The 144,179-nt window shown below is 37.8% G+C and overlaps 4 protein-coding genes and 1 pseudogene across 6 annotated transcripts; 3 read left to right on the forward strand and 2 right to left on the reverse strand.

The window, feature by feature from the left end:
- Positions 1-4,546: 4,546 nt before the first annotated feature.
- On the reverse strand, positions 4,547-21,725 carry LOC143303915 (putative fatty acyl-CoA reductase CG5065). 2 transcript variants are annotated; one of them, XM_076626106.1, is made up of 8 exons: positions 21,628-21,725; positions 6,744-7,006; positions 6,325-6,641; positions 5,978-6,225; positions 5,557-5,740; positions 5,109-5,294; positions 4,762-5,016; positions 4,547-4,690 (listed from the first exon to the last, which is right to left on the reverse strand). In XM_076626106.1, the coding sequence occupies exons 2-8, from the start codon at positions 6,987-6,989 to the stop codon at positions 4,612-4,614; spliced, it is 1,515 nt and encodes a 504-aa protein (XP_076482221.1). In that variant the 5' UTR covers positions 6,990-7,006; positions 21,628-21,725; the 3' UTR covers positions 4,547-4,611. The 2 variants fall into 2 exon arrangements, with proteins under 2 accessions (XP_076482221.1, XP_076482220.1); XM_076626105.1 differs by having other exon boundaries at positions 21,635-21,723.
- An 18,432-nt stretch (positions 21,726-40,157) lies between these two features.
- Positions 40,158-42,751, reverse strand: LOC117165133 (fatty acyl-CoA reductase 1-like; annotated as a pseudogene).
- Positions 42,752-55,563: 12,812 nt separating this feature from the next.
- On the forward strand, positions 55,564-61,311 carry LOC143303921 (synaptojanin-2-binding protein-like). 2 transcript variants are annotated; one of them, XM_076626119.1, is made up of 5 exons: positions 55,564-56,581; positions 58,913-59,159; positions 59,545-59,790; positions 59,854-60,009; positions 60,902-61,311. In XM_076626119.1, the coding sequence occupies exons 3-5, from the start codon at positions 59,598-59,600 to the stop codon at positions 60,946-60,948; spliced, it is 396 nt and encodes a 131-aa protein (XP_076482234.1). In that variant the 5' UTR covers positions 55,564-56,581; positions 58,913-59,159; positions 59,545-59,597; the 3' UTR covers positions 60,949-61,311. The 2 variants fall into 2 exon arrangements, with proteins under 2 accessions (XP_076482234.1, XP_076482235.1); XM_076626120.1 differs by lacking the exon at positions 60,902-61,311 and adding an exon at positions 60,089-60,523.
- Positions 61,312-90,806: 29,495 nt separating this feature from the next.
- On the forward strand, positions 90,807-93,181 carry LOC143303917 (putative fatty acyl-CoA reductase CG5065). The gene is made up of 7 exons (XM_076626108.1): positions 90,807-91,052; positions 91,147-91,463; positions 91,563-91,810; positions 92,034-92,217; positions 92,499-92,684; positions 92,777-93,031; positions 93,103-93,181. Exons 1-7 carry the CDS (start codon positions 90,807-90,809, stop codon positions 93,179-93,181), a joined length of 1,515 nt encoding a protein of 504 aa, XP_076482223.1.
- Positions 93,182-136,513: 43,332 nt separating this feature from the next.
- Positions 136,514-143,173, forward strand: LOC143303876 (phospholipase B1, membrane-associated-like). The gene is made up of 7 exons (XM_076625977.1): positions 136,514-136,871; positions 137,713-137,808; positions 138,201-138,412; positions 138,516-138,692; positions 139,148-139,446; positions 142,588-142,766; positions 142,845-143,173. Exons 1-7 carry the CDS (start codon positions 136,742-136,744, stop codon positions 142,988-142,990), a joined length of 1,239 nt encoding a protein of 412 aa, XP_076482092.1. The 5' UTR covers positions 136,514-136,741; the 3' UTR covers positions 142,991-143,173.
- The last annotated feature ends 1,006 nt before the right edge of the window (positions 143,174-144,179 follow it).

Genomic DNA, 144,179 nt, shown 5'->3' on the forward strand with positions numbered 1-144,179 from the left:
AAAAGTCTGTTCGGGACTCTCGACGATGATGATCTTACGCTCATAAACAAAAATATGGACAAACTATTCGATGATAATAATAAAATCAAGACCATAATAGCTAATCAAACAGCACTTATTAGAAAAATTGTAAACTCAGAAAACCTAAACCACTTAGAGAGATCATATAGTGATATATTAAAATTACAACAGCAGGCAAATATCGATAGATCTATGCTTAAGATGATCATGAAAGTCGACACCGCGATGCAAACTTTACACTTCCAATTAGATGAAATACTTAACGTCATGATATTAGGCAAACAAGGAATAATTAGTCCACAAATACTTGACCCCAATGAATTCATAGAAAATTACGCCAAGGCAATAGGTAGCCAGATGTACAACACCGCGATTTCTGCCAAAACCGAACATTTTCAATTCATACTCGACATCAGTGATCTTAAAATCTTCACAATAGATGACAAAATATTTTTCAAAATCATAGTACCTTTAGTCTCTAACACAGAATGGAACATATTACAAGTATATCCTATCCCGAGTAAAAGAAATGGAGTATTTTTGGCTCCAGTAGTCGAACATCAGATATATTTAACTTCAGGTCTTTCATTTATAAACGCTGATATCGAGTATTTCAACAAACTTTGTAAGAATCGAGCCGGAACCACTATATGCAAACAAACACTACCAATCCATGACAGAAATTCAAAAACCGATTGTCGCAGCGAAATAATAAATTTCAAACCACACATTGGACATTGTCAAATAACTTTACTTAAGATTGAAGACATTAGCTTTATACCGCTCAAAACTAGCAACTGTTACATTGCGATACCAGCAAATCCGATAGAAATAGACACAATTTGCCAAACGAAACATACCTTACAAAAACTTGACAAGCCTTCCATCATAAGAGCTAACACTTCTTGCGATATATTGTACAAAGACGAACACATGCGTATAGGCGAAACAAAAAACGAAGTCATATACGAAATCAAAACAAAAACCCTAGCGCTCAAAACAAACGATAGTTTCACTCATCTATTAGATAAACTCGAGCGAGCACCGAAAATAATAGATAATTTACAAGGCTATAAAACAACGATCGATAAAATAGGCGACGAGATAGAAACTCTTAATTTCGAACACAGAATTAAAAATATACAGTATTGGGGACTGACCACGCTCCAGATATTAGGGTACATAGCATTAGGCATACTAGGTATATATGGATTAAACAAAATAGGGGTATTCAAATGCATCAGGAAATGTATACCGAACAAATTATGTATCAATTTATTTTGCTGCCGAAATGAAACTGTAATCAACAGCCACAATGCGACAGCCCCACCAGTACCACTCACCCTGGGCTCAACACCCAACATCTATATTCCAACCAACACATACCACTCAGATGGAGAGGAGGAATCAGCTGTAATTTTCAAGCCACGTCAAGTCCGATTCCACAAAAGTCTTCTGAAGAAAACTTGAGGGATCAAGTTCAATCTAAGAAGGGGGGAATGTCACAGACGAAATTCGAGCAACTGTATATAACAAACCGAAATTCCGAACGCCTTATCGCGTGTGACCGTCCGGTCAGCACCCGTTCTCAGCCGCCTGAGTGGCATTCGATCACTCCAGCCGTTCTCCGAATTTTACACTAAGTATAAACAAAACCTTCTCCCACTCCAACGAATGGAAGAATATAAATGCTCCCTTCAAAATCATCCAGTCAGTCTAATAAAAAAATTCTTAACTAATCCAAGTATCGAAAGTGTATCATCGCGAACCGAAAAAATTGTATAAATTGAGTAAAAAATAAAAAGAACTTAATCTCCTTTTCGGAAATTAACAAGTTCCTTATTTTTACCTTAATTTTACACGACATACGCGTCGGCGACCGTGCTGGCGGCGTCGCCCCCGTTCGAGCTGCAGGCCCTGGCGCTCCGACGGGTGTACGAACGCCTGAGGGGCTCGAGCTCGGACGGGCCGCTATCCCCGAACATCCGGGAGGAGGCCAAGCTGGAGATCTGGGAGCGATGGAGCTCTCGACTGCTGGAAGAGGACGCCGCGCGGCCGCACCGAGCCGTTCGCGCCGTGCTTCCCAACTGGGACGCCTGGAGAGAACGAGGCGGGGTACCGCTGACATTCCGGGTGACGCAATTGCTCACCGGGCACGGAGTGTTCGGCGAGTACCTGCTGAGGATTCGCAGAGAGGTGACGTCCACTTGTCACCATTGCGAGGAAGAGGAGGACACGGCGCAACATACGTTGGAGTTTTGCCCGGCGTGGGCGGAACAGCGACGCGTCCTGCAGCTCGAGATCGGCGAGAGGTTGGCCCCGGAAGCGTTGGTGGAGGCCATGCTCAGAGGGCGTCGGGAGTTCGCCGCCGTTCGCACTTTCTGCGAGCAGATGATGCTTGCGAAGGAGCGGGCGGAAAGAAACAGGGTGAGAACGCGGCATCCTTCGAGGACGACGCAACAACAACATCGGAGGAACACCACGCGCCAGGGAGGCGCGACGCCGCCGCGGCCACCGTAGGAGTGTGATGAACCAGGAAGAGACGTTAGGGGGTGTGGTCCCCCCCTAACGGCCCAAGGAAGCCTCCCTTCAATAACGACAGGGAGATAGACGCCCGGGGGTAACCGGTAGTAATTCGGGAGAGATCCCGGGTGCATCTCGACTCAGGTGTCAGGACAGACCACCGTGGAGTTTTAGTCGGTAAGAGTCCGACACTACTGGGGTTACTTGGGATTAGGTGCGTGGGATTTTCTTCTCCCTAAAGGGTAGGAAACACTTGGCTGTGTTCACTTTCGACGGATGGGCGACACGTTTTGTTTTACGAACTTCACAGAGCACTAGACACACGTCTGCATGCTTCGGCACTCAAAAGCGAACTGACGAAGGACCTAAACTATAAAAATTCCAAGACCCCTGGTGGGTATTTAAGGCTATTGAGGGTACGCGCCAAGGATGTGCAGACATGTGGGTGCCATCCTGTCCGCGGTGTATGGTCTGCTCTCTGAGGTGAATTGACGTTACGAGCGCATAGTTGTCACCAAGCAACGAGTTCTGGAAACGTCGATTTCCGTCCGTTATGTCATACACATAAAGAAGGTGGCATACGCGATCATAGGCGCGAAAGGTGGCGTGACCCGAGCGTAGTGGGGGTCGTCTCCCAGAGAAGACAAAGAAATGATCGAAGGGCAACCAGTGCCTTCCGAAGAGTCAAACGTTATACATCGAGAGGTCTGACGATCAATATTAAAGTCGCATAGTCTAACGAATTCATTGAGGGATATCGTAAAATCGGGTCCACTTTCTGTGACATATTTACTGTATTCATTGCTAAACAATCTGTGGTGTGTTCATCATATTATTGTTAAATATTGTCAAATATACTATTTTATCTTAACCTGTTAATACAGTGTTAAATTCATTGAACTACCCCTGTTATCTTAATCGAAACAGGGGAACGACTATTTCGCGGCGTCGATTAGTAGAATCGTAGCGAGAATTTACGCCTCTCGCTGACGCGTTTTCCTCACGACTGTCACGTAAAATAACAAAATAAAAAAAAGAAAACTTTATTTTTTTTCTAACAACAATCCACTTTACAATCCACTTCCGAACTCTAGGCGTGACTTTCTAAGACTGATTCTTATGATTTGACTTTCGATCGGATCCGATTACTTTCTTTTGTCATCCCCCAACATCCCCGCCGTCCATGCATTTGCTAGGCGTCCGCGACCGTTGCCACGTGCTCTTCCTTCTAGAACCTTCGGTGGAGGGACCGTTGGGATGTTGATGGTTCATTAGGCACTTCAGCGATACATCTTTATCTCCATCGTCAGTCCATCGGATTTGAAGTATGCCGGTCGTGACACGATCACGTCTCTCCGCGAGTGGTCGTAACAGATCACTTATATTGCGTTATTTACATACATACACATGAAATAAAACCCTACATCCTATGTATATCTAACTTAAATAGAAACATATCTACTACTTATTATGTGAAATAATATTTTATCCAGCAGGAATGTGACATCTAGTTTCTATCTCGTTGATTGTATCATATATTCTAACGCCGACTGGTCAAAGAACAACAAGGTTTGTGAGCGAACTTGAGAACCAAAGTCAGCCTTTAAAACTAATGAAGGATTCATAGAAAAGTTTTACTTTAGAACTATTTTATTTTAAAGGATATTTATTTTAAAATAAATATATTTTATAAATAAATTTCTATCATCATTGTTTATTTCTCAGTAGATTTTTCAGTGGTAAATTATTATTATCAACGAACAACTATCTCGTAACTTTTGTTTGGCGAAGGATGATAGAGGTTACTGTCATTATAATATTGTCATTGCAGTGGAAAAATGTTCATAGTCAGTGAGCAGATGAATTGCTTACAGCTCAGAAATCATTTGCGTATAAATACATGCATTCTTATAAAAATTTTATAAAAAAAATCAAGCAATGTCATAAATGGATATATTTAGAAAGGAAACGAGTGAAAAGGCCAAATGAAAAGGCTGTTGAATCCCTTCTTCATAAAATTGAATTTGTATTCCTCTGGTTTAAACAGAAAAAATAAGGTTCAAATAGTCAGTACACGACACGGTATATTATCCATAGTAAGATCGTTATACTGCACATTTTGGTGATCTGATGTATCCAGTACAACCTGAAATAACCGAAAATACATGTATTTATATTAATCCCTATTTTTTTATACGAAGATACTTTTATACGCACCTTGATAATCGTTGTCGGGCTGTTGACTTAAAGTCTTGTTTCAGAATAAACTTCCTAACTCGCATTTGGTAAATTGCAACATACTTCTCCCAATTCATAGCTCGTAAGTCTAGTTTGACCATATCGCCGTCGTTCAACATTTTCACTTTTCTCACTAAGTCAGAACAGTTATCCCTTTGGAAAGTCCATTCGTGCGTGGTGAAATATTTTACCGATGTGAACAGCTTGTTGCAATTTTTTAAAAGTTTCATCATTCTGAAATATCAGTTTTACTTTTATTATAGATGAAGACAGAGATTTCCCCAGAAACATTTTTCTCGTTGCATGAGAATCGATGGAACACTCACATTGGTTTACTACCTCGAAGTCTTAAAGAGATATCTATGACGACCGCAGGCAAAATACGCGGAATTACACACAGAACGTGGTAAATATACCTATTAGCTACAACTGAACATCCTGGGTACCATAGTGTATCGTTTAGTGGCATTTCTATGCTACATTTTACTATAGCATCTATCATCGGACCCCACCTTGTCAATTGAAACACTAACATTATTATTAATTACTAGAATTATACTTAAAGCAAAGTTTATTATCATACGAGTATCTCGGGAAATATTATGGAAATGACATAAATATTATATTGTATCGCCATTTTTCTAAACTAATGACATATTGAGTTCTCTATTTGCTTGCTCTTCTATTGTCCACGTTACTTAAATAATCTGAAACTTTTGGAATACTCTAACAACCGAACAACATTAGTTGAAAATTACTTGTAAGAAATATTACTTAAAGGGGCATGCGTTACTCGTGCAGTTGTATACTTTAACTTCATGATCACGATGTAGCGTGACATGCCATGCTGTACATATTATCATGTCGACTACGAAATCGACAGGCACTACATCCAATCTTGCCTCTCTTATACCTCGTATCGCTGTTGCACATCCTCTGCCGATTAGCACAATGGTACCTGGTAACATTAAATTGGTTTAGAAATTATTTGTGAATTTTGATTACCATAAATGTAGCGCTAAATAGATTGGTAAGAATTCTCGTAATTGTGAGTAGCAACAAATTTGAACTATAATAATGATGATCAAGTGGAGAGCCTCTCATTTATCCTCTCACAAACAAATCGATTAACTCCACTTTTAGGAAATGTAAGGAGTATTGAAAAATTACTGTCGGAAAAGATCTATGAAAATACTTGTTAATGCAGAAATATTCTCTATCCAACCAGGACATAGTTCTTGCAAAGAGGCACCAACTATGCTTGGCCGTACTATCGCAACTGGCAGATCTTTGCACTTGCTTGCTACAATCTGCTCTGCTAAATTCTTACTAAATGCGTATGTATTTGGATAAGTTTTTAAAATCTCTTTTTCCATTAGGTTTATCGAATTTTTGTCGAATTGGTCGCTCATATCTATCACCTCTGAAGGTTTCAAGCTCGTACTGCAAAGTCGATAATAAGTGAACATATTATTCACGTTATAATTATGAATATAATATTCGTAAGTCATGGAACAACGTTTACGTATAACTTATTCTTACGTATAAACTTTTTCCCCAATCTCATGTAGATTAGCATTACTAAAAGCTGTGCTGACGTGGACGAAGCTAATTGGATGCTTTAGTTCGTTCCAAAGTTCGATGATACGATCTGTACCTTTCGTATTCACATTAACAGCCACGTGTAATGGCTCGTTGAATCTCACAGTGGCCGCGGCGTGAAACACTATATTTACTTTCTCAAGTAACAGATTTCTATGTTCTCGCGAAAGACCTAAATCTGGCAGACTCACGTCACCTTTCACGGGATAAACCTTGTTCAAAGCTGAAGGGCGTTTTGCTTTGATGGCATCGTAAATCTAAAGACGAAAAATTAGCAACTCAATTCCAGAAAAGAAAGTCAATCTATTTGGCTCCTGACTGCGTTAAATATTGAAAGGAACAAATATATATTTACGAACCGGATCATCTATGAGCTTCTTAAATCGTTGTTCTATCGTTTCGTTAGTTTTTGGACGAATTAGTATAAAAATGGCAGCGATGCGTGGACACATGCGGATCAGTTTTTCGAGGAGACCTTTTCCAACGAAACCGGTTGCTCCAGTCACAAGGATCCCACATCCGGCGTAGAATTCCTCGAGCGAATTCGTCTTATTCAGTCCTTCGTTTGTCCCATTTTCATTTGTTTCTCGATTGATTGTATCCATGTTTCAAGATCTTAACACTTGCAGTTCCAATAGTTGCCATAAATTGCCATTCCCGACAAACAGTAAGTGGATAAATGTGTTAAATAATATACCATATTGGTTACAGTTGAGATCTTTTCATATATATTACCTTCTACAGAAATATACGCAATTCAACAATTATTTCGCCTTGCATGAATGATTAAAATTTTCATGTATAATATATGTAAAAAAAATTTATATCATCATGCTTATGTATGTTACGTTGCATTATTTGTTTTCGACTTGAAATTTACAATACCGAGCTTTTTATGGCACAAACAATAGTGTTATAAAGATATCATACGTTGAGTATTGTACACGCACATTTATATATAGTATAAAAGAGAAGAAAATTAATATAATCAACTAACAACAATTTGGTAAAATACTGAAAATAAAGTCCTTTTAACTCACAAATGTTTATGAAACGATGTTTATATTGTTATTCTAAGAGATATTTTGACGCAGCATCTGAATAATTAATAAGTATAATTATAAAGAATGTGATTAATATAACAAGAGAAATATATTTTATCACCATGTAGAGTATTTTGCTTAAATTTAATAAAATAATTGCGTAATAACATACTCCCTCTACTGCCATTTCATCGTTTCTTTTAAGTGTAATCAATATTATGTATGTACACTTCAGTTCATTTGCGTATATTTCAGTTTATTTATTAAAAACAAGGGATCTTACCAGTTAAAATGGAAAACGCCTGAAATATCTCGCATGGTTAATGTTGTCACCGCGGAGCGCATTTTCAATTTCCATAAACGCGAGAATCGAAACAAGTCCCAACAATAACTTGTGAAATATCGTCTCCAAACTCAATTTTTGACAAAAATTAACCGATGTCTCACGCAACTATCTCGCAAAGGCGAATGTTCCGATTACCTCTATTGACTGGTTGTAAATTATTGAAAAATCAAAATATCGAACCATTTTACTGCATAAAATATAAAATACAAAATATTTGAGTATTTAAAAACTTCATTTAAACTATTGTAATAATTAAAGACCCGAATGATATTTTGGTATATATCATATTTATAATAATAAAATTGATAATAATGACATTAATGAAAGACACAATTGAATACAAAATAACAAGGAATCGTCTGTTACCTGATAATATTTCCACTGCGTATTGTTTACCAAAGATCGATCAAAAGTACACTTCACGATAGTGAATACCTACACGTCTTCCACAGTACTGTAACGATATTCCATTAGTCGCTCCTCTAGATTCTTATATTATTATCAAGCCCACCCTACTACTGAAACTGGATAATGATATGCGTTAAAGAGTCGGTTAACTAATTCATCTCCCACATCTTTGGTGTTTATGAAAGTACAAAATATGCTGCTCAGCGTTAATTACATCAACCATGCGAGATATATTTTAGTTGTGTAACATTTTAAATGTCAAGATCCTTTGTATTTAGTAAAATAAACCGAAACATGCGCAGATGAAATGAAGTATACTAATCTAACATTGATTACATATGTATAAAAGATACCATGAAATGATAATGGAGAGATATGTACTACGCAATTATATTATTAAGTTCAAGTAAAATATCGTTCATCGTGATCACATACATTTTCCTTATTTTATTTATCACTTTCTTCATGAATATACTTGTCAATTATTTAGATGCTGTGTCAAAATATCAATATATAACTGTACGGTTAATGAAGCAATTACTTTCATATGAAATTTCATTTATTCAAATACACATCAAGATTGATTGATAGTACCTTTCACACTAAATCTACCGACACTTCGTGTACATCTCTTCCTACCTTATCGGGTCAAAATGACCGGTGATTAAAGAAATAACAGTTTTTATGATTTAGTTTTGATAATGGTTAATTTATAACTCAATGTATATAAAATGATGAATTTTCAGAAAATTTCGTCCAAATTTGCTTTTGTTTAATTTCAATTCTAGACTTAAATAAAATTACACTTTTATTTATGTAGAGATATATCTTCTTCAACCTCGCTGCATTTTGTACAAATTATCTTATTATCGAATGTACATTTGCCGCATACATATTTCCCGCATCTTAAACTCATTTTCGTAATTTTGTAACATTTACAATTTTTTATTTGACAAGATATTGTAGTAATGAATCTGAACTTATTGATAGTATTATTACGTGGTTTTTTTGCCACAGTCTTTATACAAAGATAACGTATGCACCAGGTTTATAACTACTTTGTGAATTCTCTATAAATGGGTCACCATACTGTAGATACCATTGTAAATTTATTGGCTTCATTCGCTCTTCATTATCAAATCGTATAAATCTTATCCTTTCAGAAAAGTCATTCCTGCTCATTGTTTTCGAAAAAATGCAGGCCCCCAAATTTCATTCCACAAATATGAGACATCTAAATTCTTTGCCTAATACGCACCGCGGGCATATAGCGGAACAATAAATGCATCTAGATTTGTTGCATCTAGCTCCCTCTTGGTCCCCAATACTCTAAATGCTTTTTCTTCCGTATATTTTATTATATGATTCCTTATACGGTGATCAGTGATAAAATAAAATGTCGTCCTTACTTGTCCTTTCATTATATGCCGTTTAGCATATCTCTAAAAATATTATGAACTGATGTCTTGGCAGGTTTGGGACTTGCATCTATTTCCTTCCAAGCTGTCCCATCGGGCCCAGTTTCGATACGTTGGTTCTCTACATCAGTCTCAGTCTCTACTGTTAACGATAATTTCTTTCCTTCTTGCTCTAAACGTGAACGATTAATAATAACATTGAACATTCATTCGCTTATAAATAACTTTTCATGTGTTTCCATGCTGTTTTCTCTTGCTGAAGTTTTTTGTTCATCGCACATTCAACATTCTTCTATGTCCGTTATTTTTTTTAATAATTTTTTTTGGAAACTCTTGACATTTTTAGGGTAAATATTTATCACAGAATAATGCAATGAAAGGAATACAAAATTGTTGTCAAATTATATATTCTCCTCCTTCTCCTTTTATGACAACTTTACACAAAACGCTCTGAGATGCTTGCTCTCAGTTTTAGAGATTAGAAGTTTAGATGTCGACTTATTGACTAACAAACTGAGATATATTCTGGTCGAAAGAGCAATAGCGTAAGAATATGGTCTGTGATGGCGATATTTAAGCGAAAATATCGATGAGTATTGGCCGTTCTCCACCAACGGTTCCTCGGGGGTGGAGTTGGGAAAAACCCACTTTTACCGTGTTTTAACGCAATGAACAATAACCCTAAGGAACTTCTTGACTTTTAAAATGTTTGTAATAATTGACCGTAAAAGATGCTAAATTTTATGGCGGTTCCTTAGGATTATTATGGGCCTAAGTTGATGCTTTGATACCTAGCGGCCATCTTGTAACAGTTGTTATTATTTGTTATTACTGATTTTGTTTGTCATCTGACGTGGAGATAGCCTTTCCTTTGTACTGATTGCATTTATTTTAAGAATAAATAAAATATATCGGCTGGTCAAATTGATCGCCCGCTGTAGGTAGGGCAGAATACAAGTTTTTCTTAGAAAAGAAAAAAGCAAACTAGAAGTAAATACCGAAAAATATTTTGTATGCATGTTTTAGGAAGCATGTTATGTCAGAAATTCTGAAGCGATATGATAACGTTTAAATATGGCTAAATTTGTGTAGAAGTTTGAAAAAGGTCAATTTGACTAGCACTGGTAGGTTTAGTGTTAAACATTTATGGATTCTATATCTTGTTGGCTGCTAATTTACATAATACTTTTAACATAAACAACTGCAAAGAGTTACGTTCTTTTTGTACTTTGAGCCAATGAGGCCATTTCTCGAATACACGTGCGGTTCATCATTGAGAAGGCATCTCTTCATTACAATTTCATTTGCTGTTTTGCAGATAAACAAAATCATTACATCAGTATATCCGACGTCTTTAAATGTGACTTTTCCCAACACTATGTATATTTGTTAATTCTATTGCATTTACACCACTTTCGAGTTTTTGTTTTGTTTTGTTTCGATAGCTGGAGCACTATTAGTTTCATACTATTCACTGAACCGAATAAAGGAAAGAATACATTGTACATAAACGCTAATAAAATATGTGCAAAGTAGATATTTGAAACAGAAAATAGTATCATTTACTGCAAAATGTGATGTTCGGATAATAAATCGTTTTTACATTAAAATATTGCGATAATGTGTGCTCGGATTAAGGGCGGGGGGGAGTCTTTAATGGGGACTCAACTGTATACAGTGTTACGATCTGGTGTTGATCTTCGATGTAGGTAATTATTATGTATAATTCTACATGTCCAATCTGCTGTTTCTCGAATTATATCTAAGTCAAAACGGTAGTTGCTGCCACCAGACATACTCGTTAAACTGTTTCGATTAATTCGAATTTCGTTCATTAATTTTTGAAACAAGGCGAACGACTGACTAGAATATTTTCAAAAACTTGTCGTACTATTTTGAATATACCAATATATCGTGTTCCTGATATGTCTACGACAACTGAGTAGAATAAATTCGAAAACTTGTCGTATCCAATTAAGCTCGGCAATATTTTTAGCTGTTTTTTTTGTACGTCATCCTCATGGACACTCCGCTGTTGCAATGATCGCGTAACAGCAGAGTAGTGTCGGACTCCTACCGACTAAAACTCAATGACCATCCTGCGCGTGTGACAGGAATGCTCCAGGAACCTCTTATGAAGTAACTTCCGTTGCAGCCCCTTCACGCGGCCTCTTGTTCGAGGATATTTTTTTGATGATGAATAAAAAATATTTATTTGATGATGAATAAAAAATATTTATTTGATGATGAATAAATTAAAAATTTTTTGGTGTCTCCGCATAACTCGCTCGCAGAAGAGGCGGAGAACCTCGAGTTTCTGTGGCTCGCTCAACTTCGCTTCTACGATCGCCGAGGGGGTCAATCTTTCACCTATGACGTGCCGCAGGGTGTAGCGGGACAGTTCCCACGCCGGACAAAGCTCCAGCGTGTGCTGCGCCGTGTCCCTGCCCTCTCCGCAGTGGTGGCAAATATCTTTCGTCTCCCGTCTGATTTTCCTCAGGAACTCGCCAAACACACCGTGTCCAGTGAGCACCTGGGTCATCCTGAACGTGAACGGGAGGCCGTGGCGGCTTCTCGATGCCTCCCAGTTTGGGAGAACCTCCTCCGCGCCTCGATGTTTGCCTCCCTCGTTGATCAACTGGGATCGCCACAGGTCCCACGTGTCTTCCTCGGCAGTTCCTAGGTCGCTTGGAGCCGCCTGCTCGGTCAGATCTTCTCCCGGATGCCATACTCTCCGACGGGCGTATCTCCTTTTGAGGGCCAGCGCTCGGAGCACTGGGGGGACGCGGCTTGAGCGGTCGCCGACGCGCGGGACACCGTCCGGTATCCCCTAATGTTTCTGATGGCGGTTACTCTGTGCAGCCTCCTCAGGAGCAGGATGTTGCGACGACTCGCCATCAGATCGTCCGCCCATACTGGGGCCCCGTACATCACTCGGGACCGAACGACGCCCTCGTAAAGTCGGCGCACCGCAGCTCCCGCCCCGCCGATATTCGGTAGCAGGCCGCACAAGGCATTGGCAGCCGCCGACACCTTCGGAATCAGGGAGTCGAAGTGCGGCTCGAACGTCCACTGGCTGTCGATGACGAGACCCAGATATTTCATCTGCGATACCATCCGGACGATTTCGCCTGCCATGTTTATGCATAGGCCGGGCGGTGGAGTCCCTCGCTTCTTCTTGTCGTAGAACCAGATGGCCTCCGACTTCGCAGGAGAAACCCTCAGGCCCAATCCACGCACAACACGGGTCGCGCAGGCCTTTACGATTTCGCCGATGTACAGAGTCTCGTGCCAATCACGCCCCCCGATCAGGACTTTAGATTCCAAACTGCTGTACCCTTGATGTTTTAATTCGTTAATATAACTGTATAGCTAGCGTTAACTAGCGTATCAATAGAATTGATAAATACAATTTCAATTTCGGATTAGCCGCTCTGTGCAAGAGTAATAGCTAGGGAAGGATTAAAGTTTTCTTGGAATATTAAATATTCTCAATATCTTCTTGATTGTTGACAATAATAGTCAATAAATAATTTTACTCCAGTAAATGTGGTGCAAGTCCGAAATCGAAAAGGAAAGTGTTACAATGTTTATCTTCTCACCTTGCTTATATGTGGTGTCGATCGCACTCTTGGACTACCGTACGAAGGTAGTGTAGTTGTTAGATGATTGACTATATTAATCGTTGACGATTGTTTTCATTTTAAATGCTTGGTTTTACTTCCTGACTTCCTTACTCAAAGACTATTGTAAAACAATTCACAGCTTCATATTAACTCTCAACCAATTTTGTACTCGACTCAACTGACTCATACTGACTGAATGACTGAACCCTTAACAAATTTTTAACTGAGTGACGTCTTGATAACTGGAGTCTGGACAAATTTTTAACTCACTGACTACTGTCTCTAAGTGACTACACTTATTTATAGTACGGCTATGATGGGCTAATTGTTACGTGATTATTCAATGCTAGAGCGAAGTTTTGGTACGTGATTACTTTCTTTGGTTCTGTTGGTATCCTTCCAGAAATATTAGGGTTGCAGCTGATGTGATTTACGTGGAAGTATTATTCAAGTTTCCCATTTTCTTTAACTAGTCCTTGTTACCGCGTTCTTTTTGCAGTATTAGTTTCTGCCGATACTAGGTTGTACTCTGCTAAACACGTGGTTACCTTGCTGATGCCGGTACTTGATCCTTAGGCGTGAGCTGCTTATTGTACGGTGTATGGTCACAGGGAGAGCGGTACGTGACAGTGGACGTCTCATTGTTCCTTGTTTCTATTTCCATATTCTTATATTTTAAATTTGTTCAATAATGCCTTGGATTATTGATTTATTGCGATATTGAAATATTTGGATGCGTTGTATCTCTTATTCCCTTCAAGATTTTTGTTTTTAATTCCATATGCCTAGAGTTGTGGCTCGTGCAAATCGCGAGTTACGGCGTAATAAATACGTTACGGCTCGTGTGGAGCGCGAGACCTCAACGAACGAAATCGAACAAATCGTGAGCGCCGGCTTACCTCATACAAGTCGCAGAAAAGGAGATTGTGACATTCGAAATCGCAATCCATTCTGCGTGATGCTTTTTAAGAAAAATCATAGATTATAGATTAAACCTGTTTACTTATTGAAATCTATAACGCCGTATCGCAAATATGACTCCTTTTGCTTCCATAAATAAATAATTGAAAGAGGCGAGGAAAGAGGCAGAAATAGAGATAAGGATACAAACATTGAAAATTAAAAAGAACCAGAAGAGGATTTGATGGAAAGATTAAAATAGATAGAGCAGAGGGAAGAGTTAGAAGAAATAACATAATGCTTAAGGCAAATGATATGCCAATAGGTCGAAGGGAATGGTAAAAATAGCAATAAAACAAACCACGCAGGTGGAAACTGAAGGAAATGGCAACAAAGAAAAGAAATGTTGGTGAAGAAGAATAGGATGAAAAGGCAAGGAAGCAATTTACGTTAATAGAAAGTTAATAAATATTTCGAAAGATTGGGGCAAACCATAATCATACAGGTATGTAAAATAAAAACACAGAATAAAATCTGAAGAATACTAATAGTGTAGAGTAGAGATACGAAAAAACCGGCGGAGAAGATGGAGAAAATAATCGGAAACGTAAAGGAAGAACGGGTGCCGATTGGCGAGGATTTCAACGCAAGGATAAGAATGGGTGGTCCGTTACGAAGCAAGGAAAGAGGAAGAGGAAACGAGGAAGCCAAAGTATAAAATAAATGCACAGAAGGAACGAAACTGTTCGGATGAGAAATTCTGTACGGGAACATGGTAGAAAACGATGTAGGGGATTACAATTTCATCGGCAAGAAGGACACTTGAGTAACCGATTATGTAATAATACAGCCAATGATAAAACACCAAGTTAGAAGAATCAGAACTAAAGATATAATAGAATCAGACCACTTACCGATGAGGGTGGAGAAATGTAGAACAACTAGCTCGAATATTCAAAGTGAAGAGCAGTGTACAAAAGGAAAGGTATGAATAACAGAAGGAATAGACTAGACTTCGAAAACGAGGAAACAAGCGAAATGATGGAAGAAATAATACGAAAATAAAAGAGGCGCCACTGAAAAGATTTGAGGTGTGTGTGTGTGTCCGTGATACTTCTAGATGTTGGTGTAGTTTACTTGCTTAAATTTTTGACAGTGTAGAATGTAAATATGAAAGAGGCAAAGAAAACAGAAGAGCGGAGGACCATAAGAACTTCCGTCATCCTGTTATCGATTAACGTTTAAGTCTCACTAGGAAGTAAGTATACGTACGAAGACGCGTATTTGGTTTCCATGTAGAACGTCATAAAAATCTTTCTGTTACACGCCGACCTAATTGTCTCGCAAAACTTCCTCTCATTTATTCTGATAATTTTTGTACATGATCTTATAATAATAAGATTTTTAGATATTTTCTCTGTCTAGAAACAAAAATTAATAGATATATTTCTTTTTCTGAAGATAAGCCAGAAGCACATGTACCAACACTCCTCATTGCTGTGGTATACATTGGTTTTGTTTCTTCTAGAATTGGTTCCTCGTTATTAAAACAACGTAAAACATAATAACATAATAGATACTATACGAGTAAATATAATATTATCTATTATTTTTACAAAGTCAGTAACACACACATGGGGCACAGTGGGATATTGCAAGATATCGCAAGATATCGCAAGACATCGTATGAAATGTAAGGTATTGCTCAAGACATGGATACATTACGCAAAATTTGATCCTTAGTTTTAGTACATTCATGATGTACTCGATCGATCAATAAATATTTACCCACAGAGGCAGGTTTTTGTTTATCCTCTTGCTCTTTTATACCTCTCGTTGCTGTTTTTCTTGCTCTTTTCACTGAGCGTAATTTGTCATTTTGTGTTGTTCATAGGTTGCGTTGCGATTTTCTGAGGCAGAAGTACGTGCAAGTGTAAAATTCTATATTTTCTCTGTGATTACAAGATATCCTCTCTATATTCTACTTATATTTTTGTAGATGTTTTCTGTTTTAATGTTCATCCAAGTTGCTGCTATATTCAATAGATAACGTTGCATGTAACACAAAAAAGGTAAGTTCAGGTGATCCCCGGAATGAATTACGTGAAAAGACATTGCATGTCCTGCCTATTCTGTACTTTGTGTTGTCAGAGACGAAGTTTCCGCTCTGCTACCACAATCGAAACTTGACATGCGCCATCTATGAGTTGCTGTTAGAACTAGAGTTAAGTGTAAGCAATTAAACAGTGGGAGGTTCGTATAATCAGTCATTGCATGGTATGTTTTACATGAAAGATAATCATTTACGTACTATAGCACCATTCACATATAACAAATATTACAAATATAATTATTACTAAAATTTACTTATGTACGGCGTTTTCCATGGGCTTTAAATCTCTACAGGGCAATTACGGGCACAGTATTATTCTAAATCAAACATCAAATTAGCACACCATTCGTGATGAGCTAAAAATTTATGTCTACTTAAGAAGTCAATGGAAGGAATCAGGTATCATGAAAGTCGTTGCATCTACAAAGAGTCTACAGCTCTGCTTTCTGCCGAAAATAGCATCTACGTGATCTAATTTCAACGTTTAATTTTCTATTTAAATATTCTCAATATTCTCTACCTATACCATGACTTTGCACTGCTTGCGATTTAATTATTTAATGTAATTGTATTTTAAATGTGTTTTAGAGGCTTTCATTAAATGTTTTGTTAAACTGGTTAGTTAAATTAATACAAAGTGTCTAAAATTCAATTACATGTTTATTTATCGTTACAATTCCGTGTTATTTATTTTCATTTAATGCAACAATTAGGAATATTCATCAGTCTCTAATACAATTTATCATCGGTATATGACTAATTAATTTTATCACGGCTACATAAAGGAGTATCCTCGTATATACAGATACTCTTATAAAATTCAAATTATACCTAATAAAATTTCTATTCAGATAGTTGCGATAGCGCCGACGTAGCCTAAACCTTCGTAATCTAGATATAGACGAGGTTATGTCATGATGAAGCCGCAAAAATCCATCTCTACATAACAGGTAAACGAGCCAAGGTAAACTATGCAAATCAGGATTGAGAACACAGACTGTAAGAATTTATGACCAGCGAAGAACTATGTCGCATAAATGTACTTGTATTTGGTGACAACATATAACTACCCCGGTAAAAGAACATTGCTGTTTCGTACAACTACAGTTGTGATTATTACAGTCACATTGCAGATATTAATTCTTGGTACCAATTTTCAATCTGCGAACTCGTCACGAATACCATATAAGGCAGAAGGACGATACAGAGTTTATCGACCTATTATGTAATTTACGATTTCACGACATAACAATTCCTCAATAAGAAATACTATGCGAGCGAAGGAGAATTCCTGTATTCTGAGAGTTTGTAGTTGGTGCAGCATTAAGAATATTCCCGACAGCAAAATTAATGGACGAAAATGATACAAAAATGATATAGCATAATCACATTGTATACACATTACTTACTCAGTAAGACGAGTTTCGCTAGATATAGAAAAAGATCATTCAAGAATGTTATTTCTGCAAATGTGAATAAATGCAGCGGAATGTTGCATACAATAGCATTAGCTGAGAGATCACGAGTTATGTTACAACGAAACATGTCAACTCTCACCCTTGTAGGATAAGACGATGGAGAGGGATGGCAGTCAGACGACCTAGAGCCGTTCCACCGCCGTCCCAACGGATCACGACTGGAAGAAGCGACAGCGCTAGGGGCAATGATACCCCCTAACGCCGAATTCAATAGTCAGGAATTAGTAGAAATTGCTAGAACAAGGGCACGCGTGAAGGGGGCGCAACAGAAGTTAATTCATAAGAGGTTTCTGGAGCACTCCTGTCATACGTGTAGGATGGTCATCGTGGAGTTTTAGTCGGTAGGAGTTCGACACTACTCTGCTGTTACACAATTACTAGAACAGGGGAGTGTCCATGAGGATTTCTCCACGTACAAAAAAAAGGTTAAAACGTGTATAAATATTTATAAAAATTATATGCATCAATGTGTAAAAATGTGGATTTGAAAGACAATTACATCCTGATACAAGACAACTATCCAAAACACAATAATACACGATACACAATGCTATAAAGTACAATGCTAATACACGAGCCCTAATTCTGTATCATGTTTAGAAACGCTTGAGAAGAGTTCCGCAATATGTGCGTTATTGAAAACATATAACTACCTGAAACGAAAAATATCGATTCACCATATATCATCATAAAATCATTTAAAGACGGTTTCCTTTAAAAAATGGAAAAATATTTTAAGTGGAGTACTCAGCAATTTGATAAATTCAATGCCACGATAATTGCAAAACATAATGGTATCAAAACGAAACTTCACTAACAAGAAAAGATCCCGAATAAGCAGACTCTGATTTTAATAAAACTTAAGACTTGAAGAACAGCGCGAAATATTAAACACGTATTCTTTGTTAGTTGCGGTAAATCAAATTTATGAGGCGTAACCATCCTCTAAAGTTTAACCCTTAAAGGATTATCTCGGATTGGTTAAAAACAGACAAATATTTGTGAGTAAGAATTTCAACGTATTGAACGAAAATGCGACAGTTAATAAGAAATTTTCAAAATTGTTTGAAGAAATCACGCAGTAATATCTATTTGAAAAGTTGTGGTATCAATGCATATGACAAAGAAAAGTTGCATTTTTTATCACGAATGCTACTATGTATTATGCATATATATGTCGGGTTTACATTAGAATTAGGGTTAGGGGCGTGAAACGAATCTTCGTTTGGGTTACACGTTGTCGTTATGCAATAGAGAAGACATTGATTAGTGCAAATACTATTATTATAGAACCGGACAAGTAACCGTGGTAGTTAGGTACTCGAGAAACTAATGACAATGATCCTAGGTTCAATAACGAATCCGCGGTCGACGGGATGATAGATGAACGTGCTCACAAAATTCACTGGTCGTAAGGGGTTACTCTTTTCGTCGATGAGATCGTGAGAGAGAATGACTTTCCCGTCCCGATGATGCCACAGAGGAAAACTATAATGGGGTGTGTCTAAGGACACGAGATCATCGGATTCGTCGAGAAAAGCCTTCGTTCAGAAAGTAAGGGAAATTGGCGTTGCTGCTGTGGCGGCACTTGACAGTAAACTTCCCAACAGTTTTCGTCGCGTGACGCACGACACAAAGACCCTATACCTGCGGACAAGATGATTGCCAGATGTCGATACATTCGTACCGAATATTTCCAGCTAGCCTAAGGACCGCTATAAATCTTAGGATTTATTTTAGCTAAGGTCCTCCAAAGAGACAAACAGTCTTTGTTTATCAGTCTCGAAGTCGACCACCTACCACGGGGACACACGAGAAATCCGCTATCTCTCACGTAGGATGCTGCCCGCTAGCAACACCCTCTCAAGGGCAGCTAGCATCCTTTTCCAACGACCAACACGAATTAGCCAATAAACATTAACGTACATTTCCCTCACTTTCCGAACCAAAGCTTTTCTCAACGAATCCGATGCCCTCGCATCCTTAGACACATCCCAACGAGTGTTCCTCCGCAGCAGCATCGCGACAAAAAGTCAGTCTATTACCGCGAGTCAACATATCACGATCGTTATACTTACACGGTTCGAGCCGAATAATTATCTAAGCTCTCGACATCTCGTGCAATCATTGTCCGCACTCACAGTGTATCTCGAATCGCAGCTATCCAAGCTCTATCTAATAACCGCGCATTCGCGAACCGAATATAATCGCGAATCCTGCGTCAAGTGTACTCATTGACATTAGAGTGAATAAACATTTATCGTTCAATAAATCTGAGTTTTCCTTCCGACCCTATCACGACATACCACCTCACTGCTAATTGGTCAATCTCCATATCGGTGGTTAGAAAAAGATGCTAGCCGCCCTCGAGGGAAAGTAGCTAGTGGGAGACGTCATTCGTTGAAAAATATAGATCTCCCCTATCTTCCCGGAGTTGGGACAAAGACTGTTTGTCTGTTTGACGGACTTTAGTTAACTAGATCTTAGTGTTTATAACGGCCCTCGAGCAGCCGATCACGTACTGTGGAGACGCGTCGGCATCTGGTAACCATCATACCCGAAGAATAGGATCTGCGTGTGGCGAGCCACGGGACAGAAACCGTTGGAATGTTCATTGTCGCGTGCCGCTACAAATATTTCTTTTAAGGAGAGTTATTGATTACTCCATACCTTTGTTAGACAAAGCGTTCATCCCGTGACCGCGGCTACGTTCGGCGACTGGCTGTCGCCTCGAGCCCAAGCTCATTATCGCAAATCGCGATCAAATAAAATCGGATCGAATGACGACAATTCTTTAATTACGCCTATGATAGAATCTAGATTACGGTGTTAAGGGATTTTCCCGAAGTTCCAGAGGGAAGGCTCTGATGTCCTTTCAACTCCGACATATATTTCAGTTCATTTGCATTTGCTTCAATTTATTTTACTACAAACAATGGATTCTTACCATTTAAAATATAATATGACAAGTATCTCGTATGTTTAATGTATTCACCGCGGAGCGTATTTTCACCTTTCATAAACACGAAAGATCGAAGACAGTCCTAACAATAATATGAAAAACCATTCTTAAACTCAACTTTTGCCAACAAATATCCGGAGGTTCATGCAACTATCACACGAAGGCGAATGTTTCGATCAACTCTAATGAGTGGTTGTATATAACCGAATAACCACAATAATGAACCATTTTTACTGTGTAAAATGTAAAATGCAAAATAAATATTCTAAAATTCAAAAATTTCATTTAAGCTATTGCAGTAAATTACCTGCTTCGACCGTTCGCGGAGAGACGCGATCGCGAGATAGCACGTCAACGAGAGTTGTAAGTTCCCGTCACGATTAAATAATCGACGCCACGAACTGATCGATCCCCTTATTTCGATTATGATAATAAGGGTAGTTCAATGAAATTCCACAGAATTAACACAAATAAATTAATGTTTATTTCAACAACTTATTAACTAGAAAGATATAAATGGAACAAAAAAAATGTAACTGCGTTTTGGTTGATAAGTAATGCGCGATATATGAGATGTGTTGACGGTTCGACTTCTCGAAAAGTTCCGAACACCTTTCGATTTTTTTTGTTTTTTCTGGAAGGCGACCCCCACTACGTTCGGATCACGCCACATTCTTTTACGCGAGGTAAAATAACGGCCAGGAGTCGACGTTTCTGGAAGTCGCCCTGCTTAATGAACCATGCGCTTGCCACTACAATGTTTGTTTGCCGGGCAGACGCGACCATCCGTCTGCGACATTATAGTGCCGCGATCGACAGTTGAGAATATGAACTATGGTAAGCCGCATGGCGTAACATTACCTGATAATATTTTTGATATATATGACATTTTTAATGATGAAAACAATTAATAGACGACACAATTGAACACAGAATAACAAGGAATCACCTGTTACCTGCTGCTACTTCCACTGCGTATTCTTTACCAAAGATCGTACAATAATCCGTTTTCACGACAGTAGATCCCGATAAGTCTATCACTGTACTGTAACGATATTCGATGTGTCGCTCCTCTAGATACTCATGCTTTTAATAACACCACCCTACTACTGAAACTGTATAACGTCATACATGAATGATTCGATTAACATTTTTATCTCCAGAACCAAGCAAAAAATACATTTAAACATTTCAATTTTAATGACATTCTCATTACATATAACATTTTCTTAGTTAAGATGATGTCGAAAATATTTGAATTGTAAATTCCATTTCATATTACGAAGTACCTATTCCGCCGAGTTTAAGTAACACACCATCAGTGTGAAACGTATTCATGTAATGCTGTAACAAAAATAAAAATTATGGTACAACATCGTTTAGTAAGAAATTCTTAGGAAATGGAAAATGTATACATATTCCTACAAGTCCCCAAAATAATATCAAAAAAAATTCGGTACATTTTCTTATTGTGAAAATATTAATAAGTACCTAGCTTATGATAAAAATATATGTGAGGTGGGATAGTGATAGGTGCGTAAGGAACTACTCTTGGTGTTTTTAACGAATAACAATTTATTAGAACTAATCAACAATCAGAGTTAACAAATAATACTCAACAATAACACTTAACGGACAACAGGCAACAACTAACAAATAACGATAGGCACCGAGATGTCGTTCGTCGCGTTGCTATCGAAAGCGACCGAGGAGTTACACTTCTAATGACGCAAGCCAGACTGACTCTGCTTTTTGTTTTTCTTCGCGCAGATCCTTCCCTTCGTAGCCCATCGATATCCCCACTCGCGTGCATTCATAAGATGTGCCGCCTGGGCTGGCACGAGTATGCTCTTCCGAGAATTCGGCGGAAAGAGTGTGAGGATATCGATGACAGATTGGGCACATCGGTGTTGCGCTTTGGTGGCGTCGCGCTTTGTATCCGGAGCCGTTGAAAAGTTGCGTGGCCCGTGCCGCCACATATGTATAATATATATTCGTGCAGTTAGTACTTCCTAGGTTAAAAGGTGTATGAAGACTTGACCGAGCAGGCGACCCCAAACGACCTAGGAACCGCCGAGGAGGACGCGTGGGACTAGTGGCGAACCCAGCTGATCAACGAGGGAGTCGAACATCGAGTCGTGGAGGCGGTTGTCCCAAACTGGGAGACATGGAGAAGCCGCCGGGGCCTCCCGCTGACCTACAGGATGACCCAGGTGCTCACTGGACACAGCGTGTTCGGCGAGTACCTGAGAAAAATCGGACGGGTGACGACAGACATCTACCACCACTGCGGAGAGGGCAGGCACACAGCGCAGCACACCCTGGAGCTCTGTCCGGCGTGGGTGCTGCCCTGCTACACTCTGCGGCACGCCATAGGAGGAACATTGACCCCCCCCCCCCAGCGATTGTAGAGGCGATGTTGAGAGGGTCACAGAAATACGAGGCCGTCCGCCTCTTCTGCGAGCGAGTTATGCTCGCGAAGGAGCGAGCAGAAAGGGAGAGAAAGGAAAACTCTCACCCTTGTATGATAAAACGATGGAGGAGGATGGCAGTCAAGCGATCTACAGCCGCTCCATCGCCGTCCCAGCAGACCACGACTAGAAGGAGCGATAGCGCTAGGGGCAATGCCCCCCCCCCCTAACGCCGAATTCAATAGTCAGGAATTAGTAGGAATTGCTAGAACAAGAGGACGCGTGAAGGGGGCGCGACAGAAGTTAATTCATAAGAGATTCCTGGAGCACTCCTGTCATACGCGTAGGATGGTCATCGTGGAGATTTAGTCGGTAGGAGTCCGACACTACTCTACTGTTACGCAATTATTAGAACAGCAGAGTGTCCATGAGGATTTCTCCACGTACAAAAAAGAAGGTTAAAACGTGTATAAATATTTATAAAAATTATATGCATCAATGTGTAATAATATGAATTTTGAAAGACAATTACATCCTGATACAAGACAACTATCCAAAACACAATAATACACGATACACAATGCTATAAAGTACAATGCTAATACACGAGCCCTAATTCTGTATCATGTTTAGAAACGCATGAGAACAGTTCCGCAATATGTGCGTTATTGAAAACATATAACTACCTGAAACGAAAAATATCGATTCACCATATATCATCATAAAATCATTTAAAGAAGATATCCTTAAAAACATGGAAAAATATTTTAAGTAAAGTACTTATCAATTTGATAAATTCAATGCCACGATAATTGCAAAACATAATGGTATCAAAACGAAACTTCACTAACAAGAAAAGATCCCGAATAAGCAGACTCAGATTTTAATAAAACTTAAGACTTGAAGAACAGCGCGAAATATTAAACACGTATCCTTTGTTAGTTGCGGTAAATCAAATTTATGAGGCGTAACCATCCTCTAAAGTTTAACCCTTAAAGGATTATCTCGGATACGGTTAAAAACAGACAAATATTTGTGAGTAAGAATTTCAACGTATTGAACGAAAATGCGACAGTTAATAAGAAATTTTCAAAATTATTTGAAGAAATCACGCAGTAATATCTATTTGAAAAGTTGTGGTATCAATGCATATGACAAAGAAAAGTTGCATTTTTTATCACGAATGCTACTATGTATTATGCATATATATGTCGGGTTTACATTAGAATTAGGGTTAGGGGCGTGAAACGAATCTTCGTTTGGGTTACACGTTGTCATTATGCAATAGAGAAGACATTGATTAGTGCAAATACGATTATTATAGAACCGGACAAGTAACCGTGGTAGTTAGGTACTCGAGAAACTAATGACAATGATCCTAGGTTCAATAACGAATCCGCGGTCGACGGGATGATAGATGAACGTGCTCACAAAATTCACTGGTCGTAAAGGGTTACTCTTTTCGTCGATGAGATCGTGAGAGAGAATGACTTTCCCGTCCCGATGATGCCACAGAGGAAAACTATAATGGGGTGTGTCTAAGGACACGAGATCATCGGATTCGTCGAGAAAAGCCTTCGTTCAGAAAGTAAGGGAAATTGGCGTTGCTGCTAATTGGTCAATCTCCATATCGGTGGTTAGAAAAAGATGCTAGCCGCCCTCGAGGGAAAGTAGCTAGTGGGAGAAGCTGCTAGTTGAAAAATAGGTCTCTCCTACCTTCCCGTAGCTGGGACAAAGATTGTTTGTCTGTCTGAATGACTTTACTCAACTAAATCTTAAGATTTATAACGGGCTCTCAGGCTAGCCGAACATGTACTGCGGAGACGCATCGACATTTGGCAATCATCTTACTCGAAGAACAGGGTCTGCGTGTGGCGAGCCACGGGGCAGAAACCGCTGGAATGTTTACTGTCGCGTGCCGCCACAAATATTTCTTTTAAGGAGAGCTATAGAATTACTCCATACATTTGTTAGACAAAGCGTCCATCCCGTGACCGTGGCAACGTTCGGCGACTGGTTGTCGCCTCGAGCCCAAGCTCATTATCACAAATCTCGAATAAATACAATCAGATCAAATGACGACAATTGTTTAATTACGCCTATGATAGAATCTAGATTACGGTGTTAAGGGATTTTTCCGAAGTTCCAAAGGGAAGGCTCCGATGTCCTTTCATCTCCGACATATATATTACAACTATATTATAATTATATCATGTTTCAGATAGAGGAATATGTTTAATATACTGAATATAAAGTATTTTTTTCACACTTTCCTGTACACTTCTTTTCATATTGGTCTTTACAATGAACTTTCTTTTAAACGTAAAATATAAAATTTTGTTATTCTTTGGTAAATTTATCATTAACGCATAACTGAGCAATCTCTCCACGGATACAGAAGAAGACATTGGTGTGTTATATCAAAGAAAATTCTTCTCTATTACAGGTTTTATGCGGTCGTAAATTACTTTCTCTAGTATCTTAGAGAATACAGGAAGTAACGAGATTGGTCTGTATGGTTTGGTTTCGTGTGGGTCCTTGCGTGGTTTGGGTAACATTATGGGGAAGATAAGTTGCGCAAAAAATTACTACTACATACGCTATCACACTAATAATAAGAAAATTGTTTTATCTGTACGTACATGTCAGCAACAACCGTTTTAAGTTCTGCATATAATTCTGGATGGTGACTCATTTCGATGTAATTCAGCCAACGCGATTTGAATTGTGAAAGCGAGAACGCTGTAGCTGCAGTTTGCTTACCCTCAATAGTGCCAAAATAAAAAGAGGATTCCAATCTTGTATAGAAACTCTTCAATAATCCTTTAACTAATGGCATACAGTACTTGCATTACCTTTTATTAATGTTTCTAACTTTTTTTAAACATACATCCCATAGCACAATGCCACGATGTGGTCCCTTTATTCCCTGGATGATATCTAAAACTTTTACTAGTGGTAGTAGATGTTGTAGATACTCTCCGATATATTCAAGTTCAGTGCCCTTTATGTTAGCGTTTAAAGTTTCTCACGAATTTTAAAAATTATTTGCAACGAGATCGCATGGAAAATTCCATCTTGCTATTCCCGTATAGCAAGTTCTGTTCAAAGTATGTCTTAATGTATTTTGCATTATTTTGGCAAACTTGGGACGTGTGATACATTTCCGTAATGCATTCCATTTGGACATAACGTTGTTGTTAATTAAGAGCAATGTATCACATTTTTCATACATTGCCGCCATGCAATCAATTGTAATACATAAACTTAAAGTATATGCACGTCTAAAATGTTGTGATAAACACGGACTGATATCCAAGGTGAAAGATGCATCGTCGTCTTTATCGACAGATACATAATTTTCATCTTCATGATTCATTACATGATCTCGATATTCCTGATACAGATGCTGACGATAGTTTCTTAATGTATCTATCACATTCAAAAGTATCTGAGGCATAAGAGCTGTCCGTGATAATTGTAGCTGCTGGCTATAGATGTTGCCTGCTGAGGTACTGCTGTATGTTTCTTCTCATTTTAACACGTTCCTAACCTAAGGCGCTAACCACTGCACTACCGTTGTCCGGTATTAGTTAGTGTCGAGTGGCGGTATTCGTTGTCGAGTGCCGTCACATATCTATACGAATGCTAAACAAACGAAATGGATTTACGGAGCTACCGGCGTTGTCTGTAATTACTGTCTGCATTCTAAAGAACTTTAATCGAATTCTAAGTGAATATGACCAAGAATATCAGATGGAATGCAATTCAACCTAAGCAGTGTACAATGACACCAAGGAACCTCCTTCTTCTATTACACTTATTATCACTAGCTATGTTTCTATGACTCATCATCTTAATTGCGTTTCCATGCTCTTTGATTCTAACGTTTCCAAAAATAAGTCGAAGGTCATCGACAGTTGATAAGGCTGCCATTCAGTGAACAACATATTCGTGATATATATGCGTTGCGTCGTTCCTCTAATGACCGTTCCTTTGCCTCTTTGCGCATTGTTACTTATGAGGAGAAATGTGTAACTAAAGCAATATACGAAATTTCCTTAATTTCATTAGATTTCTTGTTCTGTTTAACATAATCTTTATATTCGTGAAGGATTGTACCGTCGTGTTTACGCTTTCAATGTGATTTATAATTAAACGGCGAAGATGATCTTATGAAGTCTACTTGTTTGCAAACTGTCAACATTAAATTAATACAAAATTCTTATCATCTCTGCTCACAGCTGTACCTTCAGCCGATGTCACTGATCCCTCGAAAACGTTCTGACTTTTAATGTAATGGTTCATATTTAAATTCTATAAAAAAGACATTCATAAACATTATGTAATTTTCCAAATGAATCACTGCAAATATTTCCTATGTTATTCCTTTATCATAGAATACTTTCACTCTTGCAGTTCAAAATATCGACTTTTCATATTTACAACTTGTACATGATTCGTACTGATAACGTTGCTGATAACATATTTATGTATTACGTTGTTGTGCGTCGAAATATGTCGACGGTTCGGAGGGAGATAAATTCTGATCCTGGAAATCGCTGGTCGGGTGGGAGCTCGAGAAAAGGCCTCGCTCCTGACCGAGAGCATGGCAGTGTCATTAGGAATACCCCCGATAAGGTCGCCGTGCCTCAGAAGATGGCAGAGTCAACACTTAACCAACCGAATAAGGGGATCTCCTCTCTGTGAAGAACATCACTACGTGACCGAACGGGAAGATCTCCCTTCCTGACTTTAGCAACGCGTTTTCTTTTTTCTTTTCTCTCTTTGTTCTTATCATCAGTTATTGTTTACCTAGAATTGTTCCCAATTAATTGCGCCACGCTTTCTGCTTTCATAAAGCACAGTATATAATAAAATACACTAAATTAGTGGTGTTAAAATTAATTAAATATTTACATTATCAGTTATGACTAAATAAACTTATAATCGAACGATACCACACTGTGAAAGAATATCAAAGTGCATTATGAAATTTAGGAGAGAAGACATCCCGCAGACTAGCACAGGCAGGAAAACGAGAGAAGATGGAATCAGTTTCAGAGCTTGGTGGAGCAGGGGATCGACCTGGCGGTAGCTACTGAGCCATACTACGTACCCGACGAGTTTCAAGGCGCGGATGTCTAGGACAACCCGGTCGCCATTTTTTGGACCGGAATTAGGGGAGTATCACTTGCTCGGTAATTGGTCTGGGTCGGTTGTTTGTTGCGACGGGGGGGGGGGGGGATAAGAAAGTGCGCCCGGGCTTAGTGTCATCGAGGCCGTCCTGCCAAACTAGAAGGTTTGGTTGGACGGCGGCGGGTTTCCCTTGACGTCCAAGGTTATGCAGGTGCTCACCGGACACGGATGCTTCGATGAGTACTTGCATCGTATACGGAAGGAGGCGACTAGGCGATTCTTCGGGCATTGCATGGCGTGGCTTGCGCCACGCCGCTGTGTTATCGTGGAGATAGAGGCTGATCTCTCGCTGCCGGCGGTTCTAGGGATCATGTTGAAGAAGAAGGGCTGCTGATGGTCACTACCCTGTGTCCTCCCCCCCGAGGACGCGTAATGCCTATGAAGATTTCCTGCACGTAAAAAGAAAAGAGAAAGGTCCGTCTGAGAAGAAATGATCATTTTTAGCATAATCGTTTTAAAAAATTGCATATAACACGAAACCTATCGTCTATATAAACAGCTATGTAAGCAACAGCTTCATTTTCAACAATATCTCCTATTATTGTTTACAGATCTAGTGAATGACGTCTACAATTTGTTTGTTAATAACAAAATTTTGTTATAACAATAATTGACATAAAAAGCACAAAGGTATATAATTTTCACTTAGCAATGGAATATAAATTATTATTTTGCATCAATAATAATTTTTTGCATACATGTCGTTTAGAAAACAGATGTATTCAATTATACAATATTAACAATACATTTTTTCAGTTAGATCTTAAATTATATTTTTTCCCGATTACTTACAATTTATTAATAATGAATTGAATATACAGGTATTAATTGGACAGAAAATGATGTTTGTTTAACTGAAACTAGATGCGATACTCGTATCTATCTCAAATAACTTTACAGTTATTTGGCAACTCTCGTCACAATGAATCTCTCTCTCTCCCACCCCTCTCTCTCTCTCTCTCCCTCCCTCTCTCTCTCTCCCTCCCTCTCTCTCTCTCTTTCTCACTCTCTCTCTCTCTCTCTCTCATTCACTCACTAGCAACTCTAACAACTCTACAACACTGATAACTCGATCAACTCTCTCAACTCTACTCTTCCATGTTTCGATCAACTCTGACTCTCGCAACACCCTCACTTTTCGACTCGCATACTCTGACGTCCCGGTCATCAAACCCGAAAGCGTCCTTCTGCTCTAACGTTGTTTATTGTTTTTCTCATATCTTTGCAAGAACTAGGTAACTTTAGTTACATAGGTGCTCTTAAATGTAAACGAACCACAGAAGGCCGACGTACACGGTTTTTTCTATTTTCAACCGATCTCGAATCAAACTCTTTTATTATATTACAATTAATACATTTATTATGGTTTAGAATGAATTTGAATCTTTGAATAAAATTTTTCCTTGTTTCTAGGTAGAAACCTATACATATTGTCCGTTTCTTGATTCAAGGAATCTAACCCGTTCAATTCGTTATTAAATCGAATCACTTCTTCGTCAAGGTCTAGCTAAAGATTTTCTTCGTTAAATTCCAAAGTGTAGGTTGTCGTTATATCTGATCTATCGCTTAAATCAATTAAGGTCAAATCATCAGCTTTTTCAGTGTTTGCCCTTTTAAGCAATAACCGGAATCACCGGAATGTTTGCCTGACATGTACCATATTAATCTGTGGCGAAAATTTAAAGCTCATGGCTGATCATTCGTCACTCTCATACTTCATAAGTACCAAAAAAAGATTCTCTCAGCAATCCTGTGTCAATAGATATGTTAGAATAAAATACATTTTGAAAATGGACGAATTAAACTGTTCTGTGGATGCGGCAGCAATTTCTGAAGAGAAATGTTATTTAAAATAATCCTATTTTTTTTTATTGAAACCAAACAACGGTTATTGTCTTGAATCAAAAAACCTTCCTTACCGCATAACATTGCATCTCCGACAGTCGTCTTGAAAAAAATCCTTTTTATATAGGTATTTTTTGTCTAATGTGAGTCAGAGGCACCTAAGTTCTATTGAGTAATTTTGAAAATAAAATTTAACTCGGTTAAATTTGCAACGGTAGGTTTAATATGTTCTAAATTTAGGAAAAAGCATGACTTAAAGAGTTATTTCCTGTAAGTTTTAACAAATGAGGTCCATCATTAGAAAGAAAAATTATTGTTACGACCGTTCGCGGAGAGACGCGGTCGCGAGGAAAACGCGTCAGCGAGAGAGTCGTTCCTCTGTTTCGATTAAGATAACAGAGGTAGTTTAATGAATTTAACACTGTTTTAACGGGTTAATATAAAATAGTAAATTTGACAATAATATGATGCCACAAATTGTTTAACAATGAATACAGTAAATATGTTACAGAAAGTTGACCCGACTTTACGATATCTCTCAATGAATTTGTGGCGAATGAAAAGAGAGTCGTGCGTTTCGTCCCGAGACTACCGGTGGACTCGTCAGTAAGGCTATGCCCGGTAGTCCCTGCCTTAGACGTAGAGGGAGTCTCGCTAGGTGCGGTATTTGTATCAATCGCTCGTATATTCGACCGCTAGCGAGTTAGACAGATAGACTCGTTGTCGTCATAGCCCTCTAGTGTTGGCGGTTGGTACCAGCGGATCGCCCGGGAGGTGTTGCGCCGCGTTGATGCCTCGACCTGTCTGCGTCCTATTGATACCGATCCGCCACAAATTCGTTAGATTATGCGACTTTAATTTTAATCGTCAGATCTCTCGATGTATAACGTTTGACTCTTCAGAAGGGACTGATTGCTCTTCGATCATTTCTTTGTCTTCTCTGGGAGACGACCCCCATGTAACGTCAATTCACATCAGAGACCAGGCCACACACCACGGACAGGATGGCACCCAGATGTCTGCATATCCTTGGTGCGCACCCTCAATAGTCTTAAGTGCCCACCAGGGGCCTTGGCATTTTCATAGTTAAGGTCCTTCGGACCAAGCGAGTATTTCCTGTCTTAGATTTCCCTTTACGTTTATTGTCTACCACGTGTTAGCTTAGAAAGTTGGTTTTCTCCACATCTGGTATGTTCCGTTCGCAACTTTCTCGCGAGGGCGGCTAAAACCCTTCCTGGTCCACCAACCGTCTTATTATCCAATCGGAGACGGTGTCTACTGCCCTCATTTCCTTAACCAAAATTGTCATCAACAAATCCGATAGTCCCGTGTCCTTAGACACACCCACCCCTAGCTTTCCTCAGACACAGTATCGTCGGAAAACTTCACTTATTCTGTATCCTTAGAATAGTCAACATATCTATGTCGGTCTCTACTCTTATAAGTCGCGTACTTAATGTATTGTTGTAACTAAGTCTTACATAACGTGGTTGGAGTGAATTGTGATTTATGTTAATTCAGTGCGTGTTACATTGTGATTGCTGAATTCATAATAAAGGTTGATTAAAACCAAGTTAATAATTGTGTTACGACTCAACTATATTTTATTTTCACCAACCAACCCAAAAATTACGTGACACGCTCGTAGATACATTGTATATGTTCCGTAGGGCAGATAAGACGATCTGCCTGCGACTCTGTAGGACCGCGAGTGACGGTTAGAAATACAGCCTGTGGCGTAACAATTATACATCGTTACCAGATGAATGTACGGAACAAGGCTTTTGGAATTTCTCTGCCCAGGTACTGATTCATTTAAAACTTTACTATTAGTTGGTGCAAATCACAGGTAAATGCGACAACAATGCAGCAATGCTTTGTACAATTGAAATATGACGTCGTTTACTCTATCCTTGACCAGAAATTTATCGTAATGATAGAAAATAATTATCTTTTAATTATCTAACAGACCTCCGAGAATAACAAGTCTCACAGTTTTGCGAATTTGTGTGTTCCTTTTGTGTATTTCCATCCTCTGAGAAACGTATACGTGGCTGAAACAACTGATGCTTTTCGTTTCATGAGAAATAAAACGTTGGATAGAATGCCTTGGTGAACTATCATCTGAATAGCTCATTTTCTAAGCGTTGATAAAGCTGAAAATGGATAATGATTCTTTCTCAAAACGTGATAGGCTTCTGGACTCACGGTGCTCAATATTATGGCAGTACACATGGTTGCCACACTCCACTTGACTCTTTTTTTTTATCATTTATTAGAACAAATAAATAAAAAAAAATTTGTTAGAACATCTATTTGTTTTTTAATGAATATCCTCTTCAAAATATTACGTACATTTTCTTTGATTATGTTTTGTAATTTGAGATGTTCCTCTTTCTAATCGATTTAATTTTATTTCAGCATTTTGTTTTCTTTACTCCTTTTCTTCAGTTATTCGTTTAAATCGTTTGTATCTTTCGTTTGATATTTGAAAAAAATACAAATTATTAAGAAAACTTTTTTTTTCTGTTTATTGATAGGTTATAATACTATGAAAACGTTGTGAAAATGTCAAATTTTATAACACCCTAATTTCTTTAGAATAAATATCTTTATTTATTTAAAGTAGATACTTTACTACACATTACACAAAATTAATTAGAGTAAATTTTTGTGATTCTCGCCTAGCTTGCTCAGAAGATGTATCTCCATCACTTTCTATCGATGTGTTAATTACATTAGTTGTAATTGTATTGGGACTGTTTTCACTGGTGAAAAAGAAATTTTAGATAGAGTGATTATATTATATTATATAATATACAATAGTACTAGTAGCATATATTAATATCAATAATTGATAATTTGCTAAATAAGCTGATTTTTCTTTGTATTTTCAGCATGGAGAAATGTATAGAGCTTATACGAGCTACAGAAATGTAATTAATTGAACCATTACAAATACATAGAACAAACAAATACTCATATATTATAACCGTGAATACCATTTTGAATGTTAATTTTTTTATTTTAGGCTCCCACCCATCTGAAAGCGATTTCCTTATTTTTAGAAAATAGAAAGAGAAAAACACTCAATGACAAACTTACTAACATTACACATGATATATCTAACTATTTATATGTCGGAGATGAAAGGAAACCGGAGCCTTTCCTTTGAAATTTTGGGAAAATCCTCTAATACTTTAGCCTAGATTCTATCAGCAGTAATTAAGCAATTGTTGTCATTCAGTCTGATTGTAATTGTTCGAGGTTTGTGATAGTGAGCTCGAGGTAGTTGGGCTCGAGGCGACACAACTGATCGCCGAACGTAGCCACGGTCAGGGGATGGACGTTTTACCTGACGGAGGTGTGGATTGGTTGTATGGTTCTCCCTGGAAATGTGGTTGTGCTGACATACGGCCTCAAGAACGGGCCTAGCCACGTGTGATTTTACCTCGGAGGTGCCAATATAATGGGACACACGTTGTATTAATAATGAAACTCCAGGCAGAAACTGCCTAGCAACGGCGATTGGAACTTTCTCGATGCTTCTAATGAGTATAAAACAAAGGAACGCAATTGTAAAGAGTGGAAAGTTTTCATCAGTCTGGCGTGCGATTCGTGCGATCGCCTTGGAAAGTTACACATCTAGCAGTTTATACCGAGCGTCCCAGCAATAGTATTTTGTGCTTGAAAGTATTCTACGCTTAGTAAAGAGTTATCCTTGACCGTGGATTCGTTATCGAACCCAAGAACATTATCAATTGCATCTTGCGTATTTAAACACCACGGTTGTTCGTTAAACTTTGTAAAAGTCATTTTTGTACCTGTAAATATAATCTCTGTTGTACAAAACGATGTCTAATTTAATTATTGCAATTAACGTTATACGGAAAGTTTTTTCTATAAAATCAAAAATGATAGAGGTACTATATGGTTCCCATTTAAATGTCCCGCTTTGTATATTCAAGATAGTGGTCAGATGGCGCTCTTGTCACGTAGGAGACACAAGAAATCACGAAACTGACAGATCACCGGTGATTCCTCGCGTCGCAGTTCGACCGTTTCACAAACAAGGTAACGAATTGAACTTTAGACACAGTAGTAAAATTTATTGTACGAATCCAACAGAGTGCCGGTTCAGAGTATTAGAACAGAGAATGTCGAGAGCTGATTTTAGCAAGGTTTATATACTATGGATTTGGCTCTTATAGAGGGGGTGTCGCCGGGGGTGTCGCCCAAGCCCAGGTCAGAGATCGCCATGCTGTTACTGTTTTCTGACACTGGAACACTCTCTACGTTGTCGTTTCGATGGTCCGCGGGATGTTCGTTAGATCCCCTTGGATTTCCTATCGCAAATTTATGGCTCTGTGACACTCGCTTGGTTCAACCGCCATGACTACATAGAAATCTTTTACTCTCCTACAGAACCACGGTAAAATATACAACGATATAAAGAACACAGTTTGTTTTCCTTCCAAATAAATTAAAAAATGTTTGCGTCTTGTTTGATGTTTTCACGGTTGCAGGATACAATATCTTTTTAAACGTACATATCCTTTCATAAAACTAGCATTTAATTCTACGGTAACACAAACTTAGTTCTCAGATTTCTACTCGGAATACTACTAAACTTTTACGTCATAAATGTAAATTGCAAAGTAATTAATAAAATATAAAATATAATACATGTATAAATATAAACGTAATCTAACGTTATCTACATGATATGTATATAAATATCTATATTACCATTTTTCATTATTAGCTGTATTTTCGACCAGTTGCGGGGAGACGCGCTCGAGAGGAAACTCGTCAACGGGAGTTGTAAATTCCCGTTACGATTGTAATAATCGACGCCGCGAACAGATCGATCCCCTGATTTCCGTTGAAATAATAGGGGTGATTGAGGTGGTATAACGCTGCGATTAACGGGGTTATAAACTATGTATTTCCAACAACTTTACACAAGATAGTAACGCCGATGCGTAAGATGTCAGTGAAGAATAAATGGATTACTCTTAGATGAGAGAATCAGTGTAGAGGTGATGACTGATCTGAAGACAGAGCTCGAGTCCTGATAGATATGTTGTCGTCGAAGAAATCTTGAGGTGATTAGTCTGTTAGAACTGAAAGATAACTGAACCTCCGCTCTCATGTAATTACGGAGGAAAGCTCGGTGTGTGGGTATTTTTTGAACGAAGGAAGCGGATTCGTTGTTCACACTTTTCGTTATGAAAATTGAGTGTAACGATCCGCGATACCCATTGGTTATGTCCAGCGTTAATGAATGAAGATAGGAGGAGGAAGCCTCCTACCAACATGGTTCATGGGTGACCTTGTTTATGGAAAAAAGCAGCTTTTTCGTAAACCATACTCCACGTAAACCTTATTCCATCCATCGGTCAAGATAATCACCAGATGTCTCAGCATCCTTAGTCGGACCTGCAATAATCCTAAGATCCGTCATAAATTTTAGCATTTTTTACAATCAAGGCTCTTAAATTCCTCAAGTATCATTTAAGTAACGAGAATTTACGACTCTCGTTGGCGCATTCTACCATGAACGCGTCACTCCGCGAAGCGGACGAACAAGTCTATCTTTACTGCGTGTGACGGTAAATCCACATCAATATATTCTTAATCGTATGCGCTCGGCATTTTAATTAGCATAGGTTACTTTTAATGGACTCTGCACCTGCACACTGAACCGCGCGCATGTGTTTATAGCCGATATCAATGAAGTGTGTGGTAGAACAATGAGCGGCCTTGTGTTTCTTTTCATCGATTGTTATGTGTTTTCTTTTGTATCTACTTTCCTATAATATCTATTTGTTTATCTCTCATCCCTGTGAATTCTGTGGAAGGCATAAATCTGAAGGAAGGGCGAGGGCCAATACTCTTGATGTCGACAAGTGATGATTGCGACGAAACACGCAAATGTCATACACTTGCGAATATAACGCCTATCGTAATAGCAGAAGAAGGATTATCATCTACTTGCAATAAGCCTGCTATCGCGAATGAGATTCGTTGCGTGATTAAAAATGTAGTAAGTTGTGGTGCAGATATAATCAACGAGAAATTTGTAAAGAAGGCGATAACAAAATAAATGTTCGAGAATTCAATAACATCATTTAAATTATTGTAGTAATTAATGATCCGATGATATTTTTGATATATATTGTATTGATAATGATAATTGACAATTAATAGAAGACACAATTAAATATACAATGTCAAGGAATCTACAATCGCATGTTACTTGTTGTTATTTCCACTCTGTGTTCTTTACCAAAGATCGAACAACAATGCGACTTCACGATAGTAGATACCGACACGTGTGTCACAGGGCTTTAATGAATTTCGGCGTGAAGCACCTCAAGATACACATACCTTTAATAACATCACCCTCTTACTGAAACGGAATAATGTCATGCATTAATGATACGATTAACATTTTTACTACCAAAACCAAAGTAGAAATACCTTTGAATCATCTTAAGGCGTGAAAAATTGACAGCAGTTGACTTTTTATCATAGATTGCTTCTACGTTTACATTTTAATGATATTTTCATTACGTATAAGTTTTTACTGATTAAGATGAAGGTGAAAATGTTTGAATTGCTAATTGCATCTCATACGAACGATCTATTGTGGTGGCATTGAAAAGAAATAACACACAGTCAGTGTAAAAGATATTCATACAATAACTAACTGTGACAAAAATTAAAATTATGGTAGAATATCGTTTAGTAAGAAATTTTTTGCAAATGAATAATGTTTATATATTCTTACAGGTCTCCAAAGTAATTTAAGAAAAAATTCCTGTTACATATTCCTGTTCTGAAAATATTAATAAGAATCTAGCTAATGATATAAATGTATGTGTAATATATATTCGAACAGTTCGCGGTTCATAGGATAAAACGTATATAAATATTTTTAAGAATAATCTGCATCAATGCATAAAAAATGAATTTGGACGGCAATTTCGTCCTGATACAAGGTAACTATCCAAAGCGCGATAATAAACGATATACAATGATATGCAACACAATGCTAATACACGATCGTTAATTTTGTATCATATTTGGAAACACTTAAAAATAGCTTTATAGTACAAACATTATTGAAAATATATGGGACCACCTGAAACGAAAAATATCGAGTCACCATATTTCATCAAGAAATCATTTAAAGGAGGTTTTTTTATGAGAACGAAAAAATATTTCCATGACAGTTTGAAGCCATAAAATCAAATGGAAACTTCCTACTAACAAGAAACGGTGGAGATCGGTTAGGTTCTGAATTTGATAAAACTTTGTAGATTTGAAAGGCGGCGCATAATATTAGACTCGTATCTTTTTTAGCTGCGATATGCCTAATGCTAATGCCTAAGAGATTATTTCGGAAGCAGTTAAATGCAGATAAAAATTTGTTAATACAAATTTCACGATGTCCAGCGTATTGAAAGAAACCTCTCTTGTTAATCACAAGTATTCAAAATTGTTTGAAGAAATTACGCTAGTCATGTTCATTTGAGAGATTATGGCAGCAATACATATGACAAAAAAAATTGCATTTTTATTATCAATGCTACGACATGTATATATATGGGTTCTAATTAATGTAAATATCCTATTTATATTCCGATATTTCACTTTGTATTTATTACGCATACGACCGAAATCAGTGTCGCCGACGATCAACGGTACAAGCATTTTCACTGATGATTTGATAATAGTAGTGGCCGTGGATGCTATCGTTCGAGAATGTTTATTAGAACTAATAAGGATTACGATTTTTGTACATTCATATTTTTACTAATCTGATTACTACAAACCAATGCCATTATATATGCATATTGCTATATATCGCATTTTTAATTTTATTACATTCGAAGTCCAATATTGTGGAACCTGAAGAACGAGGTGGTCCATGAGGAGCAGGTCTGCGTTCTGTCCGCAAGAACACAAATGTTTAATTAAAAAATTGGCGAACTGGTCAACAATGAGGTAGGCCGTAAGCAATCATACATGCAATAGATTGAGTTTACGCCTGTGCATTAACATTAATACAATTTGTTATGGAGTCACGAACGTAAAAATCGCAAATATAATGCACTTGTTATCGATGCAGGCACATAATTCCATTCTTGATTAAATCAAAATTAAAATTATCGCATGCAGTCTTTCGCGAACCATAACCCTGATATATCTTGATCGAGGATGTTACTGCATTGGTTATATGGCACAAAAGCGTAGTTGCATTATAAGTAGCATCCGATGGCAAAATTTGTTAAAATTATAAGTTTTGTCTCACATTCGCCGATGATCGATTTAAAATATATTATGTAAACACTTTAACGAATATACATGAGTAAAGGCGATATTTAATCTTGTTTTTAGGAACACATGGTCGATTTAATCTTTGATATGGATTTAAATGCCGTAATATTAAGTTCTGGATTGCCAAGTTTTTCACTTAGTTGCTGAAAATATATTGTGAATAACGCCAATTTAAGGAGTGGAAGGAGTAGTTTGCGAACCATATATCCCTGTGCTTGGCTTCATTTCCTTACACGAACGAAAATATGTCAACTCGAGCATAGTGCAGAACGATTCCAAATGAACGATGCATGGTTAGTAGCTTACAAGTCGTAGAGAAGCAGATTACGGGATTCGCAGACGTAAATCATCCTGCGAGACGTTTTTTAAGAAAAATCATAGATTGAAAATCAAATCTGTGTGCTCATTAAAATCCGTAACGTCATATCGTAAACTGCTCCAGGGTGTTTTCGAATTAAGAGGATTAGTATTTCCTCTGAACCTTCGCCTTCATAAATAATTAATAAACAAATATACATGTAAACAATTTTTTTGCAAGTTTACACATCGTAGGAAAATCACACACGCACTGCGGTGGCCGAACTGTTCCGAGATAAATCGTAACAAAGATAGCAATATTCACAGAAAAACCACGTACGCATTACAAATTTATGAGCTGTTAATAAATGTGGCAATACGCTGTCTTCTATGAATCACACACAATTTCTGTACAAATCATTGATCATTTATATTGCGATATTCACATACATACACATGAAATAAAACCCTACATCCTATTTATATCTAACTTAAATAGAAACCTACCTACTACTTATTATGTGAAATAATATTTTATTCAGCATGAATATTACATTTAGTCTCTATTTCGTTGATTGTATCATATATTTTAACGCCGACTGGTCAAAAAACGACAAGGTTTGTGAGTAAACAACTTGAGAATCAAAGTGAGCCTTTAGAACTAATGAAGGATTCTTAGAAAAGTTTTACTTTAGAATTATTTTATTTTAAAATATATTTATTTTCTATCATCATTGTTTATTTCTCAGTAGACTTTTCAATGGTAAATTATTATTGTTAACGAATAACTATCTCGTAACATTTGTATGTTGGAGAATGAAAGAAGTTTTTGTCATTATAATTGTGGCGGATCGGTATCAATAGGACGCCGACAGGTCGAGGCATCAACGCGGCGCAACACCTCCCGGGCGATCCGCTGGTACCAACCGCCAACACTAGAGGGCTACAACGACAACGAGTCTGTCTAACTCGCTAGCGGTCGAATATACGGACGATTGATACAAATACCGCACCTAGCGAGACTCCCTCTACGTCTAAGGCAGGGACTACCGGGCATAGTCTTACCGACGAGTCCACCGGTAGTCCCGGGACGAAACACAAACTCTCTTTTCATCCGCCACATAATATTGACATTATAATGGAAAAATGTTCATATTCAGTAAGCAAATGAATTACTTACAGCTCTGAAATCATGTTCGTATAAATACCTGCATTCTTATTAAAATTTTATAGAAAAAATAAACAATGTCATAAATGGATTTATTTAGAAAGGAGACGAATGAAAAGACAAAGTGAAAAGGATGATAAATCCCTTCCCCATATTGTATTGTATTCATATTGTCTTTGGTGCAAAAATAAAAAAGTAACGTTCAAGTAGTCAGTATACAAAACATAGTATTATCCATAACAAAATTTTTATACCGGATATTTTGGTGATCTGATGTATCCAGTGCAACCTGAAATAACCAACAATATATGTATTTATATTAGTTCCTATTTTTTTATTCGAAGATACTTTTATACGTACCTTGCTAATCGTTGACGGGCTGTTGACTGAATCTCTTGTTTTAGAACAAATTTCTTAATTGCCATCAGGTAAACTTCAACATACTACTCTCAATTCATATCCCGTAAGTCTAGTTTGACCATATCGCTGTCGTTGAACATTTTCACCTTCCTGGCCAAGTCGGAACAGTTATCCCTTTGGAAAGTCCTTTCGTGCGTGGTGAAAACTGCTATCGACGTGAATAGCTTAATGCCATTTTTGAGAAGTTCCATCATTCTGAAATATCATTTTCATTTATTATTATAGATGAAGTCGGAGATTATCCCAGAAAGATTGCCCTCGTTGTTCGAGGATCGATAGAATACATTCATTGGTATACTATTGTTTACTATTGTATACAGTATTGGTATACTGGAACATTGGTTTACTACCTCGGAGTCTTAAAAAGATATCTATAAAGAACGCACGAAATACATGCGGAATTACACTCGGACCATTGTACATACATCTAGTAGCTAGGACTGAACAACCTGGATACCATAGCGTATCGTTCAGTGGCATTTCTGTGCTATATTTTTCCATAGCATTTATCATCGGACCTCATCTTGTTAATTGAAACATTTTCATTTGTATACTTATTGGAATTATACTTAAAGTAAAGTTTACTATCATCCGAGTATCTCGGGGAATATTATGGAATTTGAATAAATATTATATTGTATCGCTATTCTTCTAAACTAATGACATATTGGGATCTTCTACGTTCGATTGCGTTTCCAGTATCCAAATTACTTAAATAAATTCGAACTTTTAGAACACTCTAACATTGGAATTACATTAGTAGAAAAAAATTCGTAATAAATATTACTTAAAAGGGTTAGCGTTCCTCGTACAGTTGTAAACTTCAACTTCAAGATCACGATGTAGCGTGGCATGTCATTCAGTACATATTATCGTGTTGATTACAAAATCAACAGGCACTAAGTCCAATCTCTCCTGCCCCGTACTGCTGTTGCACATCCTCTGCCGATTAGCATAATGGTACCTGATAACATTAAATTGGTTTAGAAATTATTTGTGAATTTTGATTGCCAGAAATATAGCGCTAAATAGATAAGAGAGAATTCTCGTAATAATGAGCAACAACAAATATAAACTATAATAATGATGATCTAGTGGAAAGCCTCTCATTTATCCTCTTACAAACAAATCGATTAACTCCACTTTCGTGAAATGTAAGGAGCGTTGAACAATTACTATTGAAAAAAATCTATGAAAATACCTGTAAATGCAGAAATATTCTGTATCCATCCAGGACGTGGTTCTTCCACAGAGACTCCAATTATACTTGGTCGGACTATCGCAACTGACAGATCTTTGCACTTGCTTGTTACTATCTGCACTGCCAAATTCTTACTGAATGTGTATGTGTTTGGATCAGTTCTTAAAATTTTTTTTTCTATTTGGTTGATGGACGTTTTTCCTAATTTGTCACACATATCGATCACCTCTGAAGGTTTCAAACTCGTGCTGCAAAATCAATAATATGTGAACATATTCTTCACTTTACAATTATAAATATAATATTCGTAAACGACGGAACAACGCCTGTGTATAACTTATCCTTACGTATAAACTTCTTCCCTGATCTCATAAGCTGTGCTAACGTGGATGAAGCTAATCGGATGACTCAGTTCGTTCCAAAGTTCGATAACACGAGTAGTACCATTCGTATTCACATTAATAGCTGCGTGCAACGGCTCGTTGAATCTCACAGTGGCCGCGACATGAAACAATATGTTTACTTTCTCTAACTACACATTTCTATTTTCTCGCGAAGAACTTAAATCCGGTAGACTCACGCCACCTTTCACATGGTAAACTTTGGTCAAAACTGAGGGATGTTTCGCTTTGATGTTGTCGTAAATCTGAAAACAAAATAACACCAGCTCAATTCCAGAAAAGAAATTTAATCAATTTGGCTCCTGACAAGCTTAAATATTGAAAGAAACAAGAAGAATATTTACGAACGGGATCATCTATGAGCTTCTTAAATCGCTGTTCTATCGTTTCGTTAGTTTTTGAGCGAATTAGTATAAAAATGGCAGCGATGCGTGTACGCAGTGATGCATCAGTTTTTCCAGTAGACCTACTCCCACGAATCCGGTCGCTCCAATCACAAGGTTCCCACTATCGGCGTTGAATTCCACGGGAGCGAGTTTGTCTTATTCAATCCTTCATTGGTCCCATTTTCATTTGTTTCTTTATTGATTGTATCCATGTCTCAGGGTCTTTACATTTTCAGTTCTAATATTTGCCATAGATTAAAATTTATAGATATTATATTTGCCATAGATTCCCGACAAACAGTGTTTAGAAAAAGTAAAGAATTATGTGACTTAACAGGCAAGAAAGTATGGAATCCATAGATATTTAAAGAAACTGTCAAGCAATCTTAATCTGTATTTGAATAAATGAAATTTCATATGAAAGTAATTTTTCCCACATCCGAGCAGTATTGTGTCCCTGTTAGTTTTGATACCGAAGGCTCTACTGTATTTCAGATTACCTGGTTGAAATTTTATTGCCACAACAAACTGACGAATGTAATAATGTAAATGAGAACTGCGGTCAATGAAATCAACCATAACATTTAACATCATTACATGTTATATGACATATATTATATCTACATTTTTATTGTAATTTTCATATATCCTGTAACTTTATTATGTACGTATGAATGTATATATTGTTATATACTATATCTGTCATTGCATACATATATATGTGTAATATGTTTTTATATCATCATGCCTATGTATGTTATGTTGCATTATGTTCTACGGCATTTAGTTTTGTAATTTGTTTTCTGCTTGATCTTTATAATACCAAGCCTTTTATAGCACAAGTTGTTGTGATATAGAGATTTAATACGTTGAGTATTGTACACGCACATTTATATATAATATAAAAGTGAGGAAAATTGATATAATCAACTAATAACAATTTTATAAAAATACTGAACATAAAACCCTTTTAACTCACAAATGTCTATGAAACGATGTTTATATTGATATTCGAAGAGATATTTTGACGCAGCATCTAAATAATTAAAAAATATAATTATATTTAATTTTTTTTTTATTAATCTTAGTCCGTGCCTTTCGGCTTTGGACGACTTCCAGATTACATCTCTTATACAGTATAATTATAAAGAATGTGATTAATACAACAAGAGAAATATATTTTATCACCATGTAGAGTATTTTACTTAAATTTAATAAAATAATTACGTAATAACATACTCCCTCTACTGCCATTTCATCGTTTCTTTTAAATGTAATCAATATTATGTATGTACACTTCAGTTCATTTGCGTATATTTCAGTTTATTTATTAAAAACAAGGGATCTTACCAGTTAAAATGGAAAACGCCTGAAATATCTCGCATGGTTAATGTTGTCACCGCGGAGCGTATTTTCAATTTTCGTAAACGCGAGAGTCGAAGCAAATCTTAACAATAACTTATGAAAATCCGTTCCTAAACTCAATTTTTGTCAAAAATTAACCGATGTCTCACGCAACTATCACGCGAAGGCGAATGTTCCGATTACCTCTACTAACTGGTTGTAAATTATTGAAAAATCGCAATAATGAACCAGTTTTACTGTGTATAATGTAAAATACAAAATGTTTGAGCATTCAAAAACTTCGTTTAAACTATTGTAGTAATTAATGACCCGGTGATATTTTTGATATATATGATAGTGGTAATAATGAATGCCTTAATGAAAGATTAGGGAATAACAAGGAACCGTCTGTTACCTGATACTATTTCCACTGAGTATCGTTTACCAAACATCGAACAAATATACGACGTCACGATAGTGGATACCGACACGTCTGTTGTAACGTCGCCCAGAAGCCAGGAATCCGCCGACCTCAGGATATGCATATAACACCTGGTCATGCGATAGCGCTGAGAATAGACAGTAGCCGGACTCCCATCCGTGAGATATACGAATCATAGTGAGGAGGTAAAGATCCCAGTCCTTTAGTCAGTAAGTCAGTCTGTATTTTGCTATTGAAGTGTAACGTCGCCTTGTGAATAAAATATACGAACGGGCTATTGTTAATTCGCCCCTTTTTTATATATATATTACCTCGTCATTTATTACGTGACATTTTGGTGATCCTACCAGGATCCATTCGGTTCAGTGTAAACGAAATCACGATTTCGGCGTACGCGCATCACTGAAAATTGAAAGATCAGCGGACCTCTGCATAGATCAGCTCACATTGCCTGAAAACGACTTTTACGGAAAGCGGACTACGATCATCGTCCAAAACTGAAACTGGTCAGAGCAACATTCACGAAAGGAAAGATACCCAGGTGAAGAACTGGATTCTTTTAAGCACTATCGTACTCAAAGAATTATTTTTTACCTAAATAAGGTTCTCTAAGGTTCTCTAAGCTGTGTCTAATTATTTATAAACCTTTACAAAGCTAAATAAATATCATAGATATTACAAATAGAAACATTCTCATATTTTTAAATTTAGATGAATGAGTCAGAATTATTTCTATTTTTAAATCAATCAAATTTTAAATAATAAGCAATTTTGTAGTCGAATATTATTTTCAGGTAATGTCACTACCACATAGTTTAAATGCCGATCCAATATAACGTTACAAAAATGAAAGCAGAAACAATCATTGAAACGTTCCATTCATTTTAATTAATTATTTCTATTCAATAAATTAAACACAATCTATTCATCTATCTACGCTCTCTGATGTTAAATACTTTATAATACGATAACGGAAGGGTACAATAATACAATACAAAGATATAGATTCCGTCATAATTAATTAACCGCAGCATAATTATCACTTATTAATTTGTGACCTAGAATAAAAATTTATCAATAATTTAGTGATATATTAAATCTCGTTTCGTCTTGAATGAAATGCTTATGAAACGTGATAGAATTAAATAATTAACAAAATAATCAACCATAGCTGCTTCAACTTGTGATTTTTAATAAAAGATGAATCGTAACCGATCGATCAAAATATCAAGACTCTTTTCTGTTTAGATTAAACATGTTCTTAGACTAAGCACGAAAAATGTGACGGATAAAGGAATAGAAGAAACACATAGTCATTTATTAATGAAATGTCGCGGCCATGGCACGGCTAGACATCGCGACCCTCCACTAAATATTCAAGAGAGGAGCCGGAATACGGTAGATCCTCAAAAGCAAAATGAAACTATTTTTATCGCGGCATATCCGCCGTCAAAGTGTCTGAGAGACGGCGAAAATCGTATTTTACTAGCGGCTATGTCGCTACTAAAGGAAGGATTACATTGTAAGTACTTCGCGTTGCTAGCTAATGCTGGATATGTGTCAGCATAATTTGCGGTATTCCCAATATGATAACAAAGCTGCCATTTTAATAACGCAATCATGCGTTTATGTACTTTAGTCCGTTGTGTGTTGCATTATTAGACAGCAGATATTTATTCAGCTATGGGAAATACAACGCAAAAATTTGTAGAATGTACATAATAATGAAAACTGTCAAGTTGGAGCATACGAGACGTTGTTTTTTTTTCCAAAAAAATCTTTAAATCTTAATTGGTAGCTTTTTCAAGTCATCATACATAGACATATTTAACAAAAGTAATAACTTCTATTTTTTATCGAATCAATGCACGTTCGTAATGACCAAATATGTACATGATTTTATTCTTTCAAATTGAGGAAAATTATCAATCCTGCGATTAAACAAACCTTGAAATGGGTCTGTGAGTGTCTCTGTTTACGGTTCTGTAACCGTGTACATTAAAAATGTTGTTTATAATAAATAGAATAGCGCGGATCTCTTTGACCTTCTTCAAATGCCTTAGGCACATGGGTATCGAAGAGACATAATCAAAATTTACTAAGAGTAGCTAATCGACTGTTTACATATATTCTTAAAATGTATACTTGTACTAAACATTTCCCAGTACGTTTGTAATTTGACCAATGTTGTCGGATTGTGTTATGTTTGAGTGTTTTCTATGACACACACGAACTACTGTATTATAGAAAGCCATCGATTTATTATTATGATTATTTATAACGACCAACAATGTGATCGTAATATTTCTATGATAAATTTTAGTAACGTCAAGTAAACGTGATTTATAGAAAATGTCTCCTTTTCTCTTCTGTTTCTTTCTTTAATACGGTTGATATATAATGATGCAATGACAAAATTATTTTTTATCAGTACCTTCTCATCGGTAATTTCACAATTTCGGGATAGAAATATACAATTTTGCAGACTAGATTAATTATAGAAAATTTAGTTTATCTATTCTGAACACTTTACCCCTAAAATATATATCTTTTTTTAACCGAACAACACAGACATATAAAAATTGAAAGAAATATCGAATTTGTATGCTTTAGAGGAATTATTATAATAACGTCGTAACATTGAAAATGTTGCTCTGAAAATGTAACATTTGAATAGAAGGGCATGCTCTTCAACGTTGCTTTCATTGCCTTGATAAAGCGGTCGTTTGAAATATTGTGTATAGCTAGAATAATTTGCGAAACTGGAATGGTTTGTCCGTTGGTGCTTGAAATATCTTTTACTTGAGAAATTTGATGAATTATTCAAGATCCTGGCATTGTGTCTGATATTTTTATTAATACTGTTATGCAGTATTATTCGATCAACGCGTTAATATGTGGAAAATTTCTTGCAAAACCGGCATTAGTGGAATAGCGTGATACGAATTCTGTGGCTTTGCTATATTTGGCAGAATTCTACCAAAGCAAGAGAAACTTCTATGTAGCCTGACTCTGCAGAACTAATTTCCCAAACGTGCTCGTATATTGCTAATTACTGACGAAATTACTATATTTAAAATTGTTACGCCGCCTAAAACATCTGCACGCCAGCCCGCGCGACCGGACAACAACCGACCTGCGTAACGTCACTTCGACCCTCAATAAACCTAAGGGCCCACCATAACTTTCACTTTCCTGTATTGTTTCGCCATGTGTCGTCAACCTGTTTATCCTGAAGAATGTCTTAAGCCTAAAAGTATGTTCGACGCACATCTGGTTTTTTAGAGAGGTCCTTGGGTTTATTAGTCGCACTTAAAACACGGAGAAAGCGGGTATGCACCCATGAGGAAAATCTGAATAGCCCTGTAATAAAACAAGCTAGATTTTTCTCACGCACACAGTCATCTATCCACCACGATGGTAGGAGACTCCCTACTCATCCCTTCGAGCAGTAATGCAGGTCATGACCAATCGACACCTCGGTTCGTTACCCTCACTTTTCCTAACGAAATTGGGAACAACGAATCCGCGCTCTTTAGGCACAGGGGCACACCCACACCGAACTTTTCTTCCGTATGAAAAAAGGAGCGACAATCAGTCTAAAAACTAACGTCTAACGCGGCAGTCTACACATAGCGCGAGAGTCGCATACTTCACGCAAATCTTTTGTCGGTTCTCGGTGTTGTCGAACATACATCTTCTCTCCTAAATATATTATAGTGCTAAGTCCATTAATACATTAATTTCCATTATAAGAGCCCTGCTCTAGCGTACATATCTATCGCATCTTCGTGCGACAAGTTGTTGACTATTTGTTTCTCTACGTCAGTGTAATCTAAGTGTTGGAAATATATAATTTATAATTCTGTGAATCACAGTGTTATACAAACTCAATCACCCCTATTATCTCAACGGAAATCAGGGGATCGATCAATTCGTGGTGTCGATTGTTATAATCGTAACGGGGATTTACGACCCCCGTTGACGTCTCTCCTCGCGATTACGTCTCCCCGCGATTGGTCGAAATTACAAAAATATTAATTTCGCTAAACCATAGATAATTATAATTTCAAGTCTTTACTTTTTTCTTTTTCCATTTCTCGTTGAACGAATCTTTTATCAGTGTAATAGCGAAGCATTTCTAATTAAAACGGAACCAAACACGATATATGTAATTTGAAGCATATTTGATTATTTAATGATGTTAACTTATTTTCTTTCGTCTATTAAATATATGTACATACATGGAAATGAGATTTAAACTATATCGTGTTTGGTCTCATTTTGATGGGAAAAATCTGAGAAATACCTCAGTGAAAGTTTTATTTAAAAAGAATCAGAAATAAAAAGGTTTCGTTATTGTCTCACGAATAATTAATATTGTTTCATGGACAACTGAATTCGGTTTAGGTCGCACTACTCAGCCGTCGAACTTTATGGTGTGTCAAAGGGAATACTATGACCCATTGAAAGAAACTTGGTCCTAGATGTGAGGGTGACTACCGGTCATTTATGGGGAACAGGCGATCAATAATCGACTGTACAATTTTTGTTTCTTGATGAAACAATATGCAAGTTACTTTATGTATCTTTTTCAACAATGTTGCATTTATGCAAACTTTACTCATTATTCCACTGTTTAGTTTTCGTAAGATGGTTAAGAAGTGTGATTTTTGAAAATATTTGTTAAGCAGAATACTATAATGCGGTAATGAGTATTTAATTCAAATATGTAGAAAGGAGCAACCTTTTTTACAAATGAATCTTATCCTTTTTCAAATGTTATTAATATTTTATTTTATATTAATTCATCCTATATAGAAAAAGTTCTGGGTTTACAATTTATGCTATTGACAATGCATGAGTTTCCTTCTATAAGAATTTACTTATAAAAGAATTTTTTCTTATAAAAGATTTCGTTTTGTAAAAACATGTTATATGTTTTAATAAATAGGAAAAAGTATTTTATTTAATATTTTACTTGGAAAAGATCTTTTAAAAGGCACCATTTTCAGATATTCTTATCTGAGAAACTACTGTATTACAGAAAGTACTGTATTTGCAGTACAATAGGGTACAAATGATAACGGTCATGAGTGATAATTAATACAAATGATCTTTTGTGTTGCTAACTTCCGTTCGATTGACTCATCTACTACAGTTACACCAAGCAACTTCTATCTACTATTCCAGTATCAAAGCATTCATTTATGACATGGTATTGTTTAAAAGATTATAAGCTACAAAGAACAGGTATTAATCTTTTTATAACAAAGTGTCATGTTTTCAAAAATTGACAATTTGTTAAAATATAATGGAAATTTATTTTCACGTTCATACATTTTTACCAGTATGAAAATTAGACGCTCGACATTACAATGTAATTTAAATTTTGTACATTTTATATTGTGATTGAAATCTTATTTGGTTGATTTGTGATATGTTCATTGATATTAAAATTTTTAACATTTACTTAGTATTTTAGTTAGAATTTTAATTCAGGAAAAGAATGAATTTCTGCATGAAAATTAAAAAGTCTTGGAATTTCCATTTAGTTCGAAAGCTTCAGTGTTAAATACTTCTTAATACTTGTTGTTAAATACTTTGCTTAATTTGTCTTTAACTAAGACCTAATAATTTCATCAATGTTCGTAATTGCTTGAAAATGTTATATAATAGTATCAGCTTCTTTTTAAATCATTTTATAGTAAAATCTTTATAAAATTGTAATATTTTTTAGATAATTTCAATTCATTATATTATACATCATACATTGTAGTCATTTCTAATTAAGTTACTTTTGCGATGTTTAACTTTATTTTACGTATATTCTTATAACTCTCTATATTACAGGGCGTAAGATGGTCCGTGCGCCGTCTGAATCTTTATATTATATACTGATCTACTACATACTATATACTATAAACTGACTCTTTTGAAGTAATCTTAATAGCTTGAAGGAATCTCTAATCCTGTAAGTGTTTTCGGTTTACGGATAGTCCTTAGAACAAACCTTAGGTTTATTGTGCGCTATTACAAGTTACGGAAAAAGGGGGTAGTTATTTTTCCAATAAACAATGTCACCCACGAGCCATGTTTGTAGGAGACTTCCTCCTCCTACCTTCATTTATTAACGTTGGCTATAACCAATGGGCATCGCGGATCGCCACCCTCGCTTTCCTCACGAAAAGTGTGAACAACCAATTCGCGTTTTTCGTTCAAAAAGCACACCCACACCGAGATTTCTTTCTATGGCGGCATTCGACACCGCAAATATCACCACTCGACACTATGTAGCGTCGGACGATGGCAGCGCAGTGGCTAGCGCCTTAGACTACGAACGTTCGGATCCCGGGTTCGAATCCCGGCGCCCGTATTTTTCCGAAGTCCGATTTTTCTTCCACGACATCTGAGTAAGAAGAAGAAAATACAGCAGTACACCCCGGCATGCGACATCTACAGCCAGCAGCAGCTATAATTATCACGGATATTTGGAAGAAGATGGAGAGAAGATGGAGAGAAAAGGAAAAAAAAAGTGTGTTTCGTCCAGAGCCTGCTAGTGGACTCATCAGTAAGGTTTACCCAGCAGGCTCATGCCTTAGACACAATGGAAAGGAGAAGGAAAAGGGGAGGGGTGTCAAAACGGGATTTGGCGGTCCCTCCCCTCCGTCTGCTCCAGTTCGGGACCATTGTATGGAAGGTCGGATTTCTTCTATCTTCTCTTGCCGACGGTTCCCAGTGAGAGGCGAGCTTTGTAACTTAAAAATAATTTAACAAACATCCGTGTGTGGCGCCCTACACACGGTTGGACGGATTTCTGGGGCCCCTCTTCTAGAGTGGACATCAACCAAGTTGGCGCCTGTGTTGAAGCCATCTTACATAAAAAGGAGAAGAAGGGACGTCCCAATCAACATGTTTGCTTTTTCATAAAGGTCGTCCCCTTGGGAATGTAAAGAAATGCTGCAAGAACAATTACAACTATATCTACATCCAGTTCTTCAACACTCCTTCATTCAATCCGTGGCGGTTATCATCCTCTTTCCTTTCCGTCACTCCATCTTACCCATATGTGTCAAGATGATGTAGGATGGATAAAGAAAGGAAATGGAGAAAAGAGAAGTAGTGTTTCGTCCGAGATCTGCTAGTTGGGACTCTTCAGTAAGGCTTACCTAACAGACTTGTACCTTAGACACTACTGGGATATGAAAACTTGTGTTGGAAGTTATATTTATTGAAACAAACAGTGTCAATGTGACCACTAGTGAGAAAGCATTAACATCGCTAGGCCCTATGTTGATATCGATGGCCCCCTGGTGACAAATGTAAGACGTATTCTACAAACGTGATTTAAATTTAAACCATTATCATGAGTTATGAATATATTGTACATTTATAGTACATAAATTTAATAATAATAGTAATAAATTTAAAAGTGTAGAAATGCACAGATTGCATAGAATAATGTGCAAAGATATTGAAAATAAAGTTTCTTTTATACTGTTAAGGATTAACGTAATAAATGAGTTATGATACTTAATTGTATTGAATGAAAGAAATTTTTGTTTAAGTTCAATTTTCATAATTGTATTTCTGTTATAGTGTTAAATAAAGCTACGAATTTATATAAACAGCCACGGTCTCATCATAATAGATAATCAAAGGGTCGATCGCGTTTTCCATTGGAAAACCCGTTTTCCGGTGGAAAAGTTAAGCTGCGTAGAATACCACGCCCTCGTCTTTATTTTGACCAGAAAAACTGATATGTACTTTAAAGCCAATTTGTTCTTCTCAATCATCGTTGTCGCTTTTCGATCAATTGTCATTCGTTTGAAATTCACTATTTTCCATCTATGTTTCACAATCTTCGTTGCTTTTGGCAAATGGCACTATTATTGATTTTGTATATGTGGATTTGATCTTTTTTTTCTTTTTTTTTCTCTTTTTTTTCTTTTTACTTCGCGGAATACAGATTTTACTGATGCACAGTGAAAAATAAGCTTCGGCTATGTAGAACGTTTGATGGGCACGTGATAACATACCTTTATATGCAATGTTTGCATGTTTTATATGGTTGTGAGATTAATTTCATTTAAAAGAAAATAGAGATAACATTGGAAAGTTTTGCACTTGATCAGTTAGTAGATGAATATTATTTTGTAAATATCGTTATATAGACACAAGCAATATTCATCCCGGTATATCTATAACGTATTAGAACAAAATTTTTTGACGCATCGAATTCTCAAAAATTTTTGGTACATAGAACAGACTAGGATTAAGGTCTGTCAACTGAAAAACCAAATATCAACACAAAACCAATCAAAGTTCCTTCAGTGTAAATATTGCTTCGTCAATACAATCACTTTTCTTTTAATAGGCTGTAGTTTAACTATAAAATTGATCGATCAATGTACAGTAACAAAATTTATGTTTGTAATCTTCGTAAAATTACTTTACCGCTTTAGAATCTGTGTCTTCTGGTTATTTGGTTCTTACACATTTTTCCAAAGTGATAGAAAACTGGTCTAAATAACTAGTATCAGATGTTTGCTTGTCGCGATTGCTAAAAACAAACAACTATTTTTGATAATATTAATGCTTACTTTAATTCAGACAGAAACACAATCACATATAGTTATTTATTTTCTTCATATTGCATTAATTCCAAGTAACATTTTTAGGTACCTGTTACATTAAACGATAGTATTTTGATCTAAATTTAGCTTAAATTTTAAAAGATATGAATTTGCATGGAAGTCCACAATCTAATAATGACTATTATAAAATATGTTGACATTTCCAATGTCCAAAGAAATTCGATTGTACGACTCAGAGCCTGATGGGCCTGATTTAAATTCGTCAGGCGTGAAGACAAATCTTAATGTGGAAGCAAATCGGACTCGCAGACAGGAGGATAAACGCGAGGTACGAGCAAAGAGAGGAGGAGATCAGGTTGTTTACGGTCGAGCAAAGGCAAAAGAAGGCCGGCTTCGTGAAAGACGTGGAATAAACATTGTGTAGATAGCCGACAGATGAATTGCGATAATAAGGCGGAAATGGCTGGATCGATTGTCCCTTCCGTTTTCCAGCGAGACGCCGCGATTTTGATTAGTTATTAGCCACCTTTGTGGATTGATATCGCCGTGTACCTTGTTTACAATAATTGCGTAACTGGTTTCGGTGGCTTGATATCGTCCTATTTATTCCTTAAACACGCCAATTACAAGGTTTCAGTTTCGCGAATAGTTGTTCTATCGTGCCTCTTGTCGTTCTTGAAAGGCGGCTCGTTAGGTTACATTTTCCAATGAGGAAATTGATGGAGTCATACATTAAGATATCAATTACACGCCAATAATCTCTATAAAAAGATGTGAATAGAACGTAGAAGATTTATAATTGAGCCGATCGTATAAGTTTTAAATAAACAAGACACTTTGTCGATTTTTCTTTCGTTCATAGAGCGTTGGCATCGCGTATGCATAGATTTAGTACGTGATTTCCGCGATTTAGCAAACGACCGTTCTAATTTTAGAGGCGAATTTGATCCATTACTGCTCTTCTTTGAATTTCATCTTAACAGGCACTGTATAGGTAAGGTACTGTATAATCACAGTTTTCTGTGGAACAGAGATAAATACAAAACTTCTTCTTATCAGAATAGATAAAAGATTGGAAAGGGAATTTTAGATCTTACCAAGTCGTTAAGTGTTTTATACACACCTTGCTGTAATTTGAATATTTAGTTCATTATAAATGTATTCATGTATAATGTTTAAATGGTAGACATGAATTAATGATTAGCTAAATCGAATTTAAAGATCATATAGCAAACGTTATTAGTATAAAAATTAATCTACTGATTTTGAAGCGTACGTAGTCTTCTTTCTCTATGTACTTGAATTAGTGTGCAAAATACTTTCAGTAATTATCAATTTCATTAATTAATAACAATTACTTTATACGATACTTTATACAATTACTTTATATGAGCAGTAATATTGTAAGAACAAATGAAAATTGACAGACTTTTACTAAGGTTACGATTTTTAATTAAATTTAACCGCGGCTAAGATGATACGCTTTCTTTTATTTTTATGAAAGTATCCTTTCCTAATAATGTAGAGTATAATTCAATCTACAATTATGTGCAAGGAATTACTTCATTATTGGAATTTACAATTCACTTACAAGTTAAAAACTTTCTGGATGATAACCAAGTATTTCAAACTGTAGTGATAGTTTAAATTATTTTTATAGCAAATAAAATACGGTTCGTGGTAAATGAATACATGTCAATTAAATAAATATCGAACGTCGTTCGTTTTCTATTCATTTTTGTGCATGTTCATTATTACCCATATCTTTTCTCTTTTCATTGAAAATCGTCAGTGAATAGAAACGTAAATTACTTTTACGTGCAGCGAACCTTAATTCCTGTGAATGCTTGGAAAATCTTTTCATTCTTTATTATCGGATATTGCCTTTTTTTAAAAATGAATGTACCAAAATCAATCAGAAACAGAGAGGCTACAGAAATAAATAAGTTATACCAAACATTTAATAATGAGCAATGATATTCAAATAATAAACATTAATTTCATATATCTACGTACATCTTTTATGTTAGTTACACGATAGTTTTATTTTGTATTTTAATTAAAGTGATATAAGTATTTATATTCATGCTTGATAATTAAATTAAAATCTCTGAAATGCTTAGACTAATCTAAAATAATCTTTATAACATCAATAGCGTCATGTCAATAGTGCATATTGTCGATATGCATTATATACAAATGTATATACGCGCATATTGTTTCTCTCTCTATTTTTATTATGTTTATTAGTTACACTATTTGAAATACTTCATTATTAATCATTCAATTATGATAGTCCTTATGCAATATAATCTTCAAACATGGTTCCCATTTCTTATTAGCAGATAACAGACAAATCCCTATCTTACCCTTTCCCGACACTCCAGAAGCATGAAACAAAAACAGATAACAACTCATTAAACGAAACTCTATTAAAGTCATCGATATAAGAGAAAAAAAGTAAGGACAATTAGTGAAATGTGAATGAGCAGTTTGATAAAACAGACAGGCCAATAAGTGAGATAACAATGGTGGGGTCGCAGGTGAAAAAAGGGGTAAGGGGTTCCGATTAGCCGGATCCAGGTCCAGGATAAGTTGGAAAAGAGGATGTGCGTCGAAAGGTCGAAAGTGGCGAGGGTGTAGAGTCATGGGGTGCCTGTGTGGTGGGGGGAAGAAAGGGATAGCACCTGCGCTAGATCCTTGGCTTGAAAGGCAGGTCGGGTATCGCGTTAACGCGAGCCGCGAGCAGTGTCGTATTGTGTAGACGCGCACGCAGCTTCGCCTCACTTCACTCCCTTTACACCTGTCGCGTTCAACTTCGCGCCTCAGCGTCGCGACCCGGCTGGCTTTCGCGTGGGCTCTTTCTCGACCACCGTTAACCTCATCGTACCGCGAGTCAAGTATACTGCCCGTCATACTAAATTCTACAACAGGAGTGATAGTTGCATCTACACGTCGCGTGTTACCGCGTGACGCATCATGAGACACGATTTTCATGCGAATGTTGTCGCAGTGTGTCGTCGACCAGAGAACGTTTGTATCGGTGCAATCGTTTGAGCGGTAACATTCGCAGTAATATACGGTGGAGCATCGTCGAAACTTTTGCTCTTTCTCTCTCTCTCTCTCTCGCTCGCGTATCGATTCAACTAACTCGTTGATTTACGACTTTTTTCTCTCTCTGTGAGACAGAGATCGGTGCGCGGATCATCGATGCAGCGATCGAAGTTCGATTGCTTGTGCCGAATCGATGAAGGCCATTCGAGAATCGAATTGTCACGAGAGCACTTGACTGTTTGAAATTCGGGTGGTGATCATCGAACTAATTGCCGGTGAGCATGGCATCCATCATCGTCGTTTTTGGTCTTGATAAGTGGCTTAACTTGCTCGTGACTTCCGTACTCTCGCGAGTCGAGTCGCGTCAAGTCGAATCGAGAGTCGATTGTGTTTCGAGTTGAATCGCGACGCTGTCATGCTTTATTCGTAAGAAGTATCGCGTTCGGACAATCCCTAATCGGTTTTGTCTCTCGCGAATGATGAAGAGAGAGGAGAAGAGAAAGTCTAATCGTCTTTCTTGACGCGTTGTCATTGCGTTCGCGGGTCTCTTTCGGATTCTCGCTATTCAAGGCTCGAGGAATTTCTTTGTCCGAAGTGAACTGTGACAGAGTTAAATTGCGATCGCCGGCGGTGGCTGTGTGTGCGTGTGTGAGATCCGAATTCAGGAGAATTCAGCGAATGGGCCACAAGTGCAGCGGAACTGCCAAGTACAATCGGCTGCTGTGCAACTAAGTGCATCAGCTGGTCATCGAGGTTGTCGAACAAACGTAATTGGCATTGTCATCACTCGTAAGTGAAAAAAGCTTCTGTTTATATTTTCTGGATTTTTTCTTGGATTTACTACGTCGCGTTTGTGTCCGTGGTGTTTATGCCGTTGTTTGTTTGGTTACTGTTAGAGATCGAACTATTTTGCGTGATACGAAATAAGATCGGAAGGTTAAATATTCACTGTGGAATAGTACGACATGGCACTATGATTAATTTTTAATTGTTGGTACTGTTTACTAATATACTAATAGGAAATAGGAAATACTAATAGGATATAGAGTGCTTACGATTAAACACAACTATCTTCCTATAAACATTTTTTTATTTATGTAATTTTGTTTTATCTATTCATGTAGGTAATTTTCCTTATTATTAGTTATTTCTTCTATAATTAAATATTATATTTTTCTTACTACTAATTAAGATAAATTAGATGTATTGGTTTAAATTGAAATTTCATCGTCAATTGATAAAAGGAATATATTTATGCATAAAGTGTAAACGTAAAATTAAGATGTATCTAGGAAATATGTAAAAAAAATTATTCAGGTCATTGCTTCAATCTTCAAAATTGCATTGCATATACGCAAAATTGTTCATGCTTTCGATATATGGTACTTTTAAACGTATGCACACTTCAAACAGAGTTTCCCTATCAAATTCTACGAAACGGCCCCACCGTCTGTGTCCCTTAATGCTCGAACGGCGATCGATTTCCTTAATTTCCCGTGCACCGGATTTCCTTAAAACGTTTTCTCTCTTTGGCGACTAGCCAACAAAGATAAATGTCGAGAACTCGATTTAAGGTGCTTGAAATGGAACGATCGCGGCACGATTTTATTTTCACTTGCGAATGGGTAAACGTGTGTACCAAAAATTCTCTTTTTACTATCGTTTTTTCCACCATCAGCGGAAATTCCCTATCAGTATGTTAAAGGAAGTATTTCTTTCACGTTTAAAAATTATTTATTTGGAGTTTCTACATAAGTAATATGTGGTAAATTCCAGTCGTTCATCTTTATATAAAATTGCTTTCAAGCAAATTTCTCAATTAATTTTTGTTGTATAAAACGCTTGCAAATGAGAAAATCTCCGCACCAGTATTCCTCAATTCTTCGAATCGTGCATCTTTCTACTGGCAAGTTAATTTGTAGCAGTATTAGTGCTACTTTTCTATTTAAATATTAAAAGCTCCACGTAGTAAATGATTTCATATAATATAAAACATATGGAAAACGTATTGAAATTGTGATAGTTTTTAATTGTTTAATTTCGAAATACTTTTATCCAGGAATCACTAATTCATTGGAATAGTGTAACATCTGATTAATCGTCAATTTTGAAATATCTGCCAGAATCAATTATAAAAGCGAACTATATTCTAGGATGTGAGTGTCATTATTTTACCAATGTTTAAGCATGTTCGACAAAATCGTAGGATTATATGTAGTATACGTTATATTACCTTTATCTCATTATTATACTATTTGTATTAAATTATATTATTTATCTAGAATCATGTTTCAGTATTATATATGTCGGGTTCGCATTCTGATCAAGGTTAGGGGCGTGAAGCGAATCTTTATTTGGATTAGACATTGTTGTTATTGCTGTTAATTGGTCAACTTCCATATTGGTGGTCAGAGAAGGACGCTAGCCGCCCTTGAGAGAAGGTTGCTAGCGGGAAGCGTCGTTCGTTAGAAAAATAGATTTCCCTTATCTTCCCGTAGTTGGGACAAAGACTGTTTGTCTGTCTAAAGGACTTTAGTTAACTAAATCTTAAGATTCATAACGGGTCCTCAGGCTAGCTGACATGTACTGTGGAGATGCGTCGACATCTAGTAATCACCTTACCTAAAGAACAGGGTCTGCGTGTGGCGAGCCACGGGACAGAAACCGTTGGAATGTTTACTGTCGCGTGTCGCTACAACTATTTCTTTTAACGAGAGCTATAGAATTACTCCACACCTCTGTTAGGTAAAAACGTTTATCCCGTGACCTACGTTCGGCGACTGGTTGTCGCCTCGAGCCCAAGCTCACTATCATAAATCTCGAACAAATACAATCGGTTTAAATGACGACAATTGCTTAATTACGGCTATGGTAGAATCTAGATTAAAGTGGTAAGGGACTTTCCCAAAATTCCAAAGGGAAGGTCCGGTCTTTCATCTCCGACATATATAATACCTTTAATGGGAATGTTTGTACTTTGACTGGTATTTACTTCCAAGAATGATAGAAAAGTTCAATATATGTTGTTTCGTGTATTTGTAATATATCTTAGCTTTTTGTATAAAAATTAACCAATATTGGAATCAATTGGAATCGAAATGCCTTTTATGTTTGTTTTAGATGAAGACTTCAAGTTTACCGAATTACGGAACATCCAGACAATCGAGAGGTTATCGGATGCCGAGTTTGTCGCGTCATCTAGGGGTGAAAATGAGAACAGGAGCGATCTACAGCAGCCTCGAGCAGGAATACACCGCCCTTACCGATGATATGGAGTCGCTATCATCAAAATCAGACACGGAGTCTTCGATTCAGTCATTGTCTGCATGATCAACAGAATCTCCTTTATCGGAAGCATATGTGCTGAGTTAGTAACATTCCTACTTCGACTAGATTTTTCAAGTATGAACAATTATCACTCGAACCTATATTTAAACGTACACAACAATTAACAAATTTTTAATACAACGCTATGTTATGGATACATATTGTATCGTCATCGTACTATATATTATTCCTATATTTAATTGCATTTCTTGAAATCAATCGCGTTATGTAATTCAGTAAATCAGATAACATATACAACATAAGATATTTTATCTTCTTAATCCTATATCTCAAGAAGTTAAGGAATTCTGCAAACATATTAATTTCAATATAAAAATATCTCTACGAACATGATGCATTTCATCATCATGCAAGGATTATATGATTTGTAAATTTAAATTTTGTATGATTTCTATTTCCAACAGACGCTGACATCCGTACAGATGACGAGACGTTCCGTGTGCGGGAGGACGAGTCGATGTCCGTTTCCTTAGCAGCGCCTGTTGAAGAGTTGTCGTTTGCCGAGGAACGAATCCTGCAGACCATTAAGTTGGAAAGGGGCCACGGTGGCAGCATAGGGTTGCAAGTGACAGAGGGTAACGATGGTGGCGTCTATGTCCAAGCGGTGTCGGTAGGAGGATCGGCCGATATGGCCGGAAACGTGAACAAAAGTAAGCTTGAAGCGCCATTCTTTACCGGAGCTGCATTAATTCGGAGAAATTTATTGACCGCAGGCGATCGCATCGTAGCGATAAAGGGGCAGAATTTATTGCATTTGCGGTATGAAGACGCTCTGAAGATGCTGCAGAGCTCGTCCGATACGATCGAGCTGGTCCTCTCTCAACCTCCAGGAAGAATTACGAACAACCTGCGGAAAATAACTATTTGGAGTGAGTATGAAGATGTTCCTTTCCTTGAATCTTACTTCATCTTTTACGTTTTATTAATTAAATTTAATTTTAATATTAGCTAAGCGAGGGAGCAGTTGCGTCTGAAATGAAAATAAGCTTTCTTGTTTACGTTGAAGAATTTTCAGTTGAAGAGGTTGATTCTTTCATTGCGACTGGGTGATGTAGAACTTTATATTGTGAATTTGTTACATTATTTTTAATTCGTTTCAAGTAAAGTAATCAAGTGAAACATTCCAGTACTCTGTTTCGCTATGCGCTTAATTTTAACGAGAATGGAAGCAAAATTTTGGGTCTGTACTTAATAGTTTTAAACATATACGGGATATTATAAACGGACTGTTGATTATTCTTGGTATGTAGGTTATCTTTGAAATTTGAAATTCTCTAGATGTCATGCTCTAAACTCTGGACAAATATTACAGCATATGATATAGCAGAGAATGTAATGCGGTACGCGTTGGAATTTGTCAACCGACCACATTTTGTCTTTTGTGGAAAATATAAACGAGGATAATTAAAAATTAAAACAGGAAAATTAAAAAAGAAATTAAACGCGCTATTTTGTGCAAACAGGAACTGAAAATGATAAAGTTTTATAAAATATACTTATATATCGTTATATTCATATAATAAAATATATAATAATGCTGCAAATGTGCGTATATTTGAAAAATGTGTATTAAGACAAATATTAAACAATTACATGTGTTTTATTTAATCGGTATATATTAATATAAGAGTTGATTAAATTAGTAAGTTGAACACGGGGAGAAACTCAATGTATGCGATAGAATGGCTTTTCAGTGTCTGATTGAACAGTGTGATTTGATTTTTCAAGCAAACTTTATAAGTACGCTTTCATTGATTTCAGTGACATCAGATTCGACGTGTCCTCGGAAGCAGATACGTCGAGCATGACAAACAAATGGCTCGTTCAAAGGACCACCGACGTTGCATCTGTACAAAACACCTCGAGCGCGTACAGCAGTGCCGCATCGAGCGCAATGGGTAATCACAATGCAAACAGCCTATACATGGCCGATCTTGTCGATAATGATGCACTCAAGTCCGCAAGTATGCTGCTGAGTATAGAGGACTTCGACTTCAGCAGGACAAGTCGCCAAGTTTTTATTTAATCGTCGATAAAGCAAGTTGGTACTTACTCTACAAACCCATTTCTATCTAACACGTATGCTACTTTTCTTACTGTGCACTCAATGGGTACTTAATTGCAGTGAAACAATTTATATGCATTTTGATTTTCGTGTGCTGTTCAGATACGTGTTATATCTATGCATTTTGATTTTCGTGTGCTGTTCAGATACGTGTTATATCGAAAGTTTTAGTTGAGAATACTATTAAAATAACGATAACGAGAAGAATAACGTGTCGTCGATATAATAGAAATACGTAAATGGAATGCTTCATAAGACTTAGTATTATTATATAGGCACGGTTCGATCCGTTTGTGTTCCTGCACGATGTAGATTTTGGATAAATGTCGGAGAAATCGATTTTCTTATCGAGTTTCCTTCGTTCCGTATATTTCGTTCGACCGACTTTTGATTTTACTCGTTGCACATTTAAATTCCTTTCGATGTGTGAACGTATCCATGAGCAGTTAAAATTAATAAAAAGTTTACCATTTTCGAATGGTAAAAATTTTGAGATGTTATTACAATTGTAGAAAATGATTTATGATAATAAGATGTAGAAAAAGTTCGATCGATGTTAAAAGTTACATCGTTTTTTATGTAAAATAGTACATGATTTTATTATTGTATAAGTATCCATCATTTTATCACACGTTATAGGAAAACGTCATTAATAGAATAAGTATAGAAGTATTTCTTTAGAATACTTTCTCTCACAATCAGAAAGTTACATATGTTGTATTTTATTCTGGAATGCATTATAATAATATCAAGATCAATAGTTGTACACCTCAAGTGTATGTAGTATGTACATGAAATTTATATTCACATGTAGATTGTGTAGATTGAACATTACATCGTTTCAAATTATAATTATAAACAGTGTAACGGTAAATCATCTTTTATTGCAAAGTATCAATTTAAATATTATTTAGATACGTAATTATCAGAATTTCGGCAAAAGTTAGTGAACATTACGGAAGCAGGTCAATACAATTTTTACTATGCTATTAACGTGCGCATCGATTTCTTTTACTTTCAATCGACATCTACATTTAGCACGAAGACAAGTGGATAAATGACCGTGCATATATTTCTATACACATATGTATATGTATATGTACTTGTACAAGATGAATGTGAGTATTATTACGCGATAACGATTCTGTAAAACGCAATGAGATTTACCCAATTGCCCCGTTGGTTATGCGATCTTTTATAAACTTTAATTTACATAGGTAGGTAGCGTGAAGCAGAGAAAGTGCGAGTCGTACGAGATTTGTCGCATTTAAGAGGATGTTGCACGTAGCGATGCACTTGAGAACGCAGCTCGAAGAAGCAATAAGCCGCGATGCATTTATTTCTTTTAACACAACCTACCTTTCTAAAGATTTATCATTAAGTAAAGATCAATTGGAAATTGTACATTTTATATAGTTGGAAAGTTTATGTCGATCAATTTTTAATTGTCTTCGTTTCATTACTTTATTTTTATTATGAAACATTATACGTAATTCGTTTACCGATATCGGTATATTATTGAATGAGATTTATAATATTTGAATAATTTTATTATTTTGTAATTTTTAGAGATCAATTTTATTTTTAATTTATCTTTGCACGCATAATGATTTTTTTTTATAATTGATTATAGTATGTTGCATAATAGTACGAATACTTTGTTACGTTTATCGAGTCACGAGTTTTAGATTTGTTATACAGGTTTTCGTGCATGTTGCAAACGACAGCGTTCGATAAAAATGTTCAGTCAAATGAAATGGTCGTTATTTTATCATCGTTAAATGAATAGAATGTACATATCTGCAACAAACAACAGAATAATTTGGAAATGACAAATTGGAAACGTCGATCATACGCGAATAAAGTTCCAAAAATATTTGCGAATATTTCTAGAAAGTTATTGCATACAAATTGTTCTATTGCAAAGAACGATATTTCCATAAAATTCTTTTTAGCATTAAGGTATCAGTTTGTTTTTCCAAACACGTTTACTATCGCTAAAGAAGATGTAATAAACTATATTTTGCGTTCTGTATGGAACAGTGGCAGAATAAAGCAGTCGAAAAAGCGGAAATGAAAATGAAAATCAGAAAATCGAATAAGTATCGAATAAGTATCATTCGAATATTTATGAATAAAAAATTATAATAACCGTAACCACGATATTTGGATAAAATTCGGCGCCGTTAAGACATCGAAAGTCAGACATTGCAATAACACGATATTTGAATCGATGGAATTTTCTATTGAAAATTGTTATTAACTACGATACAAAATAATCAATTGCAGTAAAATCAATATTCTATCACAATAGAAAATACAGGCTACCTTTGCGTGCACACTAAAACTTTCGATCGAGTTGCATTAGTCTGAAATATTTGCTCGGGGAACAGTGTAATCAATACAAAGAAATGCAAGTTCCATTCGTTTGACTCAACATGAGGCACGAATCTAAATTTGTTCTGTCTCGTTGAAACAGTATGCTTCGGATTTAAAGATAAAAGAAGAAGACGGGAAAAAGGAAAAAATAAACACGAGGTGAATTGTACATTCAGGGGAAAATAGTACGAAAACACGCGCGTAGAATCTATTCGTGTGTGTGTATATTCGTGTGTGTGAAGCACGAAAACGCTTGAGACCGAGCTAGTTCCGTTTTTTAGGGGACAGAATCGCCGATCAAAGTTTAGAAGAATTTACCGATTAACCTCCTGAAATACGTTTTTTCTAGACGTATACGAACAACTTATTACTATTTTATAACGTGTAGAGGATGACAAAGGTGATAGCGTAGTGGATGAAACAAGTGCGTGTACCAACGATGCCTCATTGTACGCAGATAGAGTCATTCGCTGTTAAAGTGTAGTCGACACTTTATGTTCATTTCGAGAGAAATGTTTCCCTGCAGTACACTGTACGTTTATATTTCCGCTGAACGCTGAATAAATTATCATTTTCTATGCTACAACAAACGGCCTTTGAATTTTATTGGAACACCTGCTGCGTAACGAAATTGAGAAAAATGTCGAACAATTTTCGTTGGAAATTGCTTGTTATTTATAAGATGATATAAATTGAAAAATTCCATTTTAGAAATAGATTCGAGATATTTGACGAAAATTATTTATTGAAAATAAAAAATTTGAAGCAATGGTATATAGAAACTAGGAATAATAAATATAAATAACATAGCACTTGAATACGGACAAAATAATAATGAGTGAATCGTAATGCGAGATATTCGGATTGACACAACTGCACTGTGCACAATTACACTGTGGACTGCAATTGTTCGATATTTTCATGTAATTTAAAATGTTCCTTGCCCCGGTAGAATATTCCAGAGCTGAGTAAACGAGAAATGCGGAAATCACAGAGAAATCTTATATCCGCAAGCAACATCGATTCGTTTACGATAACAAAGAAAGGGACTCGTTTGTCAACGAGGAAATAATATCCTTTCTTATTTCGACCATGAAACTGTTATCGTTCCAATTTTTATTATTCCAACGCACCGTCAATCTGCCGTATTGCTTCATGACTTGGTCATGAAAGTAAGCAAATGTTCCATAGCTATCGTGCAGTCGGTTTTATCTTGGCAAGCATTGTCATGCCACGAATCTCGTTGATACAATCTCCCTTTCAGCAGTTGTCTTTCGACTTTGGTCTTGTTTCTTGTCCCTCTGCGGGAAATGATCGTCGACTTCATAATTGGTACAGTCTCCTTTCTCGTCAAACTTCCCTGTGAAACTGGGCTACGAACGATTGAAAAGGACAATGAGATTTGTTTTGGTTCCTGGTTCTTACTTTTGTCTCTTAACCATTGAAAGATGGTGCAGGCTTTATTGAGGTCTCATTTCAAGGGGAATCGAAACTTTCAAACGTAACAGAATTGGCAGAATAGGTTTTGTATATGTATCGTAGAGGCTGCAAAACCAAGTGTTTTTGTTCCAGCAATTAAGAAACGTTGCGCATGTCATCATGTGACTGTGAAATGTGTATGCATTTATGAGAAATTTACAGTGGCTACGAAAAGTATATTCAATTGTTTCTTTTATCAAGCTCTGCGTTTCATTTTCACAGTATCGAATTTTTGTAGGCAGATAAAAGTGTTGCTAAATGATACACGATAAACTTGGATCTAATTAATTAGTAACAAAATCAGTGCTGCAATAATATATAAAATGGCTTGCGAATGCTTTTTACAGACACTGTATAGGTGCGAAAATTGAAGGAATACAATTGAATATTCAAAATGTATAAAATAGACAAAATAGCGTACTCGTAATATTTACGTCGTAAAAGGAAAAGAACATTTGATCATCCTTCGAAATGTGAAATAATTAGAAATTCGTTTATAATTTGAATAAAGAAAATGAAGTATTAATGTGTGATTAACTTGATTGATGGCTTATACAGCAATTGCATTTTTTATTCAAAGTGTGTGACAAGTGATTTGGAAAATAAATAAATACGTAAAAATAATGATTTTAGAATAAAGTACTATTTCCAGAATAGAACTGAGAAGAATAATAGAAACTGTAGACTGAGATTTAATGCTCCACGGCTATGTGATTTTTAAAAATAGAACAGGATGCTAATTTAATGTCGTGACATAAAACTGAATGGGGTAGAAAATTAAGTTAAAAAAATACGGAAGGGAGATACATCAACTGGCATCGAATTTTTTTAAGGATTTTCGAGTCCTTTCGGTAAGATTTATTCCTGTTTCCCTTTTCGATTTCATGTTTCTTTTCTAATTTGTTATTTCAATAAATTTTCAAGGAAATTTTAAATTGCAGTTATGTACAGTCTTCTTTTTAAAACAATGAAATGTTAAAACCTACTATTTGTAATAAACCAGGAAGGTCATGTTACAAAAGAATTATTTTTTACCTAAATAAGGTTCTCTAAGATTCTCTAAGCTGTGTCTAATTATTTATAAACCTTTACAAAGCTAAATAAATATCATAGATATTACAAATAGAAACATTCTCATATTTTCAAATTTAGATGAATGAGTCAGAATTATTTCTATTTTTAAATCAATCAAATTTTAAATAATAAGCAATTTTGTAGTCGAATATTATTTTCAGGTAATGTCACTACCACATAGTTTAAATGCCGATCCAATATAACGTTACAAAAATGAAAGCAGAAACAATCATTGAAACGTTCCATTCATTTTAATTAATTATTTCTATTCAATAAATTATTGGGTAGGGTACAATAATACAATACAAAGATATAGATTCCGTCATAATTAATTAACCGCAGCATAATTATCACTTATTAATTTGTGACCTAGAATAAAAATTTATCAATAATTTAGTGATATATTAAATCTCGTTTCGTCTTGAATGAAATGCTTATGAAACGTGATAGAATTAAATAATTAACAAAATAATCAACCATAGCTGCTTCAACTTGTGATTTTTAATAAAAGATGAATCGTAACCGATCGATCAAAATATCAAGACTCTTTTCTGTTTAGATTAAACATGTTCTTAGACTAAGCACGAAAAATGTGACGGATTAAGGAATAGAAGAAACACATAGTCATTTATTAATGAAATGTCGCGGCCATGGCACGGCTAGACATCGCGACCCTCCACTAAATATTCAAGAGAGGAGCCGGAATACGGTAGATCCTCAAAAGCAAAATGAAACCATTTTGATCGCGGCATATCCGCCGTCAAAGTGTCTGAGAGACGGCGAAAATCGTATTTGACTAGCGGCTATGTCGCTACTAAAGGAAGGATTACATTCTAAGTACTTCGCGTTGCTAGCTAATGCTGGATATGTGTCAGCATAATTTGCGGTATTCCCAATATGATAACAAAGCTGCCATTTTAATAACGCAATCATGCGTTTATGTACTTTAGTCCGTTGTGTGTTGCATTATTAGACAGCAGATATTTATTCAGCTATGGGAAATACAACGCAAAAATTTGTAGAATGTACATAATAGTGAAAGCTGTCAAGTTGGAGCATACGAGACAATGTTTTTTTTCCAAAAAAATCTTTAAATCTTAATTGGTAGCTTTTTCGAGTCATCATACATAGACATATTTAACCAAAGTAATAACTTCTATTTTTTATCGAATCAATGCACGTTCGTAATGACTAAATATGTACATGATTTTATTCTTTCAAATTGAGGAAAATTATCAATCCTGCGATTAAACAAACCTTGAAATGGGTCTGTGAGTGTCTCTGTTTACGGTTCTGTAACCGTGTACATTAAACATGTTGTTTATAATAAATAGAATAGCGCGGATCTCTTTGACCTTCTTCAAATGCCTTAGGCACATGGGTATCGAAGAGACATAATCAAAATTTACTAAGAGTAGCTAATCGACTGTTTACATATATTCTTAAAATGTATACTTGTACTAAACATCTCCCAGTACGTTTGTAATTTGACCAATGTTGTCGGATTGTGTTATGTTTGAGTGTTTTCTATGACACACACGAGCTACTGTATTATAGAAAGCCATCGAATATTATGATTATTTATAACGACCAACAATGTGATCGTAATATTTCTATGATAAATTTTAGTAACGTCAAGTAAACGTGATTTATAGAAAATGTCTCCTTTTCTCTTCTGTTTCTTTCTTTAATACGGTTGATATATAATGATGCAATGACAAAATTATTTTTTATCAGTACCTTCTCATCGGTAATTTCACAATTTCGGGATAGAAATATACAATTTTGCAGACTAGATTAATTATAGAAAATTTAGTTTATCTATTCTGAACACTTTACCCCTAAAATATATATCTTTTTTTAACCGAACAACACAGACATATAAAAATTGAAAGAAATATCGAATTTGTATGCTTTAGAGGAATTATTATAATAACGTCGTAACATTGAAAAGGTTGCTCTGAAAATGTAACATTTGAATAGAAGGGCATGCTCGTCAACGTTGCTTTCATTGCCTTGATAAAGCGGTCGTTTGAAATATTGTGTATAGCTAGAATAATTTGCGAAACTGGAATGGTTTGTCCGTTGGTGCTTGAAATATCTTTTACTTGAGAAATTTGATGATTTATTCAAGATCCTGGCATTGTGTTTGATATTTTTATTAATACTGTTATGCAGTATTATTCGATCAACGCGTTAATATGTGGAAAATTTCTTGCAAAACCGGCATTAGTGGAATAGCGTGATACGAATTCTGTGGATTTGCTATATTTATCAGAATTCTACCAAAGGAAGAGAAACTTCTATGTAGCCTGACTCTGCAGAACTAATTTCCCAAACGTGCTCGTATATTGCTAATTACTGACGAAATTACTATATTTAAAATATTAATTTCGCTAAACCATAGATAATTATAATTTCAAGTCTTTACTTTTTTCTTTTTCCATTTCTCGTTGAACGAATCTTTTATCACTGTAATAGCGAAGCATTTCTAATTAAAACGGAACCAAACACGATATATGTAATTTGAAGCATATTTGATTATTTAATGATGTTAACTTATTTTCTTTCGTCTATTAAATATATGTACATACATGGAAATGAGATTTAAACTATATCGTGTTTGGTCTCATTTTGATGGGAAAAATCTGACAAATAGCTCAGTGAAAGTTTTATTTAAAAAGAATCAGAAATAAAAAGGTTTCGTTATTGTCTCACGAATAATTAATATTGTTTCATGGACAACTGAATTCGGTTTAGGTCGCACTACTCAGCCGTCGAACTTTATGGTGTGTCAAAGGGAATACTATGACCCATTGAAAGAAACTTGGTCCTAGATGTGAGGGTGACTACGGGTCATTTATGGGGAACAGGCGATCAATAAACGACTGTACAGTTTTTGTTTCTTGATGAAACAATATGCAAGTTACTTTATGTATCTTTTTCAACAATGTTGCATTTATGCAAACTTTACTCATTATTCCACTGTTTAGTTTTCGTAAGATGGTTAAGAAGTGTGATTTTTGAAAATATTTGTTAAGCAGAATACTATAATGCGGTAATGAGTATTTAATTCAAATATGTAGAAAGGAGCAACCTTTTTTACAAATGAATCTTATCCTTTTTCAAATGTTATTAATATTTTATTTTATATTAATTTATCCTATATAGAAAAAGTTCTGGGTTTATTATTTATGCTATTGACAATGCATGAGTTTCCTTATATAAGAATTTACTTATAAAAGAATTTTTTCTTATAAAAGATTTCGTTTTCTAAAAACATGTTATATGTTTTAATAAATAGGAAAAAGTATTTTATTTAATATTTTACTTGGAAAAGATCTTTTAAAAGGCACCATTTTCAGATATTCTTATCTGAGAAACTACTGTACTACAGAAAGTACTGTATTTGCAGTACAATAGGGTACAAATGATAACGGTCATGAGTGATAATTAATACAAATGATCTTTTGTGTTGCTAACTTCCGTTCGATTGACTCATCTACTACAGTTACACCAAGCAACTTCTATCTACTATTCCAGTATCAAAGCATTCATTTATGACATGGTATTGTTTAAAAGGTTATAAGCTACAAAGAACAGGTATTAATCTTTTTATAACAAAGTGTCATGTTTTCAAAAATTGACAATTTATTAAAATATAATGGAAATTTATTTTCACGTTCATACATTTTTACCAGTATGAAAATTAGACGCTCGACATTACAATGTAATTTAAATTTTGTACATTTTATATTGTGATTGAAATCTTATTTGGTTGATTTGTGATATGTTCATTGATATTAAAATTTTTAACATTTACTTAGTATTTTAGTTAGAATTTTAATTCAGGAAAAGAATGAATTTCTGCATGAAAATTAAAAAGTCTTGGAATTTCCATTTAGTTCGAAAGCTTCAGTGTTAAATACTTCTTAATACTTGTTGTTAAATACTTTGCTTAATTTGTCTTTAACTAAGACCTAATAATTCCATCAATGTTCGTAAATGCTTGAAAATGTTATATAATAGTATCAGCTTCTTTTTAAAACATTTTATAGTAAAATCTTTATAAAATTGTAATATTTTTTAGATAATTTCAATTCGTTATATTATACATCATACATTGTAGTCATTTCTAATTAAGTTACTTTTGCGATGTTTACCTTTATTTTACGTATATTCTTATAACTCTCTATGTTACAGGGCGCAAGATGGTCCGTGCGCCGTCTGAATCTTTATATTATATACTGATCTACTACATACTATATACTATAAACTGACTCTTTTGAAGTAATCTTAATAGCTTGAAGGAATCTCTAATCCTGTAAGTGTTTTCGGTTTACGGATAGTCCTTAGAACAAACCTTAGGTTTATTGTGCGCTACTACAAGTTACGGAAAAAGGGGGTAGTTATTTTTCCAATAAACAATGTCACCCACGAGCCATGTTTGTAGGAGACTTCCTCCTCCTACCTTCATTTATTAACGTTGGCTATAACCAATGGGCATCGCGGATCGCCACCCTCGCTTTCCTCACGAAAAGTGTGAACAACGAATTCGCGTTTTTCGTTCAAAAAGCACACCCACACCGAGATTTCTCGACATTCGACACCGGCATTCGACACCGCAAATATCACCACTCGACACTATGTAGCGTCGGACGATGGCAGCGCAGTGGCTAGCGCCTTAGACTACGAACGTTCGGATCCCGGGTTCAAATCCCGGCGCCCGTATTTTTCCGAAGTCCGATTTTTCTTCCACGACATCTGAGTAAGAAGAAGAAAATACAGCAGTACACCCCGGCATGCGACATCTACAGCCAGCAGCAGCTATAATTATCACGGATATTTGGAAGAAGATGGAGAGAAGATGGAGAGAAAAGGAAAAAAAAAGTGTGTTTCGTCCAGAGCCTGCTAGTGGACTCATCAGTAAGGTTTACCCAGCAGGCTCATGCCTTAGACACAATGGAAAGGAGAAGGGAAAGGGGAGGGGTGTCAAAACATGTTCCGATTTCTTCCCTCCCCTCCGTCTGCTCCAGTTCGGGACCATTGTATCGAAGGTCGGATTTCTTCTATCTTCTCTTGCCGACGGTTCCCAGTGAGAGGCGAGCTTTGTAACTTAAAAATAATTTAACAAACATCCGTGTGTGGCGCCCTACACACGGTTGGACGGATTTCTGGGGCCCCTCTTCTAGAGTGGACATCAACCAAGTTGGCGCCTGTGTTGAAGCCATCTTACATAAAAAGGAGAAGAAGGGTCGTCCCAATCAACATGTTTGCTTTTTCATAAAGGTCGTCCCCTTGGAAATGTAAAGAAATGCTGCAAGAACAACTACAACTATATTTACATCCAGTTCTTCAACACTCCTTCATTCAATCCGTGGCGGTTATCATCCTCTTTCCTTTCCGTCACTCCATCTTACCCATATGTGTCAAGATGATGTAGGATGGATAAAGAAAGGAAATGGAGAAGAGAGAAGTAGTGTTTCGTCCGAGATCTGCTAGTTGGGACTCTTCAGTAAGGCTTACCTAACAGACCTGTACCTTAGACACTACTGGGATATGAAAACTTGTGTTGGAAGTTATATTTATTGAAACAAACAGTGTCAATGTGACCACTAGTGAGAAAGCATTAACATCGCTAGGCCCTATGTTGATATCGATGGCCCCCTGGTGACAAGTGTTAAGACGGTGTATTCTACAAACGTAGTTTAAATTAAACCATTATCATGAGTTATGAATAGATTGTACATTTATAGTACATAAATTTAATAATAATAGTAATAAATTTAAAAGTGTAGAAATGCACAGATTGCATAGAACAATGTGCAAAGATATTGAAAATAAAGTTTCTTTTATACTGTTAAGGATTAACGTAATAAATGAGTTATGATACTTAATTGTATTGAATGAAAGAAATTTTTGTTTAAGTTCAATTTTCATAATTGTATTTCTGTTATAGTGTTAAATAAAGCTACGAATTTATATAAACAGCCACGGTCTCATCATAATAGAGAATCTAATATAAACCAAATTAGAAGAGTATGAAACAGAATATCGGACGTTAGTGAATTCCTGTTTAGAATATCGTTAACGTGATATGTTTCAAAGGAAAAAACAAAAGAAAAAATAATGCACGGTAATGTTTTTCTGGCCTGATGTTTTCTTTCTTTTTCCACATTGTTCACGTACGCAGCATCGCGATGAATCGAACTGTTGAATCTCGGTGACAAATAACAGGAATGACGTGCTGGATGCTAGATGACCTCTATTTGCGCGTTCAATTGCTCGCGTTAGACTTGTACACGGTAATTATACAGAAACACGATCCAACGATTATTGAAAAAGTATTGGATGAACTAAATGTTGATGGAAGCTCTTACGATCGGCAAGTCGTAGACCTCCGTTATAGATGTTTCTTACATTTTAAACGTTTTTTTATTCAACAGAATTATGTAATTGTAAAAGATCGATTATGTAAAATAATCCGGCTGGCAGCGGAAACGGTCGACACATCAAGCATAAAAAGAAGATTAAAAAGGAAACACCCAACAGATCTCACAAAGGGCATAACCTAACAAACACGTATTATCTGAGATAATTAAAGAAATAAATCAATCAAATTCGAAGATGGTATCCCACTGGGGGTAGCCATCCACATGTTATAATACTATATCACTAAGCTATAATATTTTACCAAATGTTCTACTGGACAAATTGTAAAATGTAAATAAATAAATAAATAAAAAATGCACAAGTCGATCGTACGACTGATTCATGTAATAGGTATGATTAATATTCCGATCTTATTATCAACTCATCAATGAGGTATTTGAAATTGGTCCAAATACAATTATAATTTAAAAAATTGTTTTATGCAATTATGCCAGGTATTTGTACAATTGTGATATCACCAGGAAGAAGATGATCGTGAAAACGTAACGAAGATCGACGAGGAAAATCAACAAATAGTATGGAAATATTAACAGAAAGAGGGGAAGATAGTTATGACATTGCCCGTTATAAAAAGTATAAAAGGATTAAATTCAAATATATTATACCGACATTGGAAAAGAAGAGGGTATCTCAATTCGATAATTATATCTTTCTTCTCATCTATGTTTGGCGCTTTCTCCAACACAATGGAGACATCTTCTCTCGTTAGTCCCGTCAGGAAAGATTTTTGCATTAATTTTCCGTCAATTACTATTTTGCAAAAATCCAAACCTTATGTACATGCATAGATTGCTTTGGATTGAACTAAGCTATAAGGATGACAAAGCAGTAAATTTTTTCAATTTGTTTGCGTAAACAACACCATACGTCATTCTTCATTTGATATTCCATTGTTTATCATATACATCAGGGTGGTATCATACATATCAGGGTGGTTGGTAACTGGTGGTACAAGCGGAAAGGGGGCGATTCTACGCGAAAAAGGAAGTCGAAAATATAGAATAAAAATTGTTCGTTTGAGGATTTGTTTTCGAGAAAATCGACTTTGAATTTTCGCTCAGTATGCGTGCGGTACGTTATAACGGATCTCACTGTAGATCGTTGTCTCGATGAAAAAATAAAAAAAAAATTTTTTTTTAATTTTTATTCATATTTTCGACTTCTTCTACACCGTTGGAAAAGTCAACTACTAAGTGTAACGCTAACGTCTATCGTGGCAGTCTAAGCATAACGCGAGAGTCGGTTCTCGGTATTGTCGAACATACATCTCCTCTACTAAATATATGTCGGAGACGAAAGGACGCCGGGGCCCCTCTGGAACTTCAGGATAACCTCCTAACATTGTAATCTAGAGTCTACTATAGCCGTAATGAAACAATAGCAGTTATCCAAGCCGATGGTAACTGGATTAGTGACGGTGAGCTTTGGCTCGGGGCGACAGCCTGTCGCCCAACGTAGCCGCGGTCAACGGGACGGGCGCTCCGTCTAACAAAGGTGCGGAGCGGTGTTATGACCCTCATTAAAGGAACTACCCATAGAGGTATCGGACAGTAAAACATGCTAACGATTCCTTAGGACAAGTAATACCTGAGGTTGAGGCACGTACACAGCACAAGTCCCGGTAGCCCAAGGACCCGCTATAAAACCTGGGTTTTTCGGCAATTAAGATGTTTTGCAAACGGACAGGCAGCTTCTGTCCCAAATTGACCAATCGACAGCGACGTCGATCCGAGGATCTTGGGTACTTAGACACCCCACCAGAGTTTATCTCGGTGGCGTCGTTGGGACGAAGAGGCATTCCTGACTGAGACCTCATCGAGGAAGGGAATAGCGCCTTACGATCAGTACACGTTTGAGTTAGAGCAAGCATATCCATCCTCCCGTTGACCGTGGATTCGTTATCGAACCTAAGACCACTATCACTAGTGTCGCGAGGGCCTAATCGCCGCTGTTGATTGTCGAATCGGTAGTGTTCATACCCGTTGTATCAGGCCGTATCTTCGTTATAACACGACCCTGGCCAACTCCAAGGGAGGTCTAGCAAATGCCCACAACTCTATTACTGACGCTTCTCTGACATATATTATAGTGCTACGTCCACTAATACACTAAATCCAATTATAAGAGCCCTGCTCTAACGTACATATCTATCTTATCTTTGTGCGATAAGTGATTATCTATTCATCTATGCTCAACAGTGTAATCTAAGTGTTGGAAATATATAACTTATAATTCTGTGAATCACAGTGTTATACAAACTTAATCACCCCTATTATCTCAACGGAAATCAGGGGATCGGTCAATTCGTGGTGTCGATTGTTATAATCGTAACGGGAATTTACGACTCCCGTTGACGTCTCTCGTGATTACGTCTCCCCGCTATTGGTCGAAATTCCATTATATGTACAAATATTTGGAATGATTCATTGAATTACTTTTATATTTAGTTCATATATGCTCTATACATTTCTGTCCATGCTGGAAATGTAAAGAAAAAGGAGCTTATTTAGGAAGTTGCGAAAATTATTCAGCGAAAATGGAGCGGGCAATTGTCGATATTGCTATTCCAAATGAGAATTTACCATGGAAGATGAAAAAGATACTCAAAGAAATATAAATTTAGCAAAACATGTATTCTTGTGAAAACAATAGCTATATGTATATTAACTATATGTATATTGATGTTATATGCTACTAGTACTGCATTCATTGTAGCTAAAATTCCTTTTTTCAGCCTCAGTACAATTACAACTAACGTAATTAACACAATCTTCTGACGCTAATCTTCCCGAAACGTGCAAAGGTCTGTTCTAATTAATTTTATTTCTTTCGTTTCTTAGAATTATTGCGAGTCCGAATGAGGAGGTATAGAGATCTGGTGGCCATCTTGACCAAGAGATGGAGTATGGCTTATGTTTGCAGGACGCAACAGTTTTCTATTTGTACCAGTATTTTTAAGTATTTCTCTTTTTGCTAATACTAAAGCATACGTTTGATATTGAATTGTCATATATGTGTCGGAGATGAAAGAACACCGGAGCCTTTGGAATTTTGGATAATCCCGCAACATTGTAACCTAGAGTCTACTATAGTTGTAATTGAACAATTGTAGTTATTCAATCCGATTGTAATTGTTCGAGAGTTGTGATAATGAGCTTGGGCTCGGGGCGACAGTCAGTCGCCGAACGTAGCCGCGGTCACGGGATGAACGCTTTGTCTAACAAAGGTATGGAGTAATTCTATAGCTCTCCTTAAAAGAAATATTCCTGGCGACACGCGACAGTAAACATTCCAACGGTTTCTGTCCCGTGGCTCGCCACACGCAGATCCTATTCTTCGGGTATGAGGGTTACCAGATACCGACGCGTATCCACAGTACATGTTCAGCTAGCTCGAGGGCCCGTCATAAATCTTAAGATTTAGTCAACTAAAGTCCTTCAAACAGACAAACGGTCTTTGTCCCAACTACGGGAAGATAGGGGAGACCTATTCTTCAACGAGCGGCATCTCCCACTAGCAACTTTCCCTCGAGGGCGGCTAGCATCTTTTTCTAACCACCGATATGGAGATTGACCAATTAACAGCAACGTCAATTTCCCTTACTTTCTGAACGAGGGCTATCCTCGACGAATCCGCTGATCTCGTGTCCTTAGACACATCCCATCATAGTTTTCCTCTGTGGCATCATCGGGACGGAAATTCTTTCTTTTCTTGCGATCTCATCGATGAAAAGAGTAACCCCTTACGACCAGTGAATATTATGCATCCGACTTAGATTTTGTGAGTACGTTCATCTATCATCCCGTCGACCGCGGATTCGTTATTGAACCTAGGATCATTGTCATTAGTTTCTCGAGTACCTAACTACCACGGTTACTTGTCCGGTTCAATAACAATCGTATTTGCACTAGTCAATGTCTTCTCTATTGCATAACGACAACGTCTAACCCAAACGAAGATTCGTTTCACGCCCCTAACCTTAATTCTAATGTAAACCCGACACATATTTATTTTATTTCGCTTTCCAAATGCTTCAAAATAGCTTGTAACATTTCCTACTGTTGTTACCATTATCCATCTATTATCGCCCAAATATATATTTACCGGTTCTTTAAGGTCGATAAATTTATCAAAATAATTTACATCATTCATTATGTGATCGGTACAACCGCTATCTAATAGCCACATTATTTCGTTATCACTTATCTCGTTCATCCCGCTGCTGTGTGCTGCATGCGCCGCTGCCATCCACGTGCCTACTCCTGAGTTGCCATACTCGCTCGTGTCAGCTGCTGATTTTTTTTTTTTTTATTTATTTGTTGAAATTACAATCAATTCTCGCGTTGAGAATTTTCAGTAATTTTTCTGGCGTGGCGCAGTGACATGGCTGTTTATTTACAATAAGTTGATACTTATTATAGATAGGTATAATTTATAAGTATTATAAGTAAGTGCAAATGCTTAATTTGGATAATTAAATGAATCTAACGTTTAGGTCTAGCGGGTAGTGCCTCTTCAGCCTGCGAATCTGGTCCGTCGTACGGAGTAGTCCAGTGATTAGGGGGTTTCGGTGTTTGTTGATTCTTTTGCTATATCTGTCGCTATATTTTGCTATTTCCTCTTTGACGGTGGGTATCTTGAGGTCGCGGTGTATTGTTTCATTGGTTACATATCAAGGTGCGTCAATTAGGGATCTTAGCGTTTTCGATTGAAAGCGTTGGAGTATTTCAATGTTGGAGTTATCAATCTTGCTGTTCCCCATAGTTGGATTCCGTAGGTCCAGACAGGTTTTATTACGGTCTTGTAGAGGGTAATTTTATTCTGTATGTTTAGTTTGGAGCGTCGGCCCGTGAGCCAATAGAGTTTTTTTAGTTGGTCCTTTAGTTGCTTCGTTTTATCTGAGATGTGTGTCTTCCACGTTAGTCTCCTGTCCAGGGTCATGCCCAGGTATCGGACTGTGTCCCTGCTAGGAATTGTTGCATTGTTGATGGTGACCTGGGGGCAGGTTTGTTTTCGGAGAGTGAAGGTTACATGTGAGGATTTCTTTTCGTTGACTTTGAAGCCCCATTTGTGAAACCACTTTTCCATGGAGTCGAGACTTCGCTGGAGAGTGGATGAGGCTATTACCGGGTCTGCGTGGGTAGCTAATAGCGCTGTGTCGTCTGCAAATGTCGCTATTGTTATATCGTTTGATATGGGTAGGTCGGCAGTGTAGATGGAGTACAGTAGGGGTCCGAGGACACTACCTTGGGGTATGCCGGCTTCTATTGGGAATGTTGCGGAAGTGGCGTCTAGGCATTTGACCATGAATTGTCTATTGGTTAGGTAAGATTTTAGGATGGAGTAGTAGGGGTGAGGTAGGATCTTTTTAATCTTGTATAGTAGCCCTTCATGCCATACTTTGTCGAATGCCTGTTGGATGTCGAGGAAAACCGCTGAGCAATATTTTTTCTTTTCGAGTGTTTGGCTGATCGTATGAGTTAAGCGGTGGATTTGCTCTACTGTAGAATGATGTTTTCGGAAGCCGAATTGGTGATCTGGGAGTGTTTTCAAGTTCTCTAGGATTGGAAGGAGTCGATTCGTGAGCATCTTCTCGAATAGTTTGGACAGGGTAGGTAAAAGACTGATTGGGCGATAGGAGCAGGTTTCGTATATCGGTTTACCGGGTTTAGGGATGAGGGTAATCAATGAGATTTTCCAGGCCTTGGGATAGTGTTCCAGGCGAAGGATAGCATTAAAAATCGATGTGATGAGTGCTATCCCTTTTGTGGGAAGTTCCTTGATTGCTTTATTGCTTATTAGGTCGTGTCCTGCTGCTTTCTTGGGGTTTAGGCGACTGATTGTTTCTATAGTCTCTGCAGAGGAGAAGGGTTCGATAGGAGGGGACATTTGGAAGGGGGTGTGCAGGTATTCAGTAACGTCCGCGGCGGCGGACAGCAAGTGTTTAGCAAACAGGTCGGCTTTTTCTGTAGGGCTTCGCGCCCATCCACCTTGCGGACGGCGGATAGGTGGGATTATTTGTGGGGGGCGTGTGAGTTTCCTGGAGGCCTTCCATAGTGAGTAGTTGGCGTCGGCTGTGGGGGATAAGCTGGCGAGGTATTTATGGAAGCAGTCGTTTTTATTGTTTTTTAAGGTTCTGGATAGCTTCCTAGTTGCGTTGTTAAGTTTGCGTTTGTCCTCCGGTGTTCTATGGGTCTGCCATACTCTTCTTAGTCTACGTTTTTCTGCTATTTTTTTTTAGTATGTATTGGCGATATTCTTGTTTGCTGTTAGATGGCTTTGTCGGTGTGGAGAGGCGGATTGCGTTTATTATGCTCGTGTTTAAGTATTCCGTGGCTGCTTCGATATCTTCCTTTGTTTTTAGTGGGGTGAAGGCTGAGGTTGAGTGTGTAAAGGCTTCTCTGAAGAGCTGCCAGTTGGTGTGTTGGTTGTGAATGGAGCCATTTACTTACTGATGAAAGAAGGGAAAGGAAGTTGCTATCATTTGTTAAACGAACCGCCTTCTTCATCGATTTCAGAATCATATGAAAACTGTATCTGCATAAGGACCACATATATTCCACTTGTGTGCGATTATACTATTTTCATCCAGTGAAAGTAATCGAAAATAATTATTTACGGGGAATTCACGTGGTCGACACGAACACAACTGAAGGGCAAGAACTTTGTCGAAGTAAACATTCCTCCACTCTTTGCCGAAAAACAACGGTGCTGATAACACGAAAGCAGAATTCGTTGTAAATCCAATTCATTAAATATTATGTAATACGGTCCAAATTTTTATTCTGTGACAGTGCCGTTATTAATCTTTCCCAAGTTTCATTAGTTATTACTTTCAAGTTACTCTATCGAAAGTGTCCTATCACGCGTCGGTTCATATACAGGGTATTCGGCTATGTTCTTTAATTATTGACAGTGAGTGAGTGATTATTGACTACGACTTGTACGAGGTAAGGCATTACCCATGCATCGCTCGATTTCTAATCGCTCTGCACTCTGTCGTTCAGGCTAACCTGCTTTCGTTCCTGCAAGGAGAGTTATCCCCGCACAGAGATATTTCGGCCGATGTTTAATTGACTACAACTAAAAAAGAAAGCCGAATACGTAACCTTCTTGTTCAGAACTTTCATTTTATTTTGGTTCCAAGAATCACTGCTAAATTTTGTTACACTCATAACCGAACAGTCTGTAGATCCGTTAGAAATTTGGTATTAAAAATATCGATTCACTAGGTTATTAACTTCATAAATTTTGATGTAACATCGTAATCACCTTGTATAAAAAAAAAACCTGTTTACCGCATCACAGTGCATCTTCAGCGATCGTTCCGGAAAAAAGATTAGCCACTGTAGATAGTTTTTGTCTATTTGAGTCAGAGGCTAACATCTATTGAGTAATTTCAAAAGTGACCTTCAGATCTCTATTGCGATTCACAACGAAAGCTTTTTCACTATAGTCCCTTGTAATGTGTTTTTTTAATGTAGAGAATAAAGATAATCCAAAAAAGGAAATCCATCATTAAATGCAAAAACCGTGTAATTTTGGCGAGAGGAATATGTGAAATACGAGTTTTGGGATTTTTGTGTTCCAAAATTCAGTTCGTTGGAAACTTTCTTATTAGTTGGTCTAAGTCGCAGATAAATGCAACAGCAATGTTGCAATGCTTCGTACAATTGACATATGACGTTGTTTACTTTATCCTTAACGAGAGATTTCTCGCAATGATGGAAATGTAGCGGCACATGAGTCAGAGGACGATGCGAATCGAGAGCGACTCATGTTGTTGTTTTGCCTCGGGGTATTGACACAGCTTTCACGCATGAAACGTAATGCTAAATAAACTCCGAGCAAAACAATATCGCCGCTACATGCAACCGTCGGATAAAGACGTATTCGAATTTTCCGACTCTCCTCCGACCAGTATAAATAAACGGACGTAATTGCAAGAGAGTCAGATTATTCAAGTAATTATTCGAGATAGTATCCGAGTTGTCATACGGGTTATTACACGAGCTATCATACGCGATTAAGGGAATGTACTAGTTATCGAGTTATCTGCGAGCGATCATACACTATCGTGAGAATACATTGAACGAGCGTCTTTCGACAGTATTTATACTTATATTTATTTAATTTCTTCCAAATATATTAGACGGGTTGCAACAGCAATCTTTCGCTCTTGTTATTCTATATTATTGATCCTCAACCAATCCACCACAATATAAATATCTGTATTACCTTTTTTCATTACTAATATTTATGATGTTAATGAGGAAGACAAAAATATAAAATAGTGTAGAACAGAATAATTTATCCTATACCTGTAAGTATAAGTTGGTATAAGTATCGATAATTTATACCGCAATTATTATCGTGTATACCACAGTCATCGAAACAATAACCAGATAGTAACATCGCGTCTGATATACACCTGACGATAACCTCTCCAGAGGAACCAAACCTTAGTATAAGAACCCCCCGAAATCAGCACTCAGCACTTTTTTTGTTATAACACTCTGAACCATCACTCTGTTGTATTCATGCAATAAATTTTACTACCATATCTGAAGTTCAAATTTTTTACCTTACTTGTCAAACGTTCGAACTAAGACGCGAGCAGATCACCTGTGATGTGTTAATTTCGCGATTTCTTGTGTCTCCTACGTGACATGAGCTTTGCGTATTCAAACAAAATATTTCTCCACGATTTTTGAACCAATTCACACTTGATAGCCTCTTGCTCCTAACTGCAATCATTGCCCTTTAAAACGGATTTCTAGTCTATCTTTCTGAAGTACCTTGTGGACGAATTAACTTGTTATACAGATAGTTTTCCGACGGTAGGGATATGTTTATAAAAACAGTAGATAAGCTGTAGCACTATGCCGATGCAAACGATGCCATAAACGTGCAAGTATAGGCAGGATTCAATATAGTATTAGTAGCAGTAATTTATTGCAAATACAGGAAACATTTGATAATTGCAGTGTCATTATCTGCATTCCGAAGGAGAGATCTAGCTCTATGAAGCACGGGAAAACTCGACATCCCACCGCGATCGAGTATCGTAACATGCTCCAATTGATTGTCACAATGTACCTAAGTACTAATTCAAAAGCAAAACTTTTTAATTGTTGACTTTTTAAAAATGAGACTCTTACTAACGTATTTGTATGACGTTTCTGATTAATACGAGACTAAACGTGATGTAATTTGAATTACAGTTACGTATTGATATGCATTTAATTATCATTTAGTGAGTAAGCTAATATGCTTCAAAAAATATATATGTTTGGTGTTGTTTTAATCCCAAAAATATAAGGAGCACATTGGTAAAAGTTTCGATCATAAATCGATCATAAATCAAAAATAAGAAAGTTTGATTTTTGAGTTAAAGATCTCAGCTTATCGCGGGTTTTTGATTATCATTTGCCGAACGTTACGACTCTCAGTCCTTGTTTCTCTGTGTTTCCTATATCTCGGAAACTAAAGTCGAGCGATGTATTTATGAGAATATGTTTTTCATGATAAGTTATACAACATGTTTAAAATTTATCGAAATCGAACGCTTAGCCTTGTTTACGCGTAACTACCTTTGATGTATGTATTATGTAACAAAATCAGAATTTAATCCCATTGCAAGAAAATTGTTGATTTAGTAGAGATTTCTTGAAAGAATATTACGAAACTTCTACATTATAAATGTTATATTACGTCTAACGTCATCTACATGATATGTGTATGAGCATGTTAATGATGTATATATGCATATAAGTCCTTTTATTACTAACATTTAGATGTTAATGAGAAAATGAAACATAAAGATGTTTGGAACAAAATAATTTATCCTATATTTGCGAATACATTTTAGTACAAGCATCCACCATTTGTAACATAATTATTATGCAGTATGTAGTAAAGTGAAGTATGAAAATTATTGCCCAGTTCAACTCATGTTTTCAATTTTATTAAACTGTAGATAAAAATAGAGTATACTATGTGTAGGATATCTTATGACATTGCTGACAAGCAAATTTAAGAGCGTCTATTTCCCGTTTAATGATTACAGGTAATTCTTCATTTTATATATTCTATTTTTTTCCTACAGTTTAACCAAAAGAATGATAAAATATTCATAGTCAGCGACAATTTTCGTTAAAACTTCTTAAATTCTATTTCTTTTCATTATTTTAGACAATTTAACGATTATTGTCTACGGTCCAAAATTATGTGAAGAAATGCAACAATACAAAGTCATAATCAAAAACTAAACACTATACATTGAATGTTAGCGCCCTAATTCCATTGATGCCGATTACGTGTAGTTAGGACCACGGCCATGTAGACAGTTCTTGACACTCTTATACCGAAAGCATAGAAGAAATGGTCCGAAAGTTGTGTTGTGATGAAGGAAGACAAGAAGGGCATTCTACGTATGCGTGGCATAAATGTCACGGACAGAAACATTGATAAGACAGAGAGCCAGTATATGAGGACCAGGCGAGGTTTCTTCAGGGAATCATAAACAAGTCCTAGAACAGTCTCCAGCATAAAGTTATACTCTGTCACATTACTCTGCATCTTTAATCTACCTCCACCTTGAGCATTAACAGCGTCCACGGTTCGCGATATCAACCGATCAGTTGCAATCTGACTGGTCGCCATCTAGTTGAAAATTCGTATCAGCCTGCACACTCGCGGTACGTGTGCGATTTTCCAACGTGTGTGATCTTTGCACAAGCATTGTCTATATGTGCCTTTGTTTATTAATCATTTATCGAGACAAAGGATTAGAAGAGACACTGATCCTCTCTATTCGAAAATATCATAAAGCGGTTTGCGATATGCTGCTGTGGATTTTAATGATTAAGCATACCATGATTTTTCTTAAAAAACTTTACGCAGGATGGTCTACGTCTCCGAATGTCATAGTTTGTAGTACAAAATAAACTTTTTTTTTTATTATTATTATTAACGTGGAAGCAATCCGCACGGACATCAGGTCGCTTCTGGGGAAAAGCGGCGTGGTAGTGCCGGACTCCAACCGACTAAAACCTCCACGATGACCGACCCGGCTGCGATTGAAAGGGGCCCGGGAACCGGTGTTAACTTGCCTAAACTAATCAAGTTCGCGGACATTTCTTTCATATAAAAAACTTTATTCATATTTATTTTATTTCGCTTTCCAAATGCTTCAAAATAGCTTGTATCATTTCCTACTGTTGTTACCATTCTCCATCTATTATCGCCCAAATATATATTTACCGGTTCTTTAAGGTCGATAAATTTATTAAAATAATTTACATCCTTCATTATGTGATCGGTACCACCGCTATCTAATAGCCACATTATTTCGTTATCACTTATCTCGTTCATCTCGCTGCTGTGTGCTGCACGCGCCGTTGCCATCCACGTGCCTGCTCCTGAGTTGCCATACTCGCTCGTGTCAGCTGCTGATTGACGATGGAACTTTCCACGTCCCCTGCTCGTATTGCCAGTGCTTCCCCTTCCACTGCTGCGACCACGTGTTGGCCCACGCCGATTACTGTTACTGCTTCCCGCTTAGACGCCATTTTGACACTCTCTCGCAAAATGTGCTACTTTTACACATTTGAAGCATCCTTCCTCTTTTGCAGCAAAGAAAGTTAGTTTTCATTTCTCCTCGATTAGATTTATCTTTCTTCTCCGCTATTTCTATTTCATTCTTCACGTACGCTACCGTTTGATTCTCTTCTTTCACTGCATCTATTATATCCGCTATGTAGCTATATTCTTCGGGTAAAGTATTTAGCATGTAATTTAGTTTTTCCTTCTCACTCACTTGTGCGCCTGCGCCTTTTAATTCATTTATTACTTTTTCAAAATCGCTAAAGAACGATGCTGAATCACTGTATTTATCAAGACTTATCTTCTCCAATCTCCTTCTGCACACGATCTGTAGTGCCGTCAACACATTCAAGTACATTTCATCGAACTTTTTCATTATTTCATACGCTGTTTTTTCTTTACTAATATATTCTTATTGTCTATTTGTGATGGCATTGTAAATTATGTTTACTGCCTTCAGATCCTTTATATTCCGGTCTGGATGGTCTGTTTCAGTCTTCTTTCTAGTTATAACAATATCACATTCTTTATACCTCAGAAACGTCGTTATTCTTTTCTTCCACATACTGTAATCCTCACCATCAAATATCGTTATCATAATTTCCGATCTCTCCATTTTTATTGATTTCTTATCCTTTACTCAAGCATTCCTACGTGCTCGAAGTATTTCTAGTCTACATGTCTCCAGTTTTATTATAAGCAGTCTCCCCATTCCCGACCTTTTCCTGCTAGTAAAGTTTCCTTTTGATTCCATTATGTTTTGCAAGTATCGCGGCATTGAAATTATCAAATTGATGAATACACTACTGAAAATATTTCTCCATTTTTTAAAGGAAACCTTCTGTAAGTGATTATACTATATTATATTATAATATATACATTGTATCCTATGAAGCGCTAACTGTACGAATATATATTACACATATATTTTTACAATTACCCAGATATATATTAATATTTTCATAACTGGTAGCGAATGCTTTTTTTAAAATTATTTTGAGGGTTTGCATGTATATGTATATGTCGGAGAAGCGTCAGGAATAAGGTTGTGGGCGTTTGATAGATCTTCATTGGAATTGGCCATCGCTGTGTTACAACGAAGGTACGGCCTCATAATACGAGTATAGATACTACCGATTCGACAATCAACTGCGGTGGTTGAGCACTTGCGATACTAGTGACGTTGGTCTTAGGTTCGATAACGAATCCACGGTCAATGGGAGGGTAGGTATACTTGCTCTAACTCAAACGTGTACTACTCCCTTTGCCGATGAGATCTCGAGAAAGAATGAATTTTCGTCCCAATGACGCTACCGAGGCCAACTATGGTGGGGTGTCTAAGTACAAGATCCTCGTATCGACGTCGCTGTCGATTGGTCGATTTGAGACAAAAGCTGCCTGTCCGTTTGCACAAATCTTAATTACCGAAAAACCCAGGTTTTATAGCGGGTCCACGGGCTAACCAGACTTGTGTATATGCCTCAACATCAGGTTGTAAACTTTAATTACGATTTTACGGATTTTCCCGGAGTTCCAGGGGAAGGTCCGGTGTCCTTCCATCTCCGACATATATATGTCGGAGATGAAAGGAAAACCGGAGCCTTCCTTTTGCAATTTTGGGAAAGTCTTCTAATGCTTTAGCCTAGATTTTATCATAGCTGTAATTAATTAATTGTTGTCATTCAATCTGATTGTAATTGTTCGATATTTGTGATAGGGAAAGTGGGTTCGAGGTGACAACTGGTCGCCGAACGTAGCCACGGTCACGGGATAAACGGTTTGCCTGACGAGATCGGATCGCTTGTGGATCGGTTGTATAGTTCTCCCTAGAAATCACATAGAATTGTATTTTGGAGATGTCGATATAATGGGACACACGTTGTATTAGGAATCAAACTCCAGACAGAAACTGCCTAGCAACGACTATTGGAACCTTCTCGATGCCTCCAGCGAGCATATAACAAACAAATGCAGTCGTACAGTGAGAAAGATTTTGATCAGATCATCATTCGTGTGATTGCCTTGGAAAATGATACATCGAACAGTTTACCGAGCGTCTCAGAAATCGTATTTTTTTGTGTCTAAAATTATTCTACGCATAGTAAAGAGTTATCCCGTTGACCGTGGATTCGTTTGAACTCAAGAACATTGTTAATAGCGTTAATTAAACTCATTATTCGTTAAACTTATTATTCGCAAAACCTATTATTCGTTAATCTCATTATTCGTTAAACTTGTTATTCGTAAAACATATTATTCGTTACTCTTATTATTCGTTAAACTTATTATTCTTTAATCTAATCATTAGTTAAACTTATCATTTGTTAATCGTATTATTCATTAAACTCAATATTCATAATATTTTGTAAAATCTTTTATATACACGTAAATATAATCTCTGTTTTGTAAAACGATGGCTAATTCAAACGAAGAATCGTTACGCGCTTTAAATTCTAATGTTAACCCGACATATGCAGCAGGGCACGACCTAATAGGCAATAAAGCAATCAAGTAACTCCCCATAAAAGGGATAGCACTCATCACATCGATCTTTAATGCTATCCTTCGCCTTGAACACTATCCTAAGGCCTGGAAAATCTCACTGATTACCCTCATCCCTAAACCCGGTAAACCGATATACGAAACCAGCTCCTATCGCCCAATCAGTCTTTTACCTACCCTGTCTAAACTATTCGAGAAGATGCCCACGAATCGACTCCTTCCACTCCTAGAGAACTTGAAAACACTCCCAGATCACCAATTCGGCTTCCGAAAACAACATTCAACAGTAAAGCAAATCCATCGCATAACCCATACGATCAGCCAAACCCTCGAAAAGAAAAAATATTGCTCAGCGGTTTTCCTAGACACCCAACAGGCAATCGACAAAGTATGACATGAAGGGCTACTTTACAAGCTTAAAAAGATCCTACCTCACCCCTACTACTCCATCCTAAAATCCTACCTAACCAATAGACAATTCATGGTTAAATGCCTAGACGCCACTTCCGCAACATTCCCAATAGAATCCGGCATACCCCAAGGTAGTGTCCTCGGACCCCTACTGTACTCCATCTACACTGCCAACTTACCCATATCAAACGAGATAACAATAGCGACATTTGCAGACGACACAGGGCTATTAGCTACCCACGCAGACCCGGTAATAGCCTCATGCACTCTCCAGCGAAGTCTCGACTCCATGGAAAAGTGGTTTCATAAATGGGGCTTCAAAATTAACGAAAAAAAATCCTCACATGTAACCTTCACGCTCCGAAAACAAACCTGCCCCCAGGTCACCATCAACAACACAACAATTCCTAGCAAGGACTCAGTCAGATACCTGGGCATGACCCTGGACAAGAGACTAACGTGGAAAAAACAAATCTCAGATAAAATGAAGCAACTAAAGGACAAACTAAAAAAATTCTATTGGCTCACGGGCCGACGCTCCAAACTAAACATACAGAATAAAATTACCCTCTACAAAACCTGTCTGTCTAATAAAACCTGTCTGGACCTACGGAATCCAACTATGGGAAACAGCAAGTAACTCCACCATTGAGATACTTCAACGCTTCCAATCAAAAACGCTAAGATCCTTAATAGACGCATCTTGGTATGTTTCCAACGAAACAATACATCGCGACCTCAAGATACCCACAGTCAAAGAGGAAATAGCAAGATATAGCGACAGATATAGCAAAAGAGTCAACAAATACCTAAACCCCCTAATCACTGGACTACTTGATATGGCGGACCAGATTCGCAGGCTGAGGAGGCACTACCCGCTAGACCTAAAAGCTAGATTCAATTAGCTATCTAAATTTAAGTAATATTCACTTATTTATAACACTTACTTGTAAATTATACTTATCTATAATAAGTATTAACTTATTATAAATAATCAGCCATGTCACTGCACCACGCCAGAAAAATTACTGAATATTCTCAACGCGAGAATTGATTGTAAATTTAACAAATAAATAAAAAAAAAAATATGTTTTACTGTCAGGTACCTCTATGGGTATTTCCTTTAATGAGGGTCATACTATCACTGTCGCCTCGAGCCAAAGCTCACTGTCACTAATCTCGAACAATTACAATCGGATTGAATAACTACGATTGTTTAATTACAGCTATAGTAGACTCTAGATTACAATGTTAGGGGATTATCCTGAAGTTCCAAAGGGGAGGCTTCGATGTCCTTTCATCTCCGACATAAATATTTTTCATTTGTTAAATATTTCGTAATAAGTGATGTTATACCATAATTTTATTAAGGTTATGCACTATATGTATACGTTTTACACTGCCTCTGAGTTAGTGCTGTTTAACTCCACTACAATAGATCATTCGTAATCATCAGAAATGGTATTTGTAATGCAACCTTTGTCTTGACCGATAAGAAGTTGTATGTAATGCAAATGTCATTAAAATGCAAGCGGTGGAAGCAGTCAGTGATAAAAAGTCAATTCCCGTCGATCTTTCACGATCAAAGCTTATTCAAGGCTATTTCTTGTTTGGTTTTGGAGATAAATATATAAATCGAATCATTTATGCATAACATTATCCAGTTTCAGTAGTAGGGTATGTTACTAAAAGTATATTTAGAGGAGTATCACATCGAATATCGTTGCAGTACTGTGACAAACGTATCGGTATCTATTACCGTGAAGTCGCATTTTTGTTCGAAATAATACGCAGTGGAAACAGTATCAGGTAACAGGCGATTCCTTGCTCTTTTGTATTCAGTTGAGTGTTTCATTAATGTCATTCATTATTATCAATGTCATATATGCCAAATATATAATCGGATCATTAATTACTACAATAGTTTAAATGAAGTTTTTGAATTCCCAAACATTTATTTTATATTTTACATTTTGCAAAGCAATATAGATATACATGTATACAATAACAGATACATACATAGCAATAAATACATACATTCGTACATAATTAAATTACAGGGTATATGATATAATAATAAAGATATAAATATAATACGAGACACCTAATTTGTAAAAATTTTATGTTTTGGTTGATTTCATTGGCCGCTGTGCTCATTTACATTATCACACCTTGCTCATCAGTTTGCAATGACAGTAAAATTTCAACCAGGTAATCTGAAATACAGTGGAGTCTCCCGTATCCGAATTAACAGGGAGGCAGCACAGTCCGGACAATGGAACAATCTCGTTGATATGAAATTTCGTTTATTGAAACATAGATTACGAATGAATGACAATTCTTTTAAGTATATATGTATTTCATATCTTCTTGGCTGCTAAGTTATATAATTCTGTCGACATAATTAACTGCAACGAGCTACAATCTTTTTGTACTCTGAGTCATTGAGGCCATTTCTCGAACATATACGTTTCAAAAGGCACTTTTCATTATCATTTCATTAGCTGTTTCGCAGTGAATCCAGTACATTATATCAGTACAACAACGTATGTCATGTGGCCATCCCCAACACCATGTATATTTATAAATTTTACTCCATTGTCACCACTTTAGAGTTTTTCTTTTATTTTGTTTCGATGGCTACAGCACTATAAGTTTCATACTAAAGTCTTATAATCAGAATTTATTGAACCGAATAAAGGAAAGAATACGTTAGAATACATTGCACATGAACGCTAATAAAATATGTATACAGTATACATTTCACACAGAAGATAATAGACTGTTCCGGTATTAGGATAATCGAATAATTGGTGTTCGGATAAATCGGGACAGGCGGTCAGGTACTTTTACAGTCTATTCGGTTGCAGAATCTTGAAACTAAATTAAGGTGAAAATGGAGAACAACAAAATTGCGCTTTGTTTTTTACACGAACGCGAATAATCATCGATTATAGATTATACTCATTGTTATTTATTGATGTTTACTCACTGAAATCTTTAACGACTTATCGGAAATATGCTTCCTTTTGACTCCATAAATAATTAATGAATAACAGCATATATAAACAATGTTTATATAGATTTCACATACGCACCGCGACCGTCTCGTCCATGGGTGCACAGAAAAATCACATACGTATTAAGTATTCTGGAGGTGCTACTAAATGTGGGCGAACACTGTCTCGTACGACCACGCACATTTTCCACGCAAATTACTGATTACTACAATATTCATATACATGTACATAAAATATGAAATGAAAAAGTCAAAGGAAATTGGAAAATGCTTGACTCGAATAAAGTTAAACTCGAAGTATTAATTATACTTTTATGGAGTAATGTGTAATAATACAAATTAATGTACAGCCACATGAAAAATTGAATTTAATGCTTGAATAGTTCTTTCAACTTCTCGCTTTTTTTAAATTAAAGTCTACCAAGTAGGAGAAATATTTTTTAAATTACAATGGAAGCGCCATTGACATAACGCAATTTTTTGATTCGTTGAAAACGAAACCATTATTGGTGGATTATGTTTCTCTTTGTGAAGATTAACTATGGATTTCTTTGGAAAATAATATGTAAAAAAATCTCAGCTATAACAAATTTTGTACATTATCTTAACAGTTTTTCCACTTACTATTTGTTACTCTATGGCAAATATTGGGACAGAAAGTGCGAAGATTCTGAAACATGGATACAGTCAATGAAGAAACAAATGAAAATCGGAGCACTAAAGGTTTGAATAAGACGAATTCTCTCGAGAAATTCTACGCCAGTAATGGGATCTTTGTAACTGGAGCAACCGGTTTCCTTGGAAAAGCTCTTCTGGAAAAACTGATCCGCATGTGTCCACACATCGCTACCATTTTCATACTAATTCGTCCAAAAATTAACGAAACCATAGAACAACGATTTAAGAAGCTCATTGATGATCCCGTTCGTAAATATATACTTGTTCCTTTCAATATTCAAGGAGCCAAATTGATTAACTTTCTTTTCTGGAATTGAGCTGGTATTTTTTCGTCCTCAGATCTACGATGACATCAAAGCAAAACATCCCTCAGTTTTGAGCAAAGTTTATCCCGTGAAAGGTGACGTGAGTCTGCCAGATTTAGGTCTTTCGCGAGAAGATAGAAATCTGTTGTTAGAGAAAGTAAACATAGTGTTTCACGTCGCGGCCACTGTGAGATTCAACGAGCCGTTACACGTGGCTATTAATGTGAATACGAAAGGTACTACTCGCGTCATCGAACTTTGGAACGAACTGATGCACCCGATTAGCTTCGTCCACGTTAGCACCGCCTATAGTAATGCGAATCTACATGAGATTGAGGAAAAAGTTTATACGTAAGAATAAGTTATACGTAAACGTTGTTCCATGATTTACGAATATTATATTCATAATTATAGCGTGAAGAATATGTTCACATATTATTGATTTTGCAGCACGAGTTTGAAACCTTCAGAGGTGATCGATATGTGTGACAAATTCGACAAAACGTCCATCACCGAAATAGAAAAAAAGATTTTAAAAACTTATCCAAACACATACACATTCAGTAAGAATTTAGCAGAGCAGATTGTAGCAAGCAAGTGCAAAGGTCTACCAGTTGCGATAGTGCGGCCAAGCATAATTGGTGCTTCTCTGGAAGAACCATGTCCTGGTTGGATAGAGAATATTTCTGGATTTACAGGTATTTTAATAGATATTTTTCAATAGTAATTCAATATCCCTTACATTTCACAAGATTGGAGTTAATTGCTTAGTTTGTGAGCGGCTAGATGAAAGGCTTTCCACTAGATTATCATTATTATAGTTCAAATTTGTTTTGAACTATAATACAATTGCGAGTGCTGCATTTCTGCTAATCACAAATCACAAATAGTTTCTAAATTATTCCAATTTTATGTTACCAGGTACCTTTCTGCTAATCAGCAGAGGATGTGCAACAGCGATACGAGGTAGGAGAGATGCAATATCGGATATAGTGCCTGTGGATTTCGTAGTCGACATGATAATATGTACTGCATGGCATGTCACGTTACATAGAGATCATGAAGTTAAAGTTTACAACTGCACGAGTAACGCATGCCCTTTTAAGTAATTTTTATTACGAATTTTTTTCTACTAATGTAATTCGATTGTTAGAGTATTCCATAAGTTTCAGTTTATTTAAGTAAGGTGGACAATGGAAGCGCACACAAACGTAGAATACGAAAGTCCAATTTTGATTTCAATACGTTAATTTAAGAAGATAGTGATGTAATGTAATACTTATTTAGATTGTATAATATTTGCTGAGATACTCGGATAACAATAAACTTTACTTTAAGCGTATTTCAATTAATTAATAATACAATGTAATTGTTTCAATTGGCAAGATGGGGTCAGATGAGAAATGCCATTGTGAAATGTAGCACAGAAACGCCACTGAACGATACGCTATGGTACCCGGGTTGTCCAATGATAGCTAATAGATATATTTACCAGGTTCGGAGTATAATTCCGCATGTTTTGCCTGCGTTCGTCATAGATATATTTTTAAGACTCCGAGGTAGTAAACCAATGTGAGTATTCTATCGATTCTCATGCAACGAGAAAAATGTTTCTGGGGAAATCTCTGTCTTCATCTATAATAAAAGTAAAACTGATATTTCAGAATGATGAAACTTCTCCTAAATGGCAATAAGCTGTTTACAATGATAGCATATTTTGTCATGCACGAATGGACTTTCCAAAGGGATAACTGTTCTGACTTAGTGAGAAAAGTGAAAATGTTGAACGACGGCGATATGGTCAAACTAGATTTACGGGATATGGATTGGGGGAAGTACGTTGCAATTTACCTGATGGGAATTAGGAAATTTATTCTGAAACAAGAGTTTAAGTCAGCAGCCCGACAACGGTTATCAAGGTGCATATAAAAGTATCTTCGTATAAAAAAATAGGAACTAATCTAAATACATTTATTTTCGGTTATTTCAGGTTGTACTGGATACACCAGATCACTAAAATATCCGGTATAATGATCTTACTATGGATAGTATACCGTATCGTGTACTGACTATTCGAACCTTATTTTTTCTGTCTAAACCAAAAGAATATAAATACAATTTTATGAAGAGGGGATTCAACATCCTCATATCCTCTTCATTTTGCCTTTTCACTCGTCTCCTTTCTAAAGAAATCCATTTATGACATTGCTTGTTTTTTCTATAATATTTTAATAAGAATGCAGTTATTTATACGCACATGATTTCAGAGCTGTAAGCAATTCATCTGCTCACTGAATATGAACATTTTTGCATTATAAGGACAACATTATAATGACAAAATCCTCTATCCAAACAAAAGTTACGAGATAGTTATTCGTTGACAATAATAATTTACTATTGGAAAGTCTACTGAGCAATAAACAATGATGGTAGAAAATAAATATATTTTAAAATATAATAGTGCTAAAGTAAATCATTTTTAAGAATCCTTCAATTGCTCTAAAGGCTCACTTTGGTTCTCAAGTTGTTTGCTCATGAACCTTGTAGTTGCTTGACCAATCGGCGTTAAAATATATGATACAGTCAAAGAAATAGAAACTAGATGTGGCATTCATGCTGGATAAAATATTATTTCACATAATAAGTAGTAGATAGGTTTCTATTTAAGTTAGATATACATAGGATGTAGGGTTTTATTTCATGTGTATGTATGTGAATATCGCAATATAAGTGATCAATGATTTGTACAGAAATTGTGTGTGATTCATACAAGACAGCGTATTGCCACATTTATCAACAGCTCATAAATTCGTAATGCGTACGCGGTTTTTATGTGAGTATGGCTATTTTTATTACGATTTATCTGGAAACAGTCCGGCCACAACAGCGCGTTTGTGATTTTCCTACGCTAGGTAAACTTGTAAACAAATTGTTTACATATGTTGAGGTTGACTGATAGAAGAACAAGTGGATGAATTTGTAATAGAAAAATTTAAATAAATAAAGGTATAAGTATAAGTACAAGTATAGTGTATAAGTTTATGCTGATCCATATCCTCACTCTCATAGTGTTGCAATACGATAGAATCTTAATAAATGATACTGGTGGTTGTACTACACATCGTCGCCTTTAAACCTAAAATAAATTAAGTAATTGTAATATTGAAAGTATAGAAGCTGATGAATATATTTCAATATTGAATAATTTGATAAATTAAGAAAGAATATTACTCACATGTGGTATTTATTACCATATGAGTATTAGGCGTCATGATAAATAATTGGAAAGTACGTTTGAAGGGCCGGGTTTATTGACAGTATTTTCGTCAGGAGCCATTTATCAGAAATTAATTAATTATAAATTAATTATTAAATGGATAATTGCCAAAATGTTGGTAGTATAGCTTTTAAGTATATAAGGGATATAAGACATATACATACATATAAAGTATAGATAACGATAAGTATTATTTAAAATGGTCGTTAAATAAGGTTATTTGGGTCAGAGTCATATAAAGTCAAATTATGAACGAAAAGGAAAGTAAATAGAATTTAGCTATGACTAATAAAAGTGAGGGATTATACGAGCCTCTAATAACAATGTCTCAACAGATTAAGACTGTTCATTTTGTTTTATTTTGTTTGTTTTCGTTTTGCTGAATACCGTCAATGGTATATAGTTAAGTTAATGTTAATTGGTAACATAACAACAACATCAAGATGAAGATGACAGTTAAATAAGAGAGATATGTAAATAATTATGTTAGTTTTATGCAATTATATACATGATGAAGCGGTAAGCGAACTGGTAAAATTAAGGAATGTACACACATATGATGATGTACACACATCGACGCCAATAAAAGTGAGGTTAAAGGAGTTATTGGATGATACGCAATATACGAACCTGGCAAGATTATACGGACAATGGAAACAGAATAACGACAATATGACAACATCGGCAACGTAACTGGACATGATAATGTCCTATTGTAATGGACTATTGTAATAGTCTATTCTTAAGTTATAAAAAAATATGGATAGAGTGACACGGAAGGATAAAAGTACGGCTCAAGGGGTTTCGGAGGCCCCAAGCCCCGTCAGTTCGACGAGTGGTACCTCCCCAGGGTCGCCCCGACGATCGTCACACGACTGGGCGAGGAACGAGGAGAGGACGGTCGGTCCGAAGGCCGTCTCTCGCTCGGAAAAAGCGACCGGGCATCATGCGATCGATTGCGATACAGAGAAGAGATTCTAAATAGCATCGTTGATTCCGGTCGACAAAAGGGAGAGTGCCAAGGAATTACTAAAGGGGAAGGTGGGGCAAAACATCGAAATGGAAATTAACTCTCAAGCGGAGTTGATCGACCAGAGGTACTAGCAACCTCAGGAAAGGAGCCAAAGCGGAGGAAATGGAGAAGGTTCTAGTGAATAAGAGGGCGTTGTGAACCAAAAGAGGAGGTGAAATTGTTCTCTTGGAATTGAAGTATTGGCGGAGAACATATCCACTGAACTGAACTTAAAGGAAGAGGAGATGGATAGAGGTGAAGCCCCTAAGCATGACGCCGTGGGGAACCCAGCAGACGGTGGTTGTGCTGTCTGCGAGTACTGCTCCCTGGGACAGACCGACGATCAAGATTAAAACGGGATTGACGATTGCGTCGGCGAGGATTCTGCCCAACGTAGTAAGATGCTATAAGTGTCACATGCTGGGGCATACTGCGGCCAGGTGTATGGTAGCGAGCCCTGGTAGAGAATTGTGCAGACGATGTGAAGACAGGGACGACACCATAAACCAATGCACGAAGGAACCAAGGTGTGCTATCTGCCTGAAGGAAAATAGGAATAACCTGAGACACATTACCGGTCCCAGGAGTGCCGTGTAGTAAAAGAGAGGACGAAGAGAGGCAATCCTAGCGGAAGATAAGGATTTCAATAATTAACTTGAATAGGTGGAGGCTTGCACACGAATTGATGTGCCAGTATGTCTGCGAAGCTGGAGTAGACGTTATATTCATATCGGAGCCTTATAGGCAGCAGACATATTGGTACAATGACGATAAGGGCGATGCGTCGTTGTGGGTGACGCTCTTCAGAGGGAAACAACCAGAGATTAGTCGCTAGATGTGGAATCGTAGGAGTCAGCGTGGACAACGTGTTTTGCATTGGGGGTTATTCCTCCCCCAATGTGAATATGGAACAGTTTAACAGGAGTTGGACACTTTGATTCAGGCGACCAAGAGGAGTTAACCAGCAACGATGATCGCCGGAGATTTTAACTCAAAGGCAACCGCATAGGGAGGCCATGTAAATGTAAATGAAATGAAATGGTAGGGGAACTAGTCTCCTGAACATGTTCGCGAACAATGTGATCGTCCTGATCAAGATGAACGAAGATCATACATTTTGTAAAAACGGAAGGAAAAGTTTCCTCGACATTATTAGTACCAACGAGGGATTGGCTAAGAAATATGCAGGTGGAAAGTTGCCGAAGGTCTGGTAGGCATCGGACCACAGATACGTCTTACATAATTTTATGATTAAAAGGTCGAGGGACGCCGATATGGACAAATTTGTTTTAACTTTTAATGACAATTATAAGAAGTTATTTATTGATAATACGGGCGACGAGGAAGCGCGTGGGGAATGTTTACAGACTATTCTGGAAACGACATGTGTCTCCGAACTTAAAAAAGTGTACCCCCCCAATGGGAAAGAGGAGATGTAACTAGGGGTGCCCAGGTCCGGTATGGTCACTTCGCCAAGGTATGGACCTGTAACTAGAGCTGCTACGGCGGCAGACACTAAATGTACCGAAGGATGATCAGGAAGGACTGCAATGGTGATAGTGACGATGCCGAACATGCGCTGTTCCACTGCCCCAGGCGGATAAGGGAAAGGACCGAATGGGAGCATCACCTTCGGCACATCAATAACAATTGACAATTTGATCAGGCTACTGGTGAAGAAAGAGAACAACTGGACTAAGTTCCAGGCTTTATGTAATAAAATAATGAAGTCCAGGCTTGCGCAAGAAAAGATCGAAGAGAGAAAAAGAAGACGATAGAATAAGAGTAAATAAGAGAGCCCATCGCGGCAATAACATCTTTGTCACCTGGTCTGAAACGATGAACCGGCTCGGGAACTTTGGGAGATCTACCACCTAAAGGGGTTAGAATAAAAGATTTAGGATACTCAGTTTCTGGAATTATATCGAGCGATTACAACAAATCCTAACAATTGTACCAAGCTACGGTAATGAATCTATTTATTTAAATATAATGACTTAAAAATATGGCGATAAAATATTAATTGGAGAAAAAATAGATCTGCCATGTTTGAATAATTGTTGTATCTGTTACGACCGTCCGCGGGGAACGCGATCGCGAGGAAAGCGCGTTACAGAGAGGCGCGAATTCTCGTTACGATTCGGATAATCGACGCCGCGAATTAGTTGTTCCCCTGTTTCGATTAAGATAGCAGCGGTGGTTCAAATGAATTTAACACTGAATTAACAGGGTTAATATAAACTTGTATATTTATCAATATTTAATATTATAATGAGCACGTCACAAATTATTTAACGATTATACAATTAGTTTGTTAGCAATTCGACCCAACTTTATTATATTTCTGGATATATTCGTTAGACTAAACGACTTCAATTTTATTCGTCTGAACCTCTCGATACATAACGTTTCGATCCTCAAATGATACTGATTGCCCTTCGATATTTTTCTTTGTCTTTTCTTATTCCGAGACGAGCCCCACTACGCTCGGGTCACGCCACCGTTCGCGCCTATGATCACGTATGCCCCTTCTTTGTGGAGATGAAATAACGGACCGAAGGAGAATCGACGTTTCTAGAACTCGCTGCTTGATGACAAATATGCGCTTGTCGCTACATTGTATGTTTTTCGTCGGTCATATAAGACGATCTGTCTGCGACACTGTAGTACCACGAGCGACGGTTACGAATACGGTCTATGGTAAACCTCGGAGCGTAACAGTATCGATTAAATAAATATCAATCACGAAAAATGACAATACTATAAAGAGATTAGAAATAAACTTAAAAGTATATTAAAATTACTGTGCGTTTAATTAATTTAAATTTCCGAGGCAAAACACGGCTAACTGCAATTTAAATTAAGCAGTGATTTTGGAAAACTAAATACGAAAAAGTAATATCTAAGGATGATTTCGTTTTTTCATAATAACAAATACAAATTTTTAAACAATAATAAATAAAGTTTTAACTACCTGTAATGTTGTAAGGAAATAGAACGTCTGATGGAACCTGTATTTAAAGTTCGCTTTCATTTCGCGCTGATTGTGGGCGTGTTCCCTCATCTTGATTATTTGCTCCGAGAAAATATGTTTCATTAGGTCATACGATTCAGTCATTACGATCTGGATGAAGTTCATTTTGTGATTTCACTTACTCAAACATTTTTTTTATACGTGGAGAAATCCTCATAGCCACACACCCCCCCCCCCGCTTGGAAGCGGCGGGTAATATCGAACTATACCAACTAAAACTCCACGGTGGACCGCCCGACGCTCAGCTGGAATGGCAGGGACCCATTTCGAATTACTGCCGGCGCACTTCTGTGTCTTCTCCTGACTGAGGGAGTCGTTCCTTGGTTAGTTCGGGTATTGGGAGGGACCACATCTCTCTACGCTATCTCCTGGGCAGTCGTGCAGGTCTGAGGAGGTCCAGATCCTCCTCGGCGTGTCGGCTTCTATGACCATCTAGGACGGCGTAGGGTCGTCCTTCGGCGCGGAACCCTGCAAGGGTGGGATGTTCTCACCCTCTCCCGCTCTGTTCGTTCCTTTACGAGCATTACGCTTTCGCAATATGAGCGTACTGTGACGAGCTCCTGCCGCCCCCTCAGTGTCACTTTCACAACTGACGAGGGGTCTAAACTTCCGCCAATCATCAGCCGTAGAATACGACGTGGGACCTCCCACGCCGGACAAAATTCCAACGTGTGCTGGGCCGTGTCCTCGCCCACACCGCAGTGCTAACAGGTGCACGTTACCTCTCTTCCGATTTTATTCAGGTGTCACGTCCCGCGCTGCGCACGCGCCGTAACGTAGACTAAAACTACCAATAGCGCGAGTGAGCGTCTCAATTTGAGATTCAAATAAACTTTAACAATTTGTATAGAAACCAAATTCGAGCCTCACAACCCCCACGGAATAACCCGTCGCATGACGACCCCTCCACGGTAGACCTAAATATAGATAAGCATAGCGACATAGAAGAGAGAAAAATAATTCAGTTCTTGGTGATTAATTCCTTGGTTCTTGGCGATCAGTTCCCCAATTCTTGGCGAGTAATTTCTTTGTTCATAGCGATTAGTTCTCAATTCCTTTAGCTCTTAATTTCTCAGTTCCTTTGCCTTTCAATTCTTTAGTTCCTTAGCTTTTCAGCTCTTAGTTCCTTTAGCTCTTAGTTTTTGCTCTCAGTTCTTAAGTTCTTTAGCTCTTTAGTTCTTTAGCTTTTAGTTCTTTGATCCTTACTTCCCAGTTCTTGTCAGTTTTGTTAATCAACGTGTTTATATTTGTCAATTTGTAAATTATTGAAAATCAATCAAATTAAAATCTTGTAATTAATAAGAGTAAAAAAATATTGCGAACGATTGCAACTTCGAGTATTCGAAATCTCAACGACAATTCTGTCAATATCCAATTAGAATACGAATAAACATTTGTTGTGAAGAATATTTGTCTAATAATATAATAGGATTAACCGAACATTTATTTTCACCAACTTTGATCCTCTCCCGTGCCAGTACTCCTGCGCGTAGCAGGTTAGCTAAAACGTGGAGTTTAATTGCCAATCGCATTAAACATCAGACAACGCTACAATTTAATCTAAGTTCAAAAATTGACGGCAACACAACCAAAACGAACCAAACAAAAACGTAACACAGGTATTCCCCGCATACTCCATGTCCTGCGAGCACCTGCGTCATCCGGAAGGACAGTGGAAGCCCTCCGCTTTCTCTCCAAGCCTCGCAGTTTGGCAGGATCGATCTAACAGCTCGGTGGCCCCGGATCTGGTCTCAGTAGTCTGGTCTGGTCACACCACTCATCTAACTTCCCTCCGAACGTCACGGGCCGCCTGCTCGGCGGGGTCACTTACACAAACATGGAATCAAATCTATTTTCAGTAACGCAAAAATGACGAAAATTCCTATTACGTTACTAATATTATTTCGTCTAGAAACTAGGAAACTGTACCCGAAAATTCAGTTTCTTATAAACTGAGTTATGTCGCGGACAAACTTGATCGATACACGAATTACTTTCCATATAAATTGCCTTTTAAAAGAGTCGCCCAAAAGGAAACATATTAAACATGACTTTATTTACAATAGTGATAAAAGTACATCGCTTTATTTGGAAGCAATGATTTTGAAACTATGGATATCATATTCTTTGAAAAATTTCTTTCATTTAATATCCATATTATATGATAGATATAACGTGATTTTCAGTATCTGGATTAATATCCATCTTTCCTAGTAGATATTGTAAAATGAATAATATTAATTCCAAGATTAAAACAGCGAAGGGTAAGATATTGCCATAAACGTAACAGTGTGTTAATTACTTATGAGTCCTATAGCACTTCTCCCACTAAATGGCGCGATGTTGTTCAATATATTACACTGCGTTGAATTACATTTTATTTGTGACTAAAACCACCTATAAATGTCTTTTTTTAGTATCATCAATGCTTCAGAGCAAAAGTATCTTCAATGTTAGAAAAATATTTTTCCACCTTCTGCATCACTTTCCTATTTTATAGTTTTCAGAGCATCTCTCGTTTCATTTCGACAATTAGTATCGTACGTTTTCCTTTAGATGGCATTATGCACAAAGTAATCGACGCATACGATATTGGATGCCATTGATATCGGATGATTCATGTACAATATACACCGAGAAAAATTTCAAAGAACATCACAAGTGCCAAATAAATGGAAATGAATAATGAATGAACTTATAGTATTGTAGGGTATGGTGTTTAAAGGTATTTTAAAGCATTAAAAATAAATTTATTACACATGATGATGAAATCTTCATAATCGATAACGGAGTATTAATAAATGAGTAATTTACACCTTTACCATTGCATCCTTAAACGATATTAAAACATTCAATTTTCTCGCGCTAAGAAATTTCTGGTAACATCCAGTAGCATCGATACTGCACTGTACCAGCAGTACATATCTTCACGTGCAAGGTCATTGAATTCGTTTCAATAATTTTCATAGTACGTACTAAGAAAGAGAAATATTTATGTGATTCCATGGGACGACGAAAAAATATTCGTGCCACTGGAATTATTGCGCGATATTGTTATTCTCACACTCGTCTGTCTCGGATAGGCAAATAGATGTGAACTTTTCCGTAGAACCATACAATTAAATAGGTTCTTGTAGCGTGGAACACTATAGGTTCTTGTCTATGCTAGCGCGTAACCAAACAGGGTGGATCCATAATTTTATAGAATATTGTATATGGTAGCATGTGTCATCTTCAGTACCTAGCCGCATTGTGCAGTACTAGTCCGGGAACAACCATAAGCTTGAACGCTCTCATTCCTTCTCTAATACTACTAAAGTACTCGAAAAATACAACTGCTAATCAAATATAAAGGTACTTTATCTTTTCTTATCTTGCCCATTTTTGTGTCTATCTATTTGTCTGCCTGACTTACCGTCGTTATCATCTGAGTATGTTCTCTTTTCACCCGGTAGGTGGCACCGTTTTACATTTCCTTATCGTATTACTTTTCTCGTATTATCGTACCGATCTGCCGTTTGTGTTTATCGTTTCACGTTAATCGTTTATCGCTCTAATCTCTTATTTCTCTGAACAGTTTCAACTTGCTTACAGACTGCCTTTTCTTTCACTTTCTTTCTGTATCTTTACTTTTTCGGGTTAATCACTTCTTCCTCTTACCCTTTTAGTACTATTTCATCTTCATTAAATCATGAAAACTACAATTTTGTCTTTCCTCCCTTATTAACACATGTTATTTCTACACTTATCAGCTCGTGACCCCAATGGTAAAAATAGATTCAATCTTTTTCTATTTAAATATACATACAAATAGTTTTTTCAAATGTACAAGATATATAGATTTAATTATAAAAGAAATATTTGTTTAACAGTAGAAAAAGAACATTTTTTCCGTATATAAGAGAAATATTTATATGAATAGTGTTACGCCACGAGGCTTACCACAGGCTGTATTTTGAAACCGTCGCTCGCGGTCCTACAACGTCGCAGGCAGACCGCCTTATCTGCCCGCCGGATCATATACAATATATCGACGAGAGCACAGTTGTCGCCAAGCAGCGAGCTCTAGAAACGTCGATTTTTGACCGTTAGGTTTTTCACACTAGAAGAGGCATACGTGATCATAGGCGCGAGCGGTGGCGTGACCCGAGCATAGTGGGGGTCGTCTTCCAAATGAGACAAAGGAATAATCGAAGGGCGAGCAGTTCCTTCTGACGAGTCTAACGTGACGCTTCGACAAATCTGACGAGCAAACGAATTTATCTAGAGATATCGCAAGGTCGAGTCAAATTTCTGTAACATATTCATCATATTATTGTAAAATATATTATTCTATGTTAACCTGTTAATACAGTGTTACATTCATTAAACCACCTCTGTTATCTTAACCGAAACAGGGGAACGACTATTTCGCGGCGTCGATTAACATAATCGTAGCGAGAATTTACGCCTCTCGCTGACGCGTCGTAACAAATAGTTTATTTTAGCCTCCAGGCCGTAAAAACTGTGCTTACCATTCATATCTCTTCATTCACACGCATATCCCTAAATTGACCCTTATTTTCTATCAAATAGAATGAAATATTTATTTTAGATTAAAATCAAAATGTCTTTCGCTCTTCTTTAGATATTGAGTGAATGGATATACAGTATTATTGCTATTAGGATATGAAACGAGTATCGAAATTTGCGGGAAGTATAAAAAGGATGTCGAAACTTCCGCGCGATATCCTTTTTATACAGTACTAGTTCGGTATCGATTAGAAAAGGATCAATATCGATAAAGGATACCATTGCTTTCGATATGTATTGATAACAGATCGAAATGATTTTATATGATTTTATGTTCTGTTAATCAGTTGTTAATTTCGATGATTCCATGTATATTATAATAATATTACTTCCCATATGTTTTCGCACGTTCGCGGGAGACACGATCTCGAAATCACGACACGAGTCGTAAATTCCCGTTACGATTTGCTAATCGACGCCGCGAATCGTTCGATCCCTTATTTCTTTTGGGATAATAAGGGTAGTTAAATTGAAGATAACGCTACTACTAACAGGTTATTATATATTTTCACAATCCAACAACTTCGGTGTAATACAAACTGAATGTAACACTGTATAGTAAGTTATAAATCACCGTTTATTCTAACAACTTGTAAAGAAGATAGTTACGCTGGTGCGTATGTATAAGATGAGCGAGTGACTGATCTTCGGGTGTAAACCCGGTCGAAGGATGTTGACTGTTCGAAGGATAGAAAATCAGTGATGTTCGGAGACGATACTGTGGCGGAGGAAAGCTAAGGATGGGCGTGTCTAGCGCGCGGGACCATCGGATTTGTTGGTGACGATTTTGGCTAAGAGAGTGAGGGAAATAGGCTTCGTTGTTAATTGGTTAAACGAAGGTTGGTGGACTAGGAAGGGTCTTAGCCGCCCTCGATAAAAAGTGGTTAGTAGGAAGAAAGTTGCATCGTACGTTAGAAAAACGAACTTTCCCTTGTCAAGCCGTAGTAGACAATGGTCTTTAGAAATGAGTCGGAAAACAGATGTTTGTTCGGTTTGAAGGACCTCGACTAGGAAATTCCTGAGATTTATGGAGGGTATTTGAGACTATTGAGGGTACGCAGTAAGTATCCGAAGATATACGGTTGCCATCTTGCCCGCGGTGTGTGGCCTGATCTAGATAGAGTGTTACGCTACGTAACAAATATAGTATAATCACTCACAGAAGGTTTCCTTTAAAAAATGGAGAAATATTTTCAGTAGTGTACTCATCAATTTGATAAATTCAATGTCACGATACTTGCAAAACATAATGGAATCAAAAGGAAACTTTACTAGCAGGAAAAGGTCGGGAATGAGGAGACTCTGCTTTTAATAAAACTGGAGACTTGAAGAACAGCGCGAAATATTAAACACGTCTCCTTTTTTGGTTGTGGTAAATCAAGTTTATGAGGGGTAATCGTTAGGTAGATGATACATTTACACTGTACATGTGAATGTAACCCTGCGATCGTCGGTGCAGGCGGTACTCATACAAATGAATACTGTGAGGGTGCAGGGAATAATCGGCTGGAAAGCCAACCTGCTGGGACCGAGCTACATGCTGGCAGCTCCGCCTCCTCGTGTCCCCCGCTGGTAACGGCATGGCGAGATGCGTACATCGCGCCGCGCCGGTTAAGCGAGCTGCCGCCCGAAAGGGCAGGTTCAACTTGTCCAATGACCCGAAAGGAGAGGGCAGGGTTTTCCCAAGTCGCGCGCCGACCATCTATGCGCGCCGTCCCCCGGGCAATGGACGCTTGAAAGTAGACGATAATTAACGAACATCTATCAGCGAAGCCAGTATGAGTTCCATACTCCAGGAATGGCGCGGTCGACCGCAAAGCCGAGCCCTTACACGCCCACACTGCTTGTACGTGTGAATGTGTGTGTCAGCGTCAGAGGGCGTCCAGGTCTCAGTCGAGACAAAAGATATTTGGAAGCTGTTAGAAAAATCTAGAGGAGTCGGTTGACAACAAGCGTGCGTGCAAGAAGGTTTTCGAGGTCTTCAGAGTGTAATATATATGTATAGCTGCTGTGTGTGAAATAAAGTAAACTATTTGCATTTCCGAATCCTCTTTATACCTTAACATGGTAGCACAGCATGGTTAGTAGTTTTGCGAGCTATTTAGTGCGTGTTTTTTATTCCTGCGAATCAGTTCGAGTGAGTTTTAGTAAGGGAAGAAACGTCAAAAGGATATAAAATAAAAGAAAAAATACTTCGAGAACGTAGGAACGCTTGAGTAAAGGATAAGAAATCAATAAGAATGGTGAGATCGGAAATTATGATACCGTTATTTGATGGTGAGGATTACGGTATGTGGTAGAAAAGAATAACGATGTTTCTGAGGTATAAAGAATGTGATATTGTTACAACTAGAGTGAAGACTGAAACAGACAACCTAGACCGGAAGAAAAAGGATCTGAAGGCAGTAAACATAATTTACAATGCCATCACAAATAGACAATAAGAATATATTAGTAAAGAAAAAACAGCGTATGAAATAATGAAAAAGTTCGACGAAATGTACTTGAAAGTGTTGACGGCACTACAGATCGTGTGCAGAAGGAGATTGGAGAAGATAAGTCTTGATAAATACAGTGATTCAGCATCGTTCTTTAGCGATTTTGAAAAAGTAATAAATGAATTAAAAGGCGCAGGCGCACAAGTGAGTGAGAAGGAAAAACTAAATTACATGCTAAATACTTTACCCGAAGAGTATAGCTACATAGCGGATATAATAGATGCAGTGAAAGAAGAGAATCAAACGGTAGCGTACGTGAAGAATGAAATAGAAATAGCGGAGAAGAAAGATAAATCTAATCGAGGAGAAATGAAAACTAACTTTCTTTGCTGCAAAAGAGGAAGGATGCTTCAAATGTGTAAAAGTAGGACATTTTGCGAGAGAGTGTCAAAATGGCGTTTAAGCGGGAAGCAGTAACAGTAATCGGCGTGGGCCAACACGTGGTCGCAGCAGTGGAAGGGGAAGCACTGGCAATACGAGCAGGGGACGTGGAAAGTTCCATCGTCAATCAGCAGCTGACACGAGCGAGTATGGCAACTCAGGAGCAGGCACGTGGATGGCAACGGCGCATGCAGCACACAGCAGCGAGATGAACGAGATAAGTGATAACGAAATAATGTGGCTATTAGATAGCGGTTGTACCGATTACATAATTAACGATGTCAATTATTTTGATAAATTTATCGACCTTAAAGAACCGGTAAATATATATTTGGGCGATAATAGATCGATAATGGCAACAACAGTAGGAAATGTTACAAGCTATTTTGAAGCATTTGGAAAGCGAAATAAAATACATATGAATAAAGTTTTTTATATGAAAGAAATGTCCGCGAACTTGATTAGTTTAGGCAAGTTAACACCGGTTCCCGGGCCCCTTTCAATCGCAGCCGGGTCGGTCATCGTGGAGGTTTTAGTCGGTTGGAGTCCGGCACTACCACGCCGCTTTTCCCCAGAAGCGACCTGGTGTCCGTGCGGATTGCCTCCACGTTAATAAAAAAAAAGAAAAGAAAAAAAAAAAGTTTATTTTGTACTACAAACTATGACTTTCGGAGACGTAGACCATCCTGCGTAAAGTTTTTTAAGAAAAATCATCGTATGCTTAATCATTATAATCCACAGCAGCATATCGCAAACCGCTTTATGATATTTTCGAATAGAGAGGATCAGTGTCTCTTCTAATCCTTTGTCTCGATAAATGATTAATAAACAAAGGCACATATAGACAATGCTTGTGCAAAGATCACACACGTTGGAAAATCGCACACGTACCGCGAGTGTGCAGGCTGATACGAATTTTCAACTAGATGGCGACCAGTCAGATTGCAACTAATCGGTTGATATCGCGAACCGTGGACGCTGTTAATGCTCAAGGTGGAGGTAGATTAAAGATGCAGAGTAATGTGACAGAGTATAACTGTATGCTGGAGACTGTTCTAGGACTTGTTTATGATTCCCTGAAGAAACCTCGCCTGGTCCTCATATACTGGCTCTCTGTCTTAGGGCTTTCCTACTCACCATGGTTTTTGTGGGGTGCGAAACAATTCCTTCCAATCTTCTCTGGTGTTGCCGAATAATACCAGCTGTTTACTTTAGAGCGAACCCATCGAACACTTAGTGTGTTAATTAGCTTCCTGCTTCGTACGAGGCAGGCGGAGACGGATAAAGTATCAATGTTTCTGTCCGTGACATTTATACCACGCATACGTAGAATGCCCTTCTTGTCTTTCTTCATCACAACACAACTTTCGGACCATTTCTTCTATGCTTTCGGTATATGAGTGTCAAGAACTGTCTACATGGCCGTGGTCCTAACTACACGTAATCGGCATCAATGGAATTAGGGCGCTAACATTCAATGTATAGTGTTTAGTTTTTGATTATGACCTTGTATTGTTGCATTTCTTCACATAATTTTGGACCGTAGACAATAATCGTTAAATTGTCTAAAATAATGAAAAGAAATAAAATTTAAGAAGTTTTAACGAAAATTGTCGCTGACTATGAATATTTTATCAATCTTTTGGTTAAACTGTAGGAAAAAAATAGAATATATAAAATGAAGAATTACCTGTAATCATTAAACGGGAAATAGACGCTCTTAAATTTGCTTGCCAGCAATGTCATAAGATATCCTACACATAGTATACTCTATTTTTATCTACAGTTTAATAAAATTGAAAACATGAGTTGAACTGGGCAATAATTTTCATACTTCACTTTACTATATACTGCATAATAATTATGTTACAAATGGTGGATGCTTGTACTAAAATGTATTCGCAAATATAGGATAAATTATTTTGTTCCAAACATCTTTATGTTTCATTTTCTCATTAACATCTAAATGTTAGTAATAAAAGGACTTATATGCATATATACATCATTAACATGCTCATACACATATCATGTAGATGACGTTAGACGTAATATAACATTTATAATGTAGAAGTTTCGTAATATTCTTTCAAGAAATCTCTACTAAATCAACAATTTTCTTGCAATGGGATTAAATTCTGATTTTGTTACATAATACATACATCAAAGGTAGTTACGCGTAAACAAGGCTAAGCGTTCGATTTCGATAAATTTTAAACATGTTGTATAACTTATCATGAAAAACATATTCTCATAAATAATCGCTCGACTTTAGTTTCCGAGATATAGGAAACACGGAGAAACAAGGACTGAGAGTCGTAACGTTCGACAAATGTTAATCAAAAACCCGCGATAAGCTGAGATCTTTAACTCAAAAATCAAACTTTCTTTCTATCTGACTCTCTTGCAATTACGTCCGTTTATTTATACTGGTCGGAGAAGAGTCGGAAAATTCGAATTCGTCTTTATCCGACGGTTGCATGTAGCGGCGATATTGTTTTGCTCGGAGTTTATTTAGCATTACGTTTCATGCGTGAAAGCTGTGTCAATACCCCGAGGCAAAACAATAACATGAGTCGCTCTCGATTCGCATCGTCCTCTGACTCATGTGCCGCTACATTTCCATCATTGCGAGAAATCTCTCGTTAGGGATAAAGTAAACAACGTCATATGTCAATTGTACGAAGCATTGCAACATTGCTGTTGCATTTATCTGCGACTTAGACCAACTAATAAGAAAGTTTCGAACGAACTGAATTTTGGAACACAGAAATCCCAAAACTCTTATTTCACATAATCCTCTCGCCAAAATTACACGGTTTTTGCATTTAATGATGGATTTCCTTTTTTGGATTATCTTTATTCTCTACATTAAAAAAACACATTACAAGGGACTATAGTGAAAAAGCTTTCGCTGTGAATCGCAATAGAGATCTGAAGGTCACTTTTGAAATTACTCAATAGATGTTAGCCTCTGACTCAAATAGACAAAAACTATCTACAGTGGCTAATCTTTTTTCCGGAACGATCGCTGAAGATGCACTGTGATGTGGCAAACAGGTTTTTTTTTATACAAGGTGATTACGATGTTACATCAAAATTCATGAAGTTAATAACCTAGTGAATCGATATTTTTAATACCAAATTTCTAACGGATCTACAGACTGTTCGGTTATGAGTGTAACAAAATTTAGCAGTGATTCTTGGAACCAAAATAAAATGAAAGTTCTGAACAAGAAGGTTACGTATTCGGCTTTCTTTTTTAGTTGTAGTCAATTAAACATCGGCCGAAATATCTCTGTGCGGAGATAACTCTCCTTGCAGGAACGAAAGCAGGTTAGCCTGAACGACAGAGTGCAGAGCGATTCCAAATCGAGCGATGCATGGGTAATGCCTTACCTCGTACAAGTCGTAGAGAAGAAGATTATGGGATTCGCAGACGTAAACTATCGTACGAGACGTTTTATAAGAAAAATCGTACATTATACATTAAACCTGCTTATTCATTGAATCCTATACCGGCATGTCGAAAACTGCTTTATGGAATTTCTGAGTAGAGAGAATTAATATGTTCTCTAATCCTTCGCCCCCCACACACATCTGCCTTTTTTTGTAAAAGTTCGAATTTCCTACCTCTCAAGTTGTAAACTTTGCGATGCGGACCTCATCAAGAGGCTAATTAACATACTAAGTATTCGATGGGTACACTCTATAGTTATCATGTGCTGGTATCAATCGGCAACACCGGAGGATATGTGCCCACGAGGATGCACAATTACAAGATTAGAAAGAATAGATTCTCACCCCATGAAAACCATGGTAAGAAGGAAAACCACGGGATGAACAGTTAGCATATAAGGACCAGGCGAAGCTTCTTCAAGGAGCCTTAAAACAGTCTTCATCCGAGCGTCATACTCTTCGTGTTATATTATACAGTGCAAATAAATCAATTACACATAACATTACTCGTCATCTTTAATATATCATCTCGGGCGTTAATAACGTTCACGGTTCGCGATATCAACCGATCAGTTGCAACCTGACTGACTGTCACCTAGTAGTTGAGAATCGCAACACAGACCGCGCACTGGGATATTTGGACCGATTTCTCACTGTCAATAATTAAAGAACATAGCCGAACACCCTGTATATGAACCGACGCGTGATAGGACACTTTCGATAGAGTAACTTGAAAGTAATAACTAATGAAACTTGGGAAAGATTAATAACGGCACTGTCACAGAATAAAAATTTGGACCGTATTACATAATATTTAATGAATTGGATTTACAACGAATTCTGCTTTCGTGTTATCAGCACCGTTGTTTTTCTTCTTGCCCTTCAGTTGTGTTCGTGTCGACCACGTGAATTCCCCGTAAATAATTATTTTCGATTACTTTCACTGGATGAAAATAGTATAATCGCACACAAGTGGAATATATGTGGTCCTTATGCAGATACAGTTTTCATATGATTCTGAAATCGATGAAGAAGGCGGTTCGTTTAACAAATGATAGCAACTTCCTTTCCCTTCTTTCATCAGTAAGTAAATGTGATTTCTAGCATATCGCTGTATTTGGTCTTATCTTAATCAGCAAAATTTCACAAACACGTTAGTAAAAATTTAATTTTAAAGAATTTCAAACAGTAATCAAATTCCACTGTTGCATTAGTATTGCCTCACCGATATTTGAATTCGGATCAGGTTGCATTACTCGACCATCCAATGCCTTGATGCATCAAGGGGAAAGATAGCGGGGGTAATTGCCGAGCATTTAATGGCGTATACTTTCAAGTAACGCCAACTGTTACGACCGTTCGCAGAGAGACGCGGTCGCTAGGAGAACGCGTCAGCGAGAGGCGTAAATTCTCGCTACGATTATGTTAATCGACGCCGCGAAATAGTCGTTCCCCTGTTTCGGGATAACAGAGGTGGTTTAATGAATGTAACACTGTATTAACAGGTTAACATAGAACAATATATTTTACAATAATATGATGAAGATGTTACAGAAATTTGACTCGACTTTGCGATATCTCTAGATAAATTCGTTTGCTCGTCAGATTTGTCGAAGTGTCACGTTTGACTCGTCAGAAGGAACTGAACGCCCTTCGATTATTCCTTTGTCTCATTTGGAAGACGACCCCCACTATGCTCGGGTCACGCCACCGCTCGCGCCTATGATCACGTATGCCTCTTCTAGTGTGAAAAACGTAACGGTCAAAAATTGACGTTTCTAGAGCTCGCTGCTTGGCGACAACTATGCTCTCGTCGATACATTCTATATGATCTGGCGGCCAGATAAGACGGTTTGCCTGCGACGTTGTAGGACCGCGAGCGACGATTAGAAAATACAGCCTGTGGTAAGCCTCGTGGCGTAACACCAACTATGACGTTGCCCACATTCTTCCAGCTTCTTAAAATAAATACATACAGCGTCTACAATTCCTTTCTTTAATCACTTATTAAGTAAATAAATCATATGCCGGAAATCTGCAATAATTGCAACAAATTCGTGACCTAAATTTCGCAATTAGAGAATAAAATAGAAGTAGAAACGACTCTATTCCTGAAGCCAGTGACAATAAAGAGTTAAACGTGTCAAACGTAGAAAAGAATAATCCGAGTGAAAGAGGATGAGAAAGAAGGATTGAGAGTCGAACAACGTATAAAATATGGAGCCACGCAATAAGCTGAGACCTTCTTCAGCCGAAAAATCAAATTTTTTTACTTTTAATTTGTAATGAATAGAACTTTCACCAACTGTTTGTCAGATGTTTCCAATTAAAGTGACAAATAGCACGATACACAATTCGTAGCTTATTTGCTGATCCTAAAAGTTGTTTAATGCACATTAGGAAGTAAATATAATTGAAATTACGCCGTGTTTGGTCTCATTTTAATCCGAATGATTTTACAAATACGTTGGTAGGTTTCATCTAGAAAAAATATAAAAGAAACATACGTTATCTAGGTAATATCTGACATTCGGTCATGTTACACTAGCTAGAAAAATTTACCGAATGTCTAGGTGGACAAATTGTAAAAAACAAATTGAATAATAATAAAAGAAAATGTTACATTATTCGACCCCTGTGGTGGAAATGACGATTATGTAAATATGAAAAGTAGATTCTTTTTCTCCACTGGAGATCTCCTTTCTTCTTTCATTTCTGGATTCATGCACGATTCACGTTCAGAACATATCAATGATACACTATATATGTATATACTTTAAACATAAGCAAAAGAAGAAATAAGTAACTAACTAAAGCAAAAAGATACGAAAAGCGCAACATTTTCGAAAAAGCTGAATTTCATGTTGAATTTGTACGTCCGACGAGGACTGAGAAAATGTTTCATTGGTCAGCGTACTACCTATTGTGTTATTACCTTTATTCACAAAGAACATAAATTATAAGAACAATATGATAATGAAGTACCACAGTAAAAATTAAATATTACTATTGATCCAACATTGGTTCTTATTTTAGAACATTTGCTGATTATAATTTTCGTCGTTTCTATATAGGCAAGTACGAAGATTATCATACATCCTCCACTTAGAGAAACTGTTTTTAATTTCTCTAACCATCCCTAAGTTTCGTCGTTCTGTGAATTTTTTTACGTCATCGAGAACGGTATTTCCGAAGTCGGACACAGAAATTTTTTAAATAGCGAAGTGAAATCCCTACTCTTGTTTGAACAATTGGTTTCCAACTGGTTTGGAAACCAACTGGTTTCAACAAATTGTTCCACAGATTATTCGCATCTTGACTCCGGCACCTCTTCACAAGATGCCTGAGGGAGGGAGTCTACCCCCGGCGGACGACGAGGCTGGTCCTGCTCCATAAAGAGGGCCGACCGACGACCTCGCCGTCAGCGTACCGGCTGATATGCCTACTGGACGAGGTCGGCAAACTACTCGAGAGGGTAGTCGCCGCCCGCTTGGAACGACACATAGCGGGCCAAGTGCCAGGTTTGCACGAAAGCCAGTACGGCTTCCGGAAGGGGCGCTCGACGATTGACGCGGTCAGACGCGTACGAGCGATTGCGGACGACATGGTCTCCCGGAAAGGCGTGGCGCTGGCGGTTTCCCTGGACATCGTCAACGCGTTCAACACCATGCCATGGGACAGGATAGTGACGGCCCTGGAGCACTTCGAGGTTGCCAGCTACCTCGTCCGATTGATCCGAGCCTACCTCGACGACAGGTGGGTGTGTTACGCCAGTAAGGAAGGAGAGGAAAAGCGATCCGTCGAGCGTGGCGTCCCGCAGAGCTCGGTGCTGGGCCCCATACTATGGAACGTTGCGTACGACGAGGTACTACGATGCCCGCTACCCCCAGGCGCGGCCATAGTATGCTATGCGGACGACACCCTAATCCTGGTCGAGGGTCGTGGCTGGCACGAGACGCTGCGCATTGGCGGAATCGCAACGGCCTGTGCGATCCGTGCCGTGAACGAACTGGGCCTGAGAGTCTCCCCTGCGAAGTCGGAGGCCACCTGGTTCTTTGACAGGAAGAGGCGAGGGACACCACCGCCCGGCCTATGCATAAACATGGCAGGTAAAACTGTCCGGGTGGGATCACAGATGAAGTATCTGGGACTCACCATCGACAGCCAGTGGACTTTCGAGCCGCACTTCGACTCACTGATCCCGAAGGTGTCAGCGGCTGCCAATGCCCTGTGCGGCCTACTAACGAACATCGGCGGGGCCGGAGACGCGGTGCGCCGACTCTACGAGGGCGTCGTTCGGTCACGAGTGATGTACGGGGCCCCAGTATGGGCGGACGACCTGATGGCAAGCCGTCGCAGCATTCTGCTCCTGAGAAGGCTGCACAGAGTGACCGCCATCAGAATCATTAGGGGATACCGGACGGTGTCCACCAGCAGGGTCCACCAGCGCAAAACGTGGGAGCATACGAACCAATGGCCGCCGCAATCAACGTGTTGAGCGAGCAAATAGCACAATTGCAGGCACAGATGAACGCGTTGAGCATGATTAATCACCGTCGACCACGATCACGATCACGCTCGCGTTCGCGATACCACCGACGTTCGCGCTCGCGAGATCTGCCGCGGCAAGACGGTCTGTGCTTCTACCATGCAAAGTTCGGAGAACGCGCGAGGAGCTGTCGTTGCCCATGCACGTGGAAGTCGGGAAACGAGACCAGCCTTCCGTAGACGCGGCAGACGACGACGGCCTGAGATCCCGCCGCATCTTCGTTACGGACAAGGGAACGAAGATTTCTTTCCTCGTAGACACTGGCGCCGACATCAGCGTATACCCCCGCAGCAAAGTCCATAGGCACGTCAAGAAAAACGCGTACGAACTATTCGCGGCCAACGGGACGCGCATCGCAACGTATGGTACCACTGCGATTGGCCTTAACCTGTCCCTTAGACGAGCCTTCAAGTGGAACTTCGTAATTGCTGACGTTCAAACGCCTATCATAGGCGTAGATTTTTTAAGCCATTATGGGTTGCTCGTGGACCCGCGAAACAAACGACTCCTCGACACGACAACCCAATTATCAACAAGGGGATATGCTGCCACGACGGAAGAAATATCCATCAAAACCGTAATCGGCGAATCGGTCTACCATCGACTTTTGGCGGAGTTTCCGGATCTAACTCGTCCACCGGCCTTCGGACGAGAGAAAATTCAACACAGTGTGGTACACCATATTGAAACCACACCCGGGCCACCCGTCTACAGTAAACCTCGACGTCTCGCACCGGATCGCCTCAAGCAAGTCAAGGCGGATTTCGCAACAATGATCGAGCAAGGAGTGATGCGGCCATCGAAGAGTCCATGGGCATCACCCCTGCATGTCGTCCCAAAGAAGGACGGAAGTCTACGACCATGCGGCGACTATCGTGCGTTGAACGCTCGCACCATACCCGACAGGTACTCCCCACCACACATCGAAGATTTCGCGCAACATCTGTACGGTAAGCGTGTCTACTCAAAAATCGACCTTGTCCGCGCTTACCACCAAATCCCGATCGCGCCAGAAGACGTTAAGAAAACCGCGATCACGACACCTTTCGGACTTTTCGAAGCAACCAACATGATGTTTGGGCTTCGAAACGCCGCGCAAACGTGTCAAAGATTCGTTGACGAAATTACCCGTGGTCTAGACTTCGTGTTCGCTTACATAGACGATTTCCTAATCGCATCCGAAAACGAAGAACAACATCGCGAACACCTTCGGATTTTGTTTGAACGCTTAAACGAGTATGGCGTAGTCATCAACCCAGTTAAGTGCGAATTCGGTGTGAACGAAATCACATTCTTGGGACACACCGTAAACGCCGACGGGATAAAGCCGCTAGCCGAACGCGTTGACGCTATTGTAGAAGTACCGCTCCCCGGGACCGTTAAAGCACTACGCAGGTACCTAGGTATGATTAATTTCTATCGACGTTTCATACCGGGGGCCGCAAAAATTTTTCAACCCCTAAACGACCTATTAAAAGGAGGAAAAAAGGGCAACGCGCCCATCAAATGGACAGAGCAATCCGAAGCCAGCTTCCGCGAGTCGAAACGCGCCCTCGCTAACGCCACAATGTTAGCGCATCCGATACCTGGCGCACCTGTTAGCCTCGTGGTAGACGCATCCGACTATGCAATAGGAGCGGTCCTCCAACAACGCGTCAACGACTCTTGGCAGCCGTTAGGTTTCCTTACCAAACCGTTGAACTCCGCGCAGCGAAAGTACAGCGCGTACGACCGCGAATTACTCGCTATGTACACTGCGGTAAAGCGATTTCGACACGCCATTGAAGGGAGAAATTTTACAATTTACACCGATCATAAACCCCTTACATATGCGTTCAACCAAGATCCCGATAAGTGTTCGCCGCGACAATTCCGGCAACTAGATTACGTCGGACAATTCACTACCGACATAAGATATATCAAGGGGTTAGACAATAATGTTGCCGACGCTCTGTCATGCATCGAAGCGATAGGAAAGTCTGTGGACCATCGAGCTCTCGCCGCCGCGCAAGAAGCCGACAAAGAACTAAGCAACATCGTCAACTCCGGTACATCCGCGCTACGGTTAAAGAAAATACGTTTCCCCGATCACGACGTAGAAATATATTGCGACGTATCGGGTGACTTTGTACGACCGTACGTACCGAAACCCTTGCGGCGCGACGTATTTAATTCGCTCCATGGACTTTCCCATCCAGGGATACGTGCCACTCAAAACCTGGTGACGACGCGTTTCGTCTGGCCGTCCATAAACAAGGACACCCGAAATTGGACACGACAATGTATCCCGTGTCAACAATGTAAAGTCACCAGGCACGTATCCTCACCCGTCGGAACATTCCGAGAATTAGCGGGCCGTTTCGAACACTTACACATAGACATTATCGTGATGCCATATTCAAAAGGCTACCGATATTGTCTAACGTGCATCGACCGTTTTTCGCGTTGGCCCGAAGCCATTCCCATCGCCGACATGGAGGCGGCAACCGTCGCTTCGGCTCTCCTTTCCACGTGGATATCTCGTTTCGGCGTGCCTTTAAGAATAACGACTGATCAAGGACGCCAGTTCGAGTCGAACCTATTTAACGAACTATGCCGGTTGCTCGGCATCAGACATTTGCGCACGACAGCCTATCACCCCGCGTCCAACGGGATGGTAGAGCGCCTGCACCGACAACTAAAAGCAGCAATCAAATGCCACGATACGAGCAACTGAGTGGATATCTTGCCGATAGTTCTATTAGGCATACGAACAGCTATGAAAGAGCTAAACGCGACGGCAGCCGAAATGGTTTATGGCACCGGCATACGATTGCCGGCAGAATTTTTTGTACCGACGAAACAACAGGCCAATTCGGAATTCGCAAGTCGCCTAAAAGACCGAATAGGAAAAATCAGGCCTCATCCAATTACGCGACACGGCGAAAAGAGAACCTTCGTGTACCGCGACCTCGAAACATCGCCTTACGTATTTCTGCGTCGCGACGCCATCGGAGACCCCTTACAACCACCCTACGACGGGCCGTATCAGGTTATAGAGCGAGAAAAAAAGACCTTCACTGTTAAAATAAACAATAAAAACGTAATAGTGTCCATAGACCGATTGAAACCCGCATTTCTTTTTAACGACAATATTGAACACCATAGCACGGAAAAGCGCAATGTAACAATACCGCCCGGTGCCCGAAACGAACAAAGCGAAGGGGACTCAAGAGTTCATCACACCACACGCGCGGGCAGGAGAGTTCGATTTCCTGATCGGTTTCAGGCGGGTCTCGGATAGGCGTGAGGAGCCGGCGAACGTACACCCTTGCCTGTAACATTTATATATTTTTCATTTATATAGCGTTATCACTGGTAAGGGGGTACTGTGGCGGCACGGGCCACGGAACTTTTCAACGGCTCCAGATACAAAGCGCGACGCCGCCAAAGCGCAACACCGACGTGCCCAATGTATCATCGATATCTTCACACTCTTTCCGCCGAATTCTCGGAAGAGCATACACGCGCCAGCACAGGCGGCACATCTAATGAATGCACGCTAGTGGGGATATCGATGGGCTACGAAGGGAAGGATCTGCGCGAAGAAAAACAAAAAGCAGGGTCAGTCTGTCTTGCGTCATTAAAAGTGTAACTCCTCGGTCCTTTTTGATAGCAACGCGTCGAACGACATCTCGGTGTCTATCGTATTTGTTAGTTGTTACCCGTTGTCCGTTAAGTGTTATTGTCGATTATTAATTGTTAACTCTGATTATTGATTAGTTCTAATAAACTGTTATTCGTAAAAACACCAAGAGTAGTTCCTTACGCACCTATCACTATACCACCTCACTTATTTCCCACTGACTGGCAGAAAAATTTTATGAAACTACTAGTGGAAGAAGAACGAAGCAGGCAGAAATAAAGGAATGCAAGAATGAGAGGGGTCAGTCGAGCGTAAACCTCCGAACGGGGCGGACCTCTTAGCCTAAAAAGTGACATCAGGCTTAGGTCCTGACAGTGTGCGCGTCAAAGTAAACAATCATCCTCTAAAGGAAAAAGGAAAGAAAAAAATCGCCATAAATAAAAAAATAAAAATAAAATTTAAAAAATAAGGCAAAATAAAAGTATATACAAAAATAGGACATCGATAATGAAGCAAAAAGCAAGGAAACGGAACCCACCTTAGAATTAATAAAAAATCCCTCCAAAAGAAAAATAAACCCGCAAATAGCGGCCAAAGAAATCAATAATACTTATAAATTATACCTATCTATAATAAGTATTAACTTATTGTAAATAAACAGCCATGTCACTGCGCCACGCCAGAAAAATTACTGAAAATTCTCAACGCGAGAGTTGATTGTAATTTCAACAAATAAATAAAATAAAATAAAAGAAATCAACAATAGCTTAAGACTTTCCGCGCAAAAGACGCGGAAACTCAACCCCCAACCAAACCTAGTTGCCAGGACCAAAGGATTAGAAGATATCCTAAAAAACATAAAAGAAGAGTATCTCTCCGCCCAGGACGAAAGGACTAAGGAAGTCAGAAACATGAGACCCATAAAAGCTGCCTCGCCCCCAGCGATCACAACATAAAACAGATTTAGCTTACTAGAATCAGAACCACATTCACAATCACAGCCGGGACCAGCTAACTACTCAACATCGAGCTCAACGCTAGAGCAAATAAAAAAGAAAAACCAAGTATTACGTGGCAAAATGGGAAAACATAGTCCCACCATACCGCCAAAACAATCAACACCGCAGGGGCGACAGGCCTCATCGTACAACCCAGGGGGCCCAGCGCCAACAGCATCATCACGGGGGGGGGGGCATCCGACGGACACCCCACCAGATACACCGCAGAGGGGCGTACGAACGCCCCATCCACTACAAGGGAAAACAAATCGCCGCCTATCAACATAACGCTACAAGACCCAAAGGACACGGTAACGCTTATAGAGAAAGTTGCAAACATCAAACAATTCCATATTAAAAGGATACACTCAGGTAAACGTGCTCTCTACCTCCGAAACCTACCCGATTTCCACAAAGCTAAAGAAACACTCCTTGCAGCCAACACGACCTTCCATACGTATACACCCAAAACAGAGAAACACCACACATACTTGTTAAAAGGCTTAGACAATAGTTACACCGAAACGGAAATACTCACAGGCCTACAAGCTTTACAAATAGACGACGTAAAATTCACAAAAGTCTCACGATTCACGGCAAAAAGATCAAGGGAGAACAATATATTGCTCCCAATTTACATAATACAAGTATCCCCCGACAGCAATATAAGCAACCTATTAAAAATAAACCATTTTAACTACTACAAAATAGAATGGGAAAAAATAATAAAAAAAAGTAATGACATAACTCAATGACACAAATGCCAGCGACTAGGTCACGCAGCACAAAACTGTAACCTAAACTACCGCTGTGTAAAATGCATTGAGTCCCATGGTCCAGGCGAGTGCAAAAAAAAAGAAGAAGAAGCAGTAACCAAAGAGAAAATATTCTGCGTTAACTGCAAAAACTACGGACACCACGCGTCATACAAGGGGTGCCCCAAACACGTAAAGCTGCGCAAAAAGCTAGCTAAAAAAAAGAAAAAAGACAAGGAAACAAAGATAAAACGAATTGCCCAAATAAGCCGTAAATACGTCCCAGAACTAAAGTTCTCTGACGTAGTGAAACAACAAACAAAACTAAATCAAATAATCGAACACACAACACAAATAACAAACTAAAATCCGCGATCAAGCCAAAGCGCAGCTACAAAGCATTATAAACGTTATCGAAGACTTCAAAAAAAGTATCCTCCAAGCGTTAAAAGAACAACAAACGCAATTAAATGAAATAAAAAAAACACTATCAACGCACGAAGAAAGGATCGACGCCATCTTCAGCACTGTCAATAGTACAGAAGATTTTTTTTTTTTTTTATTTATTTGTTGAAATTACAATCAATTCTCGCGTTGAGAATTTTCAGTAATTTTTCTGGCGTGGCGCAGTGACATGGCTGTTTATTTACAATAAGTTAATACTTATTATAGATAGGTATAATTTATAAGTATTATAAGTAAGTGCATATGCTTAATTTGGATAACTAAATGAATCCAGCGTTTAGGTCTAGCGGGTAGTGCCTCTTCAGCCTGCGAATCTGGTCCGTTGTGTCAAGTAGTCCAGTGATTAGGGTGTTTCGGTGTTTGTTGACTCTTTTGCTGTATCTGTCGCTATATTTTGCTGTTTCCTCTTTGACTGTGGGAATCTTGAGGTCGCGATGGATTGTTTCGTTGGTAACATACCAAGGTGCGTCTATTAAGGATCTTAGCGTTTTCGATTGGAAGCGTTGAAGTATTTCAATGTTGGAGTTACTTGCTGTTCCTCATAGTTGGATTCCGTAGGTCCAGACAGGTTTTATTACGGTCTTGTAGAGGGTAATTTTATTCTGTATGTTTAGTTTGGAGCGTCGGCCCGTGAGCCAATAGAATTTTTTTAGTTTGTCCTTTAGTTGCTTCGTTTTATCTGAGATTTGTTTCTTCCAAGTTAGTCTCCTGTCCAGGGTCATGCCCAGGTATCGGACTGAGTCCCTGCTAGGAACTGTTGCATTGTTGATGGTGACCTGGGGGCAGGTTTGTTTTCGGAGCGTGAAGCTTACATGTGAGGATTTGTTTTCGTTGATTTTGAAGACCCATTTATGAAACCACTTTTCCATGGAGTCGAGACTTCGCTGGAGAGTGGATGAGGCTATTACCGGGTCTGCGTGGGTAGATAATAGCGCTGTGTCGTCTGCAAATGTCGCTATTGTTATATCGTTTGATATAGGTAGGTCGGCAGTGTAGATTGAGTACAGTAGGGGTCCGAGGACACTACCTTGCGGTATGCCGGATTCTATTGGGAATGTTGCGGAAGTGGCGCCTAGGCATTTAACCATGAATTGTCTATTGGTTAGGTAGGATTTTAGGATGGAGTAGAGGGGTGAGGTAGGATCTTTTTAAGCTTGTATAGTAGCCCTTCATGCCATACTTTGTCGAATGCCTGTTGGATGTCTAGGAAAACCGCTGAGCAATATTCTTTCTTTTCGAGTGTTTGGCTGATCGTATGAGTTATGCGGTGGATTTGCTCTACTGTTGAATGTTGTTTTCGGAAGCCGAATTGGTGATCTGGGAGTGTTTTCAAGTTCTATAGGAGTGGAAGGAGTCGGTTCGTGAGCATCTTCTCGAATAGTTTGGACAGGGTAGGTAAAAGACTGATTGGGCGATAGGAGCTGGTTTCGTATATCGGTTTACCGGGTTTAGGGATGAGGGTAATCAATGAGATTTTCCAGTCCTTAGGATAGTGTTCAAGGCGAAAGATAGCATTAAAAATCGATGTGATGAGTGCTATCCCTTTTATGGGAAGTTTCTTGATTGCTTTATTGCCTATTAGGTCGTGCCCTGCTGCTTTCTTGGGGTTTAGGCGACTGATTGTTTCTATAGTCTCTGCAGAAGTGAACGGTTCGATAGGAGGGGACATTTGGAAGAGGGTGTGCAAGTATTCAGTAACGTCCGCGGTAGCTTTGGGGGAATGGGGTTTGAATACTTTAGACAAGTATTTAGCAAACAGGTCGGCTTTTTCTATAGGGCTTCGCGCCCATCCACCTTGCGGACGGCGGATAGGTGGGATTATTTGTGGGGGGCGGGTGAGTTTCCTGGAGGCCTTCCATAGTGAGTAGTTGGAGTCGGCTGTGGGGGATAAGCTGGCGAGGTATTTTTGGAAACAGTCGTTTTTATAATTTTTTAAGGTTTTGGATATCTTTCTAGTTGCGTTGTTTAGTTTGCGTTTGTCATCCGGTGTTCTATGGGTCTGCCACACTCTTCTTAGTCTACGTTTTTCTGCTATTTTTTTTAGTATGTATTGGGGATATTCTTGTTTGCTGATAGACGTCTTTGACGGTGTGGAGAGGCAGATTGCGTTTATTATACTCGTGTTTAAGTATTCCGTGGCTGCTTCGATTGACTCCTTTGTTTTTAGTGGAGTTAAGGCTGAAGTTGAGTGTGTTGGCTGTGAATGGAGCCATTAGGTGTATTCTCGATGATTGTTGAACTGACAAGGACATAACCTAACATACAAACACTCACTATACTAAAGAAATAAATCAATCAAATTCGAAGATGGTATCCCACTGGGGGTAGCCATCCACATGTTATATTATTACACGACTAAGCTATAATATTTTACCAAATGTCCTACTGGACAAATTGTAAAATGTAAATAAATAAATAATAAAAAAAAATGGGACCGCAAGAAAGAATGACTTTCAGTCCCGACGATGCCACAGAGGAAAACTATGATGGGGTGTGTCTAAGGACACGAGATCATCGGATTCGTCGGGGATAGCCTTCGTTCGGAAAATAAGGGAAATTGACGAATTGGTCAATCTCCATATCGGTAGTTACAAAAAGATGCTAGCCGCCCTCGAGAGAAAGTTGCTGGTGGGAGACGTCGTTCGTTGAAAAAAATAGATTTCCCCTATCTTCCCTTAGTTGAGGCAAAGACTGTTTGTCTGTTTGAACGACTTTAGGTAACTAGATCTTAGTGTTTATAACGGCCCTCGGGCTAGCTGATCACGTACTGTGGAGACGCGTCGGCATCTGGTAACCATCATACCCGAAGAATAGGATCTGCGTGTGGCGAGCCACGGGACAGAAACCGTTGGAATGTTTACTGTCGCGTGCCGCTACAAATATTTCTTTTAAGGAAAGCTATCAGTTCGCTGTTGAGTGCCGAAGCGTGCAGACGTGTCTGTAGTACCCAGTGAAGTTCAAAAACAACACGTGCCGCTCAACCGTCGAAAGTGAACACAGCCAAGTGTTTCCTACCCTTTAGGGAGAAGAAAATCCCATGCACCTAACCCTAACCCGAATACTAGCCTCATAGCCTCACGACTAGTTATTCATTCTGAATTAACTAGCTCGATGATGGCCCAGCAATCACGACCAGGCTCTCCTGAGCAAAGTTATAACTACCCCGCGCTACCTCCTCCGTGGCAAAAGTGCAGCAGATCCCCCCGTACCAATGACGCCATTAATTCAAAAAAGCGAAAGATAGAAACATCAAAAACAAACACGAACGACATCCGGAACGAATAATCAACAATACAAATAAACACTCACAACAGGTTCGCCGTATTGGAATTCTCAAACGACGCTATGGAAATCGCAGACCCGCCGCCAAACCAACACGCACATAGAATCCCCGCTCCCCAACCAATATTTGTTGATGATGTCATTGACATCCAAACAATGCCAACCAACGGTGTTGGTGTTACTGTGGTTATTGTTCATTACGTGCTGTAGATTTGTTGTTGTCTCAGTTTCTGTGCTATCCTGTTACGCGTGAAAGGTGTTGTGCGTCCTGTTTCGAAGCGGCGGAAACAGCTTACGTTGCAATTGCTTCCTGACTACACAGCCCTTGTAGCTAGCTGGGTACTTTCCATTGCAGTTGTAGCATTTTACTTCATGTCAGATATTATCGAGATAACGTATGTTTTCTTTTCAATTTTTTCTAAATTAAGCTTCTACCAACGTATTTGTAAAATCTTTTTGATTAAAATGAGACTAAACACGGTGCAATACGAATTATATTGATTTACCAATATGCATTTAATAACATTCAGCATAAGCAAATATGCTACGAATTGTATCATGCTTTTTGCCATTTTAATCGGAAACATCTAACAAACAGTTGGTAAAAGTTCTATTCATTGGGTATTAAAAATAAGAAAATTTGATTTTTCAGCTGAAAAAGGTCTCAGCGTATTACGCAGCTTCATATTTTATACGTCGCCGAATACTTCGACTCTCAGTCCCTGTTTCTCTTTCCTTTTCAATCGCATTATTCTTTTCTACGTTCGCCACGTGTAACACTTCATTGTCACTAGCATTAGGAATAGAATCGTTTCTACTTCTAGTTTACTATCTAATTGCGGAATTTAGATCACGAATTTCAGTCAAGAATCATCAAGACATTGGACGAGGCAATACTAATGAAACAGAGAAATCTTTTTACTGTTTAGAATTTTTTGAAATTAAATTTTCACTAACGTACTTGTGAAATTTTGATGATCAAAATAAGACCAAATACAGCGATATGCTACTGTTAAGTCCGGTGACTCTTTGCGTAACACGGAATCCATTCCTCGGTCAATGCTGCCACTAGCTGTGCAAATATAATTAGTCGGACCGCAATAATCATAAGGAACTGTCATAAATCTAAGCTTTTCGATTTTACGCTTAAGCCCGTTAATTGGTATAAAACACCTTCAAGTCAAGAGGTTCCTCATGGTTATTGCTCCATCAGGTAAAAAGGTAGGGAAACGGGGCTTTCCCATTTTTCCCGAGATTTTTACCCATAAGCGACCAGTGGTGGGGCGACCAACACCCAGCAAGAGTTTTCCTTTGCGACAGCATCGTCACCGAACTTCACTAGTTTATTATCTACAGATCAGTCAACACATCAGCACTGGTTTCTCATCGTTAGATCAGTCAACATCTCAGCACAGGTTTTGCATCTTTAAATCAGTCATCGGTTTAACTTATATCTATACGCACCGAGCGTCACTGTCTATATCTACAAGTTGTTGGAATAAAGTGTGAATTGTAACCTGTTACCTCAGTGTTATAATAAATTCAACCACCTCTATCATCCTGACCGAAATAGAGGATCGATCATTTCGTGGCATCGATTTCATAATCGAAACGGGAATTTACGATTCCCGTTGGCGCGCTTCCTCGCGATCGCGTCTCTTCGCGAATGGTCGAACAAAGTGAGATGTATCTGAACACGGTTACTCAGTTAAAGCAACAATTACATGAAATACGGTATGTATGCACTACAGCCAATGCGTGGTATAATAGAAGAAGGAGTTTCCTCGATGTCATTGTACGTTGCTTAGGTTGAATTGCATTCGAGCGGCAGCCAGCAACTTTGGCATGTATGAAGTTCAAAGGCGTACACAGTTGTAATAAGATTGCTGATATTCTTCGTCAGATTCACTTAGAATTCGATTAAAGTTCTGAGATGATATTGGGTGTAGCGCGTTAAATAATCACTTGGTGTTTAGATCAACAATATATTTATTAACAAGTGTCTTCTTTTGATCGCGTCGCGTATCGCTCTCGGTTTCGCTACTCAGTCTCGCTGCGTGGTTACAACGCGACCTTTTCACTTCCTGGTTCGGACCTAACCGTCGATCGGATTCGATTCTTTTCTTATTGTCGCCCCTCAATATCCGCACTATCCACGCGTTTGTTAGGCATTCGCGACCGTTGCCGCGCGTTCTTCTCCAACGTTCGGCGGAAGGACCGCTAGGATATAGATGGCTCATTAGGCACTTTGTTTCAGCGGTATACAATGTTGCCAAGTGTTGCCACTGTTCTAGTATAATACAGACAGTAATTATAGACAATACCGGTAGCTCCGTAAACGCATTTCGTTTGTTTAGCATATCGTTTAGCATTGGTGTAGATACTTTTCAATGTGATAAATACATTGAGAGATTATCGGCAACATCTGCATCAGGAATATCGAAATCAGGCATTGAATCATGAAGATGAAAATTATCTAACTGATGTTGAAGACGATGCATCTTTCACCTTGGATATCAGACCGTGTTTATCACAACATTTTAGACATGCTCACACTTTAAGTTTATGAACTACAATTGATTGCGTGACGGCAATGTGTGAAAAATGTGACACAGTGCTCTTAAGTAACAACAACGTTATGTCCAAATGCAATGCATTACAAAAATGTACCGCACGTCCTAAATTTGCCGAAATTATGCAAAATACATAAAGTTATACTTTGAACAGAACGGGAATAGCAAGATGGAATTTCCTATGCGATCTCGTTGCAAACGCCACTAGTAAAAGTTATAGATATCATCCAGAGAGAAAAAGGGCCACATTATGGCATTGCGCTTTCGGTTTTGTGTTTAGAAAAAGGTTAGAAACATTAATAAAAGGTAATACCAGTTCTGTACGCCATTGGTTAAAGGATTATTGAAGAGTTTCTATACAAGATTGGTATCATCTTTTTATTTTGCCACGATTGAGGCTAAGTAAACTGCAGTTATAGCGTTCTCGTTTTTATAATTCAAATCTCGATGGCCGAATTGCATCGAAACGAGTCACCATCCACAATTACATGCAGAACTTGAAACGGTTGTTGCTGACAAGTACGTATAGATAAAATAATTTCCTTATTATTATTGCGATAACTTATGCAGTATTATTTTTTTACGTAACTTGTCTTCTCCTTTTTATGTTCCTTAGGGACCGTCAGAGGATATTGATACCACAGATGATGACCTTTTCGACTTTGGATCATCACAACCTGAAATCTATAATTGAGTTTCTATTAATACAGAGTTAGAAATCACAAAATTTTCTTCCGCTAAAGTCGTGATTTGCATATGTTAAAGGATTATCCATTGATTCGACGTATATTTTCTTTGATATAACACACCAATGTCTTCTTCTGTATCCGTGGAGAGATTGTTCAGTTATGCGTTAATGATAAAATTATCAAAGAATAACAAAATTTTATATTTAACGTTTGAAAGAAAGTTCATTGTAAAGGCCAATATAAAAAGAAGTGTACAAGAAAGTGTGAAAAGAATACTTTATATTCAGTATATTAAACATGTTCCTTTATCTGCAACATGATATAATTATTATAATAGTTATAATATATAAATATAACAATTACAAATATTTTAATTGGGATAAACCTTTATCCGATTAAGTGATATTTATATTATATCGACTTCGAGAGAGGGGACTTCTAATTCAATGATTATATCTTTTTCTTTCCTTTTTGTTTCATGCATCTTGTAAGATATACTCTTTCGTTAATCTTGTTAAGAAAACTTTCCCGATTTGTTTATTCTAAACTATGTTCTGTTTTAAAACATTAATTTCACCGATGAATGATATACCGATTTCGTGTATGTCTATCGATTTCCATGGAACGGCTTGATGAACCAAAACGATTCCTGTTGCATCTCATAGAGCATATTCTTCCGTTGGTTTCGTGATATAATCTTTTTGCGTTAATTTTTCAGTGATTGCTCTGCAATCGTTGAACTGATATTAAGATGCTTCGCGTAGGGTATGTCTTCCGTTGATCCCATTAAAGAATTTTTCACGCATGATTATTGTCAAGTAGTCAGTCAAGCACTCATGACCATTTTTATATATGCGTATCGATCGCTCTGTGCTGGATCAACCAGTTGGGATAAAACATACTGCATCTTGTAGAGATAGTCTAACGATTGGTCTCTCTTGTGAAATTTGTTCAATTTCTTTATTCTTATCGTTATTGCAAATGAACTGTCTTATTCGTCATTTCATTCGGTTGTATCCCACCGTTTCTCAGAAACTAGTTGCTGGAAGTGATGAAATTGGGCGGTTGTTTTACAAAATTTTCATTGGGGAAGTACATCGCCCGGTTCTAAATATAGGTTTGCCATTCAATGCTGACTTGTTTCCTATATTTTATTACTAACTCCTCGTTTCAAAGATATTTGGGTCGTTTCTTGACATACTGGTCGTAGAAAGTAGGCTTCAGCTGTTTTTTTGGCGAAGAAAGTCCTGGTAATCTTTGCATTTCTGCAAGTACTTTTTCGTCATAGGATTCATTAATAAATGTCTTAGGCGTTAAATCAGATGTAGCTAGGCCGTCTAACGTTTTAACACGACTAAGAGCAAAGTAGATTTGGTCCTTTGAAAAATTCTTTTTGCCAAGACCAATTACAGCCCTGTTTGGTGTAGTTTGGTTTCGTAATTTATATACAGTCACTACAGCTTAGGATAAGGGATAACATTGTGCGTTTAACGTTAATTTCATAACCTTTCATCGCCTGAAATGTTGCACTATTAGAGATATCGGAATGTAGCCATCGATGTCTTTGAATTTGCTTTCAATGGATTCGTCGTTAAATTTTATAAGCACTGAGTCCGAGAATGCCCCGTCTTCCAGCTGATTTCTTCAAAGAGTTGACGATGTAAATTTTTTTACGATTCCCGTTGCGCCGTTCATCAAACCACCAGAATTGACATGTTTCGTCGTAACATAATTCGTAATCTCTCAGTTAATGCTATTGTATGCAAGATTCCGCTGCATTTATTTACGTTTGCAGAAATAACATTCTTGAATGATCTTTTTCCATATCTAGCGAAACTCGTCTTACTGAGTAAGTAATGTATATACAATGTGATTATGCTATCTCATTTTTGTATCATTTTCGTCCATTAAATGCTGTCGGGAATATTCTTAATGCTGCACCAACCACAAACTCGCAGAATAGAGGAATTCTCCTTCGCTCGCATAATATTTCTTATTGAGGAATTGTGTAAAATCGTAAATTTGTGGTGGCACTCGACAGCACAAATACCGCCACTCGACATAAACAACTAACGGATGACGGCAGCGCAATGATTAGCGCATTAGGTTACGAACGTTGCGAACGCGGGATCGAATCCCAGCGACCGAAGTCCGATTTTTATTTCACGATTCAAAATAGGAAATACCTCCAGCAGCGACATCTACAGCCACCAGCCACAATCATCACGGACACGACTTATACACCTCAAATTATTTAATAGGTCGATAAACTCTGTATCGTTTTTCTACCTTATATTCGTGACGAGTTCGGAGATTGAAAATTGGTACCAAGAATTAATATCTGCAATGTGATTGTAATATAATCACGTCGCTGTGGTTGTGCGGAACAACAACGTTCTTTTATCGGGGATAGTTGTATGATGTCACCAAATACAAGTACATTTATGCGACATTGTTCTCCGCTGGTCTTGAATTCTTACAGTCTGTGTTTTCTCAATCCTCATTTGTATAGTTTACCTTGGCACGTTTACCTGTTACGTTGAGATAGGTTTCTGCGGCTTTGTCATGACATAACCTCGTCTATGTCTAGATTACGAAGGTCTAGGCTACGTCGAGCGCTGTCGCGTGAACTATCTGAATTGCAAATTTTATTCAGTATAATTTGAATTTTATAAGATTGTCTGTATATACGAGGATACTCCTTTCCGTAGCCGTGATGAAATTAATTAGTCATGTACCGATGATAAATTGTATTAAAGACTAATGAATATTCCTAATTTTTGCATTAAATGAAAATAAATGACACGAAATTGTAACGATAAATAAACATGTAAATGAATTTTAGACACTTTGTATTAATTTAACTAACCAGTTTAACAAAATATTTAACGAAAGCCTCTAAAAGACATTTAAAATACAATTACATAAAGTAATTAAATCGCAAGCAATGCAAACTCATGGTATAGGTAGAGAATATTGAGAATATTTAAATAGAAAATTAAGCGTTGAAACTAGATCACGTAGATGCTATTTTCGGCAGAAAGCAGAGCTGTAGACTCTTTGTAGATGCAATGACTTTTATGATATCTTATTCTTCCCATTGACTTGTTAAATAGACATAAATTTTTAGCTCATTACGAATGGTATGCTTGATGTTTGATTTAGAGTAATACTCTGTCCGTAATTGCCCCGTAGAGATTTAAAGTCCATGGAAAAACGCCGTACATAAGTAAATTTTAGTAATAATTATATTTGTAATATTCGTTATATGCGAATAGTGTTATGGTACGTAAATGATTATTTTTCACGTAAAACCAAACCCTGTAATGATTGATGATACGAATCTGCCACTGTGTAATCGCTTATACCTAACTCTAGTTCTAACAGCAGCTCATAGATGGAGCATATCAAATTTCGATTGTAGTAGCAGAGAGGAAACTTCGTCTCTGACAATACAAACAAAGTACAGAATAGGCAGAACATGCAATGTCTTTTCACGTACTACATTCTGGGGATCACACGAACTTACCTTTTTTGTGTTACATGCAACGTTATCTATTCATTATAGCAGCGATTTGAATTATGATTAAAACTGAAGACTTCTACAAAGTTATAAATAGAATATAACATAATATAGAATTTTACACTTGCACGTATTTCTGCCTTAAAAAAATCGCAACGCAACCTATGAATTACTCAAAAAGACAAATTACGCTCAGTGAAGAGAGCAAGAAAAACAGCAACGAGAGCTATAAAAGAGCAAGAAGATCAACAGAAACCTGCTTCTGTGGATAAATATTTATTGACCGATCAAGTACATCATGAATGTATTAAATCTAAGGATCAAATTTTGTGTAATATATTATGTGATGTTTTTCACCATGTCTTGAGCGATATCTTACATTTTCTACAATGTCTTGAGATATTTTGCAATATCCCAATGTATCCCATGTGTGTGTTATTGACTTTGTGAAAATATTACATAATATTATATTTGTTTCTATAGTATCTATTAGGTTATTATGTTTTACGTAGTTTCAATAACGAGGAAACAATTCCAAATGGAACAAAACCAATATATACAATAGCAATGAGGATTGTTGGTATATGTGCTTCCGGTTCATCTTCGGAAAAAGATATATATCCATTAATCGTTGTTTCTACACACAGCGACAGAGGAAGTATCTAAAAATCTTATTATTATAAGATCATGCATAACAATTACCAGAATAAATGAGAGGAAGTTGTATGAGACAATTAGGTCAGTGTGTAACCCGCTCTGTAACGTATCGACGCAAACAGGAAGTTTTTTATGACGTTCTACATGGAAACTAAATACGCGTCTTTGTACGTATTCTTACTTCCTAATGAGACTTAAACGTTAATCGATAACAGGGTAACGGAAGCTCTTATGATCCTTTGCTCTTCTGCTTTCTTCGCTCCTTTCACATTTGCATTATACACTGATAAAAATTTAAACAAGTAAACTGTCAAGAACTTTTTATACTGTTATATTTATTGTATTAGATTAGTGTGATCGGGAGTCGACTCGACCCCGATATATACACGTAAAAGTGTACCGGATTAACGATCGCAAACAGAAAAGATGTCGAACAAACATTATATTTCTTTGTCTTTGCATCACCGGCTCTTGATATAAATTCAATAACTTCGATGTGATATTATGTTACTGCCTGTAACTATCTAACTGTAACTATGTTACTGTCTATCGAATTATACTATTAAATTGGTTTAATACTACAAAACCTGGAGCTATTGCTTTCCTCTCTTGGAGCACGAGATTCAATTGAAGAAACTGAGTATAAATTCAAGTATCATAATTCGTGTTCGGAATTTTGAGTGGCCGTCCGTTTATGGACAGGCCCAATCCCTTTTTTAGGAAATTCCGAATTACATGTTCTCCTCGAGCTGTAAACCTGATGACTTCGATGTTAGGTAAAATCCCCGGAAAAGGACCAACCAGAAGGGCACGATGGACAGACGAAACCCAACAGCTGGTAAGGAGAATCGGCAACGTAAGAGAACAGTTAATATTGAAATTACTGAAATATTGAAATTTGAAAATCAGGAGTGCCAACTTTAATAAACTTCAAATAGAATACACTTTCGATTAGAATAACGTAAAATTATTTTTTTCTATTATAAATTAGTTTAATGATGACGTTTCCTGTTAGAAAATAAGTTACGTTAAAAAAATAAAAAAATTCTCGGCAAAGCAATCAACGAATAAACATGTAATTAGCAACCAGTAACGAACTAGAAACTAACATCTTCCGTATTAACTCCGTTCACTTAAATATTTTCATTTCAGAGAATACGGGAAAATGCTTCGCATAAGGATTCTAGGATTTAAAAGACTGAAAAATGTGGTAATAAGGTTTAGAGAAAATGCAAAAGTCACTTTTGTTTTTTCAAATAAACTCATATGTCTTTTAATACGTTAATCCAGTTCGGCATTCTCTATAAAAAAGTATTAACCTATTTTTATCCAAAACTATATTAATTTAGCAGGTATATTAACTTGAATTTATCATTTTTAACGTATGAAAGTCAAGGAAAGCAACATCTGTAACATTTTTCTTGAGAAAAATTTTTCTTTCAAATCTTTTTTCTTGTTATACAATTTTTATAGTATGCTTAAAGTACGATAAGAAATAACGGTAGTCTATACACGTTATATTGTTACGTGTTTGTTTGGTTCGTTTTGGTTGTGTTGCCGTTAATTTTTGAATTTAGATTAAATGGTAGCGTTGTCTGATGTTTAATGCGATTGGCAATTAATCTCCACGTTTCGACTAACCTGCTACGCGCAGGGGTACTGGCACGGGACAGGATCAAGGTTGGTGAAAATAAATGTTCGCTTAATCCTATTATATTTGTAGGAGGTTGAATGATGAAATTACTAGTAGGTAAATAAAATCGTTATTGTATTTAAAATCGTCAATACAATGTCCTAGTCGTAAAACGGTGTGTGTAACGTCGTTTGGTCACAGTTTATAATAATCCGTTTGCGATCGCGTCCGTTTATTTATAGTCGTCAGGGGGAAGTCGGAAGATTCAAATTTGTCTTTGTTTTACGGTTACATGTAGCGGCGACGTTGTTTTGCTCGCAATTTGTTTATTCTTACATTATACGTAACCTAACGAACTTTATACCCCGAAGCGAAACAACAATACGATTTGAATCGAATTCTAACTCTTGTGCCGCCACATCACCCCCCTACCAGTGATAACGTTTTTATTGCACTTCCCTTGAAAGTCCCCGTGTTTGATAATTTATGATGTTTAGCCGAAACCTGCCTGTAGCCGATCGGGAAACGGACTCTTTGGCCAGACCGCGTAACGTACGTATTATTAGTGTTTCCTTCGTTGCTTTCGTTATTACTATTTACGCCGCTTTCGTTGCGAGCGTTCGTTTGCTCTACTGGAATAAGCATGTCACGGGTTTCGGCGGTTTTCGCTTCGAGATCCTCTGGTACTACAAAGGCTGGCTTTAGCCGGTCGACGGAAACCGTTATTCCGGGATTGTTGACATTAATAGTGTACGTTTTCTCGCCTCTTCGCGTTACTCTGAACGGTCCATCGTAAGGCTGCTGCAAAGGACCTCTAATTGCGACGTATCGTAAGAATACATAGGCGGAAGACTCCAACTCGCGGAAAGTGAATAATTTCTTTTCATCGTGTTGTGTAACGGGCTGAGACCGGACTTTCTCCATTTGTTCCTTGAGCAGGGTTGCGAATTCCGAGGTGGCCCGCTGCTTAGTTGGTAAAAAGAACTCGCCGTATATCATCTCGGCTGCCGTTGCGTTTAGATCCTTCTTTATCGTGGTTCTAATACCTAATAGCACGATTTGCAGAATTTCGACCCAGTTGCTCGTGTCGTGACATTTGATCGCCGCTTTAAGCTGTCTCTGTAGGCGTTCTACCATCCCATTAGACGCAGGATGATAGGCCGATGTGCGTAGGTGCGTGACGCCGAGCAGCCGGCACAACTCTTCGAACAGACGCGATTCGAATTGGCGTCCTTTGTCGGTTGTTATTTTTAAAGGGACGCCGAAACGAGAAATCCAAGTCGATAGGAGGGCCGCAGCAACGGTTGGCGCTTCCATGTCGGCAATGGGAACGGCTTCTGGCCAGCGCGAATAAACGATCAATACACGTTAGACAGTATTGAAAGCCCTGTGAATACTGCATTACGATAATATCCACGTGTATATGCTCGAATCGGCCTGCTAAAGTTCCGAACGATTCAACTGGTGATGATACATGCCTGCTGACTTTATTACGTTGGCACGGTATACATTGCCGCGTCCACGTACGGCAATCTTTGTTTACAGACGGCTAGACAAAACGCGTCGTCACCAGCTTTTCCCGGATGGGAAAGTCCGCGTAACGACTGAAACACGTTGTGTCGTAATGTTGTTTCGGTACGAACGGCCGCAAGGTTCCGGTCGACGTGTCGCAGTATATTTCGGTGTCTTTTTCAGGAAATCGGATCTTCTCAAGCCGCAGCGTGCGAGAATCGGAATTGAGGATTTGGCGTAGTTCATCGTCGTTACCTTGCGCTACTGCTAACGTTCAATGATCTACCGCGTTTTCGATTGTCCCGATACGGGCTCCGCAGGGAGGACTTGCTTATGTAAGTCTATGAGGGCTGGCAAACCCACGTTCCCGCAGCCAGGGAGGACCGTCGGGACAAGCGTCCCGCTTACGTGAGTCCTCTCTGTACACCGCAAGGAAGGTCGCCGGGAGTGTAGGCGAGAGGCTCGTCTATGCTTTCTCTACGTGGCCTTGGGTAGTAGCGCACCCAGGATCCTGATGCCAAGGATAGGACCGTCGGGATAAGTTCCCGGGCACTTTGTGCCTTGAGGCCCCCGCTTACGCGAGTCCTATCTGGATCTGTCGAGTACGGTTAGCAGGTCGCCGGCTGGCAGTGACGTGGCGGTAAATCCACACGATAGTCCCACCAATGACTTAGGATGGTACCACGGGCGGTCGAGTGTAAGCCCGGTGGGAGTAGTGACGCCTCTGCTCGGCCAATTATGGGTTTGGACTCGTGGTGACAGTGGTTGATGGCCAAGATGCTGACAAGAGGGCCGATTTAGGGGGTAATGGCTCGCCCCGAATGGCCTTCGGCGGGTGAGCAGCGTCCCACCTGCTCCGGAACCGTCCTGGTGAGACGGTAGGGCTTAGAATCGCCCCGTTCGATCTGTAACGAGCGACAGCCCCTGCAGGCTTAGCTAGTCAAGGTAGCAAGGCACTGGGTGCCTTGCGCGATGGTTGGGCGTATCCCAACCCCTATGGCCCTAGGGGTGCCCGGGTTCTGTATGGCGATAAGTTGAAGCCGAGGAAAGCACCCGTGAACAAAGACAGACAATACTTGTCCTAGTTCCGGGCGTATTTCGTGGATGCTGTCGGCGATCGTGGTCAGAGTTTCGGGCCTCTTATCCTGGGCGGAGGCCAGGACGCGCTGCACGTGCACCGGGAGTTGGCCTTGCCAGAGAGTCCGGATGAGTTCGTCCGATGTTGCAGGGGTGGCGAGGCTTTTCAGGTCCCGGTAAAATTGAGAAGGCGTCCTGTCGCCTAGTTGTTCGCTCTCTATTATTTTACATAGGTGTCGGGCGTCTGACTCGCCACCTATTAATGAGTTCCTTTTTGAGGATCTCGTACTGCCCGCTCTCCGGTGGATTGGATAAGGTGCCGCGGATGAGTCGAACATAAGATTTATCGATATTCGCGATGGCGGTATTATATTTGGCCTCCTCACTCGTAATCCGGGCGTGTTTGAACTGTGCCTCTAACGCATTAAACCACAGCTCTACATCATCCGTTCAGAACGGTGGTATGCGGAACTGAGCGTTTTTCGCGTCCACGTTACCGAGCTCGTTTTTGCCGGTACTCGTCATCTCGAACGCTCTAATACTCGCGGAGTTCGAAGTCTTATCGACACTCTCCCGGTTATCTCTATCACTTTTATCACGTCGGGGTCACCAATTTGTAGGAGGTTGAATGATGAGATTACTAGATGGTAAGTAAAATCGTTATTGTATTTAAAATCGTCAATACAATGTCCTAGTCGTAAAACGGCGTGTGTAACGTCGTTTGGATACAGTTTATAATAATCCGTTTGCGATCGCGTCCGTTTATTTATAGTCGTCAGGGGGAAGTCGGAAGATTCAAATTTGTCTTTGTTTTATGGTTACATGTAGCGGCGACGTTGTTTTGCTCGCAGTTTGTTTATTCTTACATTATACGTAACCTAACGAACTTCATACTCCGAAGCAAAACAACAATATGATTTGAATGAAATTCTAACTCTTGTGCCGCTACATATTATTAGACAAATATTCTCCACAACAAATGTCTATTCTAATTCTAATTGGGTATTGACAGAATTGTCGTTGAGATTTCGAATACTCAAAGTTACAATCGTTCGCGATACGTTTTCACTCTTATTAATTACAAGATTTTAATTTAATTAATTTTCAATAATTTACAAATTGACAAATACAAACACGTCGATAAACAAAACTGACAAGAACAGGGAACTAATGAAACAAAGAACTAAAAGCAAAAGAACTAAAGGACTACAGAACTTAAGAACTAAGAGCAAAAACTAAGAGCTAAGGGAACTAAGAGCTGAAAAACTAAGGAACTAAAGAATTGAAAGACAAAGGAACTGAGAAATTAAGAGCTAAAGGAATTGAGAACTAATCGCTATGAACAAAGCAATTACTTGCCAAGAATTGGGGAACTGATCGCCAAGAACCAAGGAACTAATCACCAAGAACTGAGGAACTAATCACACAGAACTGAGGATTTAACTACTCGGAACTAAGGAATTACCTCTCTATCTTCCATGTCGCTACGCTTATTTATAATTAGATTTAACGTGGAGGGGTCGTCATGTGACGGGTTATTCCGTGGGGGTTGTGAGGCTCGAATTTGGTTTCTATACAAATTGTTAAAGTTTATTTGAATCTCAAATTGAGACGCTCACTCGCGCTATTGGTAGTTTTAGTCTACGTTACGGCGCGTACGCAGCGCGGGACGTGACAATATAATATGTAAATAAAATTGCCCAGGCGTTGCCTATCCGTATTTATTAATTTTCCTGACCTTGTTAACGACGTAAATGCAAATACATAAGCAAGAAAAATAATTGAGATGGGAGTATCTGAATCAAAGAATACAATTTATCTCACATTATGAACATGTAGCATAACAGATTCAAACCTTTTATGAGTGCGAACAGTGTTCGTAACGATCTTTAACTAGCAACAGCTAAGACTGGATGCGGTGCTATCAAGGCCCTCGATAATACGCGTAGCAGTTAGCAGTCATCGAAAAAATTTATATCTTTTTGTTCTTATAATCAACAAAAATAAAAAATCACTGTGGAAACGTAAAAGTGATCATTTGATTGTGCAAGAAAACTTACGATGAAGAAGCTGTATCTGTGCCTTGTATTGGAATTATGCGTGCTGACCATGTCGCAAAGAACTGCCTTGGATACGTCGATTCTCAGTTCCATCTACCGTGGATATCGTAATTGGTTAACGCAATCCTACGGTACGTCTGTTTTAGTTTATTTCGTGTTACGTCTTTATGCAATAATATCACTTTCTTTTGATTAGAGAGATGCTTTTTGGAGGAAGTGAAATATTGTGTATCTTATTTTTCATAGACTAATGTTTTATTGTGAATATATATATTTTCGTGATAAAATGATAAGTTGTCGAAATTTTTTTTCGGTAAAAGTAGACAAAAACTTGCACAGCACGGATCATTTTTCTTTTAACATACAAATATTGTAGAGATTATATTTTCAAGTAACATACGCTATGAATTCTGTGGCACCCTCTTCTCGTTCTTGAGATGGGGAATTTTGCAAAGAGTACTTATTTCGAAATTCGTAACGAAACTAAACAGCAGTCCTGAAGTGTATTAAAAGTGACAAGTTGTTAGGTAAATGTGAAATCAAAAGATGTCCATTTCCATTTGTTCTTAAAATACTGGTCAGTCTTGTTATACGAGTATAAGAGGCAACAACCTGATTGTGATTTCAGATGGAAATTGGGTTTTGGTTAAGTTAGTGACGGGCTGCGCGGGAAAAGTTGATACCTCGCCACTGAACGCCTTTACTTTATAGCATAAATCTTGAAAATATACAGTAGCTCACGAAAGTTGTCACATACTATTAAAACTCTAGACGATTAAAATATGCACGTTAAATTTAAGAGATGAAAACATACATCTGTATATCTAAAATTAAGAACGAATTCGATAACGTTTGTAAAAGTTCTGAAATCCTTCGTTGCAATTACTTGATCGGAATTATGATATATCGCGTGCAATGTTTCATCACAGATGAAGTATTTTTGTAAATTGTTTTAAAATAACTATTTTGTAGGCACAAGAAATGGCGATCGAATGTCTCAATTACGGAATAAATATAAATTTCAAACGGAAGTTCCAATAGACGTCCCTTTTCCTTGCAATGTAACAGGTACTTAAACAAATTTATGATTATTATTGTCAAATACTCCATGATACCACTTGTAAATATTATATCGTCGTATTTATTCTTTAAAATCATTATTCAATTTAAATCGCAGATTTCTTTTATTTCCAATAATTTTTGCAATTTATCCTAGGGACAATCGGTAAATTTCTGTAGCAGGAAATTACAGTGAAGAACGCAGTTCTTTATAATTTGTAATGGCTACAAGAATGTCAATGTGATTTCGAGTTCATCCATAGTCTTGTCCTATTAATATCATTTTTGAAGATATATAACATTATAAGCTTCTCACCCCACTGTAGTTTAAGAATAGTAAAATTGATGCTTATCTTTTGAAGTTCATATGTATTCTAATGTCTTTACTTTAATTTGTTTAGCTGGCAGGTCTTCCAAAGGTCCCGAGTCGGTTCACCATTTAAAACCAGGAGACATAGATGTCATTGCTGCAATGGGTGATTCCGTGACAATCGGAGCTGGAGTTACTTCGATTTATACGTTCGAAGTGAACATTGAAAATAGAGGCATAGTGGGTAGTATCGGCGGTCAAGGAACTTGGCGAGAGTACCTGACTCTCCCTAATATTCTTAAAGTATGTTCATTTTTTACATCTGCATTGTTTACGCACACGATTTGTGTTATCGCCATAAATGCGAATACTGAAATCTTTCATAGTCCGATTTTTCTATATGCAGGAATTCAATCCTAAATTAATAGGTTATTCACTTGGAGACGCTATAAGTACTGATCCAGCTGCGCAGTTAAACGTCGCCGAAGCTGGAGCTATGTCTAAAGATATGACTTTCATGGCGACATATCTGGTCAATAAAATAAAAGTTGACCCGAGAGTAGATATAAACAAACATTGGAAGGTTCGTATGTAGACAAAGTAATTATATATTATACATATTTACTACATGACAGGTGGTGTTTTAATATGCACATAATCATTGAAATTAAAAACTGATTAATGGAACATAAATTCACATAAAATCTAAATTATTCACCTTTACCATTTTTATTCAAATATTAAAATAAAAATTAGACAAGGCCTTTATACGTTCATTAATAAGGAATAAAGATCATAATGAAATTATTGGCATTGTAATTCGAGAAGTATTTCATTGCAGTTATGGTGAACTATTTTCAAAAGTTAATTACATTACCTTTTATTCACTAGAAACACACTTGCAATATAATTCAAAATTACAATTACAATTTAAAAAGATTGGATGCAAGTATGAAATTGCAAGTATAAGATGCAAGTATAATTTCATTTATTGTTTAATCGTTTACGCAATAGTATCTACATTTTTATGTTTTACAGTTGATTTCGTTGATGATTGGAAGTAATGATTTTTGCTCTAATATGTGTGCAACTTCTTCTCCATGGACTATGCTAAATGATCACAAAATAGATTTAATTCATACTCTTAGAATATTAAGAGACAATTTACCAAGAACTTTTGTTGCTCTTATACCACCACCTCACTTAAAGGAACTGGTTGCTGCACACAAAGGAAGAGAGTCATTGCGGTGCTATTTGGCATCCATGATTGAATGCTCATGTATGTTTGCTTTACAATTTAGGGATCAAAGACCGGAATATTATAAATTAATTGAGAGGTTTGTATAATTTTCCGAATTTAACTTTTTAAATATTTTGTGCTTGAGGATTAAACACTTACAAGAATTTTGTTATATCATACTTTATATTTAATCTTAGTAATTATAGATAAAAGGGGCTACAATTCCCATTTTAATGAAACTTAAGTATGTTGTGAAACTCAACATTTTTCCTACAGTGGGTAAACTCAATTAGTTTCCGAAATATTTGGAGAAAGCTGCTGCTACTACTATGTTGAATCTGACTTATAAGGCATGGTGTGACCACACATCTACTGTTGTGTGTCTATAAACACATCGCTGCGACCTGCAAATAATCTTTATAACGGGCGAACTGTTTAATATTTATCCTACCTAACTACTATTCTAACTACCTCGAAAACGTAAAAAAACATTTTGAACGCACAAGTCTTACATATCTCAGCGGTTGTCAAAAACTATACAAAGTCGAACCCTATTCTAGAAAAGTATCAATACTGAGCAATCCAGTCGTCGCACCGTGAGGAGGCTGACTGCCATCAGACTTTAACGACGGCCTAATTGAAAGACCGATCTACATTCAATACGGATTGTGCTCTTGAACACGCATTTAGTTTTGCAACCTTCAACAAGTAATTCATGTACACACTTTTGAGCTAAATACGAATTGGCCAACCATTTTTTGCTAGAACGCACAGCTTTTGAAAAACTCAATTTTGAGAAAAAATGTAAGAAAAATTCAAATTCGCAACTTCGCGAATGTTTTGTTTTTTTACATTAGTAGCTGTGTATCGAGATGTGTTTTGGACAAAAAATACTGTGGCTCTCTTGAATAAAATGATATGTACTGTTATGGTATTATAGACATTTAAATATGTGTAGATAATGATTAAAGCGAGAAGAACGCATAGAAAGCGTCATTCTTTTCCTTAGATTTTCCAACTTATTTCAAAAATTAAATGTCTACAACACTATCTAGAATCCAACACTAGCACGCGATAGAACAAACATTTTTGCTAAGGACAGCTTCAATAAAGCCAGAAAATCATGTTTTGTTTTTAATGTAAATGCGAATAAGTTTGACAAAACACGCGGTGACGGCAATGGTACTCAGTGTTGCCGAGTATCTCACCTGTCGCTCAGTATAATGGAACCGCAGAACGCGTGAGGCTATTAGCCGTCGACATTGACTAGCATTGCCTTCGTCCCGTATTTTGTCAAACTTTTTCGCTTTTCCAGGAGTTCATCCGCTATACAGATCGTTTCACACCAGCTATGATGTGTTTATAGAAACAGTGGATAAGCGATCGCACCACTCTGACGCATACGTTGCCATGAACGTGCATGTATAGATAAGATTTAATGTAGTATTAGCAGCAGATTTTTGCAAATATCTCGGAAACCAAAGTCGGGTAATGGTATAATGTTTATAGCATAATGTTGTTTTGAATGATGAGTTTTACATTATAGTTAAATATCATCAAAATCGGAGGCGCAGCAGCTTTTGTGCCCAATTACTTTAATTTTTATTTCATATTTAAGCGTATTCCATTCTCGTTATATGTTGGTGAATAACTTTATTGAAACGAGTTATTAGAGAACGACATAGATTCATCATCTTTGATTTCAATTCACATTAAGATCTTATTGACGACTCGAGCAATGTCGGGCTCGATTTTGGATGAAAAACACTGATAAGTATATTTATAAATTTATATTATGAGCGTCTATTCAGACGACGAGTTCGTATTTCTATAACACATATCTAGTGATGTGTTCGATACGGTATCGATGTTATCGACAGCGATCTAGGAATTTCAATCTGTTATCAATTAATATCAAAGGCAAAGGTATTAGTTATTGTTCAGTTAATCAGGATATTGATTCTTTACTAACCGATACCAACAAGTACTGTACTTGAAACACCACAAACGTATCGATACTCGTCTGATACCGCAGGTAAGTTTCGGTACAGATTCTTGAAGCTAAAATAAGATGAGAATCGAGAACAACAGAATCGCGCTTTGTTATTTTACACGAATGAATATAGATCCGCAGCTTACCTCGTACAAGTCGTAGAGAAAAAGATTGTGGCATTCGAAAACATAAACCATCCTTGTAAGAAAAATCATAGGTTAGACGTTAAATCTGCTTATTCATTAAAATCCATAACAGCAACTCGAAAATCGTCCCATTAAATTTTCGAATAGAGAGGATCAATGTTTCCTCTAGTCCATTGCCACCATAAGTGATTAATATATTCTAGCGCATATAAATAATGTTTATACAAAATGGATACATGCACCGCGATCATCTCGTTCGGGGGTATTCTAAATGTCGTCGCTTCGATAGCTAACATAAACTCAACACTTTCGACATTTCGTGCGCATGCACGGAAGACGTGCGGAAGGTTCGATGGTGGGGTAAATGAGATACGCGCAGGACGTGCCTCCTGAGATTTCGCGGCCCGCGCGAGTTTGCCGATTGATTTTACGCGTAGCAATAAACATGACGAGGTCCTACACATGACAACCTCTAACATTTCATTTCTCTTATCACGAAGATCGGCGAGACCCTTACTCGAATGACGCGTGAACGCAAAGGGGCTATCGACTGATTCCGTGAAAGTGTCGTATCAATATGGTGTAAATACCCCAACTTTCATCCTTCTTTCTCTCCGTAAATGAATCATCGACAATTCTCCTTCAGTGCGAAACAGTTTCAATTCACCTCTAGCCTTTACTAAATCAATGGCGTCTATCCCGATTAGGAATGCGGCATTTACCCTAATTATCTTGAAAAAGTGTTGCACCTTTCCATTACCATACCGTGTATCGGAAATCGTTAATTTTGGCAGTGGATTATTCCACATAATTTGTAAAAAACTACGAACTTTTAGTTACTATGATAATCCAAATGATCACGAAGTGTAATTACGAAGCCAAAATGTGAGATGTTTATACTGAAAAAATGCGAAGTCTTGGTAACTAACAAAGGCATTTTACTTCTGTCTCAGCGCGATGCGACATTTCGCACTGCAATCAGCTTATTTTTCTTATTTCACATTTATGCGATATTATTTCCCTAACGCATTTCAAGTACCGTTTGATATATATTTTAATATGCATATGAAGAATAAGCTAGTTTGTTTCATTTTTTTAGGTGGCAAGAGATTGACGAAGAAGTCGCTAATTATCCAGAATTTCATAGAAATGACTTCACCGTAGTAATTTTACCGACTCTGGAACATGCAAAAATACCTGTTGCCGAGGATGGATTTGCCGACCTCTCATATCTTAACGCTGATTGCTTTCATTGGAGTCAAAAACTACATGCACTATGTGAGTTTAACAGATGAAACTATACAATTATTTCATGAGTGTTACGTTGATAATCAGAAATGTTTTGTGTTTCCCAAGATGCGAATAATCTGTGGAACGATTTGTTGCAACCAGTTGGTAACAAGAGTAAGTCTCTCACTTTGTTATTTGAAAAATTTCTGTGTCCTACTTCGGAAAGACCGTTCTTGATGACGTATGAAAATTCACAGAACAATGAAACTTAAGGATGGTTAGAGAAGTTTAGAACAGTTTCTGTAAGTGAAAGATGTATTATAATCTTCGTATTTGTCTATTTAAAAATGACAAAAATTATAATCAGCAAATGTTCAAAAATAACAACCAATGTTGAATTTAATTTTTACTGTGGGATTTCAGTCATTATCATATTGCTCTTGTAATTGAAGTTCTTTGCGAATAAAGGTAATAATGAAAATTGATAATACGTTGACCAATGGAACATTTTCCCAGTCCTCGTCGGACGTTCAAATTCCACGTAAAATTCAGCTTTTTCGAAGATGTTTCGCTTTTTCTATCTTTTCGCTTTAGTTAACTAGTTGCTTATTTCCCCTTTCGCTTTTGTTTAAAGTATATACGTATATAGCATATCTTTGATATGTTTTGAACGTGAGTCGCGCATGAATCCCGAAATGAAAGATGGAAGGAGATCTCCAGGAAAGAAAAAGAATCTACTTTTCATATTCACATAATCGTCATTAAATCATAATTTGTATTTTACAATTTGTCCAGCTGGACAATCGGTAAATTTTTCTAGCTAGTGTAACATGACCGAATGTCAGATATTACCGAGATTTGGATGGGTGATCGCCTGGGAATTCCATGTGGCGTTGGCGTTCGGGTTTTCGAGCTGGCGGCTCAACGCCTCGGGGCCGCCAAGCAGTCTGGTAGGGGAACCGGTCACGGTTGCTCCGGCGAGGAGGCGCAATGTGATATGGCCACATACCGCTCCATCAGTGGCTGTATTAGGCGTTGGCGGGGGGGGGGGGCGTTGTGTCGCTCGCACTGGTTCCCGGGCCTCTCACGCTCGCAGCCGGGATGGTCATCGTGGAGGTTTTAGTCGGTTAGAGTCCGACACTACCACGCCGCTTTCCCCAGAAGCGGCCTGGCGTCCGTGCGAATTTCCTCCGCGTAAATATATATATATGTCGGAGATGAAAGGACATCGAAGCCTCCCCTTTGGATCTTTGGGATAATCCCCTAACACCGTAATCTAGATTCTATCATAGGCATAATGAAACAATTGTCTTCTTTCAATCCGATTGTATTTGTTCAAGATTTGTGATAATGAGCTTGGGCTCGAGGCGACAGCCAGTCGCCGAACGTAGCCGCCGTCACGGGATGAACGCTTTGTCTAACAAAGGTACGGAGCAATTCTATAGCTCTCCTTAAAAGAAA

This window comes from Bombus vancouverensis, chromosome 17 (genome assembly GCF_051014615.1).
Source record: "Bombus vancouverensis nearcticus chromosome 17, iyBomVanc1_principal, whole genome shotgun sequence".
NCBI lineage: Eukaryota > Metazoa > Arthropoda > Insecta > Hymenoptera > Apidae > Bombus > Bombus vancouverensis.

Bases quoted from the DNA above. Each gene is read 5' to 3' on its own strand.
- LOC143303917 (XM_076626108.1), top strand. From the start codon at position 90,807: ATGGATACAGTCAATGAAGAAACAAATGAAAATCGGAGCACTAAAGGT. The intron at 91,053-91,146 runs GTTCGTAAATAT...TTTCGTCCTCAG, and splicing joins AGAAGCTCATTGATGATCCC to ATCTACGATGACATCAAAGC. The intron at 91,811-92,033 runs GTATTTTAATAG...TTATGTTACCAG, and splicing joins GAATATTTCTGGATTTACAG to GTACCTTTCTGCTAATCAGC.
- LOC143303921 (XM_076626119.1), top strand. From the start codon at position 59,598: ATGTCCGTTTCCTTAGCAGCGCCTGTTGAAGAGTTGTCGTTTGCCGAG. The intron at 59,791-59,853 runs GTAAGCTTGAAG...TATTGACCGCAG, and splicing joins GGCCGGAAACGTGAACAAAA to GCGATCGCATCGTAGCGATA. The intron at 60,010-60,901 runs GTGAGTATGAAG...CATTGATTTCAG, and splicing joins GCGGAAAATAACTATTTGGA to TGACATCAGATTCGACGTGT.
- LOC143303876 (XM_076625977.1), top strand. From the start codon at position 136,742: ATGAAGAAGCTGTATCTGTGCCTTGTATTGGAATTATGCGTGCTGACC. The intron at 138,693-139,147 runs GTTCGTATGTAG...TATGTTTTACAG, and splicing joins ATATAAACAAACATTGGAAG to TTGATTTCGTTGATGATTGG. The intron at 142,767-142,844 runs GTGAGTTTAACA...GTGTTTCCCAAG, and splicing joins TCAAAAACTACATGCACTAT to ATGCGAATAATCTGTGGAAC.
- LOC143303915 (XM_076626106.1), bottom strand. From the start codon at position 6,989: ATGGATACAATCAATCGAGAAACAAATGAAAATGGGACAAACGAAGGA. The intron at 6,642-6,743 runs GTTCGTAAATAT...TTTCGTCTTTAG, and splicing joins AGAAGCTCATAGATGATCCG to ATTTACGATGCCATCAAAGC. The intron at 5,017-5,108 runs GTGAGTGTTCCA...CTGATATTTCAG, and splicing joins CTTCGAGGTAGTAAACCAAT to AATGATGAAACTTTTAAAAA.